The sequence below is a fragment of the Dromiciops gliroides genome, chromosome 6 (assembly GCF_019393635.1).
Source record: "Dromiciops gliroides isolate mDroGli1 chromosome 6, mDroGli1.pri, whole genome shotgun sequence".
Lineage (NCBI taxonomy): Eukaryota > Metazoa > Chordata > Mammalia > Microbiotheria > Microbiotheriidae > Dromiciops > Dromiciops gliroides.
In genome coordinates, this window is record NC_057866.1 from 274,507,961 (window position 1) to 274,652,139 (window position 144,179).

General features: G+C 39.6%; 2 pseudogenes; both read right to left on the minus strand.

Moving 5' to 3' along the window:
* Nucleotides 1–13,941: 13,941 nt before the first annotated feature.
* On the minus strand, nucleotides 13,942–68,934 carry LOC122732313 (annotated as a pseudogene).
* Nucleotides 68,935–85,125: 16,191 nt separating this feature from the next.
* LOC122732577 lies at nucleotides 85,126–85,598 on the minus strand (annotated as a pseudogene).
* Nucleotides 85,599–144,179: the final 58,581 nt, after the last annotated feature.

Genomic DNA, 144,179 nt, shown 5'->3' on the forward strand with positions numbered 1-144,179 from the left:
CAGTGTACCAAGTTCAAGGAATATAAAGAAAGGCAAAAACATGTTCTTTGACCCCAAGAGCTCTCAGTCTAATGAGACAATATGCAAACAACCATGTAAATACAGGTATATATAGTGTAAATGGGAGATACTCCCAGAGTAAAGATGTTAAGGATGGGAAGGATGTAAGATGGGGAAGGTCTCAGGGAGAGGATGGGATTTAAGCTGAGTCATGAGGAGACAGAGGTGAAGAGGGGCAACATTCCAGGCATGGGAATGGCCAGTGAAAAGGTACTGATAACTTGTTCATGATGAGGCAATGATGGCTCTTTGTGACTAACACTTGCTTTTCTATGTCAAACAAACCAACAAAAAACAATCTCTTTAGTAATGTATTCTAGGATCCTCTATCCCCGGAATTGAAGTCAAGGTCATTTGTTTGGAGGTTGTAGCCCTTCCCCTTCTTCCATGTTCTGAAAACCAGGACAGCATTTGTCGATCTTGAGTCCTGCAGTACATCTTCTATTCTCCAAGACTGGAGAGAGGTAGGAGTATTTTTAGTAGTCAGGGATGCAGTTTATCAGAGCTGGGTGACTGGAACTCACTATAAGGATCAGGTGATCACAAATATGGGGGCTAGTGCTGTTTCCTGTCAGATATTAGTTAACTAGCATTTATTAAGCACCTACTAAATGTGCAAGGCACCACACTAAGTGCTTGAGATGCAAAGAAAAGCAAAATCAAAAACCAGTCCCTGATCTCAAGGAGCAGACTGACTAATAGGGAGACAGCATGCAAACAACTGTGTACATATAAGATATCAATTATGTAAGTGGGAGATAAAGTCAGAGCAAAGACACTAAGATCAAGGAGGGCAGTGAAAAGCTTCCTACAGAAGGTTGTACTTTAATTGAGATCTGAAGGATGCCAGGAAATCAAGGAGGTGGAGATGAAAAGGAGAGTGTTCTAGGCCTCAGAGACAGCCAATGAAAATGCCTAGAGTAGGGAGATGGTGTCTCTAGTATGAGGCCACTGTCACTAGATCTCTGAGTGCATGGAAGGAATTTAAGGTGTAAGAAGATTGACTGGAAAGGTAGGAAGGACCAATGTTATACATGACTTTATTCACTCATATTAGACTGTACTCCCTACTGACCTCAGTGACCAGGAATCTGATATTGCCTCTGAAATATTGCCTTTTGTATGGTTTTGTGAAAATAAAGCAAACTATTTCAAGGCCAAACATCTTTCAGATCTCAAAGAGTCCTTTATATCATTGCAACCAGGTAACCGGGCATATTGTTGTTATCAGCATTGGTATCTTACCTATCTTTTTGCCTTTGAACTTCATGAACACAAGGAATGTGTCTTAATGAACTTTGTGTCATATTCAGTGCCAGATCAGCACTCTGCACATAGTAGGAACTTTATCAGCAATCTTCAAATGATGAATGCTAAATTCTAACACTATGGTGCTTCTGTTCTATAAAAATACCTGCTTCCTGTGCTCACACACTAGATGTCGCCATGAGATAAGGTATGACACAGGGGTCTCCTAAGCTTCCTCGGTCTCTTTAAAGTAAGAACCACAGAATCACCAGTTTTGAGAACTGTAATTCACCTCAGAGTCAATCTAGTCAAGTTCATACACTGGTGCTGTTGAGTTGCTGTCCATTAGTTTCATTTCCAACCATAACCCAAATTAGCTTATTTGGATGGGTGACCCTTGTAAACATTTATGGGGTAAGAGAACCAAGAAGCTGGTTGTCTGCAGAGGCCATTCACAAGGTCTTCTTATATTTTTTGATATGAACTTGCTGTAAACTGAGAAAAGCCACTCTCTGGGCCTGTTTCCTCCCATCATCAATCTAGGTGTGTCTTATACCTCCATGAAGGAGATTGGGCAGCTACTGTGCCCATATTTTAGAAATGAGAAAACCAACGCTCAGAGAGTGTAGGCAGAGTACTCAAGATCACAAAGCTGGTGAGTGATGAGGGTTAGCACTAGGACTCAAATTCAAATTCATTCCTTTTTTTTTTTAAAACTATACAATACTTCCAAGATGAGTGCTCTTGCTGGCTGCTTCACTGTGAATTAAAAATTCAGTGGGTTAAGCACTGATGTAGTCATACTATATGGTTACAGGTTTTGGACTTGTCACAGCTGATCTGCAAAGAGTTTTGGCCCATGGGAGGCAGATAATCGATCCCTAGAGCCCATTGCTATGAGCCTCCCTCCTCATTGGTGGAGATCAATGCCCTGTGCTTGCATGAGGGGAGGGGCTGAATTGGTGAGAGGGGGAGAAAAGAGATCTGGTTTCTTCAGTCTCTTTGGCAGTCTCTGCCTTCCAGCTTTGAGAAAGAAGATGGATGATGCTAACCCCTCTTCATATTCTTGAAGGGAGAGAAAAAAACGCCTCTGGGATGAAGATGACATGTAGAACTTTGATCATATTCTTATTTTCAGCTGGCTACAATAGAGACTTTAGGGAATTTCCCCTTAGGATGAGATCAGGCACTCTCTGTCTGTCTGTCTGTCTATTCACCCCCTCCACCCCGAATTTGGAGCAAGGTAACTCACCTCAAAAATCTGCATTGTTTAATATGTATTCTCAAATGCGTGCCTTCTCTGATTCCTTGTTTTTGCTATCCAGTTAGTTAAATAGGTTTCTTTGATTAAAATAAAAGTACTCTAGACCTGTAGGACAAATGTAAGGCTCCCACCAAAGTAAACTCTCTGGAAAGCAGGAGCAGTCTACCTCTGAGAGCAAGCAGACATTTGGCCAAAGTATGTTGGGTATACACATTCTTGTATTTTTCTTCTGTGGCATAAAGGCCACATCCTCCTATGGAGGAGTTGCTTGTCAGCCTGACACATGAATATGAACAGCCATGATGGAGGTCACCTAGTTACCAGGCAAGATATCCCTGGGCTTAGGCTCTTCTTGTCATTGGTCACATAGGTCAAAGATCACACATAGATCACAGAGCTAGTGTCTCAGTCACATATAGGTCACAGAGCCAGTGTCTAGAGCTGGGAGGGACTGTTGAGAGCTGCTATAAATATTTTTGTACATGTGGGTCTTTTTCCCTTTTTTACAATCTCTTTGGTATACAAACCTAGTAGTAGTATTACCGGGTCAAAGGGTATGCACAGCTCCATAGCTCTTTGGGTATAGGAACTCATAATTTCTTAAAAGAAAATTTGAGAGAATTCTAGTGGGTTTAGCAATGAGAAAGGTCATGAGTGATAGATGTGTTAACATATTTTTTAAATTAAATTTTATATTCAAGCAAAAACCTATGTCTGTATTTCAAAGGGCTTCCATGGGCAATATGCACATGAATTCAACCAAGAATATGTTGACAAAGAAGCATTGAAAAATGGCTGAGTTATACAGGTTTGCTTAGAGCCACAGAGGGACTTGGGGTAGGAATTTAGGTCCAAGACATTACCACCATAAATGATACCAACGACTATCTTGGATGATCTCAGACTTAGAGATGAATAGACATTGCATAGGTAGGCATCACTGGCTTTATTGAATGTAATGGATAGCAATTTATCTCTAGATGTAGTTTGTGAAAGAGCTAGGATTCAAGAATGGAACCAAAGGGCCATTTGTTGGCCATACCAGGATAAACACAACCAACAATATTGACAGAGCAGTGATGACAGGGATTTACTTTTGAAAATGCAGAAGTTTCTGCTGGCAATTCATCACTCACAGAAATTACCCATGGGTGGTTTTTAAGGACCTAGGACTTTGTGATAAAGGAAGTTGATACAAGGAAACAGTAGATATTGTGCAACATATTTTTGTAGGCTGAGAAAATTTCACTTATCAACTACCTAGCAAGAGACTCCCCTGGGGCTAGAATTAGACATTAGAAGCTTTCTTTCACAGACAGAAAAATACCAACCCCCATCCTAGAAATACAGATCTCAAAATATCCTGCATAGTTTGACTAATAAACTATATTGAAACCAGACCATTACCATGAACCAAAGTGTTGCCCATGATCACTTGGACATCAATTCATTAAAAAACAATGTAAGCACATTTAAAATAGATAACATTAAGTCAAATATATATATATATATATTTGACTTAATGTTATATATATATATATATATATATATAAAATCACCAAGCTGCATGGCATAAAATTATCATTGGCATTCTCATAGCATTAAAATTGGCATTATCAAAATTATTATAGCAATCAAATCATCGAGCCCTTGGAGAAGAAAACAGAATCACGTGGGAACAAGAGGAAGCATATAGCATTTCATTACCCTTTCTACTCCTGAAGTTGTACTGAGGATGCTTTCAGCGAGCTTACAGAAGATTGATCTGATATTTCAATACTTTTATTCAATAAGAGAAAAGAACTTATTTGGTCCAGCTGTCCAATTGTCTTCAGAACATTAAACACAAAAGAATAACAGCAAGAGCTCATAATAGCTCATAATAGCAAGTGCAATAACTCATTTCAGGGCTGCTTCTACCTGATCAATATTAAACAAGATGAGAGGAGTGATTTTTCAGCAATGATGGTGATGGTAGGATGATGTGTACTTCATTCTGGTCCTACATAATTTTGATGTCTTCTGATAAGTCTCTATTTTGACAGTCTTTCATTCCACATATCTTCATGATTAGAAATCCTTAGCATAATGGCAGCAATTAAATACACTGTTCTCATGTTTTTATGGATCAATAACAATCTGAAATCCAATTTAAAAAAATGAGAATGAGGTGATAATAACTGTAGCAAGTATAGGCTCTGGATTCTTGGAGCTCAGATAATCTGTGGTTCACTTTTTAAATCCACACCAGCATGGGTAAGTAGAGGCCCCAGAAGGAGACCACTTCTCTTATAATTCTCGGAGTAATACACACTTGGGATCTCTTTCCCTTATGTGATTTTCATGAGTCCTCATCTGGTGTTCCCAATTATGTAACCAATTGAGGCCACTGGATTTCAATGACTCTGGAGGAGAAAGTGAGGCTGATAACTTTGCACAGCCCTGCCTCACTTAAATCCCATCCACAGGCAAGTCAGGACATCACCCCCTGATGTCATTGGCCCAAATAAAGAACAAAGGACAAACAAGAAGAGTTTTGCATGAGGTCTCTACACCAAGAGAAGGACTCACAGAGCAGGTGATGTGAGTAAAACCTTGTCACACATATCTCTTACACATGTACCTCACTATTATCGTCTAAGTTTAGGTTGACCTCCCATGAATGCTGTGTGTATCTGTGGGAAGGAGTGAACCAGATTTTTAGGAGAAGGTTTTTTATTAATTGTCTTTCTCAAATGATTTGAGAGCAGTGGTGACTGTCCATGATCCCATGATCCTAAGGGGGGGGAAGAACCTGCTTTGAAGTGAGATTTTCTCACCCCATGGTGCATTCCTCAAGCTGTTCTGGAGAGCTGGACTGTTGTGCATGAGGTGCACAGGGGCCCCTATTCACCCTCACCCAGCATGCCCAAATCTCCAAGATACTACCCTTTCCTCTTGTGTATGCCCTTCTAGGAAGCTTGTAGAGGAGCTTTGTGCAAGGCACAGAGGCCTTCCCCCGGGTACTAAAGTAGTTCATGGATTCTAGTGCAATGATCAGATTGTCCCCCTCCCCCTGCCCCAATCAGGCTACAGCAGCTTCCCATTTATTTTACTTGTGAGGAGGCCCAATTTGGCTACAAGCCTGCGTTTTCTGTTGCTTTTCTGTGCAGAAACTATTATATTCTGTGATTTGATGATCCTTTATTAGTATTAGTCATTGATAGTATAGGCACTGGCACAGGAGATCAGCTTGGTCTAAAGCAAAGATGTCAAGCCCAGGGCCTTTAGGCTGCTGGCAGGCAAATCTCCCCTGTGCCCCAAACAGATTAAAATATCTTTGAGAAATGTTTAACAATTTAACATATTTAACATAACAACTTAACAAGCCAATATAAGTGATGTTAATTTGTAGCTAAGTTAATATCTGGTGGCTGGCAGGAATCGGTTTCTATTTGATTTTGGTACAACTGGGCTAAAGTATCACCCCATTTAGTTAGTACTTCCATTAAGTGTGAATTCTACTTCACAACATGAATGGCATTAATTCCATCTGCTCTCTGAGCATATTAGAAAACTTCCTTAGGGAGACCCATGGCTATGAAAAGAATCATTCTAGTTACCTACCCAGGGGGAAAAAAATTCAACTGGATAAAAAATGTCTACTGTCTAAACAATAATGTTCAGTTGGTCAGGCAGTACACTGATTGAGAATATATATACCTTGGACAGGCATGTACTGTGGATGAGTAAGCAGTGGTACCCAGGGTAACCCAGACAAGATAAATTTAGGAAACACTGAGCAGTTAGTGTCTTTGATTCTAATATGGCACTCGGAATTCTCCTTTGTTTTCTCACCTGGAGGGTTGACTGGATTGCAGTACTAATGTCTCCACCAGGGCTCTATTGCTATTTGCCCAAGTTTGAGATTCACTTTCAGCTCATTCGCCTTCAGAGTGACACCAGCCCCTTCTACTGCCTCCATCATCAAGCCAGCAGAACCAATACTACATGGGGACCCACCAGCCTCCATTTTAAGAATTTCTCCAATGGGCATGAAGATCCAGGCATAGAGCAGTCACCATTATGAGAAGATAGAGTCTCAGAATCTCTGCCATCAGCAACAGCATTTCTGGGGGACAGAGCAAGGCTAGTTACCGAGAGCACAGGCCACCAAAGCAGAGAACAGAAATGGTGGTGGAGTCAGAGCAGGGATGGGGCCCCCACAGCCGCTGACTGCAGTCCCTTCCACAAATCCAGTGGGCAGGGAGATTGGCTTATTTTCATCACAACATCACTGAATGCATGACACGACCTGAAGGGAAGGAGATGAATGGTGGAACATAAGAGTTAATCTTGTCCCAAACCCACATTTTATTAATGAGACCCCCAAGGAAGGCCAGGGAAAAGAAGGGCTTGTTCAAGGCTGCTCACAAATTGGTGTGGTGTTTAAACATCTAAATGTGGGTTCTAATCTGTCCCCCCCCAATTTTGGGGGGGAAACTGACTAAAATCACTGATAAATTCACCAAGAGTTTAGGCTTTTAAGGGTTTATTAAAATATATAAGATAGTAAAGAGAGAGAAAGATTGAGAATAGGATTTCTTATAGCATGGAAATCCTAGCCTTCCTAACCTCTCATGTGAAGTCCTGCCACCAAGCTGATGTCTCAAACCCAAAGAGGAAGAACCCCTCCACCAGTGTCTGCTTCCTACTTCGTGTGTGTTCCTCCCAGAAAAGGGAAATTCCTCAAGTTGATTGGCTGGTAGCTTTGATAGACAGTACCCATGAGCAAACATCACTTCCTGATGCCAAAGAAAAGCCACATGGCTTGCGCTCAGACACCTTTTCCTCATGGCGGAGCTTTCCTACAGTTACTCTCCAGCAGGTGGCGTCACTCCAATTGTTACATTGGGAAGGGCTAAGTAACTTTGTTCTTCCTTAGTCCCTACAACCAAAGGAGGCTGGGCGTCTATGAATACTTGGCATCTAATTTTGCAAATATTTGGTAAAATTAATTTATAGACAGTACCTTTTAAGTTATAGCTTTTTCTCAAAGTAGGAAAATTCAGTTCTTGACCTGAAGAATTTTTTTTATTAGGAGTACAGGAATGGAATGTTACATATAATCTCTGCTATGGTCACAGTGGCCACTTTTGTTTAATTGTCTTTCTTTGTTACAGGAAGGGCTCAGTGTGTGTGTGTGTGTGTGTGTGTGTGTGTGTGTGTGTGTGTGTGTGTGTGTTGGGGGGGTTGTTGGGAAATGACCATGATGTGGAAAAAGAAAAGGAATCAATAACAGATACAAAAAGAGAAGAGAGAGCCCTGACTAATGGGGGGGAGGCCTTACAAAGTAGGTGGTATCTGAGGTCAGCCTTGAGGAAGGATTGAGATTCTGAAGGGCTGGGATGCATTCCAGGCTTAGGGTTGGTGCTTCATTATTAGTAGCCCTGATGTCAAGGTGAGACTGGCTGTATAGAAGCCTGCATAACAGCATGTGGCAGCTAAAACTGTTTAGTGACAGGGAAATCAGCCATCCTTAGCTAGCCCTTCTTTCAGAATCTGGGTGGGGTCACCCTTTTCCAGCCCCTCCCTTAGCTGGCTAGGGGGCCGGTTGACCGAGGATGACTTGACTTTAGTCACCACATTCCTTCCAGTCACCAGCCATTCAGGAACACATGGAGTCCTTTCAACCAGTTGAGAGAGGACAGTGGCAGTGGTGGGGTAGTAAAATTCCCCTATGTTAATTGTTTGCTAATTTCTCTTTGTTAATTGTGTCCTAGTTATGAAGCTTCTTTCCCCCACTTAAACATGCTCAGTAATGGCTCAGTCCTTGTCTAGGTTTAATGGTCTGGATTTAAGATTTTTCATCTTTCTCTGCTATTAAAAAGCTTATAAAATCATTCATAAATCAAAGTTCATTGAGATTCATTCCCATTTAGCTCAAGCCTCCAGTCAGGAGAAAGCATGGCACTGGGGACCAAGGCTTAGAAGCTCCAATATTTTTTTTTATCTTTATCTACCACAAGCTATTCAATGACTCCTTTCTCTTTGACAACAATAAATCACATCTAGGGACACTTAGGATCGATCAAATTTTTATGTAGAGTGAGATGGCTTTAAATTATTAATTAAATCAGGAATTATGAACCAAAATAAAGAACAGAGAGAAACCTTTGAGTAAATCTTTGTTCAGCTGGGTAGAGGAAAAGGGGGGAGGTGGGAGGGGAACCGGAGTTTAAAAAAGGCCTCAGGAGGGGAGTTAAAGATCTTTTCATAGTCTCCAGCCTCACCTTTCATCAGGGTCCTGCTAGGTGGAGGCAGCAGCTGAGGTAGCCAAGCATCCTCGAATCCAATCTCTACTCACCCAACTCAGCTTCCATTTCTCACTGCACTCAACTCCAGCTCTCAGACTCTCACTCTCTCTGTCTCCCACTTCCTCCTCCCTCTCCCCCATCCCCTTATCCTTCCTCCATCCCTCTTTTTTCCTTTTCCTCTCCCTCTCCCAGAAAGCCCACCCATGACAGGTAGAATGCTTGCTGGATGACATTTCCAGGAAGCTCATGCATTAAGAATCTGAAGTCTTCCCTCCATCTGGTCTGCATAGATCCATCTCCAAAAACTTGCTCCCCTAATACGCTTTTCTTTCTCTCCCTTCCCCCCTCAAATATTCCGGTTGTGGATCAATAAGCTAGGAAAATTGTAATTCTGCTGCGCTTGGAGCCACTGGGATGATTATTTAACCTTTCCCTTTGGTAGGCGATTCCACTGTTCCTTAGCTTCTGTTCCCTTGGGGCATGTCCTCTTTGACTCAAAAGAAATGGTCTTCTTAGACTTCTTTTTCTTTTAAGAAAACAAGCCTGGTCCCAGGGGTCCAATGACACTGGGACGAGAAGTTTTTAATTTTCATGTCATTGGGACTAGACATGATTCATGGTCTCCCACACTCATTTGAAAGTAAAATGAAAAGGAGTGAAACTAGTTGAGTAATCCACGTGACAGCTTCCTCCCCACCTGGGACCCTAGAACTCACTCAGATTGATTAGTAGGAAGGATCAGCTGAGCATCTCCCCCAGAAGCAGTGGGCAAGTGGGACGACAGTCTAGGCTGAGGCTCTTGAACTGTTGTCTGTGGATTTAAAAAACAAAGTTGATGACTGTATTTTCATGCAATTTTTTCCCTTTGTAATTTTATTTATTTTATACATTTAAAAAGATGATTCTGAGATGGCATCCATTGGCTTTGTCAGATTGCCAAAGAGCTTCATGATGCAAAAAAGGTTCAGAACGTTTGAAAGGGATACTGCTATGTGAAACAGTGTGGTGAGAAGGATTATTTTGCTTTGTTTTTTCGGGGCAATAAGGGTTAAGTGACTTGCCCAGAGTCACACAACTAGTACATATCAAGTGTCTGAGTCCAGATTTGAACTCAGGTCCTCCTGAATAAAGGGCTGGTGCTTTATCTACTGTTCCACCTAGCTGCCCCCTGTTTTGTTTTGTTTTTGTGGGGGCAATAAGGGTTAAGTGACTTCCCCAAGGTCACACAGCTAGCAAGTGTCAAGTGTCTGAGACTGGATTTGAACTCAGGTCCTCCTGAATCAAGGGCCAGTGCTTTACCCACTGCACCACCCAGCTGCCCCCGAGAAAGATTATTAAGACAGGAAAAGGAAATGTCTGGAGGTTTCCTAGCTTCTAGTAAAGGAAAACTTCACTTTCATTGACCCAATGATGAATGTAACATTGTCCAAAAAATTCCATCCTGAACCAAGCTAATTTTCAGACCCTGCTTGTCAATATCTAGCCCATAGAAAGCTTGCTGTCTGCACTGCTCTACTGTATTTCAGTTGTCCAAATACCAAGAATGGTGCTTGGTACATAGCAGGTACTTGAGATGGCTGTTGATTCTCATATAATATATCTAGATTAGAGCAGCACTTTCCAGCTCTTTTTCTTTTTTTTTTCTTTTTTTTTTTTTTAATTTTGTGGGGCAATGGGGGTTAAGTGACTTGCCCAAGGTCACACAGCTAGTAAGTGTCAAGTGTCTAAGGTCGGATTTGAACTCAGGTACTCCTGAATCCAGGGCCGGTGCTTTATCCACTGCGCCATCTAGCTGCCCCTCAGCTCTTTTTCTATCAGGCCCATTTGGGGACCAGTATTTTCTTTTCTTTCTTTATTTTAAATTTCTTTTTGTGGGGGAACCAGTATTTTTCATACGATAGAGATGACCATGCTAGGGAAGGGCCAGAGTCTGCACCTCACAATTATGGAAGCACAGGATGCTGATTTGGAAAGTACCTTCCCAATTATCCTATCCAACCCCTACTCGTTTAGGAAGCTCTACCATAACATACCTAACAAGGGGTCAACCTGCCCTTGTTCTCCAGTTAGGAGGAGACCCCTCTCTTCCAAAATGGCCCATTCTGCTTTTGTATAGCTTTAATGGTTAGGAAAGTTTTCCTGGTATCAACCCCAAATTTCCCTCTGCATCTTCCATCCAAAAACTACAAGTCTAATAACTCTTCTATGTGACTCTCAAAATACTTGAGGGCAACTCTCTTTTGTGTTCCCCCTCCTCTCCTGAGTTTTTTCTGTGTTAAACATACACAGCTGTCTTGATTTAACCTCCTATAGGGGCAGCTAGATGGCATCAGAGTGGGTAGAATATCAGGCCTGGAGTCAGGAAGACCAAAGTTCAAATCTGGTCTCAGAATTTACTAGCTGTGTGACCCTGAGCAAGTAATTTAACCCTGTTTGCCTCAGTTTCCTCATCTGGAAAATGAGCAGGAGAAGGAAATGGCAAACCACTTTAGTATCTTTGCCAAGAGTTGGACAGGACTTGAAACAACTGAATAATAACAAAACCTCATATGGCTTGATCCAATGCTCTTCCCCATACTCTCTCTGGACATCCTCCAATGGTGATCCTTAAACTGTGGTGTCCAGGACTGAATATAATCTTTCACATATGGTCTAACCAAGGCAAAGTAGTCTACAATCCTGAAAGCTTTGCTTCTCCTTGGAGTTCAAGGTTGAGTTAGGATAGTTAATGACCATGTAACACTGTTCATTTATATTGAACTCCATTATCTGTGACGCTTTCTCCTTTCCCAGCTGCCCTCATGATATGGAGTGGGAAGAGGATTTGGAAAAGTACACAGTTGACTATATAATTGAAATATCAAAAGAGGGAGGACAGGGGAGAAAAAAGAAAGAGATTCATTGAAATGGGTGGGAACAATGGACAAAAGTGAGTTAAAGCTCCTTTTCCAGATGAGAAAAGAGAGATTTTGAGAAGGAGAAGGGAATTTCACATGTTCACACTGAAAAATGAGGACACAGGCAGCAACTGACCCAGGATTCCTGACTCACAGTCAGTGATCTTCCAAGCATGCTCTGCTTACTATCTCAGCTTAACTGCTTGAGTTTATCCACATTAAATCTGCCTGGGATTATCATTTTGGCAGTAGCATTTATCATGAGGGTGAGGAGGAGAAGGGGTCCAAGACCCATGGGCTGGATGGATCTATTCACATATGGAGAGGAGGAACCAGGGATGATGCAGGACTCACCAATGTTCAGGGTGTTCTGCTGATGCAATGCCCATGTCTTGGAAATGTTTATTCTTCTGTTCCTCTTATACCTTCAAAGTAAATATCCCATTATATCTCACAGTAAAGGCAGCACACCAGAACAGGGCTCAAGCCAACAGCATCAGAGAAGAGACACTGATCCTGCCTGGGAAGATGTACCCCTTCTTGCTCCATGAGAATGATGACAGAGCCTCAGTACAGAGGGCTGAGGCTAGGAGGAAGCTTATATCTGGATGGAGGAGGCGGTGTCACAATACTAGTGATGATGTAAGTGAATACCTTCCTTGGGAGAAGCATTTCAAACCTGGGAAGTACATATATACTCTGGCTCGACATTATGGAAGAGCTTTGTGTCCCATGGACATAGACCTAAGGCTATTCTCACTCTTGTTCTGTCTCACAGGTGGGGCCCATCTTCCAGGCATTCTCGATGAGGTCCAGCTTCATAGACTCCTCAGGGAGGCTTGGTAAGTCTCTCTTAAAGCCACATTTATTTCATTCTTTTTTTGTGTGTGTGAGGCAATTGGGGTTAAGTGACTTGCCCAGGGTCACACAGCTAGTAAGTGTCAAGTGTTTGAGGTAAGATTTGAACTCAGGTCCTCCTGACTGCAGAGCTGGTGCTCTATCCATTGTGCCACCTAGCTGCCCCACCACATTTCTTAGCCTATGAATCTGACTCAAGTTTGTCTTCAAACCAACTAGGGGAAAAACCTGGACCTTTCTGAGGCTGGATCTGGGGCTCTCAGAGATGATGAACCTGTTAGATGGGGTCTCCTAAGACTACAATCTCTACCTCCTCAGTACTTTCTTCCCCTGAAATGCAATGGGACCTTTCTCTGGGAATGAAGAGACAAGGCATTGATGAAAGAGGCAGCTTTGTGGTGCAGTGGGTAGTGCTAGGCCAGGAGTTAGAAGATCTGAATTCAAATCCGACCTCAGACACTAACTGTATGACCTTTAGCCAGTCACTTAACCTCTACTTGAGTTTTCTTGACTATAAAATGGGGATAATAACAACACCTACCTGGAAGAGTTGTTATGAGGATCAAAGGAGGTGATGCTGGTAAAGCACATAGCACAGTGACTGGCACATAGTAGGCACCTAATAAATTCTCATTTCCTTCCTTCCCCCCTTGCTATATCCTCCCTACACATTTGCTAGACATCTGGAGACATAATGGTCAAGGGCAGGAGCAAGGCTGAGGGGGACTGGGCATTGTCTGTGACTCTTCTGGTCCTGCCTGCTACACCCATTCTATCCTCACCCTGCACTTGGCCTTCCGTCCTGCGAAGGTTAGATGCAGCATGGCATGCTTGCCAAGTACAACAGGCCGCTTCAAAGTCATTAATTGGATCATAGATTTGGAGATGTTCAGTGGTCTTATCTCCTGATTTCACAGATATGCAAAATTGAGTCCCAGAGAGAAAAAGGATTTATTGGATGATAGAATGTTAGAGCTGGAAGAAGTCTTAAAGATGTTCTTTTAAGCCCTTCATTTGATGGGCAGGGAAGCTGAGTGAGACCCAGATGCGTTAAATGACTTGTCCAAGGTCAGCTGGGCAGGGCTAGGATTCAAACCTCTGACTTCAGATCTAATGCTGTCTGCTGCACCATATTGTGTCTTTATCAGGGAGGGCTTTGTTTCCTCTCTACCTTGACTGGCTACTCTAGCTGAAGCCTGGCTCAGCCCCTCACTGTCCTTCTGCTTGCCCAGACCATTCTTCCCTTTCAGATTGGAGTGCCTTTAGGAAATGGCGGGCTCACACGAGACTGTGGGTATGTCCAGTGCCAGGTCTGTCACTACTTCTCCCGTGGCATTTCTGATGCATTAATACTCATGCTGAACTTCTCACATGGACAGTGCTCACAGGGGTGCAGGATTGGGAGACGTTGTGGGGGTAGCGGCTGAAGGATGCTGGTAAGCTTAGATTGGAGAAGAGCTGGTTCAGGGGCCAAAGAGCTGGCTTCAAGCATTGAAAAGACTCCCTGTCTTGGGGAAGAGGGATTTAATTTAAGCTAATTGGCTCCAAAATGTAGAACTAGAAATAGTAAACAGGAGGGGAGCAAATAAGCATTTATTAGCACCTCCTGTGTGCCAGGCACTATGCTAAATGCTTTATAAATATCTCATTTGAATCTCACAACAACCCTGGGAGGCAAGTGCTATTATTCTCATTGGATCCTTGAAGAACCTGAAGTAAACAGAGGGTAAGGGACATATCTGGGGTTAAACAGCTTGTATCTGAGGTCACATATGAACTCAAGTCTTTGTGACCTTAGTGCCCTGAGCCGCTTTGCTATCTCACTAATAAAAGAAGTCGTAGAGACAAATTTCAGCTAAATGATGACCCCCGAATGCTTTGAACAGAGCTGTTGAAAAGTATACTGGAGGGGCAGCTAGATGGCGCAGTGGATAGAGCACTGGCCCTGGAGTCAGGAGTACCTGAGTTCGGATCCGTCCTCAGACACTTAACACTTACTGGCTGTGTGACCCTGGGCAAGTCACTTAGCCCCAATTGCCTAACCAAAAAACAAAACAAAACGAAAAGTATACTGGGTTGATTCTGAGAGTAGCAGGCTCCCAATCACTGAGAACTCAATTAGAGGGCAAATGGCCACTTTCCAGTTAAAGGTCCAGCACTAGGAATTCTACAATCTGGGGCAGATTCAATGTCCTTCTGTGGGGTCCCAGGAACGTTGGTTTTGGGAAGCCACTCCTACCCTTCTCCTACAGCCGACTGTATAATAGGGAAAGACATTTCCTCTCCCACACCTCTCTGGACTCTGGACTTCATGGGCTTGGGACCCTCAAGGGTCCCCTCTTCTTGAGCACAAGGTGTGCTAGGGGTCTGCCTTCTATCTCAGAGCTTGTTTCCTGTGAGCTGTGCTTCCCTGCTCTGTCTGGGTAGAATAAGATCCAGAGGAGCAAGACACCTGAAGAGGCCCCTCTGTGGAGGAACTGCCCTGCCACTCACTCTTTGTATTTTTTTTTTTTTGGCGGGGCAATGGGGGTTAAGTGACTTGCCCAGGGTCACACAGCTAGTAAGTGTCAAGTGTCTGAGGCCGGATTTGAACTGCCACTCACTCTTATTGGGCAGGGGTGCAGCTTGTTTGGAGGAACATCTCTCTAGAGGGACCTACCTGACTGTTCCTTGTTTCCTGACTTGGGTATCCAGATGCTTTCTCTGTTGTCTTCACCTAGTCGTGTGATCATGTCAAGGCAGAAACATGAGTCCCATGTTTTCACCCTGGAACAAGCAGGGGGAAAGAGGGAACAAGCGTTTATTAAGCACCTACTATGTGCCAGGTACTGCACTAAGGGCTTTACAAATATTATCTCATTTGATTCTCACAACAACCCTGGGACATAGGCTCTATCATTATCCCTATTGTGTAGATGGGAAAACTGAGGCACAGAGGTTATATGACATGCACAGTATAACACATCTAGTAAGTGTCTGAGTGAGGATTTGAACCTAGGTATTCCTGACTTCAGACCCAGTGCTCTATGCACTGCGCTACCTACCTGCCTAGGAAAGCCCGGAACCCTCTCTTCCCTTCCCTGTCTCCTCCCCACCCCTCATCATGTCATGGTTCTGCTTTGCAATAGGTGATCTTGCTGAGATTTCTGTCTTTACTCTCCTTATCCCTGACTTTAAAAAGTGGCCCTGATGCTATTTTCCTTTTCTGACAACAATTTTATTTCCCATTGACTTGGCCTCCTTACCCAATAGACACCACTGATCCATATAAGCAAACCAAACAAATTGATAATGGTGGCCACGTTTGAACATATGTGCTTCATCCTGCTCCTCTCTTCCTTCTCTGTGAGGAGGCGGGAGGCGTGCTTCAGCTCCAGCCCTTTCTAGTCTTTTGATGTTGCTTCTCTTCATATCATTGAGGTTCTTGTGTAAACTTTTCTCTTTGCTTTTCATCAATTCATCCAAAGCTTCCAATTTATTGGAATTCTTCATATTTGCCATTTCTTTTAGGACAATAATATTTTGGATCATTTATATGCCATAGTTTGTTCAGTTGTTCCCCAATTGATGGAGTTCATTTTGTTTCCAGTTCTTTTTATAAAAATATTATAAATAAAAAGAATAAAAATATGATAAATGTTTTTGCAAATATCAGGCTTTTCCTATTTAAAATATTCTTGGGCCCTCTGAATAATATTGTTATCACTTGGTCAAAGTGTGTGTATAATTAAATGATCAATTTGATATAATTTCAAATTATTTTTCAGATGGATTGAGCCAATTCATAGCTCCATTAATGGCATATTAGTGTAACTGACATACCATAGCCCCTTGAATGTGTACCTTTTCCACATTTTTGTTATCCTTTCTAATCTATGGTGTGTGAGGAGAAACCTCAGAGTTGTTTTAATTTTATTTTTTTTCTTGTGATTTGGAGCATACTTTTATGTCAAAAGCAGCTTTTTCCAGAAAAGGAATAAAAATCCAAATGAGGTGAGCAAGTTTGACTTCTGACTGTCACTTTCTTCTGACAGTAACTTCCCGTCAAGTAGTCGCTGCTCATTAATAGAAGTAAAGACACAAAAATGGAGTTTGCATCCTGATGAGGAGGTCAGTGACTCGTGCTTTCCAGGAAGGGCCTGAAATTATTAAAGGCAAATTATGCCCACAAATCTGTCATGCCACTCTGAAAAGCAGAAGCTTTTGTCTTGGCAAGAGACTTGGTCCTAATATACACAGGAAAACTTGGCCAGAGCTGGAAATGAACAATAAGCTGTCCAGGACCAATGAGCAGGAATTTCTATCATCCACTCTCCTTTTTTCTCCAAAGTTCAGTCACCAAGGAGTATCGCTTTACTTTAGTTCCTCCAGTTATCTCCCACTAAATGTGGTGAACTTCCTTGCACAAATTCCTTTCCTTTTATGATTTTATCTTCTATAGGGACCTGGTTCTGGAGATGTGCAATGTAAATTGCACATGGTCATATTTGTTTGAACTTTTTGGTACATTTCGTATCCTGTGAATTCTAGTCTACCTGGTGCAATTGTGTCTAAGAGATTATTCTGCACTGTTCTTGAGCTGCATGGTTACTAGGTCATTTACCAGAATTGTGCCTTTCTGGCATAATAGGTCTGTTCTTCCATGTCATGTACCTTCTCTGGGGAATGTGTAAACAAAGTTTCTGAGCAGGTACCTCACATGAAGTTTTTTGCATATAGTCAGTATTTAACTAATGCTTTCCCATTCTATTCAGTCCTCCCCAGAAGTAGAAATACCACCATTGTGGCAATTACAAAATTTGAGAGAAAATTTCTGGTTAATTTAATTATTTTATTAATAATGACAGCATTTTTATTAATAAAGGTATGGTCATTTGTCCATCTCTCTTAGAACAAAAATAATCATGGCAGTGGTCTAATAGCTCATGTGCCCATTGGTGTTCCTGAGAATGGCAATCCACTTTGATTGGTTAACAATGAGAGAATGAATATCACTATGAGGGACTGGACCTGAACTTTGATTATGTCATTTACTTTTTTTTTTTTTTGGGCAGGGCAATTGGGGTTAAGTGACTTGCCCAGGGTCTCACAAATAGTAAGTGTCATGTGTCTGAGTCCAGATTTGAACTCAGATTTTCCTGACTCCAGGGCTGGTGCTCTATCCACTGTGCCATCTAGCTGTCCCATGTCATTTACTTCTAAGTTACGCCCAGTCTTGGGGGTAGATTGTGTGCTTCATCCTTAGTCCTTTGGAATTGTCCTGGATCATTGTATTATGAGAATAGCTACGTCATCCATAGCTGTTCATTGTACTATATTCTGTTACTGTGTACAATGTTCTCCTGGTTCTGCTCACCATGCTTCACATCAGTTCATGTAAGTCATTCCAGGTTTTTCTAAAATCATCCTGCTTGTCATTGCTATAAGAAATAATATTCCATCACAACAATATGCCACAGCTTGTTTAGACATATTCAATCATGACATCCCCTCAATTTCCAGTTCTTTGAGATATAGACCTAGTATTGCTGGATCAAAGGGTATGGACAGTTTTATAGCCTTTTGGGCATAGTTCTAAATTTCTCTCTACAATGATTGGATCAGTTCACAACTCCACTAACAATGCATCAGTGTCCCAGTTTTCCCACATCTTCTCCAACCTTTATCATTTTCTTTTTTTTGTCATAGTCGCCAATCTGATAGCTATGAGATGGTACCTCAGAGTTGTTTTAATTTGCATTTCTCTAATGATCAGTGATTTAGAGCATTTTTCTATATGACCACTTCTGAAAACTGCCTGTTTATATTGTTTGACTATTTTTTCAATTAGGGAAAAGCTCTTTTTTTAAAATATAAATTTGGCTCAGTTCCCTGCATATTTGAGAAATGAGACTTTCCATAGGAGAAACTATTCCCAATTTCATGTTTTTTTTTCTAATTTTGACTACATAATTAAAAAAAATTATATGTAATCAAAATTATGCATTTGGGGCAGCTAGGTGGCACAGTGGTTAGAGCACCAGCCCTGGAGTCAGGAGGACCTGAGTTCAAATCTGGCCTCAGACACTTAACACTTACTAGCTGTGTGACCCTGGGCAAGTCACTTAACCCCAATCGCCTCACCAAAAAAAAAATGCATTTAACCTCCCATGCTCCTCTCTATCTTTTCTTTGGTCATAAACTCTTTCCTTATCCATAGATCTGACAAATATTTTTTTCCATGCTCACCTAATTTGCCTATGATATCATCCTTTACATCTAAATCATGTATCCATTTGACTTTATTTTACTATACAGTGTGAGATTTCCTAGGCCTAATTTCTATGGGACTTATGCATACTTTTTAGCAAGGGGCCAGAGCCCCTATGCTTTCCCCATGGAGCTAAAGCACACAAGCCCAGCTCTATGGGGAGTGCTCCAATCAATTAATCAATAAACATTTCCCCAGCTAGACCTTCCAAGGATTTGGTAAGGGAGGAGATGCTGGGATTGGATTGGTGGTAGGGTGTGCAGGTAACTAGTCAAGTAACATTGTAGTACGGGCCAGGCACTGTGCTAAATGGTAGGGATACAAAGAAATGCAAAAAGCAGTCCCTGCTTTCAAGGAACAGACAGTTAACAGAGGGAGAAAACAGCTAAACAATGTACAACCAAAATGTATTCAGAACAAATTGGATATTTTCAACTGAGGGAAAGCACAAACCATAAGGATTAAAAAGGCTACTTGCAGCTGAAACTTGAAGCCAGGCAAGCTAGGAGGCAGAGATGAAAGGGTGAGTGAGTCCTAATCATGAGAGATAGCCAGGGGAAATGCCTGGAGGCAAGAGTTGGAAGTATCAGTTTTCAGAAAGCAGCGTAAGGAATGAGAAGACTGGAAAGTTAACTGGGATCCAAGTGGAAGACTTTTTAAAAGTCAAACAGAAGATTTTACACTTGATGCTAGGGACAATAGGGAGTTACTGGAGTTGATTGAGTAGGGGGGTGATATAACCAGCTTGTGTTCTTAGAAGATCACACTGTCAGCTTGGATCAAGGTTGGACTGGAGAGGGGAGAGAGTTGAGGCAGGCAGACGGGCCAGCAGAGTGTTGCAGTAGTCCAGGTGAGAGGTAATGGGGAGTGTCAGTGTCAGAGGAGAGAAGTGGTGGGGGGACATAGGAAAGATGTGTTATTGACAGGCTTTGGCAATCTATTGGCTATGGGGGTTGAGAGGGAGTGAGGAATGGTAGAAAACAGCTAGGATGTGAGCATGAGTGACTGAGAAGATAGTGGTGACCTCAATAGTAATAGAGAATTTAGGAAGAAGAGATGTTTGGGGCGGTAAAGAAAATGAAAATTTGCAGAATTTTGGGAGAATTTCTGTAAGAATGAGAGCAAGTGTGTTTCATGAACTGAATTTCTCAACATTTGTAAGAGTTTTAAGGGCATATCCTCTCTCCCCAAGTGCTTTGTTCCATAATCTGGAAAATGCACACTTGAGTGAAGTGCCTGAGGCAGGGAGGGAGTCACAGGGAGACCACAATGACAGCAGGTCTGTAATAAATCCTCCTCTCTTATGCATAAGCATCAACAGGCTGGCCACATACCCTGTGGCACCCAAAGTGCATATGTTCAGCTCCTTTCAACGCTTCAAAACAATCTTTCTGGAGGTATAGCAGGAAGCGAAGGTCAATCAACACAAAATGGTACAAACTTTCATTGTATATCAAGAATTCAGAAAGCAGACTTTATGGCATACATGACTTGCTGAATCAGGAAGAGTACTGACCTTACTGTTGAAGGATCTTGGTGCAAATCCTGGCTTTAACGTGTATTGTCTGTGACCCTGAGCAAGTCACTTATTCTCCTTGTGCCTGAATTTCCTTAGGTATAAAATGAAGAAATTGGGTTAGATGAAACCAAAGTTGCCTTCTAGTGTAAAGTCCCATTAGTTCTAAAGAAAGAAGGAAACATCTTCAATCGCGCCCATTGGAGAGTCAGCATCATAAATCTTATATCAACTTCATTTGGTCTCTCAACTTGATTGGCCATAATGACGTTTGTGGATATAGATTGCTATCTTTTTCATTAAGGGAATCAAATGGTGCCTTAGTAGCTTGTTTCCTAGCTTTGGGTGCTATTAAGTGAATTAGGTTGCCCACTGTTTATTTCCTTTCCATTTTCTAATTACTGTAAACTGTGTCAACCTTAATTTTTAAATATGTGTTCTGTACCATGTATGTGCACAAGCTAGTACAGAATAGTTCTCGATTTGTCGAAAGACTCTAGTTTTGATTCTTTATTTATCTTTTTAATGCGGAGGTGGTGAGGACTTATGTCTTGCCAAGTTCATGAATCTGTTCATATAGCAATGGTCACTCTTCAAAAATCTTGTGAAAAAATGTAGTGTCACAATTTATCTCAGGCTTCCCTTTGAGAACTACAGTCAGCAAAGTGGATATCATGGTCTACATTGAAAGCCTGGCTGGTGTGGATAAGAGATTAGGAAATAGATCAGCAGCCTGGAAGAGAGGCATTGTGGAGGGCTGATTGAGGGCTTTAATTATCTGATATTTGCCAGAGCTCCCTCTGCCAAAAGCAGACCAATGAATAAATTCTTTTGATATCTTATTGCAAAGTTCTTCAAAAGTTGAAGCAACCAGTTTTTACTTAATTTTTAACAGCAAGTGAGCACTCCATTTTAAGATATGGGATAGAGAATAAAGGCATAGTCTGCCACACACTGTAGATTTTGTGATACACATTTTGAAGTATTCAAAAAAAAAGTTCGGCATGAACAGGGCTGTGCTGCAGACAGCTCATCCTGGCTGATCCTGTTACCATCTCTGGACTGAGTTCTTAAAGCTGCCGGTGCTGCTGTCCCTAGGGAATCAATTGTTGGGTTTGGGGGGCTGGAGTCAAGATGGAGAAGTAGAGAAAGCACGATAGCTGAGCTCTCCCAATATTCTTCTCCCAATATTCTTTAAAATAACACTTCAGATTGAATTCTGAAGCAACAAAGCCAACAAAAGGTCATGGAAAGACATTCTTCAAGCCAAGGAGAACTTAGGAGGTCAGGAGAGATGTAGAACACTGGTGTGGGAGCTGGCCCAGAGCCCATGTGACACCAACACCTGTGATGGGCCTTGAGGCAGCAGGGACAGCAGCGCCAGCAGCTTTGAGAACTCAGTCCAGAGATGGTAAGAGGATCAGGCAAGTGCTGAGAAATAGACAAGAGGGGAGCCTTTGGGCCAGCATGGGGCACAAGACCAGGGCAGAGAGGAGTGATTTCACTCCGAAGGGAGCCACAGCCCCGAGGAACAGCACTACTTTGTATTATTTAAAAAATAGTATTTTATTTGATTTTTTTCCAATTATATGTAAAGATAATTTACGACATTTATTTTTGTAAAATTTTGAGTTCCAAATTTTTTCCTTCCCTTCCTTCTCTCTGCTCTCCCAAAGCAAGCAAGCAATCTGATATAGGTTATACATTACAATCATGTTAAACATGTTTCCACATTAGTCCTATTGTGAGAGAAGAATCAGAACAAAAGAAAAAAACACAAGAAAGAAGAAACAAAAGAAAGTTAAAATAGTATGCTTCAATCTGCATTCAGACTCCATAGTTCTTTTTCTGGATGTCGAGAGCATTTCCCATCATGAGTCTTTTGGAATTGTCTTGGATCATTGTATTGGTGAGAAGAGCTAAGTCTATCACAGTGATCATCACACAATGTTCTTGACACTATGTACAATGTTCTCTTGATTCTGCTCATTTCACTCAGCACCAGTTCATGTAAGTCCAGGTTTTTCTGAAATCCATCATTTCTTACAGAACAATAGTATTCCATTACATTTATATATCACAACATGTTTAGCCATTCCCCAATTGATGGGCATCCCCTCAATTTCCCCAATTCTTTGTCTCTACAAAAAGAGCAGCTATAAACATTTTTGTACATGTGGGTCCTTTCCCCTTTTTATCATGTCTTTGGGATATAGAACTAGTATTGGTGGGTCAAAGGATAGGGACAGTATTATAGCCTTTTGTGCATGGTTCCAAATTGCTCTCCAGAATGGTTGGATCAGTTCACAACTCTACCAACAATGCATTAGTGGAACAGTATTACTTGTAGTTTCAAGGGAACAGGGACCCTGAGGGCAATATTGCTTTCAGTCCCAAGGGACTGAAGAGCCCTTACTAGGTAAGGACTAGAGAGCAGACCAAGAGAGCAGTGATCACACCTCTCCTTGGATCACACTAACTTGCAAGCAATGAAAACTTCCAAACTCTTAGAACTAGCTCTGAAAACAGCAGTGAAAAAAAAATGCTGAAGCCTGAAGTTTGGAACAATGGCCCGACCTCCCATCTTGGAATCAGAGTCCAAGTTTAGCATAAAGTTCAAAGTCAAAAAATAGGCTGGAAAAATGAGCAAACAACAACCTGACTACAAAAATCTACTATGGTGACAGGAAAATCAGAACACATAAAAGAAAAACAATGATGTCAAAACATCTTATAAGCAAAGCCTCAAAGAAAATAAAACTGAATGGAACAAAACCCCAACAAGAATCTTGGAAGAACTAAAAATAATTTTAAAAATAAAATAATACTGGCAGGAAAAAGTTGGGAAAAGAAATGAGAATGATGGAAGAAAATCATGTACATAAAAACACACAAGAGTTTGGTAAGAGAGGCACAACAATTTTGAAGAAAATAACATCTGAAAAACAGAAATTGGCCAAATGGAAAAAGAGGTGTAAGAGCTCACTGAAGAAAATAATTCCTTAAAAATTAGAATTGGGAATGTGGAAACTAATGACTCTATGAAACATTAAGAAACAAAAAATATAAATTCAAAAGAATTTTAAAAATAGAAGAATATTTCAAGCATCCAGAAAGAAAGACTTCGTATACTCTGCAATGAGTCAGGATCACACAAGATTTAGCAGTTACTACCACATTAAAGAAGTGGAAGGCTTGAAATATGATATTTAGAAAAGCAAAGGGGCTAGCATTAAAGTCAAGAATAACCTACCCAACAATACTGAGTATACTCCTTCAGGGAATGGGGGAAGGGATAAATAACTTAATGAAATAGAGGACTCTCATACAAATCCTGACAAAAAGACCATAGATGAATAGAAAATTTACCTTTCATATAAAAGGCTCAAGAGAAGCATAGAAAGGTAAATATAAAAGATAAATGATAAGGAACTAAATAGGGTTAAACTGTTTATATTTTTATGTGGGAAAATGAAATATTTATCTTCTAAGAACTTTATCATTATTATGGCACTCAGAAGGTCTCTAATTAGAGGGCATGGGAGTGAATTGATAATGTTGGAATGATTTCAAAAAAATGGATGAGTAAGAAAGAGGGATGCACAGAGAGAAGGGGAAAAGGAGAGGAAGAATGGGGAAAATTATCTCAGGAAGAACTCTTACAGTGGAGGGAGAAATGGGGGGCAGGGGAAGCTTGAACCTCATGGTCTCATGAATTATTTCAAAGAGGGAAGAATATATGTGCACACCTAAATAGGTCTGGAAATCTATCTTACCAAACAAGGAAGAAGGAAGGGAAGGAGATGAGAGAAAGATGGGGAGGGGATGATAAAAGGGAGAGTGGATTAAGGGATTCAGGGGTTAGAAGTAAAGCAGACTGTTGAGGAGGGCAGAAGAGATAGATAGATGATAGATAGATAGATAGACAGAGACAGAGACAGACAAAGAGATACATAGAGACAGACAGAGAGAAGAAGAAGGAAGAAGGGAGGGAGAGAGGGAGAAACAGAAGAAAATAGGACAGAGAAATGCAAAGTAATTATATGAACTGTGAATGTGAATGAGATGAATTCACTCATAAAATGGAAGCAGATAGCAGAATCCAATAGAAACCATAATCCAACAATATGTTGCTTACAGGAAACACACTTGAAACAGAAATACACACATACACAGAGTCAAAATAAGGAGCTGGAGCAGATTCTATTATACTTTAGCTGAAGTTAAAAAAAAGGCAAGGATAACAATCGTGATCTCAGACAAAGCAGAAGCAAAAATAGATCTAATTAAAAGAGATAAACCCCAAAACTACATTTTGCTAAAACTCACTATAAACAAACCGATAATATCAAAACTGAACATATATTCATGACATGTCTCAGGATCCAATTTATTAAAGGAAAAATTTAATTACAGGAGGAAATAGTGAACCTCAACTTTCCCCTCTAAGAGCTAGATAAACCTAACTATAAAACGAATAAGAAAGAAATTCAGGAGATGAGTAGAATTTTAGAAAGTTTGGCCATAGTAGAACTTTGGAAAAACTGAATGTAAATAAAAAGGAGTATACCTTTTTCTCAACTATACATGTCACCTTCATAAAAACCTCACAAATAAATGCAGAAAAGCAGGAATATCAAAACACCTCTTTCAGATCATAATGCAATAAAAATTACATTTAATAAGGGGTCATGGAAGCAAAGATTAAAAATTAATTGTAGGGGGCAGCTAGATGGCGCAGTGGATAGAGCACCGGCCCTGGAGTCAGGAGTACCTGAGTTCAAACCTGGCCTCAGACACTTAACACTTACTAGCTGTGTGACCCTGGGCAAGTCACTTAACCCCAATTGCCTCACTAAAAAAAAAAATTGTAAAATAAATAATCTAATTTTAAAGAATGAGAGGATCAAAGAACAAATCATAGGAAAAATCTGTCATTTCATTAGAATGACAACATTGAGACACCATTCCAAAATTTCTGGGATGCAGCCAAAGCAGTGCTTAGGGGAAAATTTACATCTTTAAATGCATACATCAATAAAAGAAAGAAAGAACAGATCAATGAATTTGGCATACAATTAAAAAAAAACTAGAAAAAGGACAAATTTAATACCCTCAAACACCAAAATATAAATCTTGAAAATCAAAGGAGAAATTAATAAAACCAATTGGACTAATAAATAAAACTAGGACTTAGTTTTGTCAACCAACTCAAATTTAATAAAAATAAAATAATCTAGTTTTTATCAATAAAATAGATAAAGCTTTGGCTAATTTAATTTTTTAAAAAAGAAAGAAGAAAACTAAATTACAAGTCTTAAAAATGAAAAGGATAGGGGGCAGCTAGGTGGCGCAGTGGATAAAGCACCAGCCCTGGATTCAGGAGGACCTGAGTTCAAATCTGGCCTCAGACACTTGACACTTACTAGCTGTGTGACCCTGGGCAAGTCACTTAACCCCCATTGCCCCGCAAAAAACCAAACAAACAAAAAAAAGCAAAACAAAAAAAAATGAAAAGGATATAATCAATGAAGATAAAATTAAATCAAACATTAGGAGCTATTTTGCCCAATTATTTGTTAATAAAACTGACAATCTAGGTAAAATGAATGGATATTTACAAAACCAGAAATTCCCCAGATTAACAGAAGAGGAAATAGGAGGCAACTCCATCACAGAAAAAGAAATTGAAAAAGTAAAAAACTAGTTCCATAAGAAAAGTACCCTAAGACCAGATTGACTTACAAGCAAATTCTACTAAGCATTAAAAAAACAATTAATCCCAATATTATGTAGATATTTTGCAAATATAGATAAAGGAGTCCTACCAAATGCTTTCTAAGATGCAAATATGGTCTGATGCCTAAACCAGAAAGAGCAAGATCAGAGAAAGAAAACTATAGACCAATTTCTTTAATAAATATTGAAGCAAAAATTTAAATAAAACACTAGCAAGGAAATTACAGCACCATATAATGGGTTTCATGCCAGGAATGCAGGGCTAGTTCCATATTAGGAAAACTATAAGCATAATTTGCTGTATAAATAATAAAAACAACAAGGTTCATATGGTTATATAGATTGATGCAGAAAAAGCATTGGACAAAATGTAACACCCATTCCTATTGATAACACTAAAAAGCACAGGAATAAATGGAACTTTTCTTTTTTCTTTTTGTTTTTTTTTACAAGGCAATTGGAGTTAAGTGACTTGCCCAGGGTCACACAGCTGGTAAGTGTTAAGTGTCTGAGGCCGGATTTGAACTCAGGTCCTCCTTGATACAGGGCTGGTGCTCTATCCACTGCACCACCTAGCTGCCCCAAATGGAGCTTTTCTTAAAATGATAAATAGTATTATATCCAAAAGCAAAAGGAAACATTATCTGTAACCCACATAAATCATCAGGATTTCTATATATTACCAATAAAGCGTAGCAGGAAGAGATAGAGAAATTCCATTTAAAATAAGTTCAGCCATATAAAATACTTGGGAGTCTACCTGCCAAGACTTACCAAGGCACTCTACAAACACACTTATAAAACACTTTTCACACAAATAAAGACATATTTAAACAAGTGGAGAAGTATTAATTGCTCATGGGTAAGTTGAGCCAATGTAAGAAAAATGACAATGCTATCTCAATGAATTTACTTATTTGGTGCCATACTAATCAAACTATCAAAGAATTAGTTTACAGACCTAATTTACATAATTCATCTGGAAGAACAAATGGTCAAGAATATCAATGAAATAAATGAAGAAAAAAAGTGAAGGAAGGTAGCCTAATAGTACTATATATCAAACTGTACTACAAATCAGTAATGATCAAAGCAAACTGGTACTAGATAAGAAGTAGAGTAGTTGATTAAGTACACAATGTGCAGAAGTAAATGATACCAGTTACCAAGATCCCAGTTATTGGGCCAAGAAATCACTCATTGACAAAACAAGCAAACAAAAAATCAAACAGAAAACAGAAAAGTAATATGGCAGAAGCTAGGTACAGACCAACATCTCACACAATATATCAAGATAATCTCAAAATGGCAACACGATTTTGACATTAAAAGTAACATCATAAGCAAATTAGGGGAGTATAGGAGAAGTTGCCTATAAGATGTGTGAATAAACAAACAGTTCATGACCAAACAAGAGACATAAAGGATCACAGGAGGTAAAATGGATAATTTTGATTACATGAAATTAAAAGGGTTTTGCACAAGAAAATTCAAAATTAGAAGGAATGCAGGATACTGGGAAAAATGTTTTTATAGCAAGTTTCTCTGCTAAAGGTCTTATTTCTCAAATATGTAGGGAACTGAGCTAAATTTACACAAGCAAGAGCCATTTCCCAATTGAAAAATGGTCAAAAGATATGAATAGTCAGTTTTCAGAAGAAATCAAAGCTATCGATAGTCATGAAAAGAAAATTCTAAATCATTAATCATTAGAGAAAAGCCAATTAAAATAACTTCTGAGGTACCTCCTCATACTCATCAAATTGTCTACCATGACAGAAAAGGAAAATGACAAATGTTGAAGGGAAAGTGGAAAAAACAATAATGTGAACTGGATCTGTGAACTTGTCTAATAATTTTAGAGAACAATTTGGAACTATTCACCCCAAAGTATAAAACTATGCATATTTTTTGTCCCAGGAAAACCACTACTATGTCTGTTTCTCAATGAAATCAAAGGAAAATGACTCACCTATACAACAATATTTATAGCAGCTATTTTTTTTGTGGTAGTGAAGAATTGGAAACGTAGAGGATGCCTATTAATTGAGGAATAGTTGAAACAACTGTGGTATATGATTATGTTGGAATACAGGATAATTTCAGAAAAACTTGGGAAAACTTATGTGAACTGATGGAAAGTGAAGTGAGCAGAACCAGGAGAACATTGTATGCAATAAGCAGCAATATTGTAATGATAATCAACTGTGAAAGACTTAGCTACCCTGTTCAATACAATGATCCAAGACAATTAATTCTAAGGACTCATGATGAAAAATGCTACCCACCTTCAGAGAGAGAACTGATGGACTCAGTACAGACTGAAGTGCATTTATTTGTTTTTCTTGCTTTTTTGCAATGTAGTTAATGTGGAAATATTTTTTATGACAATCTGTAAGATTGATATTGTATTTCTTGCTTTCTCAATGGGTGGAGGAAGGAATTTGGAACTATAAATAAATATAAAGATTTTTTTAAAGAACCGATTCTTAAATTTTTAGTGTTAGTATTTGCACCCTGGAAATGGGCAGAACTTACATGTTAGATCTTAACTTAAGGGTCAGTGTCATCTGGAAACATAGCACAATCATGCCTTGTCCTTGGGCCATACCATTGCTCTTCAGTGCTTCCCAATTCTGGTGTAGGCAACCTGTTGTGAGTTAACTATCTATGGAACTTGGTGTTTTAGGCTGGCCCTTTTTGTGATCTGTATTTTAGATTATGATACTAAGGAGGGAAAGACTGATCTCTAGCCTTCGGAGGGTGGTCTTTTGCCTTGAAGGGTTAGAAGGAGTGAAATATTTTTCTTTTGAATGCATGGGTCTGCTTCCTATGCTTACACTCATTATGCTATCATCTAATCTAATTCAACTATTGCCAAATTTGACCTTGTTTGGGGCAGGGGTTGCTACATAGTGAATATTGAAATAACACTGGATCTTCAAGGGAATTGCAGGAACCAACAGGTGGGGCTGTAAATAGCTGTCAGAGATATAGCAGTGAGTGGTCAGATCTTGATTAATTAACAGCTGATTAACACAGAATCCTATTTGTTAATTGAATCCAGATTATACTACTGCTAAATGGATAACAAATGCTGAATACAGGAGCATGGTATGCTACTATATAAGCATAGTCTAAGCAGCGTTAAGACTAAGAATGAACTGAGGAAAGTCAAGAGCGACCAATTTTTATTCATTTGTGCCTCCCATTTTCTCCAATAAATTTAACAACAACAACAACAACGACAAAATAAAAGAGAGTCACTGCTTAAGGTTGACATGGAGAGTGATAATAGATAAGACACATGTACATATTTTCAGACTCTTTCAATAAATCAATTAGCTATGTTTATTTTTTCCCTTTCTAAAATAATTCTATTTGTCATATGGGATGGCTTTCTGGGAGGGTGAGAGATACATGGGATACTATGGTGATGTGATAAACAGAACATATCAATAAAAACTTATTTTAAAACATGCTATTGAAAAGTTAGAACTATTTAATTTTAATTTTACTTCAATCTTTATTAATGATGATATTTTTATTGGAAAGAATGGAACAAAATTGGCTGATGGGGAGTAGAATTGGTATGTGAAAATACTCAGTTGCCTTTGATGAACTAGACCAGATAGGCTACATGCTACAATACTGAAAGAACTGTTCACAATGATTATTGAGCTATGTTAGTAATCTTTGAAAGACCATGGGGAATACAATAGATGTTGAAGGACTAGTTAGGGGCAAATATTTTTCAATCTAAGTCATTGACTTTGACTTTTCCATCCATGTCTTTCAAAATACATTACAGAATCTTGTCAGGAATCAAACCTATAGAAAATAAACCAGTGATCATAATGAGCCAACATGGCTTCATCAAGAATAGGGTATGGTAGAATAACTTTATTTCCTTCTTTTATGGAGTTATTAGACTGAAAAATCAAGGAAATGCTTTATTCATTTCAGCAAATTTTTTAATAAGTCTCTCATGCTATTATTGTGGATAAGGTGGAGATATACTCCACAGGGCAGTTCAGTTAAATGGATTTTGGAATGGTTGACTGTTTGGACTCAAAGAATATCTAAGTGGTTTCTGTGGAATGATGCAGTGATCTGTCCTTGACCTTGTACTAGTCAACATTTTTGTTTAAAAAATCCATACCTTGAATAAAGGGATAGATATCATGCTAAGGAAATTTTCCAATGACTCAGCTCTGGGAATGATGGTTAACATGTTAGATGACAAGTCAGGACCCCAAAAGATCTTGATAGACTATAACAATGCTATATTTTCAATAAACTGTAATTTAATAGGACAAAGGCAAAGTTTTGTACTGAGTCTAAATATCAACTTTTGAGGAACAAGAGAGGGAATTGAGATGGAAAAAGATCTGGGAATGTAAGTGAACCATAAATTCATTAATAGTCACTAGTGTGATAGAGATGGTAAAACACTTAATTACACCATAGGCTGCATTCAGAGAGGGACAGTATCCAGAATTATGGAAATTATTGTCCTACTGTACTTTTTTATAGGCAGATCACATCTGGAGTAACATAAGATTACATCTGGAATATCATGAAATTACATCTGGAGTACAAAGTTTAGTTCTAGGTGCCACACTTTAGGAAGTACATTGAAAAGTTGGAAAGTGTGCAAAAGGGGGGCAGCTAGGTGGCACAGTGGATAAAGCAGCAACAAAATTCATGAGAGGGCAGCTAGGTAGCGCGATGGATAAAGTAATGGCCTTGGATTCAGGAGGACCTGAGTTCAAATATGGCCTCAGACACTTGACAGTTACTAGCTGTGTGACCCTGGGCAATTCACTTAACCCTCATTGCTCCATTAAAAAAAAAGAAAAAAAAAAGAAAAAAAAAAGAAAAGAAAAAAGAAAAGGAAAGTGTGCAGAGGAGGGCAACCAGGATGATGAGTTTCCTGTAGACCAAACTGGATGAGGATTAATTGAAAGAATGAGGTATGTTCAGCCTCTATGAGACATAACATAAGAGGAATGTAATTCTTTAAGAATTTCAGGAGCTATTGTGTGGATGAGGTTTAGACTAGTTCTGTATGATCTCAGCAGGCATGGTCAGGATTAATGGGTGAAAGTTGTAGAATAGTGGATTTAGTTCTGACCTAAAGAAAAACTTCCCAGTCTTGTGCTCAAATGGAATGGTATATGTCTCATGAGTCAGAGGCTAAGGTGTTCATTCCAAGGCTTAACTATCTCTTGTTGGGTATGTTGTATAGGTAGTTCTAGGTCAGAGGCCATTTGCATGACATCACCCCTGAGATATGTTCAGTTTTGTAAACCCAAGATTCTCTGATTATGGTAGATCGATTTCCTTAAGTTTCTGTAGATGAAAATGATCCTCTAACAAATTAACAATTTTATGAAAGCCTTCTGAGGATCCAGACTTGATTATAGGAATCAGAGAGATTTCCCAAGCATGGTACACTGTAGAGAAAATTAGTTCTACCTGGGAGGATACAGTTTGTGAGCTCTTGGAAGGCTATAAGTGATATTTCTCTAACCACAAATTATTTTTTTCTTTTGGCTTGAAAATGGTCCAGTGCTATAAACTGCACATAGCAATTTCGATTAGTCATCATGGGGAAAAACATTTAAAAGGTAGAAACACATTGTGACAGATGGGAAGGAAAGGCAGTTGTTTAGGCTACTAGATGCTCATTAGTAATGCTCATATTGACTTTAAGCCTGGCTTCCCCTTGTCAGAAGAGGGTTCAGAAGCTGCTTCACCTTAGTTGGATTAAAAAGATAATTGTTCTCTACTCCCTGACCCCTAAACAGATGCCCCTCATTCCATATTTGCCTCTCTCAAAATGAACAAAGTCATAGGGTGTTAATTTAGCAGTTGCTATTAAATCATTGGGCTGCTAGATGGCACCAGTGGATAGAGTGCTGGGGCTGGAGTCAGGAAGATTCATTTTCATGAGTTCAAATCTGGGTTCAGACACTTACTAGTTGTGTGGCCCTGGGAAAGTCACTTAACCCTGTTTTCCAAAGTCTCTTCATATGTAAAATGAGTTGGAGATGGAAATGGCAAATCAACCAGTTCACTATCTTTGCCAAGAAAACACCAAGTGTGGTTACAAAGAGTAGGACATGACTGAGGTGATTCAAGAAAAACAATATTAAATCATAAGTGAAGGAGGCAAATAGGCCATTTTAGCTCAACCAAAGAGTTCATGAAAGGAAAAATGGTTAATAAGTCTAAATAGGTAGTCTGGAGCCAGATGGTAAATGGCTTTAAATGACAAATAGAAGAGTTTGGATTTTATTCTAGAGGCAATAGGGAGCCACTGAAGATTTTGGAGTAGGGTAGTGACCTGGTCATCTTTGTGCTTTTTAAACATTATTTCAGCAGCTGTGTAGAATATGGAGAGAACTTGGAGGCAAGGAAAACAATTAGGAAGCTGTTGAAATTGTCCCTCCAAAAGATGTTACAAAACCTTTTTTTGTTTGACTATACACATTTATAGCAAGTGTTTTGTTTTTCTTTCGCTCTCCATTGGGAACAAGGGATTGGAAGAAGAGAGGACAGATTTTTCCTGATTAAAAATAAAATTTAAATTTTTTTTGGTGGGGCAATGAGGGTTAAGTGACTTGCCCAAGGTCACACAGTATCAAGAGTGTGAGGCCAGATTTGAATTTAGGTCCACCTGAATCCAGGGCTGGTGCTTTATCCACTGTGCCACCTAGCTGTCCCTTAATTTAAATTTAAAATACAATGTGATGAGATGCTGAACTTATATGATTGTTGTATAACTAAAGAGACAAGAATATATGTGAGGATTGTTGTGGAAATAGAATTGAAAAGAGGTAGATTAAAGATTCAAGGATGACTGGGAGATGGCTAACCTGGGGGACTAGAAGTATCTAGAAGTACCTTTGACAGAAACAAACATTCAGAAGAGGAGTGGGCTTCCTCTCTGGATAAGGAATTCTCTTTTGAACACGTTGAATTTGAAATACTTTTGGTGCACTCAGTTGGCAATTCCTAACAGATGTCGACTCCCTAACCTAAATTTTGTCTCTCTTACCTGCCACTCTTACCTTTTAAAATGTATATCATGGTTACTAGTCTAAATAGCTATGAGCAGTTTAAAAGACTTGATCATTTTCAGGCAAAACCAGATTCGGTGGTTATGGAAATTTTACTTGTAGCCTGCCAGGAGCACACCAACCAGATTCCCCAAGTATGTCATACAGGACCATATACCCAAAGGGACACCAGGGCTAGGTATGTGGCTCTGGAAGTCATCTACATGTAGATAATAATTAAATCCATTGGAGTTGGGAGCTGATGAGTTCACTGAGATGGTGTAGGGAGAGAAGAGAAATGATATTGGGATGGAAGCCTTTGGTACAGTCATGTACTGGGGGAAGATCATGGCTCATGCTCCATTAAAAGAAACTGAGAGGGGCGGCTAGGTGGCGCAGTGGATAGAGCACCGGCCCTGGAGTCAGGAGTACCTGAGTTCAAATCCGGCCTCAGACACTTAATACTTACTAGCTGTGTGACCCTGGGCAAGTCACTTAACCCCAATTGCCTCACTGAAAAAAAAAAAAAGAAAGAAGAAAAGAAACTGAGAAGGTGTTAGCAGTCAGAATGTCAGGAGGCAAAGCAGGAGAAATGAAAATACAGAAAGGGCCATAGATTTAAAGTTGAAAGGGATCTGGAGTGGGAGGGAGTCATTTAATCTAAAATTCTTATTGTAGAGTTGAAGAAGTGAAAGCCAAAGAAATAAAGTCATTTGCCCACAGTCACACAGATAGTAAACAGCCATGTTGGGATTAAAATCCATCTCTTCTGATCTCAAATCTAGTACTCTTTCCACTGTCCCCTCTGTCTCTCAGGATCTTCTCAAAAGAGGAGGTATTCAGGAAGTGAAGGGAGTCCACAGTGTCAAAGAATGCAGAGAGTTCAAGGAAGACGAGAGCTGAGAAAGGACTACTGGGTTTGGTAGTTAAGAGATCATTGGAAATTTTGGAGAGAGCCATTTTGGTTGAGTGATGAGATTATAAAAGGTTGAGAAATGAGTGAGAGGAAAAAGTGGAGGCAAAGCAGTCATATAGGCAGTAATTGCTAGAGACAGGCTTTGAAACGGGGTTCTCTGACTCTGACTCTATGTTCTCTTCATCATACCATGAAAGGCAGTGTGATACAGTGGAAAGAACCCTACTTCTTCCTGGACTTATCAAGAAGACCTAGATTTGAATATCACCACCAGCAATTCCTTAGTTGAGTGACCCTGGCAAGTCATTTCTTTCTTTCTCTCTCTCTCTCTCTCTCTCTCTCTCTCTCTCTCTCTCTCTCTCTCTCTCTTTCTTTCTTTTGCTGGGGTGATGAGGGTTGAGTGACTTGCCCAGGGTCACACAGCTAGTAAGTGTCAAGTGTCTGAGGCTGGATTTGAAATCAGGTCCTCCTGAATCCAGGGCCAGTGCTTTATCCACTGTGTCACCTAGCTGCCTCCTTGATAGCTTTTTTTTTTTTTTTTGGTGGGGCAATGAGGGTTAAGTGACTTGTCCAGGGTCACACAGCTAGTAAGTGTTAAGTGTCTGAGGCCGGATTTGAACTCAGGTTCCCCTGAATCCAGGGCCAGTGCTCTATCCACTGCGCCACCTAGCTGCCCCACCCCTGCCTTGATAGCTTTTTAAGACTACAAGTTACAGAAAAATTGCCCATCTACATCAGTGGAGAGAGTTTCTTTCCCGAGATCTTCCCACATTAATTCAGTAACAGATCTAGATTATTCCTTCCTTGCTCCCCCAACCCGGCCAAGCCTGCGTCCCTTCCCCAAAACAGAACTTATCTCACAAGGTTGTTGGGAGAATCAAATGAAATAACATACAGTAAGAACACTATGAACCTTAAAGATCTATGTCAATGTCCACTATTATTAACAAAGTGCACGATGAATGGTTCAGTGAGTACCTTTGGAACAAAAGTTTCCTCACCTCTCTCAATAATATCTGTCTCTACAGGTAGAGCTAGAGAGGATGTGATCAGAGCCCTGATGATCAGATGGGAGGGTATTTGTGTGTATGTGTGTGTGTGTGATCTATTAGCAGCCAGTGTGGGGAACTGGGTTTGGGAAATTCCACTTTATATACAGCTCCAAACAGCAGCAGCTGTCTGTAAGTTCTTACTCAAGGTGAGATAAAGGAGGATGCCTGTGTTATCTTTAGACCATTGCCTCTAATAGCTATGAGCCCCAATCCCCTATCACATAATGAATCTGCTTTCAGGCCTCTGGGGCTCAATCTAGATGCCTTTTTCATATTCTGCTAAAGGGTATTGATTTTGACATTGTGTGGTTTGGATATGGGCAACAGACAGTTTTTAATCCTGCTTCCATTGGAATTAGGTAAAGAAGAAGTATGCTAGAAGTGAACCTAACATTCTGGGTTCAAATCCTTGCTCAGCTGCTATGGCAAGTCCCTCCGCTCCCCTGGGCCTCACTTTTCCCATTTAAATAATGAAGTTGAAATAGTTGTTCTCTGAGGTCCTCTCCAACTCTAAGATTCAGGGAATCTGTCAGTCAAATCAAATTAAATCAACAAACATTTATTAAGCATCTACTGTGTGCTAGCCACCATACTAAACACTGAGGATACAAAGAAATATAAAAGGCTGCCTTCAAGGAGGTCATAGTCTAATGGGGGAGATGACATGCAAAGGACTGTGTACAAATTGTAGACAGGATGAATTGGAGATAACCCCCAGAGGGAAGGCATCACCATTAAGGAAAGATCTTGATTCCAATTTTGCTTTTAATACTTACTATGTGCCTATCCATCAGGGTCATTTAATTTCTTGGAAGTCCATCGGTACAATAGGGGTACATGCAGGACCTACTTTGTAGAGTTATTGTGCAGACACATTAAGAGATTGCCTATAAAATGCATGGTAAACTTTAACTAGTAACAAATTCCACCTCCATCATGAAGTCTTCTCTGAGCCCCTAGTCCATAATATCACTGTCTTCTCAGACATCCTAAATCTTTTTTTTTTTTTTTTTTGGCAGCCTTCTAAGGCAACTGCTGTGGAGGGTTGCAATGGTTCTATCCATATTGGTGGATATCCTCCTGTTTTGTGTCTTGTCCCCCTAACACCCAGGAAGGAAAGGACCATGTCTCACTCAGCCATTGCACTTCTATCTCTCCCCCCATTTCTCTGAGCATGTACACACACACATAGTACATGATTCTGGACAAAGTAGATGCACATTCATCCAATTTGATCCTGAATTTATGGATTGTGATAGCAAAACACACTTAACAGTTATTATGCACCTAACACCCTGCAAGACTGGGAAGACATTGGAACTTGAGGTAATACCCACACTGTCTCTGCTCTAAAGGAGTTGAAGGGGTTTTTGCTAAATATTTTGAATTTGCCCTCTTTACACTCAATATGGCCACCACCCTCTTTTTGGTCCATCATTTCCTCCCATTTTGGCTATTGTGATAAGCTCCTATTTGGCCCTCCTGATTTTAGTATCTCTGCTTTCCACTCCATTCTCTGCACAATTGTGAAAAGAATCTTCCAAAAACTCATGTCTGACTATGTCACTCCCTTGATCCAGAATCTTCAGTGGCTCCCTGTTGCCACTAGACCAAAATAAAATCTCCTCAGATTATCATCAAAAGTCCTCAAGAATTTGGTTGCACAGCACTCTACTGCTTTCCTTATGTAACTAAACATAGTTTTCCTCAAGTCTAGTGCAGTTGTCCTGAAGAATGGCCCTGAGATATTGTTTGTTACATACACAGAAGAAGATGTGACTCTGTACTGGCTGAGAGATCTTTGAGGACATGGCATATATGCACAATAGGCATATATTCAAAGGGAAAAGTTTGTGAGAGGTGGTTGAGAGAGAATCAAAACTGGATTTAGGAATGAATGGGAGATCTTGTTGCTGCAGATGTGTGGGGAACTTATCCCCAACATATTCCAGAATTCCAGTGCTTGCAATCCTGGGGACTGCCAAGAGAGGACTCTCCTTAGTGAGATCATTCTATTTCTGCTTGGGGAAGCTGAGATCTAAGTTGACTCCCAGATAAAGAGCTCACTTACTTTAGGCATTCATTCTCCTAATCTGTATAATATTTTTTACTATTTACTTTGATAAAGATATTAGGTATCTATTTATATGGTTTCTTACATTATGAGTGGTTGGTGGGAGAAAAATTCAGCTGGTTATATGATGACCCTTGCTCAGAAGCAACCCCAGAAATAGCTTTTATTCTAACCCCCCTTTATCATGATCCTAGAATGCAAATATTTGAGGTATGGTTGGTAGGAACAATTATAACACAATATCCTTGTTGGAGATAGAAGAGTGATAGAGATATTGGCCTGTAACCACAATTCTGGATTCTTTCTGGCACCCCTCAGCACAGGCAAGTAGTCCAGGACCAACTTTCTTTCTACTCTTCCCAGGAAAGGAAATTGCAATATCTTGTCAAGACAGGGTGGCCAGATCCCAGATCAGATATCTATCCATGCCACATATGGGCCAGCCATATCTCTACATTAGATGCCCACATATATCCTACCAGCTAATGTTCATGTATGTCTTCTGAAAATCCAAAGAAGTATGATTTTCCTGTGCCTGTGGAGTGGCAAAGTAGGTCTTGAAAAAAACGATCTGATTCCATGGCCAAATTTTCCTCCCCTCCACCAGCAAATGTCTCCATTTTTCATCTCAGCTTTCCTTTCCCCCCCTTTCTAATTTAATTACTAAAAAGTTTCAAACTTGGAGGTAAAGTTGAATTTAGTAGAATTGAATGTAGAACCTTTGGATAGCCAGCTTATTTCCTACTGTGATTAATTCCAGTGCTATTCATCTATTTCCAAAATCTCTCAGATCATAGCAGGGATCCTAAGAACTGCAGAGTGGCATAAGTCCAGCTCTCCCAAGTGCAACATGGCCTGGAGCCATATTTGTGTTTTCTCTCTCTCTCTCTCTCTCTCTCTCTCTCTCTCTCTCTCTCTCTCTCTCTCTCTCTTTTGATGTGTCTGTTGTGTATAGGATGGTGGTAGGCAGGCATTTATTGAAAGTATAATAAGGATGAATTACCTGGCCATTTTCAGAGTGCCTCTCTCCTCTTCAGCCTCTCAAATTTGATCTTTCTTTTTCTCCTTGACCGAGAACACTAGCTTATCATCTTTGAATCAATCTGAAATGAGTTGTTCATAGTCTTAAAGGAATTAGACTTAGTTGTCCAGGTCACATAGCTATTGTATAGATGCCCTGGAACCAGCTCATATAGGCTTGTAAGAACTGATGGTTAGTTTTTCAGTGTGGCACTTACACCTCAGAAATTGGCATGTGCTACAAATCTCTGAATCAAGTTTCACCAATAATGTGATTTACCAGAGGGGCTGAGGTTGAGAAGTATCAGAACTCACTGGAATGGTAGGAGAAGTGAGTTCTGCTACTTCTTCCTCATCCCACACCAACCCACCCTGGTATAGGTGCAAAGGCATAGAGACAGAGAGACAGAGAGAGCCCCCAAGACCTGAGGTGGAGCTCATTCTCCTCTCTCTTATAAACTAGTCAGTGAGTCAAAGAGCATTTGTTGCTGTTGTTGCTGCTGTTGTTCAGTCATTCCAGTAATGCCCAACCCCATTTGTTTGTTTGTTTGTGGCAAACATACTGGAGAAAAGATATTCCTCTTCATTTTAAAGATGAGGGAGTGGAGGCAAATGAGGTTAAGTGACTTGCCCAGGATCATGTAGTCAGTAAGTGTCTGAGACCAGATCTGAATTCAGATCTTCTCATCCACTGTGCCACCTAAATGCCCTAAAGAGCATTTATTAAGCCCTAACTATGTGCCAGGCATTGTGTTAAGCACTAGGGACATTTGTTGTTGTTATTCAGTCATTTCTGTGTGACCCCATTTGGGGTTTTCTTGGCAAGCATGCTGGAATGGTTTGTCATTTCCTTCTCCAGGTCATCTGATAGATGAAGACAATGAGGCAAAAAGGGTGGAGTGACTTGCCTAGGGTCACTCCACAACTTAGAAAGTTGTGTCCTGGAGAAAAAAGCAAAGGGAAAGGAATAAGCATTTATCTCCAGGGAAAATGTTTTCTGAATCTATCCTTTTCCTTCCCTTCCCCTTCCTTTTCATGTTCTCCTTCCCTTCCCTCTTCTTCCCATGAACATTTTGTGAAGGTCTCTGATTTTGTACAATGCAGACTCATTTCTTCTTAGTAAAATCACCAAAGAATATGCTAAGATGAAGGCATTATCACTTTAGCCTAGTCGGCATCCAATCTCACATTTCAAACCACAGTCCTTTAAAAAGAAAATATAGATGCATCATAATCAATGGACATTGACCACTTGATTCCATTGCAACATTGATTATGTCAAGGAGAGAGACTCCAAACCACAAGCATTTATTTAGTCTGAAATATGTGCCAGGCATTGTGTTAGGCAGTGAGGATTCAGAAACAATTCTCCCTTTTCCCTTTTTCCTTCTCCCCTTCTCCACTTCTTCCCTTTCTTATACTGTAGAGAGTGCTGAGTCTAGAGTCAAGAAGATCTGAGCGTGATCTTGGACAAGTCACTTAACCTTTGTTTCCCACAATTTCTTCAAGTGCGAAATGGTTATAATAATAACATCTACTTCAAAGGGTTGTTGTGAGAATCAAATGAGATCATATTTGTAAAAAGTGCTAAGTACAGTGACTTGCACATAGTAGGTGCTGTTTAATACTTATTCCTTTCCCTTTGCTTTTTTCTCCAGGACACAACTTTCTAACAAGTCACATTCCATCAGCCTGTACTAACTCCAAGCGTGTAGACGAGACACTGGCACAGTGTCAATGTTACTCATTGGTTGTTCATATTCAGCAGGGGTGATCAAAGGAACATCTGATTTATTTGAAGGATTCCCATGGAGTACCACATACACATGATTGGCCCCAGCTGAGAGACACAGATCTTGCTGGAAGAGGAAACGTTGAACTCCTCTTGTTAATCAAGAGACAACTTCCCTCCCTAGTGATCATCTGATGGAAGCCTGGGTGGATGAAATTCAAAGGGAGGAGACTTTTCCTGGTCTTTCTGGCTTCTAGTATCTTTTCTTTGAGATTGCCTGTCATCCACTCTGTGTGTGGCCTGTTTGTACCTAATTGTTTATGTTTCCACCTCTAAAAAGTGAACTCCCTGAGGTAAGGGGCAATGCTTTTGGAATCAGGAAGAGTCATCTTCTTGAGTTCAAATCTGACCTCAGACACTTACTAGCTGTGTGACCCTAGGCAAGTCACTCCACCCTTTTTGCCTCATTGTCTTCATCTATCAGATGACCTGGAGAAGGAAATGACAAACCATTCCAGCATGCTTGCCAAGAAAACCCCAAATGGGGTCACAGAGAAATGACTGAATAACAACAACAAATGTCCCTAGTGCTTAACACAATGCCCGGCACATAGTTAGGGCTTAATAAATGCTCTTTAGGGCATTTAGGTGGCACAGTGGATGAGAAGATTTGAATTCAGATCTGGTCTCAGACACTTACTGACTACATGATCCTGGGCAAGTCACTTAACCTCGTTTGCCTCCACTCCCTCATCTTTAAAATGAAGAGGAATATCTTTTCTCCAGTATGTTTGCCACAAACAAACAAACAAACAAATGGGGTTGGGCATTACTGGAATGACTGAACAACAGCAGCAACAACAGCAACAAATGCTCTTTGACTCACTGACTAGTTTATAAGAGAGAGGAGAATGAGCTCCACCTCAGTTCTTGGGGGCTCTCTCTGTCTCTCAGTCTCTGTCTCTTTGTCTCTTCTCTCCTCTCTCTCTCCCCCTCCTCCTTTTTCCTCTCTCCTCCCTTTCCCCCCTCTCCCCCCTCTCTCCTCTCTGTTTCTGTGTCTCTCTCTTCTCTCCCCCCTCTCCCTCTCCCTCTGTCTCTGTCTCTGTCTCTCTCCTCTCTCCTCCTTTTCTCTCTCTCCCTCTCCTCCCCCCCTCACTTTCTCTACTTTAGACTTCCAGCTTGGTCAAGTGATTTCTGTCCTCCTCCTCCCCCCACCCCCAGCAGCAATGTCCACCTGCAGCAGAAATATAGTTATCCCTTCCATGTTACCACTTTCCCCATCACAGTCTCAAGATCTTGCAAGTTGGCATAAGAAATTAGATGGGAATTGCGGGGGTGTTTGTGGAAGCCACAGACAACCCACAAAGGCTAGCAGACAAAACAGGAAAAGTTTATAAACTCAGAAATGAATAAAATCTATGCATAATATTGTATAATATCAATACCCTTTATCTTTTATGACTATAATAATTCAGACTTCTTCTGTGGTATGAAGAGATGGCAAAAATTTTTTTTGTTGTTTTGTTTTTGCAGGGCAATGAGGGTTAAGTGACTTGCCCAGGGTCACACAGCTAGTTAAGTGTCAAGTGTCTGAGGCTGGATTTGAACACAGGTCCTCCTGAATCCAAGGCCAGTGCTTAATCCACTGTACCACCTAGCTGCCCCCTGGGCCAAAAACTTTTACATGGATTTTCCAGATCATCAGAGCACTGTGCCCCCAACCCAGGCTTGGAGGACATGCTTTTAGCCAGGGAGCCCAAGCCTAGAGTCCTTCAGCCTCCCAATTCCTCTCTGTTTTCTTTGACCTTTTTGTTTATTTTTTCTGAGTGCAAGTGAATGATTACAATATGGAGGAAAGCATGTTTCTAGCCTTGGTGGTTATGTCCTGAGTATTCCTAAATTTCAGAGTTCCTCATTTTGAGAGTCAAATGTCAACTGATCAAAGAGAACAGATGTCTGCAACAATGAGGTATCAGAACCCTGTCGGGATTCCCCTGCAGACAGAGAACTAATGGTGTACACCAAGGGTCTAGGAGAACTGAACATTGCCAACCCCCCAGTATTAATTGCTGTGAGTTTTCCAGAAAATTCTTGTGTTCTGAAAATGGAAACTATCTGATTGCTAGTTCTGCAAAGGGTATCTACCTTCTAGGAAAAGAGTAATGAATAATTTTAGTGTGCCACAGTATATGGAGAATTGGTCTCAAAGCCAGAAAGATCTGGGTCCACTTGACCTAACAGTGCTTGTTTAGATAATTCACTAAGACTATAGCTTGTAATGAGGCAGTGACTTGCATTGATGAAGGGAATTTCCTCACACGGAAGTACCTTATATCAGTGAAATCACAGATCTTGTCCCTATTCATTTGTCTATGTTTCCTTCATGTGTTTCTGAGTCCTTTGCTTGTTATGCAGTTTCTATGATATATCATTTTTTTAACCTTTCCCAGAAGCCATAGCTACTTTCTACAATGAGGACATTTGTAGGAGAGGACCCTGTCATCTCCATTTGGGGAGATTTTATACAAAAGCTGTAACATTTTAAAAAGAGATAACTGCTAGAGAAATTCAGGTAGACAAATGAATGTGCTGGCTCCTCTGGAGACAGGTCCTCTATTGTCAAACCAAATGTGAGAGCAACATCCTTGGGCTTCAGGTTTCATTAGTGACACTTTTGTGGACTTCTTTGCTGCAAACATCCCTGAATCACATAATTGAGAATAGAAATAGCAATTCTCTACCAGCTCACTACTGATTATAACAAGTTTCTTGGTTATTTAAGTATTGGTTTTCTCATATGGGTGTGTGTGTGTGTGTGTGTGTGTGTGTGTGTGTAAGAAAATGTTTCTGATCAGGCTTTCTTTTTTTTCTTGCTTGAACTTTCTTTTTTTCTAGTGCAGATTGGTGGTTAAAAGCTATTGTGCTAATCCTATGTAAATCAACTGACCTGCGATCTGGTGCTGTGTGCCTAGACTATGCTGGATGGGAGGGGACAAAGGAGAAACAAATTTGCAGCGTGGCTGTACTCTGACTGTGTCTCTTGCCTTTAGGCCATGCTTCTCCAGTTGGGGCTGGCTCCTGGCCATGTACTCCAGAGACCATTAAAATTTTAGGAAACTAAGAGACTTCCTTCCAGGTTTCAGAGGAACTTTTATGTTCATCCAAATGGGCTAAGGATGGCCTCTGAGCTTAAAGTCAGAAGACCTGGGTCCAATTCTTAACTTTGACACTTAGCTGCCTGACACTAATCAAGCCTCTCACTTTTCTGAGCTCCATATTCTCTTCTGGAGGAAAAAAGATCATTCTCTTTGTACTCCCTCCTTTCCTCCCAGGGTGGTTGTGAACAAAGAGCTTCGTAAAATCTGAAAGTACCATATAAATGTGAGCCAGTTACCACTAACAAGAAAAACAATAATAATCCCAAATAGGGACATAGATCCATGAGTCGAGCAAGATCATAAGAGATAAAAAAGGCAAAGTGTACTGCAAACCTTAAATCCCTATATAACTCCTAGGCCTGGTAAGTAGTTTCTCCTTTGGTATAATTTGAAAGCAAATCAAAGTACTATTACCACTCCCCAACATCACACCATCTCCCCTGTAATTCTACATAGTTCCTGAAATATTTGCCACTGTGAATGAATGTGCATTCCTTTGATCTAAACTTGTGTGTGTATATATGTGTGTGTGCGTATGTTCATGAGTTTCTAGTTAAAATTTGACTATCATTGGGTAAGATTACCAGTTAATCTGTTTTTTAAATTATACCTATCCAGAGGACTGGGCAACCGATCCCTCTTCTCTCTACTAAGTGGACTCCACTAAAGAGTCCATCCACTCTGGACCTATGCACATGGTGACCAAATTTAGTCCTGGAGGAGCCTGCACTGTAATGAGAGAGATTAGGCTCCCTTTTCTTTTTTCTTTTTTTTTTTTTATGTATGAGGTATTTTATTTTTTCCATTACATGTAAAGATAGTTCTCAACTTTTGTTTATACATGCTTTACAATTTCAGATTTTTCTCCCTCCTACCCTTCCCTCCCCCCTCCCCTAGACAGCAGGTAATCTGATATAGGTTATATCTATATATCTCTATACATATACATATAGATATATATATACACACACACACATATATACACATAATAACATTAATCCTATTTCTGCATTAATCCTGTTACAAGAGAAAGAATCAGAGCAGTGATGCAAAACCTCAAAATAGAAAGAAAAAAAAAAACCAACAGCACCCAAAACAAAAGAAATAATATGGTTCAATCAGCATCTATACTCCACAGTTCTTTCTTTCTTTTTTTTTCTTGGATTTGGAGATCCTCTTCTATCATGAGTTCCCTGGAACTCTTCTGTACCATTGCATTGGTGAGAAGAATATAGTCCATCACAGTAGGTCAACACTCAGTGTTGATGATACTGTGTACAATGTTCTTCTGGTTCTGCTCATCTCACTCATCATCAGCTCACGTAAGACCCTCCAGGTTTCTCTGAACTCTTCCTGCTCATCATTTCTTACAGCACAATAGTATTCCATTGTATTCATATACCACAACTTGTCCAGCCATTCCCCAATTGATGGGCATCCCCTCAACTTCCAATTCCTTGCTACCACGTAAAAAGCAGCTATAAATATTTTTGTACATGTGGGTCCCTTTCCCCCTTCCATGATTTCTTTGGGCAAAAGACCTAAAAGTGGGATTGCTGGGTCAAAGGGTATGCACAGCTTTATTGCCCTTTGGGCATAATTCCAAATTGCTCTCCAAAATGGTTGGATCAGCTCACAGCTCCATCAACAATGCATTAGTGTTCCAATTTTCCCACATAGGCTCCCTTTTCTTACATTCCATCTTTTTACAATGTCACCTTGGCATACTGGCATCAGTTTACTTAGGGCTTTGTTTTGGCTCATGTCCAGGGTCTCCACAAAAGAGAGAACATAAAAGAGCTTAAGGTGCAATGTCAATCAGGTATGGGGAAGGTATTTATATCATCTACACAAAAGAAAGGATAAAGATACAAGGCACTCAAAAGCTTTCATTGATGAGGAAAAGACAAACAAAAAGAGGGGTAATAATCTTTATTCTAGGGCACATAGGTGGTACAATGGCTAGAGCTCCTAACCTGGAGTCCTGGAGTCAGGAAGACCTGAATACAAATCCATCCTCAGACTGTCCTGGGGAAATCATTTAATCTTGTTTGCCTCAGTTTCCTTATCTATGAAATGAGTTAGAGAAGAAAATGGCATACCACTCCAGTATCTTAGCCAAGAAAACCCCAGATGGGGTCATGAGGAGTTGCACATGACTGAAATGACTAAACAACAAATATCTATTCTTGGTTGGGAAATTGAGACTTAAGCACGTCAGAACATAAAGCTTTTTCTGAAGCTGTTGAATAGGTACTTGACTTTTCACCTTGACTCTGCACTGCTCTTACAATAAGCATCTTCTGGACATAGGACCCAAGGATTGAGCTCATCCTCTGCCTGGTGCTTGTCTTTTTCAACAGCAATGAAGCAGTTGCTAGTGCTCCTCTTTTTTGGGGGCAGGGCAATGAGGGTTAAGTGACTTGCCCAGGGTCACACAGCTAGTAAGTGTCAAGTGTCTGAGGCCACATTTGATCTCAGATACTCCTGAATCCAAGACTGGTGCTTTATCCACTTAGCTGTCCTGGTATTCCTCTTGAAGTATAGCCAGCACTAACTAAGGACCCAGGATCTCTGTCACCTAGATTCAAGCAAAGCCGAAAAAAAAAATGGAAGAGGTAGCCCAGGTTCAAATTTGCTTAGCTAAAAAAATAGTCCCCCCCCCCAATAAAATAAAATAATAGCCACCTCCAGCTCCCATATGGCAGCAGTCAATATATTGCAAATGTAAAGAAGAGCCACCATTCCAATATCTTTCACAAAAACTCTCTTGATGCCATTTGTAAGTAAAAGGAAGAGAGAAATAGGTTTGAAGTAATTTCCTTTTTAAAAAATCCACCCAGTCTCTGTTTCTTTTTGCTTCCTGGAGAATAGTTTCCAAAAGCACCAAAATGCTTCTGTTCTGTCAAAGATGACCTTGTGGCAGCAACCAGGGATTTCATCATCCTAGAAATTCACAGGTACTGACTTAGCTAGCACACCTGGTAAGTTGGAAGCAGTTGGTGTTGCTTTGCCTATGCCTTGTCCAACTACTTGTTATGCCATTAATACCCATAAATCCCTTGACATGGATTAGTTTATTGGATAAGTGCCTCCTGGGAAAGGAGAGAACAGGGTCATGGGGAAATGGAGCATAGATACATAGGCATGTTTTGAAGAAGAATGGGGTAATGACCTAAGGGATGGAGAAGAGCCAAAAGACAGCCAGACTGTGGGAGATATAGTATGGTAAAGTGGAAAGATTGTGAGATTTGGAGTCAGATGTCCTGATTTTGAATTCTGGCTTCCCACTATGCTTGCTGTATAACCTTGGGTAAATCACTTTCACTTTCTAGGTCTGAACTTCAAGATCCATAAAACTAATGAAGTAGGGTGGTCTTTGTGGTCCCTTTCCTTTCTGATGATCTGTGAGTTTGATACTGTGTCAGAAATATCTCAAATTTTGAGAGACAAAGTTTTATACTCAGTTGATCTAACTTGAGTTTACTGATCTATAGTGATTAACAAAAATTGTGAACATATTCATTCACACAAGGAGAACACAAGAAGAGATGGGAATTTTATGTCACTGTTTCTTGCTGGTTCCTGTCTTTAATGAACTAGGGAAATGAAAGCTCATGTACAACCACTCAAGAAAGGACAGTTTCATCTAGACAAAGCCCAATTATTAGGGGCTGTCAGGATTTATATTTTAGGAGATAAAGGGAACTGAAGCCAGGGATGTGCTGGAGCCAGATCAAACTGGCTCCTGAAAACTGATTGTTAAATTTTCATTGTGAACATTTATACCTCAGAAATAGGCAAATGCTACAAATTGGGTCTTGGTTCATTGTTTTGTTGATTGTCTAGTCCTAAGTAAGTGAAAGAGGAAGATGTCAATAATGCAGATTAATCATACATTCTATTTTCCTAGAGATCTGGCCATTAAACATTTTCTTTTTTGTTTGTTTTTTTAAAAATATTTTTATTTAATATTTTATTCCCCCAATCACATGTAAATACAATTTAAACATTTGCTTTTTAAAATTTAAAGTTCAAAATTCTCTCTCCCTCCATCACCTCCTCCCTCCCTGAGAAGGCATGCAGTTTGATATAGTTTATAAATGTGCAGCCATGTAAAACATATTTCCATATTAGTCATGTTGCGAAAGAAAACACAGGCCAAAAAAACCCCAAGAAAAACAAAGAAATCTTTAAAAGTCTGCTTCAATATACATTCAGACTCCACCAGTTTTTTCTCTGGAGACAGCATTTTTCATCATAAGTCCTTTGGAATTGTCTTGGATGATTGTATTGCTGAGAACAGCTAAGTCATTCAGAGCTGATCATCTTACAATACTGCTATTATTGTGTACTAAGATCGACTGGTTCTGCTCATTTCACTTTGTATAAATTCATCTAAGTCTTTCTAGGTTTTTCTGAGAGCATCTTGCTCATCATTTCTCATAGCACAATAGTATTCTATCACAATTATATACTACAGCTTGTTTAGCCATCACCCAATTGATGGACATCCCCTCAATGTCCAATTCTTTCCACCACAAAGAGAATAGGTATAAATATATTTATACATGTAGGTCCTTTTCCATTTTTTCTTTTTGATATCTTTGGGATACCAATCTAGTAATAGGGTATGTATGCTTTTATGACCCTTTGGGTATAGTTCCAAATTGATTTCCAGAGTAGTTGAATCAATTCACAATTCCACCAACAGGTGATTAGTGTCTCAATTTTCCCATATCCCCTCCAATATTTATCATTTCCCTTTTCTGTCATATTAGCCAATCTAACAGATGTGGGTGGTATACCTTAGAGTTCTTTTAATTTGCATTTCTCTAATCAGTAGTGATTTAGAGGATTTTTTCATTTAACTATGGAAAGCTTTGATAACTTCATCTGAAAACTGCTTGCTAATATCTTTTGACCATTTATCAATTGGAGAATGACTATTCTTATAAATTTGACTCCATTCCTATATATCTGAAAAATGAAGGCTTTATCAGAGAAACTTGCTGCAAAAGTTTTTCAGTTATTATTATTTTGTATTTCCCCCATCTCGTATTCCCTTTTGTTTCTCTCTCTCTCTCTCTCTCTCTCTCTCTCTCTCTCGCTCTCGCTCTCGCTCTCGCTCTCTCTCTCGCTCTCTCTCACTCTCGCTCTCTCTCTCGCTCTCTCTCTCGCTCTCTCTCCTTTCACCATGTCCATCTTCAAAAGTATTTTGCTTCTGACTACCACCTCCCTCAATTTGGCCTTCCTTCTATCATCCCCCCAGATCAGTTATCTCTTATCCCATTCCCCTTCTACTTTCCTGTAAGGTAAAATATATTTCTATACCCAACTGAGTGTGCATGTTATTCCCTCATTGAGCTAATTTTGATAAGAGTAAGGTTCAAGCACCCCCCCCCATATTCCCCATGTTTCCCTCCACTATAAAATCTCTTTTTCTCCTCTTTTATGTGAGATAATTTGCCCCATTCTATCTCTGCCCTTCCCTTTCTTCTAGTGAATTCCTCTTTCTTATTTCTAATTGTTTTTGTTTGTTTTTATTGTTTGTTTTTTGTGAGGCAATTGGGGTTAAGTGACTTGCCCAGGGTCACACAGCTAGTAAGTGTTAAGTGTCTGAGGCCGGATTTGAACTCAGGTACTCCTGACTCCAGGGCCGGTGCTCTATCCACTGTGCCACCTAGCTGCCCCTCTAATTGTTTTTTAAAGATAATTTACCCATCATATTTGCCTCAATATTATCCTCCCATGTAGGAATGTAAACAGTCTAAACTTATTGATTCCCTTATGATTTCTTTTTCTTGTTTATCTTTTTATGTTTCACTTGAGTTTTGTATTTGAAAGTAAATTTTTAAAATTTAGTTCTGGTCTTTTTTATCAGGAATGGTTGAAAGTCTTCTATTTCATTGAATATATATCTCCTCTCCCTGACTCCCCCCCCTCCCCAGGATTATACTCAGTTTTGCTGGGTAGGTGATTCTTGGTTGTAATTTTAGCTCTTTTGCCCTCTGGAACATCATATTCTAAGCCATCTGATCCTTTAATGTAGAAAGTTCTAAATCTGTTGTTATCCAGACTGTAGGTCCATGATAATTGAATTGTTTCTTTTTGGCTGCTTGCAATACTTTCTCCTTGACCTGGGAGCTCTGGAATTTGTCTATACAATTCCTGGAAGTTTTTATTTTGGGATCTCTTTCAGAAGGTGATCGATGGATTCTTTCAATTTCTATTTTACTCTCTGTTTCTATAATATCAGGACAATTTTCCCTGACAATCTCTTGGAAGATGCTGTCTAAACTCTTATTTTGGTCATGGTCATCCAATAATTCTTTTTTTTTTTTTTTTTTGGTGGGGCAACGAGGGTTAAGTAACTTGCCCAGGGTCACACAGCTAGTAAGTGTCAAGTGTCTGAGGCTGGATTTGAACTCAGGTACTCCTGAATCCAGGGCTGGTGCTTTATCCACTGCGCCACCTAGCTGCCCCCATCCAATAATTCTTAAATTATCTCTTCTGGATCTATTTTCATGTCAATTGTTTTTCTAATGGGATATTTCACATTTTGTTCTATTTTTATTTTTTAATTTTGTTTTATTGTTTCTTGATGTCTCATAGAGTCATTAGCTTCTACTTGCCCAATTTTAATTTTTAAGGAATTATATTCTTCAGTGAACTTTTGTACTTCCTTTCTCATTGGGCCAATTCTACTTTTTAAGGCATTGTTTTCTTTGTTGTATTTTTTGTACATCTTTTTTCCATGTGGCAAATTGTGATTTTTAAGTTCTTCTTTTCATTGAATTCTTAGACATATTTTTCTATTTGGCCAATTCAGTTTTTTTCTCTTCATTGGATTTTTGTTCCTCTTTAGTCATCTGACCTATTCTGTTTTTGAAAGTGCTATTATTTGCCATTGCTAGATTTAGATTTCAAAGACATCTAAAAAAATAAAAGGACCTTTGTACAAAAGTATTTATAGCAGCTCTTTTTTTAGGTGACTAATAATTGGAAATCAAAAGGATGCTCACCAATTGGGTAATGGCTAAACAATCTGTATATGATTGTAATGGAATTGTGTTATTAGAAATGACAAGCAGGACGATTTCAGAAAAACCTGGAAAGACTTTTATGAACTGATGTATAGTGAAGTAAACAGAACCAAGACAATGTTGTGCACAGTGATGGCAGTATTGTTTGATAAAGAAGTGTGAATGACTTAGCTGTTCTCAGCAATGCAATGATCCGAGACAATACCAAAGGACTAATAATGAGGCATACTGTACACCTCCAAAGGAAGAACTGATATTGATTGAACACAGACTGAAGTATGCTATTTTTTACTTTTTTCTTTCAATTTTTTCTTTTATTCAAGTCTTCTTATATAAAATGACTAATATGGAAATCTTTTACATAATTGCACATGTATAACCTATATCTGATTGCTTATTCCTTCAGGGAGAGGAGAGGCTTACTGCCTCAGAGAGGGGAAGGAAAGATGGAGAGAGAGAATTTGGAATTTAAAACTTTAAATTAAAATGTTTATTAAAAAAGAGTTATTAACTTCAGTATTTTTTGTGCCTCCTTTACTGAGCTGTTGATTTTTTTTTATTGCATCATTCTCATTCCTCACCCTCCACCCCTATTTTTCCTCTATCTTTCTTTAAAATCCTTTTTGACCTTTTTTCAGAAATTCTTTTTTTTTTTTTGGTCTGAGACCAATTCACATTTTTCTTTGAGGCTTTGGATGTAGCAGTTTTGATTTTATTGTCTTCTGAGGTTGTGTTTTGATCTTACCTGTCACCAGATTAACTTTCTATGGTCAGGTTATTTTTTGTTTGTTTGTTCATTTTCTCAGCCTATTTGTTGATTTTCAACTTTATTTCAACTTTTTTTTTTGAGGCAATTGGGGTTAAGTGACTTGTCCAGGGTCACACAGCTAGTAAGTATCAAGGGTCTGAGGCCAGATTTGAACTCGGGTCCTCCTGAATCCCGGGCCAGTGCTCTATCCACTATACTACCTAGCTGCCCCTCAACTTTATTTTATAGTTGGGCTCTGCTTCTGAGGAGGAGGGGGCACTTTCCCAAGCTTCAGGGTGTTTTTTTGTGCAGCTGTTTTAAGAGTTAACTTTGGGGGGGGTCTATAAGATTTTGGTTCTTACAAGGTGGTATGATCTAAGGAGAGATGTGTTTATTATTCTCCTGGCCTGTTCTCTGGTCTTTGAACAACCACAAATACTCTTTTTCAACCTAGAGCTATGATCAGGGTCCCCATTCCCCTGTAGCTTCAATCTCTGGTGTGCTAGTACTCTTCCTAACCCTGAGATTGTGACCCGGGACTGTGACCCAGATTTAATACAGGCAATGCAACAGAGTCTCATTGCCAGCAAAGGGACCCCAGTAATCCCCTTCTGATCAGTTGTCAGACCCCCTTACCTTATGTGATCTGAGAGCTCTGGAATCATCTGGGGATATCACTGATTTTAATTGTCCCAAAGGCCAGCTGCTGGTTTTTTGGAGTGTGCACTGTGTTCCACTCTCAGCCTGGTTTGACAGACCTTTCTTTCTGACTTTCTAAGTTGTCTTAGGCTAGAAAATTGTTTCAACCTGTCATTTTGTGGGTTCTGCATCTCCAAAATTTGTTTTGAGGCATTATTTAAAGTTGTTTGAAGGGGCATTTGAGAGAGCCCAGGTGAGTCCCAGCCTTTTCTTCACCATCTTGGCTCTGCTCCCCCCCCCCAAACATTTTCCATTACCACCCTCTCTTTACAAATGCATCAATTATAAACAGACCTCAAACAACTTAGAATGTACCTATCACAAGCAGGTATGATAAGGTTAGAGAAGTTTATTGAATTTCTGTTAATCACTGGATGGATTCATGGATCTTCATCAATCACTATTGCCTTTTCTTTCTATATGCTTTCCTTCTTATGAGGGAAGGAGCTCAGTCTAAATGACCTGCAACAAGTTCTGAAAAGAGGCAGGACACACTGAAAAAAGAAGTGGATGAGCACTGATACCTAAAACCTTGGATTCTTGCTGTTTCAGATTCTCCTCAACTTTTCCTAACCAATTCATTAGATAATGTTGCTGAGGGGCTCTGACTTGGTTTTGTGTATCAGTCTCTTGGCAATCTACTCATGTTCTTTTTGGGGTCCAAGTTTAATTATAATGAGGCTTCTCCATGACCTTGTGTAATAGCTCCCTGACTGTCCCATTTGATATGGCTTTGTAAAAACAATGTCCAAATGAGCCAGGAGAAATATTTCCAGGTCTTTGGGAGTTGTAGCTTAGTGTACATGGGACATAGCCCAGATATATTTGAGAGCTACCAAAGGAGGATGGATAGTGAACCAATCCGAGCTCCAAATATTTCCCTAATCTGCTTCTGTCTCTGTTAGAGCTCAGATAACACTTTTAAAATGAAGTAGCTCATTTCCTCTGTCATTTTTGTACATCAGGTTTGGGGCAGGCCAAGAACAATAAAATGGAATGCAAAGTCATAAAGCTCCTATTGGCATTTGATTAGCCACAGGCAAGTCAAACTCTAGGGAGACTTCTCTTGTGATGTAATAGAACTAGAAAGGTTCGGTGTTTTCTCCCACCTTAGTCAGGAAGGAAAGTACAGAGAAAAACCATTTACAAAGTTAATTAGCTTTCAAGACTCCCATTAACCCCAAAGCCCACATGGATGTATTTATTTTCAGGTAAGGGTTATGATCAAATAAAGATTTCAATTATAAATGGAATAACCATCAGCAAAATCAAATAATCAAATAAATGTACAACCCAAGTGGTGAAATAATATAAAACTCTTGTATTTATTGAGGTAGAACCAAATGAAAGAACAAAAAACAAGAAAGCAAAAATATGTTTTATGTCATCTTCTTGAATTGGTTGAACATCTGCTCCTTTCCTCCTTCCTTCCTTCCTTCCTTCCTTCCTTCCTTCCTTCCTTCCTTCCTTGTCAACATGTATATGATCCTTTTCTATTGGTTTCACTTTACTTGATTTTATACAAAAGCCTTTCCATATTTTCTTCTTTGAGGCATATTTATTAGTCTTGATGGAATCATAATTTGCTTTTTGGTGGGGCAATTGGGGTTAAGTGACTTGCCCAGGGTCACACAGTTAGTAAGTGTCAAGTGTCTGAGGCCGGATTTGAACTCAGGTCCTCCTGAATCCAGGGCTAGTGCTTTTCCCACTGCACCACTTAACTGCCCCCTTGGAATCATAAAATTTTGAAGACTTCAATGTACTTTGATATACTAGGATAGAAGGTTGTTCAGGGCAGTGACTGTGTTTCATATTTGTCTTTCTATCTTAGCACAGAGCTCAGAAGTTAATATAGACTTGTTAAACTTAAGAATCAGTAATCATTATGGATTTATCCTACCATTTCCAATTTTGTTATTAAAGTCAGAATAGCTACAATTATATATATATTATTAGCACCACTTTTTAATATTAAGATAATAGAGTTCTTTGGATCATATTAAAAGAGATACTAGGATATTATTAGGTGATTCTGAAAAATTGTTTCATGGAAAGTATTTAGCTGAGGTTTTTTTGAGTGATTTTTTAAAAAGGAAATATCTTTGGGTCAAAAATAAAATATATTAATTTTTAAAAAGTTGCTGCAACTTTAAGATTATCTTCTCTACCTGAAAGCTTATTAGGGCTTTTTACAGTTACCAGATGCCAATCTTGCATGTGGAATAAAGAAGTCATTAGTTCCAATCTGGCCTCAGACACTTACTAGATTGAACCGCTTTGTGATTTGGTAAAATAGGGGTAATCATAGCACTTACGTCTGAGGGTTATTGAGGAGAACAAAATGAGATAATAAATAATAATATGCTATTACCTATTCTGAACAATTTCATGAGTTCCCTTGAGTTTGGGTTAAATACCTTGTAAACTCAAACTAAATAAATATGAACTACTGTTATGGAAGGTCATGGAGCCAAATACCATTTAGAACTGGACTGTTCATATCTACATGTGGAGGGCCAAGAAATGCAGCTGGGCAGGGCAGTGGAGACTTTGCTATCTGGCCTTGTGTTTTTTCCACTCACTTTTCTATACAAGAGACCAAAAGAGACTTAGGGTTTAAAAAACTGGAGGACCCCAACCCCCCTGCCCCCAAATATTTGGTTATTGTTAGACACATAGGAACTGCAAGGTCTGGCACCTAGCCGTAAAAGAATGATAATAGGGAATATAAGGGAAAATTGCCCTAAGTTAGGGTGAGGTCTCTGATGGAGAAGTCCAACCTCAGAACCATGTCAAAAGATTCCCAGGGAAGACTAAACTTAAGAGCCCTAGTAAACTGGGGTCTTCTTAACCTGTGTTTTGCACCTGGGGCTAGAAATCTGCTAAGGAATTGAAAGCATGTGTCGTAGCAAAAAGTGAAGGAATAAAATAGGTTTTCCTCAAATATGCCTGCTCATCATTTCTTTTCTTTTTTTTTCTGGGGCAATGAGGGTTAAGTGACCTGCCCAGGGTCATACAGCTAGTAAGTGTCAGGTGTCTGAGGCCAGATTTGAACTCAGGTCCTCCTGAATCCAGGGCCGGTACTTTATCCACTTTGCCACCTAGCTGCCCCCACTGCTCATCATTTCTTACAGCACAATAGCATTCCATTACATTCGTATCCCACAACTTGTTCAGCCATTCCCTAATTGATGGGCATCCCTTCAGTTTCTAATATTTCACCTTCACAAAAAGAGCAGCTAAAGATATTTTTGCACATGTGGGTTCTTTACCCTTTTTATGATCTCTTTGGGATACAGACCTAGTAGTGGTATTGCTGGATCAAAGGGTATATGCACAGTTTGGTTGCCCTTTAAGCATAGTTCAAAATTGTTCTTCAGAATGGTTGGATCAATTCACAACCCCACCAGTGGTTCATTAGTGTCCCAATTAACAATATTTTGCATTTGATTCTGGAGGAAATAGGGAATCATTGGAGTTAATTGAATGTAGGAGGAGGTTGGTGTAGCCAGACTTTCTTTAGTCAAATCAGTTTGACATCTGAATGAAAGATGCACTGAAGAGAGGAGAGACTTTGCAGGGTCCCCAACCAGCAGGCTATTCCACTAATCCAGAGTTGGGAAATTCCTTAACCAAGAGGTCCTAAGTTCCCCTCAGAAGGAATTATCCTACCTTATCCCATTGGACTAGATGTAGATGAAGCAGAAGGTAAGGCTAGACAATAAAAAGTTGATGAGCAGGTGGTAGGTGGTTGGCAAGATCCTGAACAAAGGGAAGTACACCCATATATAGTGTTTTGCATAGCCTTAGGTGCCAAGAGGAGCCTTTCAGGTGAGGCTGTTCAGTCATTTGGGAGGTTGAGTAATAGGGACAGAATTTCAGGTGATTTGGGGTTCACCTTGGCATCCTAGGAGTTGCCAAAGATCAGGTTTGTTTTAGTGGGATAATGTATTTCTCTGGTTAGTCTTATTAAAATATGGTGGGGAAGGAAATCTCTAAGATTATAATTCCCTCATAACAGATGATGGACTGGTCAGTCATGAAGATAATAGGAGAACAAAGAGAGAGCTCAGTCCTGAGTACATAGAGAAAAGAGTATCAAGGAGAAGAGGCTGATGGACAGTGAAAGTGGAGTCAAGAAGGAACAGGACAGAGGAAAGGCCCTTGGATTTACTGATTAAGAGAGAATTGGTGACTTTGGAGGAAGCAGTTCCATTTATCACTTCTCCTTGGCTGTAGCATTTCCCCCAGCTGCAACTGGCTGAGACTCCTCTGGTTTCAGTATCTGTATTCCAGCATGGGGCACTTGAAGATTCTCCCTGTGTCTCTTCCAGAAGACTGAGAGCTCTGAAGATATCTTTTGGTCCTATAATGCCCCACAGGGCCTAGTGCACTGCACTAAATGGTGCAGTAGTAGAGTGCTGGGCCTGGAGTCAGGAAGACTCAGCTTCCTGAGCTCAAATCTGGCCTCAGATACTCCCTAGCTGTGTGATCCTGGGCAAGTCACTTCACCCTGTTTGCCTCAGTTTCTTCATCTATAAAATGACCTGGAGAAGGAAATGGAAAATTCCTCCAGTCCAAGAAAACCCCAAATGGGGTCACAAAGAATCAGACACTACTGAAAAATGACCGAACAACAACAACAAAGGCTTGTAAAATCAGAACTATTGTAGCTTTTTGGCCTGGAGCAATTATTTCCTGCCAGTTTCCTTGCAATTAGTCAGTTATATTTTCTTCCATTCTCTGATCCACATAAAATGACTCATTATAATGGGGAAGCAGTTCTGCTTATGATTGTTTCACCAAGAGTGCATCTTGGGAAATCCAGAGATAAGCAGATCCAACAGGAATAGATGGACTAAGAAAACAATCTAATTACCTTGTTTTGCTTTTTAACATGCATTATCTCTCTGGGTGTAATCATATCCTGTGTCATGTCAGTGGACACATGGATATAGGGAGAATTTTCCAAGGAATAGTTTAGTGATTCTGAATACAGGTTAACAAATTCAGGTTCTCAGTGTGTGTGTGTGTGTGTGTGTGTGTGTGTGTGTGTTTCAATGAGATCCTTTGCAGTGTTGGAAGACCTGGAGGGACCTGTGTTGTGTTGCAGAAAATCAGACCAACGCCAACAAGTTTTTAGGCTCCCTTAGAGAGTACAGCTGTTGTGCTTTGTTTAGAACAGATGAGGAAAATGTAAGGTTGTCATGGTTTCCTTACCAGTTCCACTCAGTTTCTTTTCTGTTTGAAGAAGTTGAACATGAGGGACATTTATCTCAGCAAGGTAGATTAATAAGACTTAAAGCCTAAATTGGTTTCACACCATAAGTTATGTCATAGAATGAGAGACTCACAGGAAACAATAAGAAGATAGAACACTTAAAAGAAAAATGAAAACAGTTCTAAAAAGAGCAGGAGTAATCTTAGTTTGAGCAGCTAGATGGCTCAGTGGATAGAGCATTGGGCCTGGAGTCAGGAATACATGAGTTTAAATCTGGTCTCAGACATTTCTTGGCTGTGTGACCCTGGGCAAGTCACTTAACCCTGTTTACATCAGTTTCCACATCTATCAAATGAATCAGAGAAGGAAATAACAAACCATTCCAGAATGTTTTCCAAGAAAACTTTGAATGGGGTCATGAAGAGTCAGACACATGTGAAAAATGACTGTAGAACAAAAGATAAAATGACTGGCAGGAAAAAAGTCCAACAGAGTAACATGAAGTCATTAACAGAAGACATCAGCAGCTTTTTAGCTTGAGAGATATGAGTTGTCCTTCACTCACCATGACTCTCCTGATCATAAGGATTCCCTGTATGGGAACACCTACCTCTGGGTACTTTTGCCACCTCTTTTCCCCATTTGTGAATGCCACATGTATATTTCTGATATAGGTCTGTTCTTATCCCTAAAGGACAGCGTATTTTTGTGGGAAAGTGAAATCCAGTTTATGGGGAAAGGAAATTTTCTGTTGTTATATTGCTAATTATTTAAAATGCCTTTTTTTGTGAATTTTATGTTTTCTGGGTGCCTAGTAAAAGTCAATACATTTTAAAAAATCAACACATCCATGGGGGCTCATTCATTAGCCATAGTGTGGAAAGGATTGTGATTTATAGAGCACCTGGAACTTGGAGTAGCTTTGACGGATTTATCTAGCTATCAATGTAGGAACTTCCTCTAACAATGGGTAGCACAACCCACCTACATCTTGTCATTCTTTGTGACTTTTAACCATGTCCTCTCATAAATCCAATACAGGGAGAGATGTCCACCAAATATATTGAGGGCTTGTTGTTGTTCCATTGTTTCAGTTGTGCCTGATTCTTTGTGACCCCATTTGGGGTTTTCATGGTGAAGATACTGTAGTGGTTTGCAATTTCCTTCTCAGTTCATTTTACAGATGAAGAAACTGAGTCAGAGTAAAATGACTTGCCCAGGGTCACAGCTAGGAAGTGTCTGAGGTCACATTTGAACTCAGGAAGATGAGTTTTTCTGACTTCAGGCAGAGTGTTCTATACACTCTATCTCCTAGCTGCCCACTGGGAACATGACCTCTCTACTTTTAGCATTAAGTGGATACAAAAGGATTGCGTAGGCTGTCCGTGTCTCAATTTTGTTGTAAAACTGACTAATTTCCTTTTTAGGAAATGACCATTTCTCCTACATAATTCTACATTGGTTGCATTCGGCAATGTACTCAACCCCACCATGTGCCTCCCTACTGTCCTTTGAGTGACCTGAAGCTTTAATTCTTTGGAGACTGATATAATATAGATAAACAGCATCACTGGAAGAATATTAGAATTATGGGCTTCAATTTCAGGGACATGTTTGCGATCACGAAAAGCACCACATAATTTCTCCAAAGCAATCCAGCCAATTCTCTTCCTGTTCAATTTTCAGCCAATCTCATTGTCTCTGCACAGTATTTGTCAAAGATATATGTACTGGGGGACTAACTCAATGGGCTTTACATTCAACTGCATATCACGGTCCTCCTAGCATACGGTTAAATAATGAGGCCATTAGCACTTTATCTCTATTTTGTCTGCTCACATGAGAATACTTTATAGATAATAATAATGTGGCTTTTAAATCCAAGAGGACAAATGCAGATTCAGTAAAATCACAAGACCATCTAGGAGAACAATGATATAAATTCCCTATGGTACGGGTTTGCGCTTGCTTATAACCATCAGTGAGAGCTGTTTTCTGGAGAAAATGTCAGTTTTAAGTTGTGAATTTTTTCCGCTGCAGTGGGACAGATATCATTCCAAAGGCAGGAAAGCAGGGAAGGGCATAGAGAGATATTGCTCAGGTGACACTTGAAGCTCAGTATGCCTTTTTAATGGTCCAGGTAGGACCAGGCATGTCTCTGTGTGATCGCTCCTTTCCTTCTCATAATGGACAAGTCAAGGATGGCTCCACCATCTTTATACTAATTTTATAGCTGTGAAGTCTTCAGAGGATTCTGTGCTTGCATATAGTCATGTGCATTCAGGTCCATTGCCATCTGGGAAAAGTAAATTTCTAGAATAGTCATCACCTGCTTAGAAACAAAGGATTAGAAATGCTGAGCATGCTGATTACGGCCAACCAGCCACCATACCAAAGGTTTGAATTTCAACAACGTGGAAGTAGTTTCCTTACAGTAGTCCTGGCAGGTATGTAGAGCAATGAGAAGTCCTTTTCATTTAAAAAAAATTTTTATAATAAAAGTATTTTATTATTTTCCAGTTACATGTAAATATAGTTTTCAATGTTTGTTTTAATAAGATTTTTAGTTCCAAATTTTTCTTCCTCCCTTCCTATCCTCCCCCCTCCCCAAGACAGAAAGCAATTTGATATAGGTTATCTATGTACAATCACATTAAACATATTTCTGCATTAGTCATATTGTGAAAGAAGAATCATAACACAAGGGAAAAACCTCAAAAAAGAAAAAAAAACAGCCCCAAAGTAGAAACAATATGATTCAATCTGCATTCAGAATCCAGTTCTTTTTTCTGGATGTGGAGAACATTTTCTATCATGATTTCTTTGGAATTGTCTTGGATCATTGCACCACTGAAAAGAGTGAAGTCTAACACAGTTGATCATCACACAATGTTGCTATTACTGTGTACAATGTTCTCCTGGTTCTGCTCACTTCACTCAGCATCAGTCCACTCAAGTCTTTCCAGGTTTTTCTGAAATCTGCCTGCTCATCATTTCTTACAGAACAATAGTATTCCATTACATTCATGTACCACAACTTGTTCAGCCACTCCCCAATTGATGAGTATTCCATCTATTTCCAATTCTTTGCCAAGAAGTCCTTTTTACATTTTTTTCTTAAATTAATTTTTTTTTAAAGAAGCCCTTTTTAAAGGTGGGAAAAGCACAGTTTAGAAAAGCAATACCACAGCTAGGAAATGTTGGGACTCTGGCTTTCTGACTCTAAAATCAGTCCAGGGCTCACAGTTCTAGGAACTGTATCCTTCTTAACCATGAGGGTGAACAGAACCCAGTGGCCTATCTGTCCCCTGCATGATGCTATGTGAGCTAGAAAGTAGAAAGGGGCCATTAGCAGGGCCAGCTTCTAAGTGTGGAACATAATGGAAGACCAACAATTTATACTAGCCACTAACATTGGTGATAATGCTAATGCTAATGCTAATGATGTCACCTACAAGTTGTGTGAGTAGCAAAGTTGGCCAGCCTCTTTGAACTTTAGTATCCTCATCTGTAAAATGGTAGTAACAATTCTGGGACTCCTTACCTCCTAGGTTTGTTGGGAAGATGACACTGTGGCAAAGTTTGGTGTTGTTGCTGTTGTCACCTTATTTCAGTTTTTCCTCATCTTTAATGGGGGTCAGATAAAAAGCAGTACAGAGACTTGTCCTGGGATTCTTTCCTCTATATATAGCATTCTACAGACTATTACACAAGTGTATAGGGTCATTGGGTTGTGTAGCTAAATAACAGCATTAGTACATATGCTATCTTCTGCAGGTGCAACACAAAGCTCCTCAGTCCTTTTTTTAGTAACCAACAGGTCAATAGGGATGATACAGACCTCATCTTCCAGAAGATTCTGGTGTCTTCTGCTGGGTGTCCGTATTTTGAAAGCTTTTTCTTCTATGCAAATTGAGATTATGAGTACTTGGCATTAAACTACTGATTGAAAACATTGGTTTTACATTTTCATGGATAATAAAGGTGTTTGTTATCCTCCAAGCCACACAACTTTTCCCCATTTCATCCTTATCTTTTCTGAGCTTCTCTTCTGAGCACAAAACTGTCACCTCTCAACAAGCAGGCTCCCTTCCTGAAGGATGCTGCTTTTGAGGAAGACAGCATCACATGCAGATTTCAGCCACAGGATGCCAAACTACAAATGTTCCAGCCTGAGTGATTAATGAAGAGAAGTTATAGCATAAGTGATGAGAAATTTACAAGATGCTTTTAATATAATTAAAAATAATGTCTCTATTGGCTCTTAACTCTTCTCACCCAGCCTTAGCTTGGCTTGTCTCCAGAACTGACACATTTCAGAGAGAAATTGGAGAAAGCTTCATTGGGAATGAGGGAACACACTTTCATTCTTGGAAGTCAGATTGGGTTGATCAGAGGCAGTGGCCTTTGTGATCCTTTTGCTCCTGCCATATGAGAAGATTAGGGAGCAGCACCTGCACAGGCATCCAAGCCCTTTTGCCCTGGAGTGTAATATCAGAAGAACTCTGTATTAGGAAACTTAAGGCTTTTTTTTTTTAAAGGCAAAAGGACATGATGTGAATATGATTAAAGAAGCCTGCTTCTCTTTACTTCACTAAGTATAGAATTAAGGAGGCAATGATCTAGTTTAATCCCTTCATTCTAGTATCAAATCCTCTGTCTATGATCTCAAAATCAGAAAATGGAATTATTACTGTTATTAATATTATTTTTTTTTTACTATCATCATTGGGCATTCAGGTGGTGCAGTAGATAGAGTGCCAGGCCTGGAGTCAACAAGCAGGCTCCCTGAGAACTTCCTGAGTTCAAATATGACCTCAAACACCAGCTATATGATGCTGGGCAAGCTGGTTAAGTCTGTTTACCTCAGTTTCTTCATTTGTCAAATGAGCTGAAGAAGGGAATGGCCAACCACTCCAGTATCTTTGCCAAGAAAACCCCAAATGGGGTCATAAAGAGTCAGACATTAATTGAAACGACTGAACAAAAATGGTTCTTTCCCAGTTGTCAAGGAAGTTAAAATTAAATCCTCCCACTTCAGAACACTAAGCCTCTTTAGACTTCCCCAGAGTCACAGTATTTCAGAGTTAAAAGGTATCAATGATCATCTAGAGCAGACTTTGGCCTGTGGGCCAAAAGGTGGCCTGTCTCATATTTTTGTGTTGCCTAAGGGCTAATAATGATTTTGACATTTTAAAATAAAGTTTTGTTCTATTTTAAAACATAAAAGAAAACAACAATAATTAAGTTCATTAAAGAGAATGACAAAAATGAGACAACAAACCGAAATTTGTGAGATGTAGTCAAAGCAATACTTAATGGAAAACTCATTTTGTCTAACTGCTAATATCACTAAATAAGAGAATAAGTAGATCAACAAGTTGGAATTACAAAAGCTAAAAAGTACTAGAAAAACAACTAATTAAAACCCTAATTAAACATCAAAATAGAAATATTAAAAATCAAAAGTGAGGTCAGTAAGATTGGAAGTTAAAAAAATGAACTAATAAGTAAAACTAGGAGCTGGTTTTATGAACCCCCCCAATATAATAGATTAACTATTGTCTAATTTAATTTTTAAAAAAGAAAGAAGAGCAAATTACCAGTCTTAAAAATGAAAAGGATAAATGCAAAATTAAAGAAGATGAAATTGAAGCAATTATTAGTAGCTATTTCCCCAACTTTATGCTAATGAAACAAGCTAAATAAAAGAGGTGAATATTAAAAATAGAAATTGTCCAGATTAACAGAAGAGGAAATATAATACTTAAATAATCCTGTCTTAGACAAAAAATTGAACATGTCAAAAATGAGTTGAGTAAGGAAAAAAATAATCAGGATTAGATAAATTTGCAAGTGAATTCTACCAAACTTTTAAAGAACAATTAATTCCAATACTTTATAAACTATTTGAAAAATAGGTAAGGAAAGAATCCTATCAAATTACTTCTATGATACAAATATTGTACTGATACCTAAACCATGGAGAGTAAACACAGAGAAATAAAATGATATACCAAATTCTCTAATGAATATCTATGCAAAATTTTAAAATAAAATATTGGCAAGGAGACCAGTAATTTATCACAAAATTGCATACTATGATCAGGAATATAAATCTGGTTCAATATTAGGAAAACTATAAGCACAATTGATTATTTTAATAGCAAAACTACAAAAATCATATGATTATCTCAATAGAAGAAGAAAAAGCTTTTGATAAGCTACAACACCCATTTCTATTAAAAACACTTGAAAGCACAGGGATAAAGGGAGCTTTCCTTAAAATGATAAGTAGTATCTATCTAAAACCAAGATTGCATTATTACATTATCTGTAATAAGATAAGCAAGAAGACTTTCCAGATTAGGAGAAGATCAGGAGTGAAGTAAAGATGTGCATGACCACCATTATTATTCTACATTGTACTAGAAATGTTAGCTATAACAATAAAGCAAACAAACCATAAAAAGAAATTGAAGGAATAAGCATGGGTAGCGGGGAAACAAAACTATTACTTTTTTTCAGATGATATAATGGTATTGATAACCTTGGAGAATTAACTAAAAAACTAGTTGAAATAATGAAAAACTTTTGAAAGGTTGCAAGATCCAAAATAAACTCACATAAATTATTAGCATTTCTATATATTAGTAACAAAACCCAGATGGAAAAGGTGGAAAGATAAGTTCTATTTAAAATAATTGCAGAGAGTATAAAATACTTAGGAATCTATTTGCTAAGACACACGGGAATTAAATGAACACAGTTACAAAACTCTCTTCAAACAAAGATCTGAATAATTGGAAAAATATTAATTGCTCATGGGTAGGATGAGCTACCACAATAAAATAAAAATGACGATACTGCCTAAATCAATTTACTTATTCAGCATCACACCAATCAAACTACCAAACAATTACTTTATAGAGCTAGAAAAAGTAATAACAAAGTTCACCTGGAGAAACCAGAGATCAAGAATATCTAGGGAATCAATGAAAACAAAATAGCAGTACTCAATCTCAAACTATTTTTACAAAATGGTAATCATCCAAATAGTTTGGTAATGGATAAGAAATAAAGTGGTTGATCAATGGAATAGATTAAGCACACAATATACAAAAGCAAATGACCACCATAGCCTCATGTTTGATCAACCCAAAGATCCTACAACTTGGACAAGAACTCACTATTTTATAAAAACTGCTGGGAAAACTAGAAAGCAGTTCAGTAAAAACCAGGCATAGATGAACATTTCATAAATTATACCAAGATAAACTCAAAATGGATACATGATTTAATTATAAAGGGTAATATCATAAACAAATTAGGGGAGCAAATTACCTGCCAGATCTAGGAATAGGATAAGAGTTTATAACCAGGTAAGCAATAGATTTGCAGGAGGTAAAATAAATAATTTTGATTAAATGAAATTTAAGTTTTTGCACAAATAAAACCACTGTGGCCAAAATTAGAAAGAAAGTAGGAAACTGGGGGGAATTCTTTATATCAAGTTTCTCTGGAAAAGGTCTCATTTCTTGAATATTTAGGGAACTGAGCCAAATTTATAAAAATAAGAGCCAATTGGTAAATAGTAAAAAAATATGAACAGGCAGTTTTCAGAAGAAGAAATCAAAGCATTCAATAGTTATATAAAGTGCTTGAAATCACTTATTATTAGAGAAATGCTAATTTTTAAAACTCTGTGGTACACCTCAGGTACCTATCAGTTTGATCAATATGACAGAAAAACAAAATGACAAATGCTAGAAGGGATATGGAAAAATAGTACACTAATGCTCTACTGTTGGAGCCATGAACTGGTCCAACCATTATGCAGAACAATATGGCACTATGCCCAAAGGGCTATACAACTGTGAATACTCTCTGACCCAACAATACTACTATTGAGTCTATATTCCAGAGTGAACAGCTATAAGAAATAATTGAAGAGCATGATTTTAGAAAAACCTGGGAAGACTTATATGAACTGAGGCCAAGTGAAGTGAGCAGAACCAGGACAACATTGTACACAGGAACAGAAATATTGTAATCATAATCACCTGTGAAAAACTTAAAAATTCTGATCAATGCCAAAAGACTCATGATGTAAAATGCAATCTACCTTCAGATAGAGAACTGGTGGAATCTATGTGCACATTGAAGCCTATTTTTTAATCTTCATTTTTTCCCTTTGTCCTTTCACAACATGGTCAAAGTGAAACTACATTTTGTATGATTTCATATGTATAATGGATATTATATATCTTGCCTTCTCAGTGAGTAAGAGAGGATAGAAGGAAGGAGAGAATTTTTTGTTTGTTTGTTTGTTTTGTTTTATTTTTTGCGGGGCAATGGGGGTTAAGTGACTTGCCCAGGGTCACACAGCTAGTAAGTGTCAAGTGTCTGAGGCCGGATTTGAACTCAGGTCCTCCTGAATCCAGGGCTGGTGCTTTATCCACTGCACCACCTAGCTGCCCCAAGGAGAGAATTTTCAACTGAAAATAAAAATAAATTATGGGCTGGATTTGTTTCTTGGGCTGTTGTTTGCCAATCTTTGGTCTAGACCATTCTATACCTAAAAAATAATTTCCTTACATCTTTGCCAAGGGGTTGTCTATTCATTGCTTCTCAGCCTACCATATGGACTAAGTAGAACCAGTCAAAACCATCCCCCAGAAGGCAGTTTATCAAGTCCTAGAAGATAGCTGCCACCTATGCTCTGAGCCTTCTTTTCTCAGGGGTAAACTTTTCCAGGTTGATCTTCTGATCTTCATCTTCTTGAGACCCTTTGCCACCAGAGGAGGTTTCCTTCCTTTGGACGCTTGCCAGTTTAGCAATGTGTTTCCTAAAATGTGTACAGCATTGTATACGATAGTCAAGTTGTGGTCTTCAAAGGAGGAGTACAGTGGGACTAGCACTTCCTCAGTCCTAGACATCTTACCTGGTGAAGCATCATACAAGTAGCATGGGAAGGGGGAGGGAAGTAGAGTAGAGTGGGGTGTGAATACAGATAAGTGAGCTGTGAGGGGAGACAAGCAAAGAGAGAGCCTGGGGGCATTGTTTAGAGTCAGTAATGGGTGGAAATCATCACCATGAAAGAGGAGGGCTTTTTGGCATCCTCAAATCCAGACTATCCTTGCTTCTGGGTTGTTCTATTTGGATTCATTTCTTTGTGCTGATAATGTTTAGTTTATGCTGGGCATTACTATAATTACATTATTACATTAAAAGACAGAGTTCAGTTTCTCTACCATGGTCAGCCACTCTAAAGATTAGTGACCTTAGAAAGCAATAGGACATCTTTTTTCCTGAGTCAGGCTATGGAATTTATAGTTTTCCAATGCTAAAAATGAAGTAAAGATGAAATATGCATTTAGAAGTAGATTTTCTCATAAAGGCACCAGTATTTTTAATATTCTATCAATAATATCCTAACATCTAATCTAATCATCTAATAGGAAATATTCTAACATCAATAATATTAATAATCCTCTCAACCAAATGTTCTTAGCAGAGAAGGATCAGCTAGCTATAAGCAGTTATTCAAGGGTATACAATAATAGTAGCCATACCTTTCATTGTTTTGGCTCATTAGCTTCCCAAAGTGCTTCTGCCATTTCTTTCATTGTGCTTTCGCTGACCACACTTCTCTGCAAACACAGACATGCACATAGCACACATAGTCTTCTCTCCCTGCCTAAATTTCCTATAATATTTTCCCCAGTTCTCTTTTGCCCTGATCACTGTTCATTGTGTATCACACTATATTAGATTGTAAGTACCCTTAGGGCAGGCCCCTGACCATTCAAATAAATCCTTCAATGTTGTCCTGTCCCCAATCCCCAGCACATGTCTTAGACATTAACCTAATAAAGGTTTGTTGAATTGAATCAGCCCGTCCCATCTCATTTTTACTTCAAAACAAACTGTCTGATCTCTAAGGCCTTTTCAACCCTCAATTTTACAGTCTTTCTTGTGCAGAGGCTCTTTACTGACACCAGACCTATAAATAAGAATTTTGGACCCTGGAGTAAGTGCCACAAATTGTTCCCAGGTCAAGTAACAAAGAAGATACACTCAAATCAGCTTTGAAATACAGATTCATTTCAATAAGGTAGGGAGATGAAATGATGTTGAGGAGACACCTTGTACTTCTAGGTAATGCTACATGGGCAGGAGAGAGGGGATCAGGGGCGCTGCCACCAGGGGCGGGAACAAGATAGAACTGGGCCAGGGAAAAGTTCACCTGGTTTGTGTCTTCTTGGGGATGGGGTGAAACTACCTCTGGTAGTTTATTATTTTATTTAAATTGTTTTTATTTCATTAAATATTTCCCAATTACATGTGAAAATTTTTTAGACAGCCATTTTTTGGGGGGGGGGGTCAATATCCCAACGACATCCCTTAAAAGAGAAAAAGACCTATTTATACAAAAATATTTATGGCCATTCTTTTTGTGGTGGCTAAGAATTGGAAATCAAAGCATTACCCATCAATTGGGGAATGGCTAAACAAGCTGTGGTATATGATGGTGAAGGAATATTGTGCTATAAGAAATGACAAGCAGGATGACTTCAGAAAGGCCTGGAAGGACATGTATGAAATGATGTGTGGTGAAGTAAGCAGAACCAAGAGAACATTGTGCACAGAGACAGCAATATTGTTTGATGAAGAACTGTGAATGACTTGACTATTCTCAACAATTCAATGATCCAAGATAGTCATTTGTAAAAAAATGTGAGGTTCAAATTCTCTTCCTTCCCTCTGCCACTGCCCTCCCCACCTTAAGAAGGCAAGCATTTTGATTCCTATGATATCTATGAGGTCATTGCAAACATATTTCCATTATTATCCATGTTGCAAAGGAAAACAAACAAAATAAAACAATAAAAATAAAGTTAAAAAGTGTACTTCCATCTGTACTCAGAGATCATTGGTTCTCCCTCTGAAGGTGAATAACATTGTTCATCATCCTTTAGAATTGTCTTGAAAAATTGTCTTGATCAGAGTAGCTAAGTCTTTCACAGTTGATTATTCTTCCAATATTGCTTCTACTGTGTATAATGTTCACATGGTTATGTTCATTTCACTTTGTATATGTTTCCCCAGGTTTTTCTGAAACTACCCTGCTCATCATTTCTTTCTTTTTTTAAAAGCAGGCATAGTTCAGTTTATTCATTGTTTATAAAAAAAAAATCTGCCATAGCAGCTGCCTGGGTTCTCTGGACCGACACCCAAGTGTGACTCTTCATAGGATGGTCGGTGAATTCCTGATAGGGAGACTTAATAAACACAGTCTCCTTCCACAGGTCTGGGGCTAGGTAGCTGAATGTTTTGGAGATGGCATTGAAGGTAGCTTTAGCAAAGTTGCCCAGAGTGGCAGTATGACCCCTTGCAGAAGTGTAGCAGTCATCAATTCCCGCCATCATCAGGAGTTTCTTGGGCACAGGAGCTGAGACAATGTCAGTACCTCGAGGGGTGGGGATCAGACATACCAAACTGATCCACAGCACCCAGTGACCTTACAGGGCACTGTGTGAGGCTTGCCAATCTTATTCCCCCAGTAGTCACGTCTCACAGGAACAATGAACAGCTTGGCCAGAATGATAACACCATGAATAGCTGTGTCCACTTCCTTGGAGCTCTTGTCACCCAAGCCAACATGGCCATTGTAGTCACCAATAGCCCCAAAAGCCTTGAATATGGTATGTTGTCCAGCTCTGGTTTGTTTCTGAACAGGCATGATCTTCAGAACCTCATCCTTCAATGAGGACCCCAGGAAGAAATATATGATCTCAGATACCTTAATAGGAAGGGAGAAAAGATAGATCTCCTCCAAAGACTTGAATTTCATGTCCTTGACTAGTCTGCCCAGTTTGGTGACAGGAAGCCACTTCTTATCCTCAGCCTTTCCTCCTCTGGCCCCACAGCCTTGGCCCTGGCCTCAACCATGGCGCCAACCTTGACCTTGGCCCCCACTGCCAAAGGCAGCATGGAAGCCCCCTTGGACTCTGACTCTGGGGCCCCCAGGGTCTCCAGCTCCTCCTGCAGCACCAGCATCATCCACCATTTGGTGTTTGTTAGAAGTAGAAGCTGCTCATCATTTCTTATAGCTTAATAATAATATTATACTGCAACCACACACCACAACTTATTCAGCCTTTCCCCATTTGATGTCCTTCCCCTCAATTTTCAATTCTTGCCACCACAAAAAGTGTTACTATAAATATTTTTGTAAAGATAGGCCCCTTCCATCTTTCTTTTATATCTTTGGTTTATAGATCTAATAATAGTATTTTTGGGCCAAAGGGTATGCACAATTTTATAACCCTTTAAGCATAGTTCCAAATTGTTCTCCAGAATGGCTGGACTAGTTTACAACTCCAACAACAACAATTAGTATCAGGGTGGAGCCAAGATGGCAGAAGAAAGGTTGTGACCCTAGATGCTTCTGACAAACTGTCCACATACCTTCAAAATAATGCCATAAAACAATTCTTGGAGCAGCAGAACCCACAAAAAACAGAGGGAAATAATTTTCCAGCCAAAAGGGTGACAGGGAAGGTCTGTAGAACTGGGCTAAGAGCTCAGTGCATGGTGCAGATCTAGCCCCAGGCATACCATGCCTCCAGAGCCTGGCAACCATCAGCATAAGGCAGCTACTTCTGAAACCTGGTTCATGGACCAGTGAGGGGGTCCAGTGGTTGGCCAGGGGGAAGTAGCTGTGGTCTCTGCTGGAATTAAGGTGGAGCACCCATATTCTGAACCAGTAGGCAGACCTGAGCAGCAGTGGACCAGTGAGGGAGGGACACAGACACACCAACTTCTGACCATAGAGAATCATATTTCAATAAGACTTCTGCTTCTGGGTAAAAAGCAAGTGGGTAGTGGTTACTTACAGGCCAGGCGGGCTGAGAAAGAGCCCCTCATTAAATCGTACCCTTGTAGCTTGGAACAGTACATCCTAAAAGCAGTGCTACATGTTAAGAAGGAGTTAAAAGCTAAAAAAATAGGCCAGCAAGATGAGCAGGCAGAGAAAGCAGCAGACCATCAAAAGTTTCTTTGGGGAAAAAAAAAGGTAGATCAAAATACACCCTCAGAAGAAAATAATAAAGTTGAAGCTCCTACATCCAAAGCTTCCATGAAAAATATGAATTGGTCTCAGGCCATAGAGGCACTCAAAAAGGACTTTGAAGATAAAGTAAGAGAGGTAGAGGGAAAAGTTAGGTAGAGGAAAAAATGGAAAGAGAAATGAGAGTGATGAAGGAGGGTCATGAAAAAAAAATCAATAGCTTGAAAAGCCAAATTGGCCAAATGTAAAAGGAGGCACAGAAGCTCTCTGAAGAAAATCATTGCTTAAGAATTAGGACTGAGCAAATAGAAGCTGATGACTTTATGAGAAATCAAGATACAATAAAGCAAATCCAAAGAAATAAAAAAATAGAGGGCAATATGAAATATCTCCTTGGAACAACAGCTGACCTGGAAAATAGATACAGGAGAAATAATTTGAAAATCATTGGACTACCTGAAAACCATGACCTTAGACATCATCTTCCAAGAAATTGTCAGGGGAAATTGCCCTGATATTCTAGAAGCAGAGGTAAAATAGAAATTGAAAGAATCTACTGATCATCTCCAGAAAGAGATCCCAAAAGGAAAACTTCCAGGAATATTATAGCCAAATTCCAGAGATCCCAGGTCAAAGAGAAAATTTTGCAAGTAGCTAGAAAAAAGGAATTCAAATACTGTGTAGCTACAGTCAGGATAACGGAAGATCTAGCATCTTCTACATTATAGGAGGGCATGGAATATGATATTCTGGAGGACAAAGGAACTGGAATTGCAACCCAAAATCACCTACCCAGCAAAACTGTGTATAATCTTTCAGAAGAAAAAATGGGACTTCAATGAAAAAGAAGACTTTCAGGCATTTGCGATGAAAAGACCTGAACTGAATAGAAAATTTGGCTTTTAAATACAAGACTCTAGATAAGCATAAAAAGGTAAACAGGGAAAAGAAATCATGAGGGACATTAAAAGGTTAAACTATTTACATTCCTACATGGGAAGATAATACTTCTAACTCATAAGAACTTTCTCAGTATTAGGACAGCTGAAAGGAATATATACTTAGACAGAGGGCACAGGTGTGAATTGAATATGAAGGGATGATATCTGTAAAGCATTTACGTTTTGTATATCCTTGGTTTTTGTGGGGCAGGCAGGGTGGGGTGGCTTATGTCTGGGACAGGATTTGGGCTTGGGGCCTCCTGGGTCTAGCGCTGCTGCTTTGTCCACTGTGTCAAATTAGCAAAGAATTATTTTACAGACAGAAAAATAGTAAAAAAAATACACCTATAAAACAAAAGGTCAAGATATCAAGAATATCAATTTTAAAAAATGTTAAGTAAGATGGCCTAGCAGGTCTAGATTTCAAACTATATTACAAAGACTTTACCCCTTAGGAAGGCTCAAACATTCTCCTCCCAGAAGCACACAGATCAGTAACTGATATTCTGTGGTAGCCTCATTCAATTGTGGGCTGCAGTGATGAGAACAACCTATTGGGTTCTCTGGTCACCTCTGCAGCTTGTTGTGACTGGAATCTAGCCTGGGCAAAAAGAGGATGGATGGGGTGACCACCTGAAAATAGAAAGTTCCTTTTGGGGGTTGGGTGGGGAAAGCTTGGATGCATGTCATTCCTGAGAATCAAAGGGGATTATTTTATAGGAATGATGGTCCTGGCCTCTGGAGTTATCTCTGTCTCCTGGCTCAGGTCAGGTGGTATCCATGTCTACTTGACTATCCTGCTATAGAATTTTATCTCCCCTTACTTCTTAGATATGTCCATTCTGATATCTAGTTGGCCAGTTTAAACTTTAATAGTCCATTAATTACTTGGCATGTCTGTCCTGTTATCTGGTCACCTTTGGTTTTGCTTCTCACAGCAAAAGCTTCTTCTTACTTATCCTAAGCCCCTGTCAGTATATAGTATCCAGTATATAATATTTGGCACAGTGTATAGCATATATAGTATATTTTTTACTAAGTATTGGTAATAAATGTTCCTTAAAAGTTTGGAAATTGGCAATAGTTTCCACAAGAGCATTGCATTTGGGGTAGTTGGTTTTGTTGACATGCAGACCACCAAGCACTGGCATCTCCAAGAGCTGGGTATCCCTAATTATTATTCTCTATAAGAATATTTACCTTTTTTTGTTAAGACTTTGTTAGGACTTCTCATGCTAATTATTTGGTATTAAAAGATTACATTCATTTTGGGACTTGCGTTTTCATTGAAGCAAGACTAATCAGTCAAGGCAGATATAATTTACAAGGCAAATAGTAATCTAGCATCACCTGGTGACATGATTCTTCCAAGGCAGGGTGGAGGGGGAGTCATGATTTGGGAATTCTATGTTCTTTGGATATAAAGCTAGAAGAGACATGAGAGATCATCTTTATATGTGAGGAAATTGGGACCCAGATAAAACAATTTGCAGAAGATCTCAAAGCTATAAGAAGTAAGAGAAGTGGGATGGCAGCACAGGTCTGATGGTCAGACATCCAGTGACCTTTTCACTGATCTAAACTGGAATTAGCATTTCCTTTCAGTTAATTAAAAATCCACTTCTTCATTCACTTAAAAAAGTTAATTTGATTTTCTCTCTTGGCTTTGTGATGAGATTAGCTAAAGGTTTATTGATTTTGTCAGTCTACGAGAACCAACATAGATTTACCAATTTTCTACTATTTTTCTTTTCTTTATTTCTTTTATAATTTTCAATATTTCTCTTTTTAGTGTGTTTTAATTTTGTTTTCTATTTCCAAAATTGTATATTCAGTTGACTATGCCTCTTTTTTAATATTTTGTTAATATGTTTTCTGGGTTATAGATTTTCCTCTAAGAATTCCTTTAGAATCTTTCCAAAAATATTGACATTTTGTTTATTCATTAAATTCTCACAGTTATTAATTGTAGTTCCTCTGTTTATTTCTCTTGATACTTTTTTATTTTGATTTTTGCTTTGTCTTGCAACTGGACCCCCACCCCTTTTATCCATTTCCTTAACAGAAGCACATAGAACAGCAGCTGATATTGTGTTAGCCTCATTCAGTTGTGGGCTGCAGTGATGAGAACAGCCTATTGGGTTCCCTGTCCACTTCTGCAGCTTGTTGTGACTGGAATCTAGCCTAGACAAGGATCAAAAAGTAAATGCATCCCCACCCTCCAGACACACAGACACAGACACAGACACACACACACACAGACACACAGACACACAGACACACACACACACACACACACACACACACACACACACACACACTGCTGCCTACGTAGAGTTCTGAATACCAAAGGACTTGTATGAAGTTCATTTCTTTGGACTAATGCATTCATTCACCAAACAGATGGGTAGGTTGGAAATGCCTTTGATCCCCCTCATATAGATGGCTATCCAGACTTGGAGTTGACATTCAAGAACAAAAGCAAAGCAGAGGGGAACCTGTCTCAGATTGAAGTTTAGGGGCCAGAGGAACTTGCTCTGAAATCCATGCATTTTGGGGTGGGATGAGGGAGGTGGCTGGAGGCACACAATGGCCAGATTGTGGCTGAGCAGCTCAGCTCAGTGAGTCACTGCAGGAATATTCAGAAAGGATTCCCTGATCCCACTGCCTGGGAAACCCCTGAAGCTGCTGCTAGGATGCTTTGTTTTCATTTCTCTTTTTGTTAGAAGAAATGACATTTCCTTTTTATCTTTAGAGGGACTTCTCAACAACATTCCTGGCTGGTCACTCAAACAAACAATTTTTTCATGCCCTTTTTGCTTATTCTTCCCATGTTAAAAAGCATCTGACCTCATTACTCAGTTGAAACCATTCTCTGTGAAGTCAGCAATGATTTCTTAATTGTTTGGTTTTATGGTCTTTTCTCAAGCTTCATTCTTGCCAACCTCTTTATAACATTTGATATCACCCACAAGCATCTCACCAGGACATGTTATCAACTTTGGGTTTTTGCAACCCTGCTCTTGACTGGTTCTCCTCCTGCCTATCTAACTGCTCCTTTTTAGTTTCTTTTGTGGAATCACCATCCAAAAGTCACCCTCTCATTGTGGTTTGATCTCTAGATTTCTTGGTCCTCTTTTATCTATACTCTTTTGGTGACTTTATCATCTTTCATTTTTAAAGAGGAGCAATGACCCCATGATAGGTGATGTCTTGACTTACGAATGTGAGAAACGGTCTTGGCTGAAAGTCAAGACAAAGATCCTGTTCTGGTGGGAAGCAGGAAGACAATTTTATTATGATCTTTCAAGAAAGGGTCACACACTTTCAAAGAAGTTGTGTACCTTAAGCTTGGCATAGCAAGTTTTTATCCTATGCCCTATGCAGATTTCCCTCCCCTGTTTCTCCACTGGCTGGATACTCTGAGTGCACACTCTTCTCAACACATCTACTTCATACAACCTCCTTGATATGTGCCCCTTCCCGTGTCATACTATTCATGTCTCATTATGTTAAATCTCCACCCAGAGATGTGTTGGATAATATGTATGAGGTTCATGAATGCTCATCAAGTAAGTACAGTAAGGGTTTAGGGTCAGTTGGGGACATTGGAATACTGGTTTGAGTCAGTTTGGGAGATCTTGTTAGTTCTTTCCTTTGGAGGAGGCAATTCTTTCTTTCTTTTCTTTTTTTTAGAGAAGCTTTGGCCAGTTTATTAAAGAATACTTTTGTACAGTTTACTTTTCATTGGTGTGTTCTGGCATGCTTCTAATGATATCAGAATCACCTTGATAGCCAGTGTACAAACTCTGTAGTACTTCCTACATGCTGTACCCAATTCAATGTTGCCACTGTAGTGATGTATGACACTTTTGGCCAACATATTCAATCTCTGATTTCCTCAGGGCTGGGCAGTCGTTGGCCAAGATGACCAATCTGGCTTTGCCTTATCTGATCATTTTCAGGGTCTGTTTGTAGTCACTTTTCATCACCAGCTGGAACCTCGAGTTGATGGACTCCAGCGACTTTTTTTGTCTTCTTTGAGGCCACCATCTGGACCCTCAACCAGAGACCTGCTGCCAAGATGGCTGGGAAGCAAGAAAGGCTGGGGGAGGCAATTCTTGGCTGTTTAGAAGTCACTGGGTCAACATTTTTATCTTCCTGTTCTTTTTGTGACACTGAGGAGGACACAATAAACTCATTTCTCTCATGAATGAATTGAATTGAAGTGAGGCAGAGCTGTGCAAGTTGTGAAGAGCTTTGAACATCAAACAGAGGATTTTGTGTTTGATCCTGGAAGCCACAGGGAGGTACTGGAGTTTATCGAGTAGGGAGGTAATATAGTCAGACTGGCATTTTAGGAAAAGCAAGTTGGCAGTTGCCTGGAAGCTGGATTGGAGTGGAGAGGGGTTCGAGGTAGGCAGACCCACCAGAAAGTCATTGCAACAGACAAGGCATGACACTGAACCAAGGTGGGGTCAGTGTCACAGGAGAGAAGGGGGCATATTCCAGAGATGCTGCAAAGGTGAAATCAACAGACCTTAGCAACAGATTGAACATGGGAGGGTGGTGAGAAATAGTGAGGAGTCAAGGTTGACAGTTTGTGAGTTGGAAGTTCTGGGAGGATGATGTTCTCTTACTAATAGAGAAGGTTGCATTGCCCAACTAGAGCAGGCCAGCGGGACAGCTATTACTCATTGAGTGTTGGTTGTTTGTCTTTCATTCTCAAAGAAGACAATGACAGATGTCATGACTTGCAATGAATTAGATTTAAGTGAGGAAAGGCTGTACAAAGTCACCAGCCTCACTCTCTGCTTTGTTTCTTCATTTCTTTTGTTGTTTCCTTCCTTCCTTCCTTCCTTCCTTCCTTCCTTCCTTCCTTCCTTCCTTCCTTCCTTCCTTCCTTCCTTCCTTCCTTCCTTCCTTCCTTCCTTCCTTCCTTCCTTCCTTCCTTCCTTCCTTCCTTCCTTCCTTTCTTCCTTCCTTCCTTCTTTCTTTGTTTCTTTTTGTTTCTTTGTTTGTTTGTTTCCATTTTTCTCCTTTCTATATAGGGAATCATACCCTTACCTGTGAGCTCTCTGCCATTTTTTTCTGCAAAAATTTCACAAAATTTCTTGGAGCTTACCTGCAAGATGCATCCTAAGGACCACTCAAACTTAAATAACTCTGACCCTCATTGATTGGCCAACAACAGGTCCCAGCCCAGGGTTCATCTGGCCATAGTTTTGAGACAAAAGGACAAACAATAATGAAGGTAGGAAGAGGGGATGGAGGGTTTAGGGGGGAAACCACTGAGTTCTGTGCTGGACATTCTGAGTTTAAGATGTCTACTGGATATCAAAGTTGAGATGTCTGAAAGGCAGTTGGAATTGTGAGATTGTAAGTCAGCAGAGAGGTTGTGGCAGGACAAGTAGATTTGAGAATCATCAGGAAAGGGATAGTAATTGAATCCTTAGGAGCTGATGAGATCACCAAGTAAAATAGTCTAAAGTGAAAAGTCCAAAGGGCCCAGGACAGAACCCTGAGAGAAAACTCTGGTTAGGGGGAATGAGCTGGGGGAGGAGCCAGTATGGAAGACTGAGATAGAATGCTCCTTTTGGGAGGAGGAGAACCAGAAGACTATAGCATTTGTAAAACCCATTTTCTTTCCTGAAAGGAATGTAAACTTTTAAGGAGCAGGATTCATTTCGTTTTTTTTCTTTGTATCTCCAACACTAATTGTACTGCCTGGCATGTAATCAGTGCTTAAGAAATGTTTGCTGATTGACTATTCATTGATATGGATATCAATCAGGTAGCATGTATCTGAGGCAGAATTAAAAGCCTAGTGTTCCATAGTCTGCGTTCAACATTCTCTTTATTATGCTAGGCTGCACCATCCAATTATCAGGATATAATATGAATTATATCCAGTTTTTTCAACTATTAGGCATTTATTTTTCTCCCTCTTACCCCTCCCCGCAGTGGGAAAAATAAACAAGAATAAATCCCTTGCAACAAATATCAATATTGACTCATGATTCTTTAAGTTGTCCTTTTTACACATCTTTGGCCCTCACCCACATTGCCAAGAGCAAAAGGAAGATTCAGCTTGCTCAAGATGCCACAAAGTAGCTCTGTGACTTGCTAGTCAGGTCATAACCATCTGGACCTTGGGGCCTGTGAGGAAAATAAAGTAGCCTTAGTATATCAGTAAGATCATGTTTTGAGGGTCTGAAAGCAGGATGTTAGGGTTTCATCTCAAATGGAGAGATATTTAAAATTAAGCAATGTATCAAATGCCTAGAATTTCCTAGACCTCTCCATTTCCAAAGCTGCTAACTATAGCTCAAAAGACGTAAATGTCAGTATCTTCTGAGAGTGTCTAATGCATGCTAGGCATGCTTCTTTGGGCCTACTGAACAAGCCAGGGATTAGCTTTAATTTCAATAAATCTTCCTCTTTGGGCTAGAAAATCCCCTATAAATGTGAATGGGAAAAAGCAAACAAGTGAACCTGAATGATGGATGCCCCTGCTGCAGATATGACTGGAATCAAAAGTGATATACCATGGAGAATGAAAGCATCTTTTAGGAGGTGCTAGCCTCCTTATGTGAGTTTCATAAATGAGAGATACATCCAATGGAAGAGATGTGTAACTCAATCAGCATACATTTATCAGGCACCTGCTTTGAGCCTGGCACTTTGCTAGTTGCTGGGGATAAAAAAAATCAAAGAATCTCTGCTCTCATGAAGGTTATATTCTAATGGAGGAGACAGTATGTATGTAAACGTACAAGATCCATACATAGTAGATCAACACCCAAGACCAGACAGACCATGGGATTGACTTTAGAGGAACAAGGTTCAAATTCCAGACTCTTTCTGCTTACTACTTGTGTGCTGTTGTGTCCATCCACTCTCTCTCTGAGGCTTGGTTTCCTCTTCTGTACTATGAGGTGGTTGGATCAGCTTTCTCTTCACTCTAGTATAGCATGTCTCCAGATTCTTCACTGGCTCTCTTGTTCCATAATGCTTCTCTAGTTCCCTACTCTACAACGATGGGGGTATGGTGGGTTAAACAAGATAATTTCAAAACCAATGCTCTAAATCAGTGACAACAAATGAGAGAATTTATTTGACTTATGTGGCTGCTCAGTTACTTGGTTGGGGAAGGAAACACAATCAAAGAGAAAGAGAGATGTCTCCTATGCTTGCTGAGGTAGTCCCTTTGCTCATGGCTGTATGTCACCATTCTCCCCCAATGTCTCCCAATTTTCTGGAATCCAGCTCTGAAAAGTCCTCATGCTTCAAATCCAGAAAGGAAGAGGAAGGCAGATTTGAACTCAGGAAGAAGAGTCTTCCTGACTCCAGGCCAGGCACTCTATCCATTGTGCCACCTAGCTGCCCTCATGCTTTATATTTATATAGTTCTTTAAAATATATAAAGAAATTGGCATCTATTTCTCAATCTTCTCAACAAGCCTGTGGGGTAAGTTCTCTAGGTATTGTTATCCCCATCTTACAGATAAGAAAACTGAGCCTGTGAAGTTAAGTGACTTATATAGGGTCACTCAGGTAGCATGTATCTGAGGCAGAATTAAAAGCCTGGTGTTCCACAGTCTGTGTTCAACATTCTCTTTCTTATGCTAGGCTGTACCATCCACGGGAATGAAGTACATGTATTTTGAGGGCAGAAAGCATCCATCACTTTCTGTAATTGTATCAAGAAAATGTGAAAGGAAGTTTGGGAATCCAGGGAGTATCCATTCCTCAGGAAACTCTGGGAAAGGTTTCTGAAAGGGAACCTTAGCCAACTTTTAAAAGAACTAAGTTGACTTGGGGTAGAGAATCCAGGTGGAAGTAAAGGACAAAGTTTCTGTTTACTTTCAGAGTTCAGGTGAGCTGGCCTTTGGGGAAAGCCCTGGGAAGTAGAGAAGGGAAGTCTGTGAACAGCCACCTCTTTTCAGATGAGAGATGGCCACATTTCAATGAGTCATTCTCCTATCTTTGAACCTCCACAAGAGCTGGGGCTTTCCAATGGACTGAAAGGGAAGTGGTTTCAAAGACTACACTGAAATTGATCAATAAACACAAGGCAGGCTTTCTTTTGGACTGGGAAGCTGCTAGAACTAAAAATGTATGACCTTTTTATCCATCTAACAGGGGTTGTGACCTTTCCCCCAAAGCACTAAGAACATTTAGGATAAGGTGCACACCAATATTTAGGAAAGAGCAGAAACAGATATGATTATGAAAGCACTTAACAGATTCTAGATCCAAATCCTAGCCTTGATACTTACCTCACTGTGTGACCCTAGACAAATCACTAGCCCTCTCTGAGCCCCAGTACCTTGTTGATAAAACAAGAATTGTGTTAATTGCTTACAGGATTATTATGAGAAAAGCACTTTTAAAACATAAAAGTTTTAATATGGATACAGATATAGTAATAATAATACAGATAGAGAAATGCAAATTAGAGTTGAGGACCAGTCTTTTAGAAGGTTTGTTAGAACAACTAGCTCAGTGGATAGATCATTGAGCCTGGAGGCAGGAAGATCTAAGTCCAAATCTAGCCTCACACACTTAACTGTGTGACCCTGGGCAAGTCACTTAACACTGTTTGTCTCAGTTTCCTCCTGTGTAAAATGAGTTGGAGAAGGATATGGGAAACCACTCCAGTATCTTTGACAAGAAAACCCCAAATGGGGCCATGAAGAGTCAGACATGAATGAAATGATTCAACAACAACTTCTATAAGGTATTTCTAGGCCTCAAATTAGATGAAAAATTTTGAAAGGGTTTCCAATCCCAGCTGTTGAGTTTAGGTTTGAGGAGTGTACTTAGTAAGCATGTGTCTCCAGTGGCATGTAACCCACATGATGGAGGGACTGCAGACCAGATCACATGAAAATTGTTTTAGCCTTATTGGAGGTTCACAGTATTTGAATTCCTTTTTTCTAGCTGCTTGCAATATTTCCTCCTTGACTTGGGAGATCTGGAATTTGGTTATAATATTCCTGGAGGTTTTCCTTTTGGGATCTCTTTCAGGAGGTGATCAGTGGATTCTTTCCATTTCTATTTTGCCTTGTGCTTCTAGAATATCAGGGCAATTTTCCCCTGACAATCTCTTGGAAGATGCTATCTAAGCTCTTATTTTGGTCATGGTTTTCAGGTAATCCAATGATTTTCAAATTATCTATCCTGGATCTGTTTTCCAGGTTAGTTGTTTTTCCAAGGAGATATTTCATATTGCCCTTTATTTTTATTCATTTGGATTTGCTTTACTGTGTCTTGATTTCTCATAAATTCACTAGCTTCCATTTGTTCAATCCTAGTTCTTAGGCAATAATTTTCATCAAACAGCTTTTTTATCTCCTTTTCCATTTGGCTTTTCAAGCTGTTGACTTTTTTTCTCATAGCTCTCCTGCATTGCTCTCATTTCTCTTTTTATTCTTTCCTCCACCTCTCTAAATTTTCCTTTTATCTCTCCTACTTTCTCTTCAAAGTTCCTTTTGAGTGCTTCCATGACCTGAGACCAATTCATATTTTTCTTGGAAGCTTTGGATATAGGGGCCCTGAGGTTGTCATCCTCTTCTGAGGGTGCACCTTGATCTTCCTTGTTGCTAAAGAAACTTTCTATTGTTCTCAACTTTCTTTGCTTGCTCATCTTGCTGTTTCTTACTTAACTTTTAGCTCCCTTTTATCATGGGGCACTACTTCCAAGCTACACTGTGTCAAGCTTTAGAGGGTCCCAGATGTTTCAGTTTGAGGGAGGGCATGTTTTTCTCTCACCTGGCCTGTTCTCTGGTCTGAAGGTAACCTCAAGCCAACTTGCTAGTTAACCAGTCAACACAGTGCTGTGGTGGTTTTTAGCTTTGAGGAGCCTGTGCCCCGCCCCCACCTGGGCCTCTTACCACTCAAGATTTCTTCCTGGTTCCCTGCTGGGGTGGGATATCTGAACTGCTCCTCAGGTCCTGCAGATACCCCTGTGTTTTCCACCCCCCACACCAGCCGTTCAGCCCTCTCACCTTCCGGTAGGCTTAGTTCCAGAAGACATTGGCGCTGCAGCTGATTCAGAGACTGGGAGTAAACTTCCCTTAGGAAGCATGTTTGGGTCTGTGTTGGCAGGATTGGGAGTTGGATTCTGCTCACAGCCCAGTATGGTCCCCTTTAATCTGGAAAATAATCTCAGCATCTTTTTGTGGGTTTTGCCACTCCAGGGCTTGTTTTATTGCTGTTGTGGGGGTCAATCACATGAAAATTTAATAAAGTACCTGGGACGGTATTGCCTAAAGAAAAGAAAACTTTGAGAGAGGCAGACAAACTATCTCCAAGGATTTCAAGGACTGTTATATGGGCAAAGTGTGTTTGTGTGTGTGTGTGTGTGTGTGTGTGTGTGTGAGAGAGAGAGAGAGAGAGAGAGAGAGAGAGAATCTCATTTGTCTTCCTAGCTCTCTAAGAGCATACATGGTGGAAATGGGTTGAATTACAGAGGGACAGATTTTGGAGAGGTATAGGGTGTGTTTTGGGGGGTGGGGGGGAACCAAACTAAATTCTTCCTAGTGAGAACTACTCCAAAAGTGAAATAAGCTGCCTAGGAACATCTATAGGTAAAGTCTGAAGGATCAGTTACTGAGCATTATGTAGAAAGGATTCATGCTCAGGTCTATTTCCTTGGAAAGAGTTCCTGAAGTCCCTTAGACCCTAACAACTGAACTCTAGAACCTGAGAAAGGATGGTTCTTTAGATAAATGCTGTAAGAGTACCTGTTTGGATTGACCTACTAGAAACACAACTTCCCTGCAGACAATGTAGTTCATTTAAGTCAGTTCCACAAGCTACCTGGACATGGCTACCATGTCTCAACTGCCTTCTCCCTCCACCCTTAAGGTACGTTTTTCCCATTGTGAGTTCATCTTTTATTGTTGTTGAATCATTTCAGTTTTGTCCAGCTTTTCATGACCCCATTTAGGGTTTTCTTGGCAAGGATACTGGAGTGGTTTGCCATTTGCTTCTCCAGCTCATTTTACAGATGATGAAACTGAGCCAATTAGGGTTATGTGACTTGCCCATGGTCACACACCAAGTAAGTGTCTGAGGTTGGATTTGGACTCAAGAAAAATGAGTCTTCCTGACTCCTGGCCTGGCACTCTATCTACTCAACTATCTAGCCACCACCACTACATTTCCGAACCTCTGATTTAGGGAAAGGTCCAAAACAACTGTCCCTCATTATCTAGACTTTACTACCATATATGCCTGTGAGTACCTCCCTCACCCCTCACTTTTTAGCTTTGTGTATTGTCTTCCCTTATTTATCTTTCTTTTTGCCTATATTTGTATCTCCAGCACTTAACACCATCCCTAGAATATAGTAAGGGCTTAATAAATGTGTGTTGACTTGAACATTGCTGCATAATGACTTGCCCAGGGTCACACAGCTAGTGTCAAGTGTCTGAGGCCAGATTTGAACTCAGGTCCTTCTGACTCCAGGGCTAATGCTCTATCCACTGCACCACCTAGCTGCCTTGCCACTGAATCCTAATTCAGGAAGCAAGTCCAGAAAAATGAAAATCCCAATGATAAGGAAATATGGGCTTAAGATGTAGACCCAAAAGAAGAGAACTCCATATCAACTATATTCAAAGTCTCAAAAAAAATCACAGATGTGCCATAAGTTCTATTTTATTTCTTGGAATAAAGGAAGCAAAAGTTAAAATCATAAAAATGAAATGAGAGGTATAGATGACAGAATGGAAAAGGAAATCAGCACTCTACAAACATGAATTCAAGGAAAATAAACAGTTTGGTACAGGAGACACAAAATTAGATTGGACAAGACAAAGATCAGTGACTGCATGAGATAACAATAAATACTTGGATTGAATCAAAAGTCTACAAGAAAAGATCAACAAACGTAGTGAATGAGCTAAAAAAAAAAAAAGCCCTGGGAAAATAGATCAAGGGGACATAACCTAACAATCACCAGACTACCTCAAAACATCAACCGCAGAAAAGTATAGATATCCCATTTCAAGAAATGATGAAGGAAAACTGCTCAATTTAGTAGAACCAGAGGGTAAGGTGAAAATAAGAGGAATGCTCTGCACCTCCTAAAAGAAATCCCCAAATGCTAACTCCCAGGAATATGATAGAAAAAATTCAGAGCTTCTTATCAAAGAAAAAACACTGAAAGTGGTCAGAGAGAAAGAGTTCAAATACAAAGAACTTCCAGTCAGTCACATAGGACCTAGTAGCTACCCCTTGGAATATAATATTCCCCCAAACAAAAGATATATGCTTATAATAGAGGGTAGCTTACTTTTTCAAGCTAGTGAAATCTTATATTTATTTCTAGTGAAATAGAGGATTTCTAAGCATTCTTTTCCTTCCTTCCTTCGTGTATGTTTTTATTTTTATTTTAATAGTATTTTACTTTTCCAATTTTTAATATTCATTTAAAAATTTTTGATTTCCATATTTTCTCCCTCCCTCATCACTGCATACCTAAGACAGTAAGCAATTTGATATAGGTTATGTATTTGCAATCACGTAAAGTATATTTCCATATTAGTCATGTTGTAAAAGAAGAAACAGGTCAAAAGAAAAGAATCATAAAAGATAAAGAAAGTGAAAATAGTATGCTTTGATTTGTATTCAGACACTATCAATTCTTTTTTTGATGTTTTTTTTTTCTTAGTGAGGCAATTGGGGTTAAGTGACTTGCCCAGGGTCACACAGCTAGTAAGTGTTAAGTGTCTGAGGCCGGATTTGAACTCAGGTCCTCCTGAATCCGGGGCCGGTGCTCTATCCACTGCGCCATCTAGCTGCTCCATCAATTCTTTCTCTGAATGTGGATAGCATTTTTCATCATGAGTTGTTTGGACTTGTCTTGGGTCATTGCATTTCTGAGAACTAAGTCATTCATACTTGATACTCACACAATGTTGCTTATACTGTATACAATGTTCTCCTGGTTTTGCTCAGTTCACATTGTACCAGTTCATGTAAGTCCTTCCAGGTTTTTCTGAAATCCATCTGCTCATCATTTCTTATAGCACAATAGTATTCCATTACATGCATATACCACAAGTTGTTTGGTCAATCCCAGTAGATGGGGATATCCTGTTCCAGGAGATAGATATCTCAGAGAACCATGTCTCTGGAACTATCCTCCCTCAAGACTCCTCTTGCGGTCTCCTTTCTCTAGCACTTAAACAAAAGATTATTTTATTCTAATTGGATTTATGTGCAAGAGGGTGTAATTCTTTTTTTTTTTGGTGGGACAATGAGGGTTAAGTGACTTTGTCCAGGGTCACACAGCTAGTAAGTGTCAAGTGTCTGAGGCCAGATTTGAACTTAGGTCCTCCTGAATCCAGGGCTGGTGCTTTATCTACTGTGCCACCTAGCTTCCCCCTGAGGGTTCAGTTTTTTAAAGAGGAATACCTAGGGACCCCCACCATCACCAATTTCCCCCATGACACTTTTCTTTCAATAGCCTCTTCTTCATTGAAAAGATGGTGTATAGAGGTAAAGGGAAAGGAATAAAGGGACAGTATATAGGGAAATACATACTTAATAACACCATGAACATGAATCAAATGAACTCACCTATAAAATGGAAGAATATAAACCAAGGTAGCAAGAGGAACCTAAATAGGTAACTATATTTTAAATAATTTAAATAAATTAAATAATAATTAATGCTTCCACCTTTGCAGGGACAATCATGTCTTTCCCTCTACTAAGTCTCACAGTTTTTAATAGTATAAAAGGGAACAGAAACAAACTTGGGGCATGGATTGAGTTTTTTGCTCTCTTGTAAAAGAAGAGAGGGGAAAATAAATATAGTAGGGAAGAAATAAGGAAGAAGGAATAATTTACTATTTATTTGGGGTACATTAAAATAATGATATACAAAGATTGAAATAGGGATGGGGCTACAAATATTTCACAAATATCACTCATCTGAACTTTAGGAATGAAGACTGAACACATACACAAACACATTTTAGTGCAAAAATACAGTAAAATAAAGAAGGAAGGAAGTGGGTATAGGAAAACAGAAAAGGCTAGTTTAAGATAGATGGTACAGTTGAGGAAGGAACAGTTAGAAGCAAAACATGATGGATCATAAAAGGGGATTAGGAGAAAAGCAACAAAAAAAGGAGGAATTTGGGACTTTCCTAAAAGTTTTCTAAATATTTTTTTATACTGGAAAATGTTTTATTATATGTGGAGGAGTGGGAAAGCTGGACACAGTTTAGATTATTCCAATTTTATTGGCAACATCCAAAGCATCATAGCCTGGAGAAAATTGGACATAGGCCTTTTTCTTTCTATCAAGCTGGATCAGTGTGTTGATCATGGCCACATCAATGCCATACAGCTTCTTTACCACTTGCTTGATCTGATGCTTGTTAGCCTTGACATCCACAATGAAGACAAGGGTGTTGTCCTCGATTTTGTTCATAGTAGACTCAGTGGTCAAGGAAAGTTTAATGATGGCATAGTGATCAAACTTGTTTCTCTGAAGGGCATTTTTCTGAGGGTATTTGGACTGCCTTCAAAGTATTAGTGTCTTGGGTTGCCAAAAGGTAGGGGGTATTAGAATCTTCTTCCTTTTGTGGCTATGGACACCCTTCAATACTACCTTCTTGGCCTTCAAGTTTTTGGACTTGACTTTTGTCTTGGTGGGGGACACACAACCACTTCCTTCTTCACCTTTGGCACCATCTTGAGGGAAAAGGCCTAAATATATTTCTCAATATATCAAGTTCTCAGCTTGAAAATGCACTTCCATTTAATTTTGTGTATGCTTCTTCAATATTTATTTCTGCACTGTCCCAAAAAGGATGCTGTTATGATGCAGTCTTTTGTAGGGCAATAAGAAGGGTGGGGGATAAAGGGTGGAAGTGATCAGATTATTTGACTTTAAAACAGGTAAAACAATGTAAGTCCAAGTAAGATGTATATATACAATTATCAAGAAAAAGACTGAGTAATAAATCAACTATTTCATGTTTATTCTTATTCAGCTTAAGATGGAGATTGATTTATAGGGTGAAAGAAAGAAAGCAAGCAAGCAGAACATCAATAAATAAAGGGGATAAAGACAAAAAAGAAACAATAGATTAAAAAGGAACTGTACATTTTGGGAGAATTTTAAAATAAACATGTAAGCATTGAATTGATCTACCATGGACTAAGTCACCTCACCCTCTCTAGAGGAATCAATGTCTTTCAAAGAAAGGCAAAGAAGAATGGGAAGTTGTATAAATGTGGTAAAAGGAGTATGGAATGGAGAGGAATGGGTGATAGACTATAACAATTTCATAGTCTAACAGAGAAGGGATGGTGATTCTTCTGGTCAGAAATATGGAGCCATGTAGAAGAATGGAATGGAGTAAGTGGAAGGAAGGGACTGGGACTGTTGGGATGAAGTAATGACTTAAAAATGAAGGGGACAAAAAGGAAACACAAAAGAAATAAATGGAAGAAAACATAAGTCTAACAACTACTGAATTTGAGAATCCCATTTTAACCTGGTTTTCAAGCTGGGATTTGCCTAACTCTCTTCTCATTGGTAGAAGAATGATTACAGGTTGCTCTATTCCTTTGTGAAGGTAGAATTAAAAAGGACTCAAAAGAAGGCAGCTTTTTTATGCTACCTTCTAAGGGGAAAGGAAAGGGTGGTTCCAGACTCTCTTTAAGGAGATGTTCTGGAAGGAACAGAAAGACTTTAGGAAGATGCTGATGTGGAGAGGAGCTGGAGCTTCAAGCATGTCATCCCTGGTTTGTAGCTTGCCACACTAAAAACTTCATGAACTTTTCCCTTGGGTGAGCCTGGGACCTTTTTGTTAACCTGAGATATCTTGTATGCAGTATGTATTGTTTTCCCATTCCCATTCAAAGTTATAATTAATTGTATTTCCTTATATATTCAAATCTGTATAACTTCTCTTATTTCTGTTTGCTATGGGTTTATTTGCAATTCACTTTGTGTTATGGTCTTTGTGTAACTGGCATTTGGTGGAGAGTAAAGCCATAACTTGGGCACTCCTTCCCCAGCAAGGGATGGCAATCAGGTGGGAGACTTGAATCCCAAAATCATTTGTTCCTAAACTGGCAATATTTAGAAAAGCAGATAGCCCCTTTAGTCCAGGGGCCCTTCTCAGAAGGCCGAAGTGGGACAGCTTCATGGCCTCCCCTTCTGGAAGGAGTCAAATGGGTGAGATTCCAGAGATATTTCTTTTCTTTTCTATTTTTTAATAATAAAAGTATTTTATTCTTTTCCAGTTACATGTAAAGATAGTTTTCAATATTTTTTGTCATAGGGTTTTTAGTTCCAAATTTTTCTCCCACCCACCCTCCCTTCCCTCCCTCTGGAGATATTTCAAGCTACATTTAGACAAACCCATGTGGGCATATACCTCCATTGACAACACATATACACATATAGCCTATATGACTATGTGGGGTCATGACAGAGAAATTGAATCAAGCCCACGGGTAATGGAGACTAAAGAGAAAGATTTTTGTATTTTGGGTAATTTAGGTTCATATAGTAGCTCAAACAATGGAACTGGCTTACCTTGGGACCCTTTAGTCACCAGCTGCCTTGGAAGAGAGAACAAGCCATGAGGTGTTAGAGTCTCAGCCTCATAGGTAGCTGGAATGCCATCTGGTGGCCATGTCATGCACTACATCCTTCATAGCTATGTAAGTCTTTGAGGGACCCACTCAGTGTGGCAACCTGTGCTCTCTGAAGAGATGCCAGGGCTTAGTCAATTTACTAATAGTGAACCATCACCCTTAACCACCCTGCTACAATGGACTGGACCAATTCAACTTCACCTCTGAGGTTGCCCTTCCCCACAAAGGGCTGTCTAAAATCCAAAGCCTCTCAATTTTCCCAACTCAGAGATTCTTTTGGTCTCTCATGCAAATAGAAGAGCAAAATCTTGGAAGCAAAAGCTAAGCCTGGAGTCGACCTCATTGTCTTTGAACTTGGCCACATTCTTTCCCTTGTTATGTTTATATCACCAAATTCTAGCCTCTCTAGGTTTTGTGCTATGCCTCACTTACACTGGAAACTGAGGCATGAATAATTACATTCTCTTAATTCAATGTGGGTTGAGGCCAAAATCAGTCCTGAGATCTTTGGGAAGGGATTTGAAGTGATACAGAGAAGCTACAGGGTCCCTATAACTCTTCTTCCCAAGCACCCTTCCAAAGTCAGACTCCACTTTAGAGTGAAGTGAGAAATAGGGAGTAGAGGTCAGGCTGGGGATGGGGGCCAAGTGAAGGTTGGCAGGGAGAGAAATCCCAAATGGGGGTAGCAGGGAAGGAATGGAGAATTGCTGTTCTTATTAGGCACTTTGGCATAAAGAGAGAAATAGGAAGTAGAGTCCAAGCTGGTGCCTGGTCCCCATCATCTGCTAGTAGCTTCCTTTGCAGATGCCTTTTATATATAAATAAATATATGCAGTGTCCCCAAACTCTCAGTGCAGTCAAGTTTGACACTGCACTGGAACTTTTGGGACACCCTGAATGCACACATAGAGCTCCTAGAGGCCAAAGATTTGTTCATTTACCTTTCTTTGTACTGAGAGCATTTAGCACAGTGCCTAGAATACAGGGGGCACTTAATACATGCCTATTGACTTACTCCACAGGCTCTCTTCACCATCCTCATCACTACTCTGTGAATTGACATTGTTCTGGCAGCATTTACACTACTTGAGGGTAGGGTCAATGTTTATTGAATTTGTGAAAACAATCACAAATCCTTCAACATGAAGGGAAGAGACAATTTTAAAAAACTAACCAAAAAAGACATCTGTGGCAAAATGTCCATAAATGGTTTAAATCCAGCAAAATACAGTCATCTTCTAAGGAACAAGATAAGAAGTGATCCCTTCAGTAAGCTTGTGGTGCCAGAATGCGGTGCTCACTGGGAGAATGTGGACTGTGGCCCAGATAATTTCTAGTCTTTAATTTTAATTTATTGGGAGTATCTGCCCCTTTTCTTGGTGTACAGGTTTTCTGATCTAATAGCACATGTTGTCAATTGGACCCATGACCCTCAAGCACTCTGTGGAACAACATGGCGCACATTGGCCATTTTCTCCCCGACTGCCCTAAGGTACTACGTGAAACTCTTTCAGCAGGTCAGCCTCCAAAAGCAATTTGAGGCAGCTCAGTGGCACGGTTGATAGAGTCTTGGACTTGGAGCCAGGAAAATCTTAGCTCAAATCACAGCTCATAGGGTTGCTAGCTTATGACCTGGGAAACTCATTAGAACTTCTCTCTGCCTCAGCTTTCTCATCTGTAAAATGGAGATGCTAGTATCTCTTAAAAGGCTGATGTGAGGATAGGATGGCTTAATATATGTAAACCATTTTGCTATATGAAGGTAAGCTAATATGGCACATGTAATTGGAAGTATATCAGCAAATGGTAAAAGTATCACTTTTTTGTGGGGCTATGGGGGTTAAGTGACTTGCAGTCACACACAGCTAGTAAGTGTCAAGTGTCTGAGGCTGGATTTGAACTCAGGTCCTCCTGAATCCAGGGCCAGTGATTCACTGCGCCACCTAGCTGCCCCCAAAAGTATCACTCTTCATGATGAGCTCCTGTTGCTCCTCTGTCTCATCTTTCGCTGTAGGAGATGGTACCACAAAGTATAGAACTACATACTGAAAGGGACCTTAGCAATCATCTAATCCTAGCCCCTGATTTTATAGGTCAGGGGATTGAGACCAAAAGACATTTGGTGACTTTCTCAAGGTCACACAGGCTAGAAGTAGAAAAGTCAGGATTTGAATCCAAATCCTGTTCATTCTCTCTCTGTGTGTCTGTCTCTGTTTCTCCCCCCATCCTCCCCTCCCTCCCCCCCTCTCTCCCCCTCTCTCCCCCCCTTCCTGTCCCCTCTCTCCCAATCTCTCTAAGCCTCTGATGTCTGTCATGTAAAGGAAAATTGCTTGGCTATTTCTCTGCTAAAAGCCCCCCACTAAGCAAATCCTTTGAACAGGAGACTGTCCAGAATCAAAACCAGACTGGTAATGCCATCCCTACCATGCAGGAGGGAGGGTCTTGTTGCTGGCCCTGCTTCTCCACACACCTTCCATGTAGCTGTTGTTTACTGGGAGCAGGTCCTCAACCTACTGCTTCAAAAAAGGAATTTTAGGTCAGGTTTCCCAGCTGCTAATGTCTTCAGGTCCTTTTCCAATCCCTAGCCCCAGGGAAGAATCTCCTTTAGCTCTAGCCAGCTGCAGATACTCTCTCCTTATAGCCAGCTCATTACTGAATTGGGTTTCTAGCCTTTTTGCCTCAGAGATTCTCCCTGCACAATATTTTAAAAAATTTAATTTGATTTTATTTAAATGTTTTCCAATTACATGTAAAGATATTTTTTAAGTTCCAAATTTGTCTCCTGCCCTCCCATCCCTCCCCTCTCCCAAAGCCAGCAAGCAATTTGATAGAGGTTATACATAACAATCATGTTAAACATGTTGTAAGAGAAGAATGAGAACAAAAGGAAAAAATGCAAGAAAGAATAGACAACAACACAACAACAACAAAAATGGAACAGTCCACTTCAACCTGAATTCAGACTCCATCCATGATTCTTTTTCTGAATGTGGAGAGCATTTTCCACCATAAGTCTTTTGACTTTGTTTTGGATAATTGTATTGCTGAGAAGAGTTATGTCTATCACAGTTGATCACCACACAATATTGTTGACATTTTTAAAAAAAGTTTTATTGATATACTTTTTTAACATCTTCATACATCCCATGTAAGAAATGCTATTTTATTTTATTTTTCTAGTTACATGTAAAAACAAATATTAACATTCATTTAAAAAATTTTGAGTTCCAAATTTTCTCCCTCCCTCCCTCACCTCCTCCTTCCCGAAGATGGTAGGCAATTTGATATAGGTTATGCTATGGGCCCATAGCACCCCAGAAGTTCTCTGGGGCATATCAAAGAACCTTCTCCTTGAGAAACTAAACCAAAGGACAGACATGCCTAGAGAGTTAAGTGGAACCAGATCGGACTGAGCTAGCTCCGGGACTCCCACCCTTCATTCTAGTCTCCCTCAACCCTGGGGTGATAAGATTAGGTGTGGCTGCTTCCTTTGTGTCCTGAGGAGATGGCTTGAGAGATCAGAAGTCACCCCTCACCCAATTCCCCCAGCCACCACCAGTGGGGGAGGGTCCTCCCTCACTAAAGGAGCTTTCCACAGTCAGATGGTCACCCCCATCAGTCCCCTATAAAAGTACCTGCCAGTCTCCTGCTCGAGGAGATTGGTATCTCAGAGCCACTCTCTCTGTGCCATGCCTTTCTCCCCATGAGAAATTTAAGGATTCCTTTCATGGTTTCCCTTCCCTTCCCCTTCTTCTAAATAAACTACAATCTTATTCTAACTGCTTTTGTGTACAAGAGGGTATAATTCTTTAAAGAGGAATTCCTAAGGACCCCAAACCCCTATCCCTAACCCCTTACCCCATTTTCCCCATGACAGGTTATATATTGCAATCGTGTAAAACATAAGAAATACTATCTTTAAAGACAAACCAAGAAAAAAAATCAGCATAACCATTCAAAACATCAAAAATGTCTGAAAATATGTGTAAATTTGTGGCCCTCCCACCTCTGCAAAGGAGTAGGGTAGGATGCCTTCTCATATCTCTTCTTTCAAGCCATTTTCTTTTATTGTTTTATAACATTTGCTTTTAATCGTCTCTTGGATCTAGTTGGTATTTCCATTTACCTTGTTGTGGTTATTGTGTGTACTGGTTGCTTCACTCTGCTGACATCAGGCTACATTAGTTCTTGTTGCTCTTTTTATGTTTCTCTGTGCTCATCACATTCATCAGTCGTTACATTTATGGACCAAAATTTATTGAGCCAATCCCATCTCCTTCCAATACACTTTTTTTGGGTGTATGAGGCAATTGGGGTTAAGTGACTTTCCCAGGGTCACACCGATAGTACGTGTCAAGTGTCTGAGGCCAGGTTTGAACTTAGGTCCTCCTGAATACAGGGCTGGTGCTTTATCCACTGCGCCACCTAGCTGCCTCTCCAATACACTTTTAACTCATAGACCACGGAGGTAGAGTGGGAGAGACTCTCAGGCCAGCACCCAGTCCATCCACTTCATTTTATATGGGAAACTGAGGCAACAAAATCAGCAATATTCCCTTGGTGAGTGTTAAGTATCCCAGTCAATAATTGAACCCAAGCCTCCTGATGCCAATGCAATTGCCCTTTTTACAGCTCCAGGTTGGTTTATCAAGCCTGGGCGTAGGCATTCAGCTTAAACAAGACTTCTCCTTACAAAGACATAGAATCACAACACGGGAAGGGACATTGGAGGCCAGCTAGCTCAAATGCTGACTAAGTGAGAATCGCTTCTACAGTATCCCCAGGATATCACTAGCTATCCTTCTCTTGGGGGCCTCTCTTGCAGAAGCATCAAATTCAAAGAGAAATAGGAGTCATTAAAGCACACAAAAGGTTCCCTGTAGGCCACATATTGGCTTAGTTTTAAAATGTATTGTCATCTACGCTTTGTTGTATTTTTAGTTGTTATTATTCCCTAATTACATTTGAGCCTGGTTTGGGCTCACTGGGGACAGTTGCAGGCTGTCTGCAGTCATTCGGCCCATGTGTGTCCATGTGTGTAGGAATGCACTACCTCATGAGGCAGTCGATATACCTTGGACAGCTCTTGTCAGGAAGCTTTACTTTACAATCAAGCCCAAATATGTGTCTCCGAACCTGACATCTATTGCTTTGATTCCTGTGCTCTGGGGCCAAGCAAAATGTGATGATGATGTTTCTACATGACAGAATATTTCAAATACTCGAAGACTTACTTCTTCCCTTCTCTCAAGTCTTCTGCTCTCTGGATGAACATAAATTGATAGATTGTCAATAGATGAGAAATAGATATATGCATATATGGAAAAGAGATAGAACGGAGGTGGGGGGGGGCTTCAGTGATTAGAGCAATGGCTTTGGAGTTGGGAAAACCTAAGTTTGAATACTGCCTCAGACACTCACTAGTTGTGTGAACCTAGGCAATCCAGTTCATCTTGCTCAACCTCAGTTTTCTTATCTGTAAAATGGGGATAATAACAGCACCTACCTCCCAGGGTTGATGTGAGGGTCAAATGAGAAAGCCTGTGTAAATCTCTTAGAAAACCTTAAAGTACTACATGAAAAACATAATAATTATCACCATCATCATTACCTTCATCACTGAGAAAACATTGCCAGATGGTACTGAGACATCTCACCTTTTAGAGATGCAAACAGGCTGGAAGAAAGAGGAACTCAAGCTTCTTAGTGCCTTTCATTTTGCATTTCAAGGGAAAAGGCAGACAGAAAAGTGGGCCATGCCTACCATGAAACACGATGCACCAAGAGGTACCATACCTGGGAGCTGGGCCAACCAAAGCATTGTCTGTCCACAAAGCGTAAGGACCCACATTTCCCAAGAGCACTCAGGAAGTCACGCAAGGAAAGCAAAGCCATTTAAGAAGACGTTTTTATTTGCTTGCTTGCATTACTAAGGAGAATATCACCATAGTTGGATATTTTCACATGGCTTACAAATATAGCAAATATAGCAAAGAACCATGGAGGTCACAGTAAGGTTGATTCACAGGGTCTAACTTTGGCAAGGGGAACTCGAGGCATTGCTTGGAGGGCTCCTCCTGGTCCCTTTGAGAAAAGTCATTTCCACTAATGGGAAACCCCAGGCTATGACAATGCATTTTTAGCTACAGCAGCTTCCAAAACTTAAGAGACCTTTGTCCCAGTCTGTCACAAAGAACATAATATCACAGGCTTTAGTGCTGGAAGGATCTTATCATCTAGGCAAGTTCCTTTATTTTATAGATGAGGAAACTGAGAGCCTAAGATGTCAAAGTCTCCATGCTCAATATTGCACAGGGTGTAAAAAGCAGTTAGGACTCAATGTGAAGCTGGCCTAAATACCTGCTCAGACCCTATTGGATATGTCTAAATTGAATAATAGGGCTCACCATTGGTCCCAATACCTAGTTAATGTTCTCTGACCATCTTCACTGGCTATCCTCCATGCTTGGGTTGCTCTCCCTTCTCATCTCCACATCCCTGTTTCCCTGGCGTCTTGCAAATCTCATCTAACATGTCTCCTTGGACAGAAAACCTTTCCTCATCTGCCTGCATTTTAGAGCCTGCCCTCTATTGATCATCTCCAATTTACCCTGTCTCTAGGGTTTTGGTTTTTGTTTTGTTTGTTTGTACATGGCTATTTGCCTGTCGTCTCTTCACCAGACCGTGAGCTCCTTGAGAGCAGGGACTCTCTTTTGCTCTTCTTTGTATCCCTAACATTTAACATAGTGTTGAGCACATTGTAAGTGCCTAATAAATGTTTTTTGATGGACTATTTTTGGTAAGAATCTTTATCCTTTAGAATCGATCTTCCATCTCTACAGACATCCATTCTATGTATAGTTTGTTTTCCTAGCTTCCAGGGCTTTGTGTAGCTATTTTCTTTTTCTTTTTTTTTTAAGTCCAATAAGTTTATTTTTGAAAATGTACACAAAAATGATGAACCATTTCATGCATCTTCAGCAGCTGGAGCATCTCCACCCTTGGTGTTCCTAGTATATATCACTTGTGCTCTGTGTTTGGAAACCAGCTTAATCGGACCTTTACTAAGCAGTTCTTGGAGGGCTGCCTGGGCTAGAGAACCCTGAATCTTCAGTCTTTCTGAGACCACTGCAGGGGTGATAAGTTTATAGTTGGGGACCTCTTTGCAGAGTTTGTCATATGTTGCTTCGTTAAACAGAACCAGATTTTTGAGCTTGTCTCGCACTTTTCTCTTGGACCACTTCTTCTTCTTAACTTTGCCCCCAGACTTGTTCACGGGTCCTTGTCCTTCTTGGCTAACTTGCCAGCATTTCTCTTCTTCTTATCATCCTTGGGTGGCATGGTGAGGCTCCAGGAACTCCTGCTGCTGCCGCCTCCAAGGTAAGATGTCAGACAGCTTGTGTAGCTATTTTCAAAGATTCTTGCAGGGTCCTGTAAGATTTTGGTTCTTCCAAGGTGGTATGATCTAAGGAGAGGTGAGTTTACTACTCTCCTGCTCATATGCTCTGGTCTGTGAGAGACCACAAGTACTCTCTCCCACCCTGGAAATGTGACCAGGGTTGCAGCTCCCCTGTGACCAAAAGCTCTGGTGTGCTAGTGCTCCTCCTTGCCTTGAGACTGTCACCCAGGATTGTAACCTGGATCTGAGCATGGGCAAAGCAACAGAGTCCTGCCCCCAGTGCCCTCAAGGAGACCCTTGTCATTTCCTTCTGACCAGTTATTCAACCATCTTATTGTCTGTGGACCGACAACTCTGGAAGCAGCCACTGTTGCTGCTGATTCAGTCACTCCCAAGGCCTCCTCCTGCTTTGCTGGGGTAGTCTAACCAGCATGGCCTGCTCTAGGCTGTGCTTCAATCTCATTCCAGTGTTACAGGCCTTTCTTGCCAAACTTCCAAGTTGTCTTGGGTTGGAAAAATGTTTCATCCTGTCCTTCTGTGGCTTTTGCTGCTCCAGAATTTGTTTTAGGACATTATTAAAGGTATTTGTGGGCTTTGGGGAAGAGCTCAGGCAAGTTCCTGTCTTTTCTCTGCCATCTTGGCTCTGCTCATGCTTTTCTTTTCATTTCATTTTTACATGGATTTCACTTCCCAATGACTGCCCCCCACCCAGTAGAATCATTTCTTCCAACAAACGATTATAGTCAAGCAAAGCAAAATTGATTGGCCATGTCTAAAAGAAAATGCATGTGACATTCTGCACCTCTGGTCTAGCATAGCCCTGCTGGTGAAACCTTTCTCATGTCTCTCAGAACTCTTCCAAAGTCCTGAATGGGCACCACCAATAATGATAATCATTTTAGTGTTGCTTCCTTTTATATTATTTTTGTCTGTCTGTTTGCTTTTTTTTGGCGAACATTATTCTTGTAAATAGATGAATTATGCTTCTGATTCTGCTCACTTCACTTTGCATCAGTTCATACAAGTCTTCCTATTTCTTGGATTTCTTCACAGTAATTATTTTGACTATGCAAAAATATTCAATTATACCCATATAAAACAATTTATTCAGCCATTCTCCAATAAGTGGGAATTTATTTTGTTTCCAGTTTTTGCTGCTAAAATGTCATGATAAATATTCTTGTTTCTATGGGACCCTTATTTATGTCTTTGCCTTCCTTGTTGTTGTTATTTGTCCTTTCTTGAAGAAGACCATGACATTGGGGGTGATGTCACGACTTGCAGTGAATTGGATTTAAGTGAGGGAGGGCTGTGCAAGGTCACCAACCTTACTCTTTCTTCCAGAGCCATTTGGGTCCAGTGGTGATTATATATATATATATATATATATATATATATATATATATATATATATATATATATATATATGCCACCTAGCTTCCCCTTTCCTTCCTTAGCATATATGGCTATTAGTAGTATCACTGGGTCAATGGATTTTTATGCCTTAGTGAGTCTGAGATATAATCCAATTCCCCCCCAGACTGATTAGACTACTCCACAGCTTCTCCAACCATATATTACTATGTACCATCTTCCCACAGCTCCTCCCAACACTTGCCACTTACACATTTATATATTTTGTCATCTCTGACAATCTGATGAGTTTGAGATGAAATCTCAAGAGTTGTTTCAAATGAGACATGTCCTGTGAAGCACTTTGCAAACCTCGAAGTGCTACAGAAATAGAAACTATTATTGGCGCTCTCCTTTCTCTTACTATTAATGATTTGGCATATGATGTTTTGCATTTCTTCTTTTAAAAAACTGCCCATTTATATTCTTTGATCACTGATTGGTTGCCTTGTTCTTAGAAACATGGATTAATTCTCTATATAATCCTCAACATCAGGCTCTTATTAGAGGCATTTGTTGTAAAGATTGTTTTTACTGACTAAAAATTTATAATGTGCACTAGATCCCATAGCCAGTGTGTGACAGAGGTGAGGCTTGAACCCAGGTCCTCCTGACTGAATTGTCAGTTTGCTGTACTATGGTGCCTCTCTGCTAATATTTGGTTGTTAATAGTTTGCAATTTTTCTTTTGAGAAGTTTGTTCATATTCTTATACAACTTGTTCATTCATGTTAATTGTTACTATTAGTGAGACCTAAGGAGTTTGGACAAATAATTGGAGGTATTGAGTGAAAAGTGGCTGATTTGCTTAACAAATAAAGAACCATATTTGGAGCTGCACATGGTTCTAAAGCCTTCCTGTTCCATGGAATGAGTAATTTTCAGTTGTGTCCAACTCTTCATGATTCCATTTGGGTTTTTTGGCAAAGTTACTGGGCTGGTTTGCCGTTTCTTTCTCCAGCTCATTTTACAGATCAGGAAACTGGGGGAAACAGGGTTAAGTAACTTACCCAGGGTCCCACAGTAAGTGTCTGAGGTCAGATTTGAACCCAGGAAGATGAGACTTCCTGACTCTAAGCCTGGCATTGTTTCCACTGTACCACCTAGCTACCCTGCTCTGTAGACCTATGAATAAATAAAAAGTGTCAGTATTTCAACAGATCTGTGATTTCAAAGATATGGTTACTGTCTTGAATGAAGCAAATCATAACCTACCAATGTTCACCTATCCCATTTGATACTTGTTCATCAGTTCTTCTGTGGATCCATTCAATGGGCTATATCACTTCCTTTAGTTCTCTTGACATTGTGTGTTTACCAATGGTACTCATAGGTTATCTAGCCATTGCCCCTTTGTCTGGCTACCTGAATGGTTCCTTTCCATTTTTGGTCATACATCTCTCTGATATAACCTTTCATGCCTCTTCTTTTGAACAACTCTTAGGTGACAATGTATTAGAACTTCCACTCATCTACCTTGTTCTTAGCTATTTGATTTGAAAAGCTTTTATCATTGCCTTTTGATATTATGTTATATTATATTGTGCTATATTATATTGTATTTACCATATCAAATCACATTCTTATGTTATGGTTTCCTCCAGTATCTTTCCCACTACTGCTCTTAAAAAACCATTCCATTAAAAATAGGAATTAAAGACAAATAAACTAAGAGGAAAAATCAGCATAACTGATACATGTATGTCAAAGTAGTCTGAAAATATGCACAATATACAACTCTTGTGGGCCACCCATATATGCAAAGTTGGGGTCTCTGTCAGCTTTTGAGTGACTCATAAACAACTTTTTAGAGCCCATGATCAGAATCATCAGTCTTTTAAAATAAGAACTATAAAATATTCTTTGCCATTATACCTATATCATGTCGTGCCTCAAACAAAGGGTGATCTCTGCAATGGTGTCACTTCTCAGTGACCACGAGCCTCCTTTTTTCTCCCAGCAAATGATTCCAGAGAGAGGCAGCTTAATCATCATTTTTTGTTAGATTGCTTAAACACAAGGTACAGTATCTGCTCAGATATAGTGAGGAGGTGAAAATGACATCTAGGTTGTGTGTGAAGAAGGGGGACTGGGAGGATAATGGTGCCCTTGATGATAATAGGCAAGTTTGGAAGGGGGGTAGGGCAAATAAGACACATTAGAGCCTCTGCAGGAGATGAATGAACCACCACTGAGATGATTCAGTGTTTGTAAGGCAGCATATGAAAGCTGCATAAGACAACATCATGCATGCTATAAATTTGGTGAATTATGGGAAGTCAATCCCCACATGTATTGTTGTTGATTAGAGACAGCTGATGGACAGAGCTCTAGCCCTGGAGTCAGGAAGACTGTTGAAATCTTGCTTCCGGGGGCAGCTAGGTGGCACAGTGGATAAAGCACTGGACCTGGATTCAGGAGGACCTGAGTTCAAATTTGGCCTCAGACACTTAATGCTAGCTGTGTGACCCTGGGCAAATCACTTAACCCTCATTGCCTCATGAAAGAAATCAAGCAAGCAAGCAAGCAAGCAAGAAAACAAGATAGAAGGAAGGAAAGAAAGAAAGAAAGAAAGAAAGAAAGAAAGAAAGAAAGAAAGAAAGAAAGAAAGAAAGAAAGAAAGAAAGAAAGAAAGAAAGAAAGAAAGAAATCTGGCCTCATACACTTACTGATAATGTGACCCTGAGCAAGTCACTTAACCTCTGTTTCACTGTTTCCTCAACTGTAAAATGGGAATAATGACATATACCTGATAGAATTATTGTGAGGCTCAAATGAGATAATATTTGTAAAGCACTTAGCGTAGTGTCTGGCACATAGTAGGTACTATGTAAATGTCTTTTCCCCTTGTCTTTCTGACCCCCTCATCAATTAATATTTGGTAAGCACCCCATTATGTGCACCGTCTGACAGGCATTAAGGATATAAGAAATGTAGAGATGTGGCAGACAGGAGGTTAAGGACTTGCTGGGCAGACCACTTCCATTTGAATAAATGCTGAGTTGGTGCCTTTCTCTAATCTCAGTATGCTATTAGAAGTGTCAGCTTTCAGATGGGAAAGAGAGCTAAGGAAGGCTGTGGCCAATTATGGTTATGGAAGAATTAAGTGGTATGAGAACTCATCCGGAGAAAATGCAGCTATCTTTGGGCATAGCTATAGATTCAACTATATTTATGTATTTCTGTGTCTTTATAATAGCATATCTACATCAATAACTATAGATAGATAGGTATATATGCTGTGCATTGTATATATTTTTAGACTTTTTCAATGTATTGATCAGTTATGTTGATTTTTTTCCTCTTTTTTCTTTTTTTTTGTCTTTAAGAATTACCATTGTTATATGGGAAGGTTCTCTAGCAGGAGGAGTAATGCGAGGGTGGGGTTTATAGTGATTTAAGGATATAGCTATCACTTTCTATAGATATCTATATTTGTACATAAATATCTATTTATATGTATACAGAAATAGTTGGGCTTATTTCTAAATAGGTAGATAGAACAGATATATGGATAGATAGATGATAGCTAGATATATAGATAGATTAGATAGATAGATACGTGAGTAGGTAGTTAGATGGATAGATAGATAAGTATATGGGTTGTACATTGGTCCATTGGTTATACTTCATTCTTGTTTCCTTACTGGTTGTTTAGCTCTATGTGTAACATATACATATGTATGCATGGAAATATATGTGCATATATAATATCAAAAGATATTGATATCTTTAAATATACATGAGAGATAAGTGGTACCTCAAAAGTTGTAGTGCAGTTTTAAGCTATTAAAGCCTGAAACTGTACTAAGATTTCTGGAACATTCTGTGTGTGTGTGTGTGTAGGATATTCTGTGTATATACACATATGGGTATATATATGCACAGAACATCTATACACAGTTATATATGTGTAATAGTTTATATACATATGGATATGTACATGCATGTGTAGATATGTGTAGATTGTCAGATCCATTGGTTATATTTCACTTTTGCTGCCTTAATGATTGTTTAGCTCTACATGTATAAGGCATATATGTATGCATGAAAATATATACACACATTTATACATATATACTATCTAAAGATATATATTTATATATATAGCATATATGTGCATATATATACATCTATTTATATAGAAATAGATTACATATCTATAGGCATCTGGGTGTCACAGTGAATGGAATGTTTGACCCGGAGCCAGGAAGATCTGAGTTAAAATCTTGCCTCAGACACTGACTCTCTATGTGACTTTGGGCAAGTCACTTAACCACCATCTGCCTTGGTTTCCATATCTGTAAAACTGGGATAATCATAATCCCTATCTAGTAGGGTTGTTGTGAGGATAGAATGATATAATATTTGCAAAGCATTTTGCAAATGTGAAAGCAGTATATAAATGCTAGTTATTGTTATTGTTGCTGTTATATGGCTGAAGCATAGATATGAATAAACATCTCTAGAGTTCATCAATGACTATTTCTCTGTGACCTTGCATTAGGGATTTCTTGTTCAAGTTTGGGTTGAAGGAGATGACCTTTGGGCTCACTTCCAATTGTCATCTGAGTTGATGGAGTAGTAGTGACTTCCCAAGGTTCCAGTGGCTAGTTAGTATAACATGAATTCCAACCTAGTTCTTTTAAATTTCAGTTGAGGGCACTCTCTATTACATCCCACTTCCTTGATGTTTCTCCAGTTCAGACTACATTTGTTGCTCTAGCTTCCTCCTTACCTTCAGTCACTGGTGCTACTTTATGGCTGACCATTTGGAGATAGACTTGCTGCTTTTAGTTGCTTGCTAGGAGAATACAAAAGGGCAGCTAGGTGGCACAGTGGGTGGATGGGGCACCAGGACTGGAGACAGGAAGACTCATCTTCCTCAACTCAAATCTGACCTCAGACACTTTCTAACTGTGTGACCCTGAGCAAGTCAGTTCACCCTGTTTGCCTCAGTTCCTCATCTGTAAAATGAGCTGGACAAGGAAATGGCAAACCACTCCAGTGTTTCTGCCAGGAATGCCCCAAATGGGATCATGAAAAATCAGACATGACTGAAACAACAGAACAACAAGATAGTACAGCAGACAGATTCTCTGAAAAGCCTTAACATTTGGTGGACTTTCCCACTAAAGACACCTTAACTCTTGTCAGATACTGCCGAGTTCCCTTGAACTTGACTCTGTTGTGATTCTGGATTGGGATCACATACTGATGTCAGCAGAGGAATTGGGTTGACTGAGAGCCAGCTCAGATAAAGTTGAACTTGGAAATTTTGTTCCTTGCTTTTCATTTTGTATTTGCTCATAAGGCAGATGCCCTTCCCCCCACCCACCCCTTGTTAAATTCTGGGATGTGAATGGCTGTAAGTTTTCCACTCTGTCTCACTATGATTCACATCAAATAAGTTTTCTATATTTGGGGCTGTTTTCCTATGTCAGAGTGTCCTCTTCCAGATTCCAAGGTCTTCAGAATCAAAAGTTTTTCTGGGATCATGGGGATGAGCTGATGCCTTTTCCAGCTTTAAGCCCAATGATCTGGTGATTGTTAGCTGAGAACCCAGGGTCCCAAGTGTCACAGTGACCTTAGGCAATAAGGACAATCCACCATCTCCCTAGGCAGATTCTTCCATTTCTTTTTTTTTTTTTTACAGTCTTTTTAATTTGATATCTGAATAAGTGTTGACTCCTCAGGACACTGCCTTTGGCATCTTTTCCAACTTATTCCTCAGCTTGTTGCACTGTGCCTTTCTCAGAAACAGATACCATCCAAAATTTTTCTGATATCCTTGTTTTTTACTGTGGTGGCCTGTTGGATCAGGGCAGCTGAGTTTGATACAAGTTCAATATCATTTCCTTCAAGAATTAACTCGTCTTTGGGGCTTGAGAAACAACACAAGCCACACCTGGTCTCATACGCGCTCTTCGGATATATTTTTCACCCAAGAAATTTCTTGTTTCGACAAGTGAGCCATTCTCTTCAATAACAACATTGATGGGGAAGTGAGCATACACAGACCTCATTTTGTACTGAAAACCCAGAGTAACATCTTTGATATTTTGGACATGATAACTCCAGATAGTTCGAACAGTTGCAAGTTCTTTTTGATTTCCCCACCATTTGTCCACCCGGAGCCTTTTTTTCTTCTTTCCAAGGAGCTCAACATTGATGTGGTTGAAATCCCTTCAGAGGATGTCTCTGGGACCCTTCACAATAACTGTATGACCCTTAAGAGAGATGTCGACATTTTCTTGGATGTTGACCGTCTGGTTGCTAAGAATGGTCTTCATTCTGATGGTGAAAGGGCCAAAGCAGATTCTTCCATTTCTGTGTAACTCTTTTTTTTTCTTTTTCCAGGGCAATGAGGGTTAAGTGACTTGCCCAGGGTCACACAGCTAGTAAGTGTCAAGTGTCTGAGACTGGATTTGAACTCAGGTCCTCCTGAATCCAGAGCTGGTGCTTTATCCATTGTTCTGCCCAGCTGCTCACTGTGTAACTCTTAATTGTTATGAAGTTTGGGGTTTCCCCAGCTGACTTTAGGTTTAAATTTGTCTTTCTGAAACTTCTGTCCTTTTGTCTTCATTCTGGGCACTAGAATCAAGCAGAACTCTTATTCCTCCTGGCTTTTATGGCTCTCCTTTGACTATTTGGGGGGGGCATGTTCCCCTAACCCTTCTCTTCTGAGATCAACATCCTCAGTTCTTTCAAATGCTTTTTTGTCTGGCATAGGTGTTAGACCCCAAACCATCCTGGTTGCCCTTTGGATGATTTTAGCATAGTTATATTATTCCTAATGTCGGGGAGGGAGGTGCTTAGGAGAGCTGTTGATTAACTGCAGGAGCTCCTCTCCTTGGTCAGTCTGCTGAGATTGCAGGGTATGGGCCATTGGTGGCTTCCCTGAGTGGAACACGTGCTTACCAAAATGGTGCTGATATCTCCTACTTCTGCCCTCTGGGAATAAGCAGAACCAACTATTTTCTCTGTTTTCTTTTCTTCAGGCTAAACATCACCAACTCTTTCAATTGATCCTCATATATGATTGACTCAAGACCCTTCACCCTTCTAATTGCTCTCCTCTGGACTCCCTCTGATTTGGCAACATCCTTAAACTGTGGGCTTCAGAACTGACCACCACCCTCCAGATGCATTTTGCTGAGGGCAGAGTACAATGCAACTCATCACCTCCCTATTCCTGGAAGTTCTTCCTCTTCTGATGCAGCTCAAGATTACCCTGACTTCCTTGGCTGTCATTTCATATTACTAACTCATATTGACTTGCAATCCACTAAAAGCACCAGATCCTTTTCAGAATAACTGTGGTCTTCCATGCCTTCTTCCATCAAGTGCTTTGACGTTGTTTTTTTCATCCAGGTTCAATATTTTACATTTATCTCTATTGGATTTCATTGCATTAGATTCATCCCAATGCCTTAGCCTGCTATGATCCTTTAGGATCCCAATTCTGTTATCCACTGTTAGCTCTCCCTCTCAGAATTGTGTCATCTGCCACTTGGATGAAATCTCTGCCTCTTTCTAAGTTATTAATCAAAATATTGAACACCATAAAGAGCTGAGCACAGATCCCTGGGGTACTTCATGGAAGAGATCGATATCCCCCTCACAACACCCATTCAATCATGTGATCAGGTCCCAGTCATTATTCCTCAGTTTGTTTATGTCAGTGAATCATTTATGAGCTATCTCCATTTGAAACCTGCTTGTGCAATGATAGGATTTGATTTTGGACAGTAATTTGGACCAGGGAATATCCCCAAGGCCCCTGGGATCAGACCACTTGGATGACCACCTTCCCTACCCATTATTATATGGTGTCCCCTATACTTGGAATTCTCTCCCTCATCTCCAGCTCTTGACCCCTGTGGCTGCCTTGGAGTCTCAGCTTAATTACCACCTTCTACAAAAAATCTTTCCTGATTTCTCTTAATGCTCATGCCTTCATTCTGTTAATTATCTCCAAGTTATCTTGTGTGTATCCTGTCTACCCATAGTTGCTTGCATGTTGTCTCTACTTTTAGACTGTGAGCTTCTTGAGAGTAGGGACTTTCCTTTGCCTTTCTTTGTATCCCCAGTGCTTGCCACCGTACCTGGCACACAGTAGGTGCTTAATAAATGCTAATTGACTCACTGACTACTCCAATCTGATGGTATATACTTACTGAAGTATCATTTTGCTAGTAATTATGGATAATTTATAATTAACTGTGTGTATAGTGGGCCAACTAAGGATTCATTCAGGGCAGAGGATGTTAGTAGGTATATGCCTAAGAGCTCTCTATATCTATGAACCAATGAAAAGTACCTACAATTGGGAAATTTTGAGCAACCTTGATTCCTGTTACCCAACTTGCTTACAATGCCCCTTCTTTATTTTTTGGAAAGACAGTGGAAAGAGACCTGGAACTAAAATCAGAGCCCTTGGGAAAATTCCAACTTTGCTTCTTTCTAGCTGTCTGTCCTTGGTCAAGTCCCTTTCCCTTCTGGGCCTCAATTCCCTCTTTTCTTCAATGAGTGCATTGGCACAGATGGTCTCTAAGGTGCTTCCTGGCTCTAGAGGTTCTAATTCTATGAATCTGAAGCATCCCTGTTATCATGTCCAAAACTCCCTGTCCCAACTGGTTCTATTTGTTCGACCCAGCGGATCCAATTTCTCCTACTCCCCAGTCCCAGGGAGGACAAGCCTGGAGGAGCCTAGTGAGCCGGCAGCCAAGAACATGAGGTCTGAGCATGTCAGGAAGGGACAGCATGGGAGGCAGCTTAAAGAGGAAAGCAAATGTTCAAATTAGCGTTCTTATCTCTGACATTTCCTGTATGCTTTTATGGCTCTCCTGTGGCTATTATTGCAGCTAATTTTTAAAAATAAAAATACAGTCTTCACTCTGCCATTTTTTATAGTTCTGTTAACCTCACAGCAATTGCCTGCTTCTTTTATTGGCATTGCTAATGCTCCTCTGTATAGAAGGCCATAAGGGATGTTTGCCAAGCGGGTCTGTTTAGATTAATTCTTGAGCAAGCTGATAAAACTGCTTGCTCTTTTCTCTAACAGCAGCCAGCTCCATCATTGCCCCTTAAGGTGAATGTGCTCCCTCAGTTTAATCATAGAATGTTGGAGGTGAAGGGTCCTAAGAGACCATTGAGACCAACCCTCTTATTTTATGGAGGCTGACACTGAAGCCTGCCACAGAACTCAAGTGGCTAGTCTAGAGGTCACCCAGCAAATTCGTGGCAGTTTGACTTAGAATCCAAGTCTCTTGATTCCCTAATCATAAGATGATAAACAGCATTGAACAAATCCTCAAATCAAGCTAGGTGGTGCAGTGGGTAGTGCCAAGCCTGGTGTCAGGAAGAGCCTGACATACAGTAGGTACTTAAGAAGTCCTCCCTCCTTTCCTTTCCTCCCTCCCTTCCTTCCTCCCTTCCTCCCTCCCTCCCTCCCTTCCTTCCTCCCTCCCTCCCTTCCTTCCTTCCTCCTTCCCTCCCTCCCTCCCTCCTTCCTCCTTCTTTCCTCCCTTCCTCCCTTCCTCCCTTCCTCCCTTCCCTCCTTTCTCCTTCCTTCCTCCTTCCTCCCTCCCTTCCTCCCTCCCTCCCTCCCTCCCTTCCTTCCTTCCTTCCTTCCTTCCTTCCTTCCTTCCTTCCTTCCTTCCTTCCTTCCTTCCTTCCTTCCTTCCTCCCTTCCTCCCTCCCTCCCTCCCTTCCTTCCTCCCTCCCTCCCTTCCTTCCTTCCTCCTTCCCTCCCTCCCTCCCTCCTTCCTCCTTCTTTCCTCCCTTCCTCCCTTCCTCCCTTCCTCCCTTCCTCCCTTCCCTCCTTTCTCCTTCCTTCCTCCTTCCTCCCTCCCTTCCTCCCTCCCTCCCTCCCTTCCTTCCTTCCTTCCTTCCTTCCTTCCTTCCTTCCTTCCTTCCTTCCTTCCTTCCTTCCTTCCTTCCTTCCTTCCTTCCTTCCTTCCTTCCTTCCTTCCTTCCTTCCTTCCTTCCTTCCTTCCTTCCTTCCTTCTTCCCTTCCTTCTTCCTTCCTTTCTCCTTTCCTATTATTGAGGGACTTCAGCAACTGTTTAGTCCAACTCATGTCTTATATGGGCAAGGGGAAATAATCCCATTTCAGAGCTGTGAGGGACATTAGAGGTTATTTAATCCAACACCTCCTCTTCATTTTATAACTGAGAAAATTTAGGGGGAAATGACTTGCTTAAAGACTTTCAGGTGGAAGGGGGGCAGAGTCAGACTCAAGAGCCAAGCCATAGAACTTGGGATTAAGGCTTCTTTACACCACCCTGGGCTGCCTGCAGCCTCAGTGATGGAATTTCCTCTTCTTAATGGGTGAGATTTGTCTTAAGCTCATTTCTGGTAGAGACTGAGTACCCTGATGTGCCTGGTATTCAGTATTTCTTAAGCGTATATCCCAGGAATGACTGGATTTGAATTAAATGCTGACATGCTTTGGCAGAAGGCAACATAACTCTTAATAAACTTGAGCATCCATCTTCTGAGGAAATTAATGCAACCGTCAGCTTTTTATCCTTTCATGAAGAGAGGAAAAGGAGCTCTTAGAGGAAATAGAGAGTTTCCACTTGGGCAGAGGCTGATCTGGGAAATATTATGTTAAATCAAGCTTGGTCTGGGTTACTAAAAACCTTGAAATATTTCAAATGCAGCCTGGGTATAGGTAAAAAAAATGCCAGTAGGTGACTTGCTTCTGATACCTTCTATCATGCCCTGATTACCTCCTCCAAACCGAAAGATAGTACCTTAGGACCAGAAGAAATCTTAGAGGCCCCAAGGTGGCTTAGTGGGTAGAGTATAGACATTTGTCAGGAAGAAGAGCTCAAATCTTGCCCCAGACCTTAGAAGCTGCGTCGTCACTTAATATTTCTGTGCCTCAGTTTTCCCTTTTGTAAATTGGGATAGTTTCACTGCCTTTCTCATGGGATTTCTCTGAAGATAACAATGAATTGACATATGTGAAGTGATTTGCAAACCTCAAAGTATTATATAAATGCTAGCTAGTATTATTATCTGGTCTAACTTGCTCATTTTGGAAGCTGTGGTATGAGCTGCCTTGCCCAAGGTCAATCAATCAATCCATAAGCCTTTATTCAGCACCTACCATGTGCTGAGGATACAAAGGCAAAAATGAAGTAGTCCTTGCCCTCAGGAAGTTTATACTCCAGCAGAAGAAACAACTATAAAACTATAAAAATAGACACAAAGAAAACACAGAATAGTTATGAAGGGACTAGAGAGATTAGGAAAGGCCTCAGGGAAGTTGTGGGGATAGGGGTCAGAAAAGGTCTCTTGGAAGAGGTTGGCAATCAGTGGAATAAATTAGGTACACAATACTCGGTAGTAAATGATTACAGTAATCTAGTGTTTGTTAAATCCAAAAACCCCAGCCTGGGGGACAAGAATTAATTATTTGACAAAAACTGCTGGGGAAACTGGAAAACATTATGGCAGAAATTCAGCATAGACCAACATCTTATACACCAAGACAAGGTCAAAATGGTACATGCCTTAAGCCTAAAGGGTGATACCATAAGGAAAAGGTGGGCAAAGAGGTCAGGAAAGGTTTGTGTAGGTGGATCTGAGTATTGAAAGAAGTCTAGGACTCTGAGAGAGACCTGGGGAGGGAGCAGAATCCAGGCAAGACTGACAGCCTGTGAAAAGGCTCAGATCAGGGAGACAACATTAATGTGTGAGGATCAGCTAAGAGTCCAGTCTAACTAGACCACAGAGTAAAATCCACTTAAGTGTTCACCATATGCGAGGCATTGGGCTAAGAACAGGGCTAAAAAGAGAAGAAAGAAAGGGAAGAGATATGTAATAAGCCTGGAATGGTAGTGGGAAGACTAGTAAGTGTCCTAGAGGCAGCAAGGAGCTACTGACTGTTCTTGAGTAGGGGAATGACATGATCATATAAGTGCTTTAGGAATTTGGTAGCTGTGTGAAGGTGGGTTGGAGAGGAGAGAGCTGAGGCAGGAAGACCCATAATGCCACACAAGGAGGAAGTGGTAGAGCCAGAGGATGCACCCAGCTCCTCTTTGGTCAAATCTAGTATTCTTTCCATGGCACCACTCCGGAAAGAGCACCCTCATATGGCTCCTTCTCAATCCATAGCTCACAAGTCAGGTTTTCTCTGTTCCTGTTGTTGATCAGTCATTCGGTAATGTCCAACTCTACATGACTCCATGAACTTTGCTTATGGAGTCTTCTTGGCAAATACAGGACTGGTTTATCATTACCTTATCTAGCACGTCCCCATTTTATAGATGAGGAGCTAAGGCAAATAGGGGTTAAGTGATAACACAGTAAGTATCTGAGGCCAGATTTGAACTCAGATCTTCCTGATTCGAGGCCTGGCCCCAATCTTCTGTGCCACTATCTAGCTGCCCCCAGTTTTTTTTCTACCATGCAAGAACACATACTCCTTAATTCTCTATTGCCTGAACCTTCCCCTGCCCTGATCGAAACTCTCCTTTCTTCGCCAAGTAGTTATTCTTAATAATCATAAATAGCAGCTAACATTCCTATGGAGCTTTAATGTTTGTGAAACATGTTAGGCATATAAGGGGTATAAGTGTGCATGTGTGTACCTGACCTCTCTAATTACCTCCTCTCTCTATAATATATGTATGCACATATAATCTATGGTATATATGCACATTATATCTGTATCTCTAATCTATCTATCTATCTATCCATCTCTATCTATCTATATTATATGTTTGTTCTTATATGACCCAGTAATGAGGGGTCCCTCCTGGGAGGGAACCTAAGCTTCCCTTTTCCACCCCTGCTTTCTTCTGATGGATTCATGGTGCCCTGCTCGTCTGCTGCAACATGTGGCTAGGGAACAAAATAGGCCTGAGCCTAGTACTCCCAGTTTATGAGCCACCAAAAGGTTCCTTGCTGAATCAGTATGAATACGCCTGATTCTTTGGATACTTGCCAGGAAAGACCACACTGGCAGCAAGCAGGGACTTAATGCATTAATCACACTTTCATAATGTACAGAGACTACAGAGGCAGACAGCATGGGGACGGTTGAGGAATTGGGTGCGGGAAAGAGTTTGGGGAGGGGAACAATCATTCATATAACTGTGGGGATTGGAATTGGAAGCACTCAGGCAGCACTGACAATAACAGGTGGAGTACTGGGGGGCAGGGGTTTGGGGTACTATTTTTATAGGGTTTGGGGGTGGGAAACAGATTAACTCATATATTCTTTTGGTTTTGTTTTTTTGTTTTTTGGAGCAGGGCACTGAGGGTTAAGTGACTTGCCCAGGGTCACACAGCTAGTAAGTGTCAAGTGTCTGAGGACAGATTTGAACTCTGGTCCTCTTGAATCCAGGGCTGGCACTTTATCCACTGTGCCACCTAGCTGCCCCCTAACTCATATACTTATAAAAAATTAGATTTTATATTTGTATTTATACATGTGTACTATAGATAACATACATATATACATATGTGTATATATGTATATGTGTATATAAGGATCACATCTATATGAAAATTGAATGAGAATACACACAGACACGTGTGTGTGTGTGTGTGTGTGTATGTGTATGTATGTGTGTTCATTTGATCTTTACAACAAGCCTAGGAGGTCGATGCTATTATTCCAGATGAGGAAATTCAAGACTGAGAGGTTTCGTGACTTGCCTAGGGTCACACAGCTAATAAACATCTGAGGCAGGATTCAAACCCACATCTTCCTAGCTGTATGTCTCGCATTCTATCTACTGCACTTCCCTAGCTTCCTCTAAGAGGAAAAATGAATTCACACCAACACATAAGTTAGTGTGAACTCTACCTAAGCTTCCCAAATACACTAGCATTGGAAAAGGAGGAGACTGTTTGAATTAAGTGACTAGTAAATGGATCTGGAGCCTGAGGACTTGGGTACAAATCTGCCTTATTCTTTCCATGTGACCTCGTCCCTTAGTTTGGGTATTCTCATCTGTGAAATGAGAAAGTTGGACTGGGTGACTTCTAGGGTCCCTTTCAGCTCAAAGCCAATCTCATTTGCTTCTTTCTTGACCTGCTGACATGATGATAACTATTTAATGCAACTTCTGAGTTAACCCTCAGAAGGTACTTTCAGCCTTTGGGTTTGCTGAGCTCAATTTCCTCACTTTTGTTCTTTCTATTACCTATACTGGGGGCATTGGTATGGTTAGAATTCAGTAAGCTGCCCACGACTTTACAAAGCTCCCATGGACTTTGCCCAGCAGCCTCAGTCTAGGAATAGATCACAATCATTTCTCTTGCAGCTCATGTTTCTTCTGTAGGTTCTTGGACTGGTTAAGTCATTTTCCCCACCTTCCCAAATCCCTAAGCAGAATGTTTCCGCTTTCATGTAGCACATTGAACACTGAGTTCTGAGGGTCTGCAAGTGATGATCTCACCATCATTAATGATTGAGACCAATCTCCATAGGGATTTTGGCAACTCTTTACAGCCCAAAATGAAATTCTATCTTCTTCTGTTAAGTATTGGGGATTCTAAAATGAAAAATAGCTTCCTTGTGATGCTATACTGCCAGCAGGTAAGCAATTCAATTTCTTCTTGGCAGATTAACACAAGTGATATTTCCCAGCAAAATGGACCTACCTTGAGGTTTTAATGGACACTATAAGGAGCTGCATACATATAAGGTATTTGCTTTGTATAAGACTTCAAAGTGAATTGGGATGAAGGTACCAGAACTTTTTGATGTGAGAGTAAATGGAAGGCCCTTTCCTGCTAATAGTGATGGAGATAAAACTAGCCCAATCATCAGTCACAGCTTTGATATGTCCTTCAGATCTCAAAGAACAGAATATTTACAGAATAAAGCAGATCCCCTATCTATTTTCTGTTGGGGGTAGAAAAAGGGAGACTATTTTAGTGGGCTATCTGAACAACACAAAATGCATGTTTCCCTGAAGCCAGTGACTTCTATACCATATCTATGTACCATTAAGAGACACGTTTTAGGGAGTGAAATAGAGTTAATGAAATTTACCAGGTCATTTGAAAAGTAAAGCCACTGTCTAGAGCCTTGGAGGCCATTCAGTTCCATTCCACCAGTATTTACTAAAATGTATTATGTACAATTCACTGGGTCAGATTCTGGGCATATGAAGATAAAAATGAAAGAGACACTTCCAGGGAAATGATAGGATCAATGGTCCTGCATTTCTCTGGAATAGAGATTAGTTTTCCCAAAAGGCCCACAAAGCTGTCCCTGGGAGTTGATTGCCTCCTTCCTCCCTTGATGTAGCTTCCTGGTCACCTAAGGGCATAAAAGTCCCACATACATGGAGTTGAGACCCTTATCATTTGATAGATTTTTGAAGATCATGTGAGTCACCATATGTTTCTGATCAGATGCATTTCCATATAGAAAGCGGAGAAACTAAGTGCCACTGAAACTTTGTTGCATGTCCTTGCCATGTTAGGGTGAAGTAAACCTTCTTTTGTTGACTGTTCAATGCCTTTTCAGAGCTGATTTTATTCCAACATCAAACTAATAGGGTGTGGCTATTATGCTCACACCTCAAAACGGGCTTATATTACCCTAGTTGGTGGAGAAGGCGGTGGGGTAAATGTGTGAATGACAAAATACAGTTACATATATACATATGTATACATATATACAACACAATACATATAGCACAATAAGCACACATACACACATGTATACATACATGCACACATGCATAAATACATGCAACATATACCATTATATATATCCAAAGTTATTTAGGGGGATGAGGTAGACACTGATTTGGCTTGGGGAAGTGCATCAGGAAATGATGGGTGGTCAAAGAAGTGGCCCGTGAGCTGTGTTCTGGACAATAGTAGGCATTCTTTTTTTTTTTTTTTTTGTGAGGCAGTTGGGGTTAGGTGACTTGCCCAGGGTCACACAGCTAATAAGTGTCAAGTGTCCAAGGACAGATTTGAACTCAAGTCCTCCTGAATCCAGGGCCAGTGCTCTATCCACTGTGCCACCTAGCTGCCCCTAATAGTAAGCATTCTGAGAGGCAAAGGTGATCTGGAAAGCATTCCAGGCACAATGATAGCTTCTGCAAAATCACAGAAATCCACAGCCAATGTCAGCTTTTCATATATACTTATATGGACCTAGGATCTCATCCCATGTGGGTAGTCCCCAATGGTGTGCCTTGTCTATAGACCTTTATCATCCTGTGCAACTCTTATCCATGTTCTGGACATCCTACAAAATGGGTTTACCCAAGGTTCTAGGAACCTTTGTTTCAATCTTATGACCTTTCATGGAAATCAATGGACCATTTAGCTTGGCCATTGGCTCTCTCTCTCTCTCTTGCCACCCTTTTCTGGTGATATATTATCTCTTTTTCTCCACTTCCAAGCAATTCTTCCTTGCTAATATATTACAACCTACTCAAACCCACTATACACCTCTGCTGTGCCCTTTGTGAGACCCTCAGCTTCATTCTCTTGTCGACTGTGGCATTCCATGACTCACAACATAGAATTACGAGAAGAATATTAATGTTAAGATGGGCCTTTGTTTCCAGAAGCAAGTTCGTTAAAAGTGCTCCAATTTCCCAGATTTAATGGAGCCTCCTCTTCTTTTCTTGTTCATATCCTTTTATCTATTCCCTATATCAGTAATGATGGACAGGCTCGAGGAGACTTCCATCCAATTGTATACTTTGGCAAATAGAGATTCTTCACATTCAATGTGATTCAATATAGAAATTGATAAAGGAATGCCCCCAAGCATTAATTCAGGCAACCTGAAATTCTGTGTATTATCACTTTGCCAGAAATCGTCAGTGATCAGAATTGGAAAGGGATTTTAGAGATCAGCTAATTTAACCTTTGATTTGCTGCAGACAGATAATTTTATCATTTTGAAGTTTCAGGTTCTGTAAATTTAATCAGTGCTCCAGTTTATCAATGGGGTCATTATAAAATTCTGTATAGTGTTTTTATTTAAGCTGGGAGATAAGGGGAAGCTAGGTGGCACAGTGGATAAAGCACTGGCCTTGGATTCAGGAGGACCTGAGTTCAAATCAGGACACTTGACACTTACTAGCTCTGTGACCCTGGGCAAGTCACTTTACTCTCATTGTCCCATAAAAACAAACAAACTATGGGATATACAGGCAGCCTTTTATTTATTGTTGCCACTTCATGTGTCTGGGTTTTTGAATTTATACTAATGAAATAATTTTCTTTAATAGTTAACTCACTTAAAATGCAATCTAAATACCTCTTTCTTCTTTGATCAGGTCTCCAGCTGTTTGATGATGACTGATCTATTCTATTATTTGTATATATTCAAAGGAGATCATTATAGCACCTACTTCCCAGGGTTATTGTCAAGATCAAGTGAGATAATATTTGTAAAGTACTTAAGACAGTATCTGGTACACAGTAAGTGATTAACAAATACTTCCTTCTCTCTCTCCCTCTCTCTTTTCCTTCCTCCTTCCTTCCCTCCCTCCCTTCTTCCCCCCTTTCTTTTTTCCTTATTTCCCTTCTTCCTTCTCTCCTTCTGTACTTCAGCATACATAAGGAGTTCCTTTTCCATTTGAACTCAGTACAGGAGCCAAAGTATCCTGTGTTCTGCTTACCTTTCAATCAATTATGTAACTTGTGAAGATGCAGTATGATACAGGAAATTGCTTATGAAAGCCCCCCTGTCTTCCTCTCACATTTTCCGAAAGGATGTCTTCCATGCCCAATCTATCATCATAAATATTTTACCGAAATGAGTAATGGACACAGAGGTTGGGAGGCTTGGGCATCATTTGGGTGACTTTTGGTGGTGGTGCTGGTGAGATAATGATACTACCTTTTATTTATTCTGTTCTTTTGGTATCTTCCTTTCTTTGGGAGAGCTTGAAAATTGACTCTTCAGTATCTTCAAAATAATGTCAGTTAAAGACAGGTGGGGAATAAGGAAAGAAGAAAAGAATAAGCATTTATTAAATGCTTACTATTTGCTATGCAGTATACTAAGTGCTTTACAAATATTATCTCATTCAATCCTCAAAACAACTCTATGAAATGGGTGCTATTAACTTTCCCATTGAGAAGACTGAAGTAGCGATTTAGTAACTTGTCCAAAATTACACAGTTGGTAAGTGTTGGAGACTGGATTTTAACTCAGGTCTTCCTGACTCTAGGCCTAGCACTCCATTCACTGTGTTACCTACCTGCCTCAGATTGTGTGGGTATACTAGATGAGGTCAACATATATATCCCAACGTCATCTCTTTAAGCACAATTTCTAATTTCTTATTAAGCACAAAACATACTGAAATTCCAACTATATTAGACAGCCAACATGAGAATCATTTACTATAGTAGTATTGGCAAATTACCTACCCTTCTTTTGATCCAGATGTTATCTTCCTTCAACTTCAAGTATATATTCTTTTTTGATGACCTTACTTAGTCAGATGTTATGCCAAGTCTTTGTTTTTTCTTTCACTTTTTTCCATTATTTAGTGGCATTATGTTGCTCACAATCTTTTATCATGCTTCCTTGTAATATTTGCAAACTAACATTGTACACTGGTGTTGTCAATAGCTGCTATGTCTCTTCATTTGGCCATGAGATAGAATGTTTACAAAGTTGCTTTCTGGGCTCTTTTGAGCTCCTCACTGTAGTGACTATCTTATGTAAATTAAACTTTTGAAAGAAATAGTAATAATTACAACCAATGGGTTTAAATTCATTTCCCATTTTTCAGAGTTAACAGCTTATTTAAATAAATCAGATGTAGGCCGTAATAATTATATGCTATGTCTTCTTATCTTTTTTTTTTTTACTTGACCTTTCATTTAAGAATGCTTCAAATCATACACATATAGCTAATTTGTCACGTGGCAATGAAATAATTACCACATTACTAAAAGTAGTAACCTTCTGTAAATTAAGATACGTTCAAATGACTTTTGTAGCAATCCTTCTAGGTTTGTTACAAAACTAAATAAGTGGAGGAAATGACTCCATTACCCTTAGAGGTTGAGGGCAAGGTAATCTTGAGGGTCACTAGGAATTCTAATTCTGTCACTTACAAACCCCCACCAATGTATTTCTCATATTAGCCAGCAACATTAACTAACTTTTGGCCAAGGGATATGCCAATCAAGTAAAGCAAGGATAGTTGTTACAGAAATATTTCCACACACAAATCTGGGGTAATCTCCCATAAGTACATAAAGAATCAAGGGGAAGATCAGGATTTAACTTAGAGTATGATAACAATGAGGCACATGAATAGACCATATGTGGCCAAAGGGTAAACTAATAACTCATTTCTAGTGATTGATTGTTTTGTTTTGTTTTGTTTCAACAAACATTTATTTTATTTTCCATTTACACGTAAGGGTAGTTTTCAACATTCATTTTCATAAGATTTAGAGTTCCAAATTTTTCTCCCTCCCTCCCTCCCTTTCCTCCCCCTTCCACAAGATCGCAATCAGGTTATATATGTACAATCCACAAGTGTTCTTTTTATCAGTTCTTTCTATAGGGGTGCATAGTAAGCTTCCTCATTAGTTCCTTGGGATTGTCTAGGATTATTGTATTGCTGAGAGTAGTTAAGTCATTCACAATTACTCATTGAACAATACTGCTGTCACTATGCACAATGTCCTCTCAGCTCTGCTCACTTCACTATACATCGATGTTCATTAGTCTTTCAAGGTTTTTCGGGGATCATTCTGTTTGTCATTTCCTGTAGCACAAGTCCATTCCACTACAATCATATAACACAGCTTTTCCCATCATTCCTCAATTGATGGACATTCCCTTGATTCTCAATTCTTAGCCTCCACCAAGAGTTGCTATAAATATTTTTTGAACAATTTTTCCCCCTTTTCTCTTTTTTTATGATTACTATTGTTAACTGTTTCCCTTCCATCCTATTCCCTTCCCCATGATATTTATTCTATTATCCATCTTCTTTCATCCTATCACTCTTCAAAAGGGATTTGCTTCTGTCTTTCCCCTCCCCCCCTCTGCCCTTCCTTCTTTTGCCCCTCTCTCTTTATCCCCTTCCCCTCTTATTTTCCTGCAGGGTTATAGAGATTACTCCACCCAATCGAGTCTGTACATTATTCCCTCCTTGAGCCAATTCTAATGAGATTGAGGTCTTTGAGCCAATTTTGATGAGTGTTAGGCTCATTTACTGCCCAGATTAAATAGATTACTCTACCCATTTGGGTGTGTCTATTAGTCCCTCCTTGAGGCAGCTCTGATGATCTTAAGATCTTTGAGCCTTTTTTGATGAGTGTAAAATTCATTTACTGCCCTGCTCCTCTCCCATCTCTTCCCCCACTCCATAAGCCTTTTCCTGTTACTTTCATGTAGGATTTTGCTTCTGCCCTTCCCCCTCCCCCAATGAATTCCCTTCACCCCTCAATTTAACCCTAAAGATGTTATCATCTACCTAAGTGACACAGTGGACAAATCATCACCCCTGGACCCAGGGGGATCCCAGCCAAAACCTGGCCTCAGACACAAGACAGTCACCCACTGTATGACCCCAGGTATGGCCCCCAGCTCCAATTTTTTTTTTTTATGGTTCTCTAGGGTCTTGTATTTGAAAGTCAAATTTGCCATTCAGTTCAGGTCTTTTCATCACAAATATCTGAAAGGCTTCTTTTTCATTAAAGTCCCATTTTTTTCTGCTAAAAGATAATGCTGAGTTTTGCTGCATAGGTGATTCTTGGTTGTAATCCCATTTCCTTTGCCCTTTGGACTATCATATTCCATGCACTCTGATCCTTTAATGTAGAAGCTGCTAGATCTTGTGCTATCCTGACTGGGGCTCCACAGTACTTGAATTCTTTCTTTTTGGCAGCTTGCTATATTTTCTCCTTGACCTGAGAGCTCTGGAATTTGGCTATAATATTCCTAGGAGTTTTCTTTTTGGGATCTCTTTCTGGAGGTGATCGGTGGATTCTTTCAATTTCTATTTTAGCTTCTTCTTCTAGAATTTCAGGGCAATTTTCCCTGAGAATATCTTGGAAGATGGTGTCTAAGCTCTTTCCCTGATCATGGTTTTCAAGTAGACCAATAATTTTCAAATTATCTCTCCTGGACCTATTTTCCAGGTTGGCAGTTTTTCCCCAGAAGATATTTCACATTGCCCTCTATTTTTTTATTCATTTGGATTTGCTTTATTGTGTCTTGGTTTCTCATAAAGTCACTGGCTTCCATTTGTTCAATCCTAATTCTTAAGCAATTATTTTCATCAGAGAGCTTTTGTACCTCCTTTTCCATTTGACTTTTCAAGCTGTTGACTTTTTTCTTGTCTTTCCTACATCACCCTCATTTCTCTTTCCATTTTTTCCTCTATCTCTCTAATTTTATCTTCAAAGTCCTTTTTGAGCACCTCTATGGCCTGAGACCAATTCTTATTTTTCTTGGAAGCTTTAGATAGAGGGGCCCTGATGTTGACATCTTCCTCTGAGGGTGTCCCTTGGTCTTCCTTGTTACTGAAGAAACTTTCTATGGTCCTCACCTTTCTCTGTCAGCTCATCTTGCCTTTCTTTTACTAGACTTTTAGCTCCTTAAAGTGGGGCACTGTTTCCAGGCTGCAGTATCCCAAGCTTCAGAAGTCCCAGGTGGTATGATTTAAGGAGAATCAGGTTCTTCCCTTGCCCGGCCTGTTTCCTGGTCCTAGATGACCCCAGACCAACTTGCCAATTAACCAGCTTTGTGTGTTGTGGTTGTTAGCTCCAACGAGCCTGTGCCCCTCCCCCACTTGGGCCACTTCTACTCGAGCCTACCACCTGGATCTCAGTAGGGGTGTAAAATCCAAATTCTGCCTTAGCACCAGCATAGATCCCTGTAGTCTCTCCCCTGCCCAGGGCTCAGCCCACTCACCAGACTGTGAGCTTAGTTCCAGATGACACTGGTGCTTCAGCTGATTCAGAGGCTCTGGGGGTCTCCTTCTCTGGTGAGGACTTCCTGAGACTGGATCTGTGTCAGGGTGACTGTGGGGTTGGGCCCGACTCCTGTATCAGCACAGCAGCTCCCTCCTTCTGACCTTCCAAGCTGTTCTTGGTTAGAAGATGATTTCAGCACATTCTTCTGTGAGTTTTGCTGCCGATTGATTAATTTATTAGGGTGAGTAAGGAACTCCACCCTTATACCTTTTATTGTGATGTAATGTCTGTTCAGGGCTTGCCATAGTAAACGTCTTCCAACTCTCTTCTTGAAAAAATAATATTCATGTTATACCAATCTGGATATTTATTATACTCTACATCAATCAATGAAGCATTTATTAATTATATACTATACTTCATACCCTGTGGTGAGTTTGGAAGGTACAAAACCAAAAACAAAATAGTTTCTTATCTCAATATTCTTGCATTCCACATACCTTTATAATCCCTAATCTGTTCTCCCCCTCAAATATCTTTCATCATTCTCCACTATGCCCACCTCTTCAGTGAAATCGCCAAATACCAACACCTATGTTGACTTGGTTTGGATGATTGTGTTACTTTCTTTGGAGAAATTTGTTGTCCTTTTTATCTTCCTTAACATATGTTGGCACAGAGACTGCAATTATTCCCATGCTTGGCTTTTTCCTTAAGCTGATGGTGAACAATGAAAAATGAGATGACCGAATGTCCCACTCCATGCACTCCATCCTTAACAGTGCATCTCAGAATCCTTATCTCCTTTTAAGGTTTGGCTCAGTTGCTGTCTTCTCTGATGTCCCTAGTTATTAGTATTCTCTGTCATATTTCCTGGGCTTTACATATCCATGTATATGTCATTTCCATAATATTTAAAATCCTTCAGGGCAGGGATTGTTTCATTTTTGTCCTTGCATTTCTAGTAACTTTCACACTATAGGTGTTTGACACATTTTTATTGAGTTGAATTGTGTTCTTTGGTTAACTGCCATTTTTACATAGTCTCCATATCTTTCAAAAACATTGTCTATCAACACATTCACAATGTAGTCACCTCAGTGACTACTTTCCACTTCACAGTTTTAATATATCATGGGTTGGCATAATAAATTAAATGTGAAATTTGTGGGAGCTTTGCACAAGCCACAAATGACATGTGAAGGCTAGCAAATGACACAGAAAAAGTTTTGAAACTCAGAAATATATAAACTATATGTATAATAGCGTGTGATTTCAAAGTATTTTATCTTTTAATACCAGAATAATTCAAACTTCTTCTCTGGTATGAGGGGAGGGCCCAAATTTTTTACATGGATTTTCCAGATTATGGGGGTACCACATCCCATGATGTAGAAGGGATAATTGTAAATAGCTCTCCTTTACTTGATAGAATAGCTTGTGTTTCTATCATCAGAATGTTATTCTTGAGGGTTTGCCATCCCTCAATGGCCAACTTTCCCGATCTCCTTCCTATCTTTTCTTTGGGCTTGAATGCAGTAACTTATCTCATAAAATCAGAGGTCAAACTTAGTTTACAAATGACTTCCCTGTCTTCTTTCATCGGTACCTAGGTGGTTTAGCAGATAGAGCACTGGCCCTGAACTTGGGAGGATGTGAGTTCAAATCTCATCTCAGACACAAGCTGTGTGACCCAGGGCCAGTCACTTAACCCAATTGCCTTGAACATCTGGTCCATTTCCAGTCATCCTGATGTATATCTTGCCACTGGACCCAGATGACTCTGGAGGACAGAGTGAGGCTGGTGACCTTGCACAGTCCTTTTTCACTGAAATAGAATTAACTGCAAGTCATGACATCACCAAAATGTCACGGTCCTCTTCAAGAATGATGGACAAACAACAGCAACATAAAAGTTAAGATGGTATATTCACTTTCTACTATGATTCTATCATTTTAACTCTAGCAAGATATTCTTTTGTGTTGGTCTGAACCAGGTCTAAAATAACCATTGTTGAATTTTGTTTTGTTTTTTGGAAGAAGTGATTATCATCAAGGTAGGTCGATATTTTTTCAGTAGCTATGCTTTTGCCATATCATATCTTTTTCAGCTGCTGAGATAATTTATGTCTGATATCACTAGCACATCATGTCAGATTTCTTCCCTATCTTTACCAAATTCTTCATTTTGGTTTGCAATATTTCTGACATTGCTTCTTTTCCCCTACCCACAAACTATAAAGGGACAGGCCCCTCCTCCTTCACTAATCTCAGGGATTAGTTTTCCCTTAAAAGAGACAAAGATTGGCTTTGCAGAAGCAGCTTCCTGGCTATTGACAGCATAAAAAAATCCCAGCCACCGGCTGTCAGGGTTGCTTCAACTTTGTGGGTTTGTAAAACTCCTTGAGAAACAATGCCTTTTGCTCTTCTCTTCAGAAGAGCATTCAGATGTCCTTCCAGGTGGAGAGGAGTGCCAGTCCCCAGAAGTTAAGTACCTCTGTCACATTGCTACATATCCTTGTTTGGTTAGAGAAAAGTAAATCTCCTTTTGCTAACTGTTAAATGACTTGCAAGTGCCTCATTTCATCCTAACATTTAACCTCAACTAAGAGAGTGCCAGCATTAGAGCTGCTTCCATCATGTGAACTGTGATATATTTCCACCGTAATATCATGTGTGATTCCTACTCACCCAACAATCTCCACAACAGCCCTCTCTCCAGTTCCTGGATTTCCTCACATGAGCACATCCTCCTAAAACATAACTCTACTTTCCCTCTTGGGATGTATGGGTATTAAAGAAGGACTAGGACCTCTGGTGTGAGGGCTTACTGAGTCCTCTTCAGAGCTTCTCATCCACCTTTGGTGTGCACCTGGCACTCAGCTTTTACCTGTGCCTCTAAGAAGGTATAGCATGTGCATCGACAACACCCTGGTAAACCATCTGGGCAGATGGACTAAATCAGATTGAGGGTAGCTGATGGGCCACAAATGCATTGGTGAGTTAGGTGTCTACCCCAAGCATATGCAGATTTCCCCTTGTGGAATTGGTGGATAAGAACAATATGTTCCAGTGGCCATGAAGATGGCTGAAGCAGCTGCTGTGGTGTGTTTCAATGCCAAGGTCATCTACTGAATTCTGGGCCATTAGCAGTTATCCTGATTTTTATCTTGCCACTGGATATTGATGATTCTGCAAGAGAGAATGAGGCTGATGACTTTGTGTAACTCTGCTTTACTTAAATTCAATTCATGCACAAGTCAAGACATCACCCTGTGATATCATTGGTCCTCTCCAAAGATGAAGGACGAACAAGAACAACTACCTACCCTATCAGCATATTTATTACCTGGGGGGAGGGGAATTGCCACATTTCAATCATGAGTTAGATCTCACCAAGTATAAATGACAACTATAAGGCTGAGGTTTTCTCCTTTCATGAACTTCTCTAGTTTGTCTTATTACTCATGCTTTGTGATTTTCTGTCTAGGCACCTGTGACCTTACAGTTTTATTTCTTCCCTTCTTGGAAAATTGTCTCCTTTGAATTGACTGCTCTTCAGCTCTGGCCTTCTTCTGTCGATACACCTTCTACTCTCTGGGGTGTGTGATTTGGCTTATATTTGGAGGTAGTTTACTCCCTTTCCATCCGTTTTCAATTTAAAGCCTTTCTTATCAAATTCATAAGTCTCTAGGCAAATATATATTTTACCAGTGTCCATTATATGTGCTTTATTCCTCTCCAAGAATCTATTATTATTATTTGGATAGAGGAGGGAGACCCACACAGACAGAGATACAGACAGAAACAGCATTGCAGAGAAAGTATTGACCCCCTTTATGACAGTACTTTAAGTCCCCTCACCATCATAGATGTCAGATAGGGGACATATTGGAGGGTATCAGTGTCTTTCCTGAACTATAGTACCAAGAACACCCTCCCCACTTTGTTCTAGATATGACATATCTGGACAAAGAATAGTGAAGATGAGGCTGAAGGCTTGTTTTATTGATAGCAGGTTCAGGAGATCACAGAAGGAGAGCTGGAAGGTAACTCAGAAAGTTCATTGAAATCACAAGTCAAGTTAAAAACCAAAACAAGACACATGTTTGTTGTTGTTCAGTCATCTCAGTCTTGTCTAACTCTCTGTGACCCCATTTGGGGTTTTCTTGGCAAAGATAATGGAATGATTTGCCATTTCCTTCTCATTTTACATACAAGGAAACTGAGGCAAACATAGTTAAGTGAACTGTCCAGGGCCACACAGTTAGTGTCTGAGGTCAGATTTGAACTCAAGTCCTTCCTGACTCCTGGCCCAGTCCTCTATCCATTGCAACCTTGCTGCCCATTGTATAACACATTCAATCTTCATGTAGCATGAGTAAAGGGAAACAAATGGACAATTCAAGTAAGTACGTGTTACCCACAAATTCTCAGACTGGTATTCTTTCCTTTGTACTGGTCTGGATCAATGCTATATGATTTAGTCCTAGCAAGGCTCTTAGAGGGCATTTGGCTTATTCCCCCCTCATTATAGAAAAGAAAATAGATATAGTATGGGGAAGTGAGTTCCTAAAGGACATACAGCCAGTTAATAGCAAAGCCCACAAAATAAACCAAGTTTTCCAACCCCAATCAGCCAGAGCTTCCTTGCTCCCCTCCCCATATACACCATACTGTAGATCTTTGGTTTTCATATATACTAGAGATGAGGCTGTGATTTTCAAGCAGATTAATGCTTCTGATGACTGTTACTATTTCAAGTTCCAGTGGTTGGTAGGGACAATGCAAGAATACTCAATTTTGAAAGCATGGTGGCATGACATAGGATCATATGTTTAGAACTGGAAAGGTAGATCCACTTTTTTACAGATGAGAAAACTTAAACTCAGGAATATAAGTTGAAAACCTTTTAATAAATGATAAATCCAACATAAAAGCTCTTCTCTACTTCCTTCAGGTATTTTTGGTAGTATTCATTTTACCTTTATGTCAGCATATTCTTTCACAATTCAATGGGTTAGTGATCTCTTTGGTATGATTTCTCCCCCTTCATTGATACTGTTGTTCACCCATCCATGCTATAATGCATCCTCTAAGTCTAGTTATTTTTCATAAGTAATTACTTGGGCTGTCCATCTGTTTCCTTTTTATTCATGCTCCGTAAAGATTCTAACCCTGATACAGTTATCCCTTCCATATCCTGACTTTCCCATCATGATTTTGATATATTGTGGGTTGGCATAAGAAATTCAATGGGATTTTAGGTGGAGTTTTGTGGAAGCTGCATGTGACACACAAAAGCCAGCAGATGACACAGAAAAGGTTTAGAAACTCAGAAATACATCAATATATGTATAGAATCATGTAGTATCAACATATTTTATCTTTTAATACCATAATAATTCAGACTTCTTCTCTGGTGTGGAGGGAGGGCCAAAAATTTTTATGTGGATTTTCCCGATCATGGAAGGCACCATTCCCTAACCCTTATGATGTGGAACTGTGCTAAGTTTTGCTTTTAACTTCACTAGTGATTTCATTGTATTCTCAATAGCCATTTTGAGGGTAATTGTATCATCCAGGATTTTAACCTCCATTTTTTTGGTTTAACATTTTCTACCTGTCATACCTTGTAAAAAATCCCTTAATGCTTTCAAGACTGTGGCACCATAAATGTCTTGCCTTGGCAGCCTAGCTGCTTTTCCTAATGTCTTCTCCTTTTTCCAGCACTTTTCATTTTATTTTGACCCCTAGTTCTTGAAAATAGATTTTTAACAGATGTTTTCTTTCTCATAACTCTACCTTTGCTTCACCAGGTATATTTTATTTTATTTTTTTAACCAAGTACATTTTAAATGTAGTTTTATTGATATCTTTTGCTTTTCCAAATTAATTTCTGACTAGATTCTTCCTCCTCCTGTTACCTGTGAACCATCCCTTAAAGATTTCAAAAGAAGGAAACAAAAAAGTCATTCATTAAAGCTAGACAACACATTGACCCTGTCCAATGGCATATGTAATACTTTATATCCATAGTTCTCCCCATCTTCATCTCAGGCATCAATCTCATTCTCTCCATTCACATAGCCACCACCCTAATTTAGGCCCTCATTAACTGATGAGCTATTTCAATAGCCTCTTAATTGATCCACCTCCCTCAAGCTTTTCTCCCCACTCCAACCCATTTTCAGTAGAGTTGCCAAAGTAATTTTCCTTAAGAACAGGTCTGACCATGTCATTCTCCCATTCAGTAAATTCCAGGAACTTATTACCTATAGGATCAGATATGGAGTTAACTTTCCTGAGCATTTAAAGCTCTTCACAATCTGTCCCCATCTTACCTTTCTACCCTTATTATACTTTATTCACCTTCACATATAGTACAATCTAGCTGACTGGCCTTCTCATGGTTCCTCACAGAAAGCGCTTCATTTCTTCTCTCCATGACTTTGCGTTGTTTGTCCCCCATGCTTTAAATTCATTCTCTCCTCACCTCCTCTACTTAGTATCCCAGGTTTCCTTAGAGTTCCAGCTTAAATGTTGCCTTCTGTAAGAAGCTTTTTCATTCATCTTACTCCTTAAATTTTCCACCAAACTCAGTTTCCTTTTATTTTGTTCACTTTTAAAACATCCATTTTTGTATTTTGAGCCCCAAATCCTCTCTCTCCTGCCCCTCCCTCACTCATTGACAAAGCAAGCAATATCATATTGATTATACATATGAAGTCATGTAAAATATATTTATATGTTACCCATGTTGCAAAAAAAGCAAGAAGAATAAAGGAAATAATACATATACACATATGCTTCAATCTGTACTCAGAGTTCATCAGTTAGTTCTCTGGAGTTAGCAGTTTTCATTATGAGTCCCTCAGGAGTTATCTTAGATCACTGTATTCATCAGAGTAGCTAAGTCTTTCACAGTTGGTTATTATTACAATATTGCTGTTACTATGTACAATGTTCTCTTGCTTCTGCTCACTTCACTTTGCATCAGTTCAAATAAGTCCTCCCAAATTTTTCTGAAAGTATCTTGCCCATCATTTCTTATAGCACAAAAGTACTGCATTACAATCCTATACCACAATTTGTTCAGCCTTTCCCTGACTGACAGGTATCCCCTCAATGTTTTTTTTTTTTTTTTTTTGCGGGGCAATGAGGGTTAAATGACTTGCCCTAGGTCACACAGCTAGTAAGTGTCAAGTGTCTGAATCCAGATTTGAACTCAGGTCCTCCTGAATCTAGGGCCAGTACTTTATCCACTGCACCACCTAGCTACCCCAACCCTCAGTTTCTAATTCTTTGCCAACACAAAAAGAATTTCTATAAATATTTTAGTGCATAGGGGCCCTTTCTCTTTTTTTCTTTGGTCTCTTTAGGATACAGACCTAGAAGTGGTACTACTGAGTCAAAGGGTATGCATACTTTTATAGCCCTTTGGGGATAGTTCTAAATTATCCTCCAAAATAAATTTCACAATCCTACCAAAAATGCACTAGAGTGCCAACTTTTCCACATCCCCCCCAACATTTCTCATTTTGTTTTTCTTTCATGTTAGCCAGTCTGATAAGTGTGAGGTGGTACCTCAAAGTTGTTTTAATTTGCATTTCTCTAAAGCTGTGTTTTAGTACATTTTTTTCATGTTACTATTGAAAGTTTTGATTTCTTCTTCTATAAACTACCTCTTCATATCCTTTGACCATTTATCAACTCAGGGTGGCTCATGGCTCTTTTATTTATTTATTTTTAAAAATAAAGTTGGCTCATCTCCTTATATATTTGTGAAATGAGGAATTTATCATATAAACCCCATTCCCTGTTTTCCTTCTACTTTGGGGTACATTGGTTTTGTTTGTGCAAAACCTTTAAATTTCACATAACCAAAATTATCCATTTTCCTTCCTGTGATTTGCTAGTCTATCTCTTATTTGGTCATAAGCTTTTCTTAACCATCGATTTGATGCACAATTTTTTTTCCTTTCTCCTTTAATTTGCTTATGATATTCCTCTTTATATCTAAATCAAGTACCCATTTTGAGTTTATTTTGTTATATGGTGTGAGATCTTGGTCCATGCCTAGCCTCTACCCAATTGTTTTGCAGTTTTCCTAGCAGTTTTTGTCAAATTGTGAGTTCTTACTCCAATAGCGGGAATCTTTGAGTTTCTCAAACACCAGGTTACTGTAGTCATTTACTTCTGTATATTGTGTACCTAATCAATCATTTTCTTTCTTAGTCAGTACATGTTGTTTTGATGATTACCACTTTCCAGTACTGTTTGAAATATGATACTGCTAGGCTGCCTTTCCTTGATATTCTTGACTTTCTGTTTGTCCCAGTACATTTTGTTATTTTTCCTAGCTTCATAAATTATTTTTTTAGTAGCTTGATTTGTATGGCACTAAATAAACTAATTTAGGTAGAGCTGTCATTTTTATTATATTGGTGTGGGCTATCCATGAGCAATTAATATTTCTTTAATTATTTAGTTCTATCTTTATTTGTGTGAAGAGCACTTTATAATTGTGTTTATAAAGTGCCTGCATATGTCTAACAAGTAGATTCCAAATATTTTATGCTTTATGCAGGTATTTTTATTTTTTGTGGGGCAATGAAGATTAAGTGACTTGCCCAAGGTCACACAGCTAGTAAGCGTCAAGTGTCTGAGGCCGGATTTGAACTCAAGTATTACTGAATCCAGGGCCAGTGCTTTATCCACTGTGCCACCTAGCTGCCTCCTATGCAGTTATTTTTAAAAGGAATTTTTCTTCCTATATTTTGCTGTCTGGTTTTGTTGGTAATATATGGAAATACTGATGATTTGTGTGGTTTTATTTCATATCTTGCAACTTTGAAAAAGTTATTCATTGTTTCAACTAGTTTTTAGTTGATTCTCTAGGATTCTCTAAGTATACCATCATATCATCTGCAAAGAGTGATAGTTTAGTTACCTCATTGCCTATTCTTATTTACTCAATTTCTTTTTCTTGTCTTACTGCCATATCTAGCATTTCTAGTACGATATTAAATAATAGTGGTGATCATGGGTATCCTTGCTTCACTCCTGATCTTACTGGGGAGGCTTCTAATTTATCCCAATTACAGATAATGCTTGCTCTTGGTTTTAGATAAAAGCTACTTTTCATTTTGAGAAAAGCTCCATTTATTTCTATGCTTTCTGTTGTTTCTAGTAGGAATATGTTACACTTTATCAAAAGCCTTTTCTTCATCTATTGATTTTTTCATATGATTTTTGGTTTTTGTTATTGATATGGTCAATTATACCCTAATATTTTCTTAAATGCTATCACTATGATATTAAATACCATGTCTTGAAGTCAGTAATGTCCAAATGTGTTGATTGCCCTAACGCTGATGATGAGAATAGATCATCTTGGAAATCCTGAAAAATCTATTCTATTTTCAATGTACTTTTCTCCTCCTACCTTGATTTTCAGTTGGGGATCGTGCCAAGGTTTCAATACACTTTTTTATCTTATTTTTTGTTCTTTCATGAGGTAATGAAACCTTCCTCCCATCTCCTCCAGAGTATTTTAAAGTTCCTAAGACACTTACAATGTTTCAGTATAATATCCTGAATGGGTGTTGCCCTTGTCTTGGTTGACAAGGAGATCAAGGATTTGCTAGAAAAGGGAATTTCTGTGCTTTTTTGTGCTCCTTGAATGTTATGATTGCTTTACAAGAGGCAAAACCACGGTGATAGTGTCAATATCTATGTCTTTTTCCATTTTCTAATTTTTATCACAATAATATTATTATGATATTTTAGCATCAATTGCATTTGGATAGATCAGTTTGGAGATGTCGCAAATGTATGCAGTGTCTTCTCCTGACTCTATGTTCTTCTGAGGTGATGTTGATTTAAAATTTTGCTCCTGTTAGTTGATGGTCAGATTGCTCATACTCAGGTAATTTCAAAATAATGTCATATCAGTAATTGGTCATTTCTTTTCTGTTGAGTTAAAAAAAATAATGTTTTGTAGTTTTGTTCCTTGTTTGCCATGTCCAGAGCTTTCTGAAATGTTCATGATATAAAGACATAAGCATTTGCAAAATATATCTTTGTTTTTTTTTTTTATTTCTTATTCCTGATCCACATTTTGCAAAATATTTATTGCCACCCTCTCCTTTGTCCACCTTTGCATTGAAGTCACTGATTATCCTGGTAAATAATGATTTCTTTTGTAGGCTTTTGTCAAATTCTTCCATAAATTTTTTTTCAAGAGTCTTTTTAGTGACTTTTGTTTGTTTGTTTATGATTTCTATAAGCATTGCTGGAGAAGGTAACCAAGTTTCTTGTTGCCTTTTGGAAGAATGATGAAATCAATTCTGCTAAGTCCTTTGCTTTTGAGTTTCTAAAGATAATCTATGAGGCATCCTGATATTTAACTGCAATTTTCATTTGTATTCTGCTTTCATTCAGCACAGGAATTAATTTAGTTAATTTTGATGTGATTAAGTATTCCCAAAAGCATATTGATTTTTTTTTCTATTACCAGCTTGGGATTGTAAGGGATAAAAACATAGCTTTCTAAGCTATTGCTAACTCCTACTTTTATTGATAATGCATAAACCACTGGTGTTGTACTCTCTCACACATATACATCCAAGGATAAACAGATAGCTGTGGTAGTCTGTTTTCCTGGGCAATCTAAATCAGACATCCTGGTTTCTGAGAGATTACTCACCACATATACATTAGAATTTCAGGACATTAGCCTTTCCCATAGCAAAGATTGGTGATGAATGACCCCAGGAATTAGGACTAGCACAAGACTTTTAAAAATGGATCAACATACAGTAAGCAGAACCCAGACACCATTTGACTATGCCAATAAGTAGGTTGGGTAAGGATAAACACAAGGATTACAGAATTTCTTTGCTACCCTAGTAAGTATCTAAGGATGGATTTGAACCCTGATCTTCCTAACTCCAGGCTCAACATTCTATCTACAGTACCACTTAGTTGCCTTTAACCACTTAATATTCAATTACTTTGACAAGAGGATATTTATTTTCTAGGATATAGTAATGAAAAAGCAAAACAATCTCCACTTCTACTTTCCAACCAAAGTCTCCCCATCCTATCTCCATCTCATGGGAAAGTAAGCTCAAATGTAGTTTGGTTGCTACATATAATTGGTCCCACCAAACTTACATAAAAATTCAGCATTGTTATGCAATGAGTTTCCATTTCAGCTAATGCAAGGCTGAGTCCCAAAGGTCATTCTTTGATCTTTGGGGCATTCATGTTGATGACAGTTCTCTTGGAAGAACTGCATTCATTAATTCCAAAATCATTCTAGTTATTTCTATGTGTCCCTCCCCTCTCTGTCTGGGGGGAGGGATTTAGTTTCCATAAATTTTACAAGATTTATTGGTCCTTGGATAAAAATGTCATATTTAAAGGAGCAGCAATTATGTTCATGTTTAAAGGTGGTATAAGTCTGTGTGCATGTATGCTTTAGCATTGCCCCCTTTTCCCCTCAAGTTGACCATTTGTCACTGAAGAAACAGAAAGGGCCAATAGAAAACTGAAGGCTATTTTGGGCTTTCATTTGTTTCCTAAGTTTCCATGGCCAAATAATTCATCATCTGTCTGTATTATTGGTGATATTATTGTCCTTTTTCAATTAGGTTTGTCTTTGAATGTTGGACATTGTCTTTTACCAGGATTTTATTTAAAGCCTTCATATGCCAGGGGAATTTGTTTATACTTCAAGAATAAATAGCCTTCAAAAACAGCCTTCAAGGGATATGGGAAACTTGGGACACTAATCCACTGTTTAGTGGAGTTGTGAAAAGATCCAGCCATTCTGGAGAGCAATTTGGAACTATGCCCAAAGGGCTATAGAACTGTGCATACCCTTTGATCCAGTAATACTACTAGAAGATTTATATCCCAAAGATATCACCCAAAAGAGAAAAAAGACCTATTTGTACAAAAATATTTCTAGCAGCTTTTTTTGTGATGGCTAAGAATTGGAAATCAAAGGAATGCCCATCAATTGGGGAATGGCTAAACAAATTGTGATATATGATGGTGATGGAATATTATTGTGCTATAAGAAATAACAAACAGGATGATTTCAGAAAGACCTGGAAAGACTTGTATGAACTGATGTATAGTGAAGTGAACAGAACCAGGAGAATGTTGTGTACAGAGACAGCTATATCATTTGATGAAGGATTGTGAAGGACTTAACTATTCCTAGCAATACAATGATCCAAAACAACTCTGAAGGATTTTATGAAATATGCGATCCATCTCCAGAGAAAGAACTGATGGTGGCTGAAAACAGATTGAAGCACAATTTTTTTTTAGTTCCTTTTTCTAAAGTTTTTTTTGTCTGTTTTCTTTTACAACCTGACTAATGTGGAAATATTTTGCATGACTACACATGTATAACTTGTATTAAATTGCTTGCATTCTTAAGGGGAATGGTGAGGGAGGGAGGAAGAGGATTTGGAACACGAAATTTTAAAAATTGACATTAAAATTGTTTTTACATATAATTTGGGGAAAAATAAAATTCTAAATAAAAATAAAAAAAATAAAAAATAGACTTATGAGTTTTAAAAGGTCAGGGAACCAAGCCTCTGCATCCCAATTTCACAGCATTCTACTGTTTAGGCATCTGATCATCTTGGGATCCAAGTTCCACCCTCCATCCAGGTTTCAGAGCCAGATCAGCATCTATGCCCCAAGGATTAATGAGGAACCTTCAGTTATAGTGCTGCACTAATTGAGATGGGAACTCGCTGGACAGTAATGCTGAATTTTGATGTAAGTTTGGTAGGACTGATGATCTGGAGGAACCAAGCAACATTTGGGTGTAGGATAGGGAAGAATGTGACCCTGAAGTGTTGGGAGATAGGAATGTTTTTGCTCTTGTTGTTATATCCTTGAAATAAATATCCCTTTGTTGAATTTAATGAATATTAAGTGGTTAAAGGCAGCTAGGAACGCACACTGGATGGGTCTGGTGTCCAAATCTAGGTTCGTACAACTTCTAGCTGTGTGACCTTGGGTAAGTCACCTAACCTCTGTTTTCCTTAGTTTCCTCAACTGTAAAATAAGGATAACAACTACCAAATCCCAGGTTTGTTGTGAGAATCAAATGAAATATTTGGAAGGGCTTAGCTCAATGTCTAGCATATACCAGGAGCTATGTAAATGTGTTTTCTCTTACCCCTAAAGGGAACTGAGGTGCTTGTCACTGGCCCCTCACACTGTGTGTGTATTGGGGCTGTGTTTGGGGGGGAGGGGGTGTCTACATAGTCAATGAGGTTGTAAGCTGATAGAATTAGAGAAAAGATGCTCTAAAAGATATTCTAGAATGTAGCAGGCCTTACTCTGGAAGAATGAGGCCAGGTAGGTGAGGAAAAGAAGCTTGTGTGGCAACTGCTGGACTGTATCCGTGTGTCTGGAGGGCTACAGTAACCTAGTAATCTGAGGGAAGGAAACAAAAGAAATAGATATGGTGCAGGCTGAGAACACTGGCTGATAAAAATGCAATTGTTCAGAGATATCACAAGGAGAACTACTAACAAGGTGAGATATCTGAGCATGCCTGGGAAGTCTGGGGCTCTGGGTAGGAGCCTCCTGTACCTTAATCTTAGCATGCGTGAGTGGTGAGTGTGTATGTGTGTGTACGATGGGGTGGGGTATGTGTGTGTGTATGGTTGGGTGTGTGTGTGTGTGTGTGTGTGTGTCTGTCTGTGTGTATGGTGGAGTGGGATGTATGTGTATGTATGTATTGTGTGTGTGTACAGTGGTGTGTGTGTGTGTATGTGTGTGTGTGTGTTTGTGTGTAGTTGGTAGGGTTACTGCTGACCACTCTCCCTCTGGGAATCACAGTCAGGGGAATGTGTGATGTTTGTGCTCTCTGGGTCTGGGGTCTATCTTATGGTAATACTGTTGCTGTCCCGAAGCTGACCCATTTTGCAGCTGAAAAGTAAGTTCTGCAGTTACATAGCCCAAGATACAAAGCCACAGAACTGCAGAGTGGGGAGGGCCCTTGGAGTCCATTGAGTATAACCCAAACCCCCAAAACCATTTCCCTGAAAACATGCCTGACAAGTGATTCTCATAGTGTCACGCATCAAGTGAGAATGCGTTCTGGGCTTCTGAAGGACCCACACTACTTTTAGATAATTCTAAGTGTTGGAAAGGCTTCCCTCACTCCTTACATCCAACCTACATGTGCTATTTGGCAACATCCATGCTTTCCTCCAAGCTCTAGTCAGTTAGATAGCAGAGTGGAGAGAATGTTGGACTTAGCATTAGGAAGACCTTAATTCAAGTCCTGATTCATTCACCTATGTGACCCTGCACAAGTCATTTGGTTTCCTTATCTGCAAAATGGGGATAATAATAGCACCTACCATAATCATTATTAAGATCAAATAAGGTAACAGATGCATATAAAGCATTTTATATATGTGTGCTAATAGATTAGAGCACACACTAATGTACTACATGAATAATAGCTACAATTAGTATGATTGTCATTATGATGTCTCTGGGACCAATTAGAATAAGTTTAATATCTTTTCTTCATGGTTGACCTTTAAGTATTTGAAATGAGCTACTACATCCTTGCTGTTTCTTCCCTAGGTAAAATGTTCCTGATTCCTTTAGCCATTTCTCATGTGGTTCATCTCAAGACCTTTCCCCATCCTCAGCCCCCTCCTTGATTGTTCTCCAGATTATCAGAGCCTTTCCTAAAGTGTCACATCCAGGCATGAAGAAAAATCTCAAAGCCTTTCCCTGTCTCCAGGGGTCAGAGCCCCATGGCTCTTCAGCAAATTGGTTTAAGGATTCATTTATCAAAGACATTTGATAGAGTCCTTCTGTTCATTTAAAATGCAGCTCGTGACACTTGATCTCCTAATCTCCAGTCTCTTTGACTTTATGCTGGTTATCCCAAATGAATGGAATGCATTCCCTCCTCACTTCTGCCTAAGAAAATTTCTCTGTGTCTTTAAGACAAAATTCAAGTACCATCTATCTTCTCCTTGAACTTTTCCCAATTTCTCACCTGCTAGTGTTTTCCCTCCCAAATGAGCTTGTATTATAGTGTTCATTCACCTTATATTTATGCTGTATATTTTTATATGTGTACTATATTGGCTCTCCCACTAGGGTATAATCTCTTTGTAATTGTTTACAGTGGGATTACTGTTACGATGGGATTGTGTTTCTGTGATTCTATCCCCAGCACCTACTAGGTGCATGAAACCTCATAGGTGCTTGATTGACTGTTGATTGACTGATTACCAACCTGGCATAAAGCATTCAGTTATTGTGAAGAGGGCACTTTGTACATTGCCTGGTGATCTAGAGATGTGTTATTATGATATTTTCCCAAAAGTGAAAACTTGGGTGTTTTTTAATTAGAGGGATGGTCTGAGGGAAGAGTATTCCATCTATTCTGCATTTCAAGGTTTTACAAGCAGCCAACCCTTCAAAAATGAAGATTAATCTTGGACTGGAATTGAGATTTCAGTGAGCAAAAGAAGCCAAAGTATTATAAAAGGAGTTAACAAGAATTAACATTTATATAGTACTTACTATGTACCAGGCATCATGTTAAGTGCTTTACAATTAGTGTCTTATTTGATCTTTACAAGAACCCTGAGATATAGGTGCTATTATTATTTGCATTTTACAGATGAGGAGAGTGAGGCAAACTGAGGTTAAGTGACTTCCTGGATGGATTTGAACTTAGGTCTTCCTAATTCCAGTCCTGGTTCTCTTGACTGTTGTATGACCTAGCTATCCATCTATCCTTTTGTGCATTTCTCTGTCTGTCCTCTACCTATGTGATCAATATCTGTATCTATCTATATCTGTAACTGTAGCTGAATCTATATCCATATTTGTTTATTTATAAATAAGTCCTTTTTTTTTCTTTCTTTAGCATAGGGCTTTTTAGTGACAGTATTACGCCAAAGCTATTCACAGTTTAGTGAATTATGAGGCATAGTTCCATGGTTTTTCAGAAAAGCTAAAACAGCTAGTAAAGCTCCACTAAGATTGCATTAATGTGCTCCCAAATTTTCCCCAAGCACCTCCAACATTTGTTATTGTCTTTTTATTTTGGTGAACTTTACTAATCTGATGTATATGAGATGGAACCTCAGAAATGCTTCAATTTTCATTTTTCTATTTATTAGTGATTTAGAATATTTTACCATATAAGTTATCATGAGTTTGGCTTATTTCCTTTGAAAACTTTATAATTGTATTCTTTGATCATTTATCCATTGGGAATGACTTATTTTTACAGATTTGAATTAGTTTTTCATGTCTATCTATAATCTATCTATCTACCTTTATTAGAAAAAACATACTGTAAGCAGTTGAAGATACAGTTTCAAGTAATCAATAAATAACCAATCAAAAATCATGGATTACATGTCTATTATATGTCAGGCACTTAGCTAGCTCCTGCTGATACAGATACATTGAATGAAATAAGCCTTACTCTCAGAGATCTCACATTTTAATGGGAAAGGGAATGAACACATGCATAAGTATACATAAAATAAATATCAAGAGAATAATTCAAATGAATGAAGTGATTAAATGTAGTGCAGTTTTGGAATGGTTTTTAGCAGTCTGGGAGATCAGCAAAGGCTCTGTGTAGAAGATGGTGGTTTAGTCACATTCTGAAGAAAGAAAAATTTTATGAGGTAGAAATGCATTCCAACTATTTGGAATGGCCAATTTGGAGTCAGCAGAGATGGGAGAAGCAATGTCACATATGAAAAACTGGGTAAGTTTGGGTGAATTGTAGAGTGCTGGAGGGCCAGTAATGTCTAACAAGGCCAGATAGATGTATTGAGGTTAGGTTGGGAAGGATATAATAGCTCAACAGAGGAATTTATACTTGATCCTAGAGGAAATAGGAAGCCACTGGATTTTATGGAGTGGGATAGTGACATTGGTAGAGGGATGAGTTTTCGAGTGAAGATACCAAGCTCTTTTTCACATATACTGAGCTTGAGATGTTTCTAGGGCATACAGTTTGAAATTTCCAATACATAATTGGTGATGTGCAACTCAGACTCAGGGGAGAGACTGGTCCTGGCTATATCCATTTATAAGTGACCTGTAAAGAGATGATAATAAAACCATGGGAGTGTATAAATTCATGGAAACAACAACTAACATTTCTCCAATTATCTAAACCTGCTTTTACTTGTATAACATATTTTATAATTTTATTTATATAGCTCCTCACCTGGAAGAGAGTATTTTGTTTGTTTGTTTTTTGGTAATACAATTGGGGTCAAGTGACTTGCCCAGGGTCACAGAGCTAGTAAGTATCAAGTGTCTGAGGTCAAATTTGAACTCAGGTCCTGCTGAATCCAGGGTGGATGCTTTATCCACTACTCCACCTAGCTGCCCCTGGAAGGGAGTATTAAGGAAAAAGAGGATCAAGGACAGAGACCTGGAGAGCACCTTTATTTAGGTGAGTGGGAAGGGTTTATATGGATACTAATTTAGCAAAAGGGATTGTGAAGGAGAAGTTATATACGTAGGGGTAGAACCCCAAGAAAGTAGTGCCCTGAAAACCCAGAGAAGAGTGATTATTCAAGAAGAAAAGGGGATTATCAGTGTCAAATACAGGAGGTGGACTGAAAAGGATGGGAGCTGAAAAAAGATAATTTCTCCACCAATTATAGGAATAAAAGTGTCAAATAGTACCAGTACCCAAGTATTTAACATTCTAATATGAAAAGGAACAGAATGGGTCAAGTGATGGACAGAGTGTTTTGGTCTGGGAAGTCACCAGGATGGTGGGTGGAACCATGGGTGGTATTGCTTTTGTTATAGTTGTCCCAACCATATATGAAAGGTGAGCAGGGATGGGGAAACTCTGCATGTGGTAATATCGTGTAGACATAATGGGACAGTACAGCAGTGGGTCTGGGGTTAAGATACAGAGAACTTTTATATAGATCCCCATTCTACCGACTATGGTGACAAAGGTCCTTTGGGATATTTGGTGTCAGGAAGTTTGCTTTTGGTATAAATTTCTCATTCTTCACATTTGATTTCAATCCTTTCCACTGGTTTACTCATTTACCAAATAATATAGTGGATTATGGGATTGGAAAATACTTATTCTCTCACTACAAATGGTAACTTGCTATTTTATGTGGTAGGCAACTTTTTAATATATGCAAAGAAAACTCTGCTCCTTACCATAGAGCATGGGGTCAGGACAGATTAGATGAAGTTTTGGCAAGGTGATTGTCTAATATGGTTCTGGATCAAAGGATAGAAGCAATTATAGCTATCTTTAACATGGAGTTTATTAAGGGCATGCCAACCGATCCAAATCCAGCATACCAGTGGTATTCATACAGGAGACATACCTTTGCTGCATTGTCGCCCATAGATTGCTATCATTTTGTGGATCAGGAAGATAAAGTTTCACACATAATTACAACTCAAGAAAACTTTTCTGTCTTGAGAACTGCAGACTGACTCAGAGTTAACCGAGGTGTTTGGTCAGTGTGGTTTTGTATTGAGATAGACAAACAGAACCTGGAGTCTTCAACAAATTTCAGGCTAGGGAAAATAGATTCCAGCCCTTTTTAAATAAAGCAACTCAGAGTAGGTCAGATAAGGATAAACACAGGGATTGGTAGAATGACTTTGATATTCAAGGACTTCACAGAATGGACCCATCAGTCATCCTAGCTGCATCTTACATGCTCCACAAGTTCTGGGAGCAGTACAACTAGCCTGAATTAGTGGCAGGAAATCCATGATTGGGAGGAGGTGAAACATCTCACCTAACCATCTTCTTTGATGAGAGTTTGGTGTGAGGCATGCATATCTAGAGGAGACAAAAAGAGAAATAAAGGAGGAATAGAATTTCCAGAGCTGATATTATTCTAAAAAGAAGAAATCATGAAATTTATTTGATACTGGGTTAAAAAAAATAGAAAATTAGATGAATGGAACTAAGTGGAGAAGAATCAGAAACAATTGAATTCAATAACTCAATGTTTGATAAATTCCCAAACATAAAATACTTGGAGAAGAACTTCCTTTTTAGATGAAAACTTCTTGGAAAACTGGAAAGTACTTTAGCAAAAATTTGTTTTAGACCAATGGCTTACAATATAGATCACAAAAAGCTCAAAATGGATAATTGGCCTAATTATTAAAGGTCACATTTTTTTACGACCCAAATGGCATAACTTTTATAACTGTGAATAGGATGATTGTTCTAAACCACAGAAAAGATAGAGCTGATCACCAAAAGTAAGATCGAAAATGTTGATAACATCCAGTTGAGTAGCATTTGCAGTAATAACATCAGTGCAATTCAGATAAGAAGGAAAGTTGTTGACTGGGGCAAACTATGTTTGCATCAAATATCTCTCATAGCTAAGATATCTCTAACATATCCAGTTCTCCTGTATCTTGAAAAAACACCCCTCCCTTGTTTCTTCCATTCCTGCCCTATATAGTGCCCTATATTTCTTCTGTCTTTTATAGCTAACCTTCTCATGAAGGTCCTCTACTTTTTCTCCTTTTACTCTCTTCTTAACCTGTTACAATCTGGTTTTTGACCTAATCGTTCCAAGAAATCTTTTCTCTCCAAAGTTATGAATGGTCTTAGTTGCCAAATTCAGTGGCCTTGTCTCAATCCTCATTCTCCTTGAGTTCTCTGCTATCTTGGACACTGTGAGTCATTTTCTCCTTCTTCATACTCTCTTCTCTCCATTATCAGGATACCTGGTTCTCCTTCTCTGTCTCTGACTGCTTCTTCTTTTCTCCCTTGTTGGAACTTCCTCCAGGTCACATGCTCTAACCATAGATGCCTTCAGAAATTTCTCCTGGGCCCTTTTCTCTTCTCCCTCAGTACCACTTCATTTGGTGGTCTCATCAGCTTTCATGTATTAAATGACCACCTCTTTGATGGTGGTTCTCAAATCTACCCATCCTGCACCAACCTTTCTATTGAACTGCAATCTCCCATATCCAACTGCCTTTCAGACATTTCCAATTGGGTGTCTAGACATTATAAACTCAAAACTAAACCCTTCCTGCTCCTACTTTATTACTATAGAAGGTAATAGCATCTTCCCAATCTCTCAGCTCACAACTTAGGAGCCACCCTGGACTCCTCAATATCTTTCAATGCCCCCCCCATATATAAGTTTTGATCAAGGTCTTTTCATTACACCTTTACAACATCTCTCATATATTCCCCTTTCTCTCCTCTGACACTGCCACTTATTTAGTCCAGGCCCTTATCACCCCATATCTGGATTATTGCAATAGCTTGCTAGTCTGTCTGCCTCAAATCCACCCCCCACCAATCCATCCTCTATTTACCCACCAAAGTGATTTTCCTAAAGCACAGAAATGAGTCACTTGACTACTCAATAAACTCCAGTGGTTCCCTCTTGTCTCCAAGAGCAAATAAAAATGCTTCTATTGGGCATTCAAAGCCCTCCATAAGCAATTCCTTCCTACCTTTCCTGTCTTCTGATACCTGACTCCTTGATACATACTCATCAATTCAGCAACACTGACCTCTTGGCTGCTTCACAAACAACAGACTCTCAGCTTTGGGCATTCTCTGGCTATCCTCCATGCGTGGAGTGTTCTCCCTCCTCCACTCCAACTGCTAACCTCCCTGGTTTCCTTTAAGTCACAACTAAAATCCCACCTTCTACAAGAAGCCTTCCACAATCCCTCCGAATTCCAGTACATTCCCTCTGTTAATTATTTCCTACTTATCCTGTATATATTTTGCTTTGCAAATATTGCTTTATATGTTGTCATTAGATTATAAGCTCCTTGAGGGCAGCAACTCTCTTTTGCCTCTTTTTCTTATCCCTTGGACTTAGCACTGTGCTTGGCACTTAGTAGGTGCCTAATAAATATTTATTATTAGTTGTTGGAGGGGGAAGAGAAGGTAGATTTCTTCCTTCCTTCTTTTCTCCCTGCCTCAGCCTTTTCTTCCTCCCTGCCTGCCTCCCTCCCTTCCTTCTGACCTCATAAGAGGTCATCAATAATTTCAAATCACCAGTTACATCCCAGATGACTAGAAGGACTCGCACATGTTATTACTTTCATTCTACTGGATACAATTATCCAGATAGTTCAACTGAGAAAAGCCAATTCTTTCTTAATTACCTGGTAATTTCTAGAAAAAGTGTTTTGGGGCTGGCTAAATTCCCTAGAAAATGAGCTTGCTTTCCCTTATCATTTTGAATGTGGAGATACAACCTTGTAAGGCTTGTTCTTTCCCAAGGACAGTGATAATGGTGATACATGACATAGAAATGATCAATCACATTCATATCTTTCCCATCCTCCAGAAAGTCGGCTTCCCTTTCTATTTCCGGCTGAGCTGGTAAGAGGCTTGGTTAACAGGGGGAAAAAAGCCAAGTGAAATGCAATTAAGACATTTATAGTGTTCTGAGTCAGCAAAAAGAGCCAGGGCTGGTGACTCAAATATCAGGGTCATGACCGGGATACTGAGTTATTATGCTCAGACCCAAGCCATCTGGTACTCCCTTCTTTATCTGTCTTTGCCAACTGAATCTCTACTGTGGTAGCAGGGTGGCTAGGTCAGTCAGTCAGTCAACAAACATTTATTAAGGGTCTACTATATGCCATGTACTATGCTAAGTGTCCCTTGAGTGGTGGGTGGGGTGAGGATGGGGCCTGAACACAGTGATGGAGATAGATAACTGAGACCTAGAGCTTACCTAGCCTTAGTACTGTTATCTTTATTTCAGAACCCAATAATAAAAATAAGCATATATTTGGATGCCTACTTATAGTGCCAGGTACTATACTAGGCACAGGGGAAGAAGAAATTTAAAAAATAAACAAAAAAGCCTTTACACAAGGAGCATACATTTCTTTTGACAGTAGGGAAGACCAATCTGGAAACATAAGTAAATCCAAGGTCATTCTGATGGGGCAGCGAGGTGGTGCAGTGGATAGAGCATAGGCTGGAGAATCAGGAAGACTCATCTTTCTGAGTACAAATCTGGCCTCAGACACTTACTAGCTATGTGACCCTAGGCAAGTCACTTACCCCGTTTACCTCAGTTTTCTCATCTGTCAAATGAGTTGGAGAAAGAAATGGCAAACCACTGCAGTATATCTGCCAAGAAAATTCCAAATGGGGTCATGAAGGGTTGGCCACAATTGAAACAACCCAACAACAACAAGGTAATTCTGAGTAGAACTTGGACATGCAGAATGCCTCCACAGAGGAGATGCTACCTGAGCTGAACCTTAGAGAAAGAAAAGGTTTTACTGCCTTAGTTTGTGTCTATCACATCTTGCCTCTACTTCAGTGTTAGCCTCTCTCAATCTTAAGCCAATCTCTGAACCGCTGCCGTTGCAAAAATGTGGGTTTCACCATGGCCCTGTCCTATCTTTCCTGTCAAAGAAGTTTCACTGACCCCCTAGTTGCCTTTTGGTTGAAACACATCCCCTTCTATTTGGCATTCAAGTCCTCTGTGATTGAACTCCAGACTACCCTTATAAACTGATTAAACAGTATTTCCCCTCCTAGACTCTGTACTCCTATGCCTCAAAGCTAGCCTGTCTTGCTCCTCTACTTACCTAGGGGACAGTTGAAACATTGTACAGTGACTGGAATGCTGGGATTGTAGTTGGGAAGACCCGAGTTCAAATTTGCCCCCCCCCACACACATAACTAACTCCGTGACCCTTAGGGCACACTATCTCTTTCTGCCACAATTTCCTAATTGGTGAAAAGCCATAGAAAAGCACCTACTTGCCAAGGTTGCTGTGTGGGTCCAATTTGTTAAATGCTTAGCACACCTGGCACACAGGAGGCAGAATACTACTATTACATGTTAATTATTATGGTTATGGTTATTCAATGTCATGCAGCCCCCTTGCCTGGTATGTAGAAATGCCTTCGCTCAGAATTCCAGATGCTTTCCAGCTCGGTGCAAGTGCCACCTCCTTTCAGAGGCTTTTCCTGATTCCCTCCATTGTTGGCACCCCGTTCCCCTGGCCAAAATCTCTTTTGTTTATTTTTATGCATCCTATATTTCCTTATGTGTGCCCATGTTGGGTGGGACTTCTCCTTCTGGCCCTCTTTGTCATGATCCCAGTTTGATGGGGAGGGTATGGGCAGCTGGAGGAAACACCTGCATCTGGGAGATTGCTGTGTCAGCTGTTCATGTCTCTCGGGTATTCTCAGATTCACAAAAGGCATGAAGCTGAGAGGGATAGCTAATGTGCTGGATGACTGCCAGAGTTAAAAAAGATATTGACAGGCTAGAACACTGAGTCCAGGCAAGTAAGAGAACATTTTTTATAGAAATAAATGTAGAGTCTTAGACTTTGGTACAAAAACCTCCCACAAACCTCTCCATCTTCATAAGTCCAAGGTAGGGGGAGGCTCAGTCTGAAAAAAGATCTGGGATTTTTAATGGACCACAAGCTCATTAAGAATCAGTGGTGGCTGATGTGGTTGATGTGGCCTTAGGTTAAGAGAAGCATAGTGTCCAGAAACAGGAGGTGATAAGTCCCACTGTACTCTGGACTCGTCAGACCCATCTGGAGTTTTGAGATCATTGCTGAGCAACACATTTTTGAAAATAAAGTGATAAGTTGGAAAGTGTCCAGAATAGGGCAATCAAGATGGTGAAGGACTTTGAAGTCATTCCATGTCTGGACTGGGTGAAATAACTTGACATATTTAGTCTGGAAAAAGGAAAAACTCAGGGAGGGCATTGTAGCTATTGAAAAATATTCAATCAAGCTCTTTCCTCCCAACCACTATGCAACACATGAAACACTAAAGCTACTATTTCTATTTAACCAATGAAGAAACTGAGCCTCAGAGAAATAAGGTGACTCCTGCCAACAGCTAATATGTGTCTCATGAAGTCATGGATCTCGATTATGTTCAGGTGGTTGTTGTAACAATGGTGATTTAAGTATAACAGTCCTTGTGGCCTGGTACCATTCCTGACTGAGAAGCATCAGAGATTTGACTTGCTCTGTTTCTTACTCAGGCTGGTTTCCCTCTCCTTACGCAACTCAGTGATCCCCACTTCTGGGGGCTCACCATATTGGTGCTGGACATAAGGCTGATACCCTCTTGACTTAGTGTATTGAAAACTCAGAACTCCTGAGCTCAAACAATCCATCAGCCTCAATGTCCCCAGTAGCAGATTTTACATGTGTGGAGCACAAGGGCAGACCCTTTAAAATATAATAAATTCCACATGTTTCAAAGCTGTGCTGATTTTCTTTGTCTCTTCCTAAAACTCCTGTTCTCTTCTATTCATAAAAATACTATAATAAACCTTTCTTCCCCCCATTTAACTTTTCTATTACCAATTCCTCTTTCCCTTTCTCTCCCCTCCTCAACAAAAGAACTGTCCTCTTTTTAAGAAAGAAAAAGCATCATTAAGAAAACCAAATCCACACTCTAACCATTTCAGAAAAGCTGTATTTCTATATATTTCCTTGCATTCCCTACCTCTCTGTCAGGCTATGAGTAGTATACTTTACATTGCTACTCTCGTTGTCTTTTTTTGTATTGATCATAGTTCTTATGTATTTTGTAGTTGTTTGTCTTAACAAAATGAATGATTGTGTAAGTTGTTCTCCTAGTTCTGTTCACTTTACTTTGCATCAGTTCATACAACTCTTCCTAGGTTTCTCTGAATCCATCACTTTGGTTAATTCTTATGATATAACAATATTCCACTACATTCCCACATTCTACTACATCTAGCCAATATGTAAACTCTCCAACATATCTGACTTTGATATCAATACTAGAGATTGTAGATAATGAGACCATTGTCAAAGTGATATTAGACAAGACATCCTTGCTTTTTTGGTTTCTTAAAAATGATACCAAAGATCTTGCTCAAAGGTTGGTAATTTGGAGTATATCCTTCTTCAGTTGAAGAATCTCACTCATTATTCCCTTCCTCTAAATTTTAGGAGATGGCTACTTTCATAGTTCATCTGAAAATTGTATACAGATTAGCAGACTCAGCACAATCAATCAGTCCTATTTGCTGTTACCCTTAACTTGATGTTCCATCTACTTCCTTTGTGCCTTTGCATAGGCTTTCTGTCCCCCATCCTTGGAAGGCATACCTCTCTTCATCCATGTCTTAGAGGCTTTCACTTTCCCAGTTTCAACCCAGATATACTTCAATAGGAAGCCTTTACTGATTCTTCTCATTGTTAGTGCTTTTCCCTCCTCATATGAGGAGGTGGAGCTGCATGAGATATACTTGAAGAGAGATGTAGCTCATGATTGGCTGAGATAATGATGAATGCAGTGCTGCATATCTGCACCAGGGATTTCCCAAGTTAGTTTCAGACAATTCTGGAGACATAGACATGATAGGGCCATCAACCACTGGAGGGATGCAGTTCTCCTTTCCAAGCATTTCTCTCTCTGCCATCTTCTCCTCAGTCTTTCTCCATGATTGTCTGTCTCCCAAGAGGATCTGGAATGAACTAAGTCAGTCCCTTATGAAGATATTCATCATCATGCTCAGCCTTCTCTAAGCCAAGTGGGAGTCATGTCTTACTCTATGTAGGCAACATGAAGCACCATCCAAAGCTTAAATAGGAATTAAATCCAGGTAGTTTTGTAAAATCTGAGTAGAATGCAAACTCAGTGATGCCCAGGTGTTTCTTCTGCACAAAACACAGTATCTTGTCCATAGTAAACTATAAAATTTGTAATGAATTAGATTGAGTGGTATCATCTTTACTGGGTCCTATAGCCTAGTGGTCAACCTTCCTATTGAGTAGCAGTAGGTTGTATGTATAAAATGCTGGGAAGAATTGGATTCAAATGCTGACCAACATGGCTATTTGTGTAACCCTGGCCAAATCATTCCCCTTACC